Raw genomic sequence first — 144179 nt, 5'->3', positions numbered from 1 at the left:
CAGAGACCACAGAAGCAGATGTACTGAGAATACATCAGTTATCAAAATTCAGAATGAGACAAAATCACCATGAGAATATAAGCCCCCGAATTTTCAGAAGTAGTGCATTAGAAGCTGGAATTCTCTCTCGCCCACCCGGGATGAGAGCCTTACTTGTTTAATTTGTAAATTAAATAAAACAGTAACCAGGAGACACAGGGGCTCACAAAGCTACCCAGTACCACCAGTATTATTTAATTCTGCTTTTATGGTTTTTATTCAATGCAATCATACAGGGAAAAGGAACACATCATATGAGGGGACAAGGCAAAAATATCAGTATTTGCCAAAGCAGGGTTTCACACCTGGAAAACCCAGAGAACTGATGAGAGAATTCAGTAAGGTAACTTGATTAATATGCAAAAGATCAATGTTTTCTTCCACTAGCAATAACCAGTTTGGAAGTGTAATAATAAAGATACTACTTACTAACCAGGATAGTCCTGCTCTATTTAGCAAATAAAAATCTAGGATGCCCAGTTAAATTCCAATTTCAGATAAACAAAGTTTTGTTTTTTGTTTTTGTTTTGTTTTTAGTGTAAGTGTGCCCCCATGCAATATTTGGAACATACTAACACTAAAAAAAAAAATTCATACTCCCACTAAAAAAAAAATTGTTTATTCGAAATTCAAATTTAATTGGGCATTCTGAATTTTATTCAGCTACTCTACACCAGAAGATCACTTGAAAAAGGAAGGTGCAAGTCATGGAGCCAAGTACACTTTTCCTGAGTCAGTTTATTCACTGGCTCTGTTATTCAACAATGATTTCACCATGTCTGTACTTTCAACCTTTAGAGTTCTTTTAAAATTGCAGCCAAATTGCGGAATATAACTTTGAGTAATTAAAATAAGTTTTCATTCTGTATGAATCCCCATATTTCTGGCCCAGGGAGGCCTTTTGGCATCTGGTTAGATTTTCCAAGCCTTGTATTTCAAACGGGCAAAGTTTATCAGTATCCTCCCCCTCTTCAAACAAATACCCATCTGCTTGCTCACATCGCACTGGCTGCTGTGGGCCCACTCTTGTGCGAGCCTGCCTGGTGCTCAGATCAGCAGCGTATCCCACTCTCCCATATGGTCTTAGAGGGCCCTGGGGGGAACTCGGGCCACACTTTGGAGAAATCTGCTACAGTGCATTAAACATTGACCATGGCACAGGACAAGGAACCAGCTGTCGAGCTGGAACGTCCCAAAATCTGAGTTTGCGAAGTTTTCACAAAGGGCAGTTTTTACTGGCTGACGAGCCATGCTTCCCCGAAGGGTGCTGTGTTCTTGGGAGGCAGCCATTCCAGTATTTCAAAGATTAAGTTATAACTGAACAATGTATGAGGATGTATAAAAAGTAATTTACCATTTTATAATTACTTTTAATTAACCATTTTATAATTACTTCCTCCATGGTAATGCCTCTGGGCCTGATTGTGAAAACAATTATCGGCTGGGAATTTGCATACCAGTAATAGGCCTTAACATAAATGCCATAAACGTAGCTATTTCTTGGTACTTATTTGGCATATCATGAAATCACGACTCTAACTATATGTTATTCACTCTCAGCCTTCTTCCAAATTGGAAGGAAAAATAAAAAGAAGAATGCGCCTCTTTTTAGAAAACCGTTTGACATAATTACAGATTATTTTATTCTGAAGTCACTTAAATGTTCCACGGCTATCTACTTTTTCCAGCAAAAAGACAACTATTCTCTCCCTGGTCTTCCAGGTACTCTCCAGATCCTACCCTCACCCAGGAACACTTAGCTCTCACCGAAGTTAATGCGTTATCATCACATAGGAAATGCCTACATTTAGAAATGACAACATGCTCCTGGCCTTCTTTTGTAACTGATGATTACTCTCACAAGATTGTCAATTAAATCAATCATTCTGTTTAAAATAAAAACAATAGATTTTTAAATATCAGAGCAGAGACCAGCAGAATCACAGAATTCATAAGAAAGCCTGTTTAAAAGGAAGAATAAGGAAGCTGAATGCCCTTAATTGCTGTGAGTTGAACCTTCTCTTTCTCATTAGCTTCCGTGCGGATTACGATCTGGTACTTTCTTTCTCACCTGCATTAGGAAAATTCACTGAAGGGTGTATGATCCTTGTCTGCACGTACTGGCCATCAGCTAGCACATTCTTTGGAAGAGACTAATGAGAAAATTATTAATAACCAGGGGAAGTTTATTGTCCTCTATTAGCCAGACACTGATGTAGCAGCCCTGACCTAAAGTCAAAATAAATATAATAGGAAAAGAGCCAAGGGCTTTGGTCAAGCAAGCCTGGCATTCCAACGGTCCCTCATCGCCTAGTTCCCATTATACTTTGCTCTCACCAAGTGTGACTCAAGGGGAGTCAGCACCTACAAAATGCCTGTGTTTTTTAATTGTTCTCAAGGCTCTTACTCTCAATGTTAGTCAGTGCTATTATCACAAATTCCTCTAGGGCTGAGGGAAGGGAAAAGTGTGCTTCTCTTTTCAATAAGAAAAGATACCTTATGATTTGTGCTTGCTTTATTTTTCTTAAATTCTACAAAGCTCAGAAACCAATTCTTTCGTTGGGTAGAAATCCTACCTCTTTTTCCCTTTCAACTTTGGATTTGGTCTTTCAGTGGTGCTAACAGGTGTTTGTCTCTCTCCATATCTGGGCAACTGGGAATCCCTTTGGGGATAAATTGCTAAGATTGCTTATGGCCCAACTTAAATATTTTTGTTTCATGTGGTGTTTCCTGTCTTTCCAGCTTCACCCACTCTCCAGGAAGCCATTGGGATAACCTGCCGTACACTCGCATGCCTTCCAATTTTGCTCATGGAAATCCCTTCATCATACGTACCCTCAAATCTCTCTGCATTTATCCTTCCCAGATCCTTTGAAGCTCAGCACTTATCTCCTCTCGGCCACTGAGCCTTTACTGACTGTTCCAGTCACTACTGATTTTCTGACCACTAATGCTCTTAGCATAGATGCTACTAGGTTCTTTGATTTATTTTTCCCCTTAAGTTGGTGTTAAGCTCTTTCTCTTTAAAAAGATGATAAGGTTTATGAGATCCATATTTAAGTTCTCACATGTATGTAAAGTTTTGAGAAATTTTTGTAATGGACAAACCTGAAAAATACAGGTTTCCCCTGCTCGAACGTTATTAATAACACATTACTGCTAGGCTAACCACACGAAACGAATTCAGTCACTTTACATGTAGTGTTTTTAAACTCTCTTTACCAGTTGTTTGACCAGAGCACCTGGCTCTTTCCTTATTGTATTTATTTTTATTTTAGGTCAGGGCTGCTGCTTGTGTCCCTACTAGAGGAAAATATTGTTCTTATATTTATTAATAATCCCCTTATTAGTCTCTTCTAAGGGCCCATAATGTGCTGGCTACTGTACAGAATGCGAAAGTAAGGTTCATGTACTCTTCTGTTAATTTCTCTGATAAAGGTATGAATAACAATTGTCTCCTAAGCCATAGCAAAGCTAACGAGCAAGAAAAAGCTAACCTCAAAGCCATTAAGGGCATTCTGCTTCTTTATTCTTCCACCTCCCCCCGCCTTTTTTTTCTTAAGAATAAGATTTTTTTTTTTTAGATTTTATTTATTTATTTGACAGACAGACACCACAAGCAGGCAGAAAGGCAGGCAGAGAGAGAGAGGAGGAAGCAGGCTCCCTGCTGAGCAGAGAGCACGATGCGGGGCTTGATCACAGGACCCTGGGATCATGACCTGAGCCGAAGGCAGAGGCTTTAACCCACTGAGCCACCCAGGTGCCCCTCTTTTCCCCTTTTTAACTTTTCCTATTTTTTTTTAATTGTAAATCCTTTAAAGACTGGTCTTGAATCTGACACTTTAAAAAAATTCATTGTTTTATTTCAAATAGCATGATAATATTGAGATATTAATCAGCTGCTACGAAAGAATGCAAAACAGTGCATCATAAAAGCAGCATGTTCAATCTATACACATAGTAGGGAGAACATAGATGTTTTTTGATCACTAAATAAAGCTGAATTCATAACAGGATGTAATGTAAGTGGGAGAAATTATAAAATTCTAAGATTGGGGTAACAAATTCATATCAAACAACAGAAATAATTCTATCAAACCTGTACGTGGACGCTGCAGGATAAACAGTTGAGAAAAAGAAGAGTAAATGAATTATCTAAAGAGAGAGTGGGGTGGAAGAGGAGGAGAAGGAGGAAAACGAAACCATCGTGCAACAAAATGGCGGCTCAGTGTGTCTCTCGGAGTGGCAAGGAAAAAGGAAGTGAGAATTCAAAAATCAATTTTCGTTCAAGAATAACATGCATTGGAATGACTTGCAGAGTGTGTGGCGTACACAGATGAATTTCAAAAGCTATAAATCAGTTAGCTGGTACTTGGAAGGTATTGAATATTCAAAAAAGGTGATAAAGCTAGAGAAGTTATATCTCTATGCAAACTCAAGTGGTTCCATTCTCTGCAGGTTGGGACATCCCAGCCTAAAGGGATTAGGGTGAGGTTTTCCATTATTTGGGGAAATAAAGCCCCTCTGGGAAGCACTTGCATTAGGGAAGCAGTAAAATCTGTCCCAAATTTAAAAGCAAAGAAATAGTGGCTTGTGGGTGGCTCAGTCAGTTAAGTGTCTGACTTCAGCTCAGGTCATGATCCCAGCCCAGCATCTGGCTCCCTGCTCAGCAGGGAGTCTGCTTCTCCCTCTTGTTCTGCGTGATGCTCCCCTTGTTTGTGCTCTCTCTCTGTCAAATAAAAAATAAAATCTTAAAAAAAAAAAGCAAATAAGTATCTGACTCTGTTAGAAGACTAACATCATAAAGGAAAAATTACAAACATATATAGGAATAATGGTTTTGTTTTGCAAAATCACCTATTCTGAAATTTCTATCATAAGTGGTCTCTGATTTGTGATTATTTACATTTAGATTTTTCCCATTATAAAAGTGTCAAGTTCTCATTGCTTAAAAATCTGAGTTTTAAAAAATATAAAGTAAAAATCATGCATAATCCCACGCTTCAGAAAAGAAATAATTGTCATCTTTTTCATAAATCTTTTGAGAAATACTTTTCTGGTCACAACACAAACAAAAATTTTAAACTGAGCCATATCGTACATGAAGTTCTATTATTTCGTATTTTCCCAAATGATAGAATATTGTGACTATCTTTAAATACTCTTTGTAGGCAGAAGAGTGCTTCTCCTCCCAAGATGTTCACATCCTAATCCCTTGAAATTTGTCACTATGTTAGGTTGCAGGACAAAGAGGAATTGAGGTTACAGATGGATTTAAGGTTCCTAATCAGTTGACCTTGAGATAGGGAGATTATCCTAGATCACCCAGGTAGACCCACTGCCACCACAAGGGTCCTTGTAAGTGAAAGAAAGCAGAAGAATGAAACCAAATTATGATGGCATGAGAAGGATGAGAACTACTCTTGCTAGTTTTGAAGACAGAAGAAAAAAAAGAGGGAGGGTGGCAAAAGCCAAGAACTGCAGGTGGCCTCTAAAAGCTGCAAAGGGTAAGGAAACAGATTCTTCCCAAGAGCCTCCAGAAGGAACAGAGCCCTGCCAGCACCTTGATTTTACCTTAGTGAATTCTTTATTGTACTTCTGACCTCAAAAACTATAAGCCAATAAATTCATTTTGTTTCAAGGCACCACATTTGTGGTGACTTTTTTTATAGTAACGATAGGAAATTAATACACTCATATAAAGAGATGCTTGTCGTTTTTCTTACTACATAGTGCTTTATTGTTGGAAGGATCATAATATATGTAACCAATCTGAGAGTTGACAAAATGTTTCTTAAAGGACCAGATAGTAATATTTTAAGTTCTGCTTGCTGTATCATTTCTCTTTTGACTACTCAACTCTGCCACTCACGAAGGAACCAGACACAATATGTAAACTAATGGGCTTGCCTTGGTTCCAGATGAAACATATTTACAAAAAACAGGCTGCAATTTGCTGACCCTTGAACCAACCCCTTATTGATGGATGTTTAATTATTTCCAAGCAAATGAGCTGCTTTTATAACTTTCTGATTAATGTATAACAAAAGAAAAACAGCATGAAGTAATATTTCTCACTCTGACATATTTTATTTAGTATTCTGAAGCTTTAAAATGGTTTTAAAATTCAGAACAAATTAAAAGCACCTACGTAACTTGTTCTCAAATGCAAAAGTTTGAACGTGAAATGTTAGAGGCTAGATTTTTCTTAGCCAATTATAGTTCCATTCCTAAAGAAAAAGAAATGGACCTTTAAGGCAAAAAAAAAAAAAAAAAAAAAAAATCAAATGTCTGAGTCTTTAGCAGAGGTGGCAAAGTGCCACTGATCCCCACAGCCACTTTAACTTATGCAGGAATTTTAAATTGTGTAATATACCTGGTAAGAGTCCAGTCAGGCAAAAGACCAGAAATAAAGGGCATACATTCCAAAGCAAAGTTCACAATGTCCCATCCCATACAGTTCCCAGGTCAGATCAGGTCTTTATAGTAAAAAGTAGTAGAGAAAAATCTACGATTTTGACTTCCCCAATGCACGGAAGCATAGCTGTGTTTTTGAGGATCTTCATGATTTATGAAGCAAAAAAAAAAAAAAAAAAAAGAACGAACTCCACAATAACCACAGAGATCAAGGATAAATTAAGATTTGGGGGAAATGTTGGCATACATACAAGAAAACAAACTGCTGTGTGATTAACCTCCTTATAAAGCCCACAGGAATCGGACAAAGTGCTGACGACTGGGTTTGACCAAAGCCTCTCATCTTCCTTCCAGGGTAGTGTTGGCATCTCAGATACTCACCTACGCTCATCTCCTGACTAATGGACTGACCCAAACTGAAGGGATGATGCAGGTGGCAGATAGAATCAGAGCAACGGATATTGTATTATTTGCATCGTGATTTCCCAAAGAAGAATTCAACAGACTTGCTGCGTGCTGTGAAAGCACATATTTCATTTAGCTGCTGTAAATTCATCACCCTGCATTTTCATTGAATGTTTTCTTGTTCTTGGTGCTGATTAAATCAGAATGCATTATGTGCTTTTCACTAGTGACTTCCTATTTTGTGTACAGACACTCTAATTTTGTCTTTTCCCTCTACTTTCCCTTCCAAACATTCTCTCAAACTTTGATAACTGAATCCGCACAAAAAATGAGAAGCTATGGAGCATTCTAGACCTTTTGGAGATCTTAGATACGAAAAGTAGGACAAGAGCAGAAGCTATCAGACAAGTGGTAGGTATGTGTTCAGTGTATTTTAGTCAACCTCAGACTACAAGATGTCAGAAAGAAAAGAAATTTTGAGCTCTTGGGAAATATGGTTCACTCACCAATATCCTACCCCTTCACCAAATATATAAAAATTCTGGTGAAAATATGTATTTTTAAGGCAATAAATAGAAACAAAAGAAAAAACCCACAATGCTGAGAAGGATCTGAACCCACAGCCCATGGAGTGAGAGTAAGACCTAGAATCCTACCCCCGGGGCTGAAGCTGAATCCACAGCATATGGCTTTGGTCAGGCATCCTCACTCAGAAACAGCCTGGAGCTCAGGTGTGGGAAATCCCGCTTGCATGCAAAATGCAACCTAAGAATCTCCCCCACCAGTCCTTGTTTCTAAACAAAAGCCTTTCTCCAGGTTGCTGATGGAAGCTGACTCATCATTAAAAATTAGAATCTGTAGGCAATGTTGTTGATGAATTCATCCTGACCAGCCTGGGAGGAAACCTCAAACCAAGGTACCCAGATACAAACAGGCTCAGAGGTGGGGATTAGGTAGAAAATGAATGGCCACAAACTTACATCCATCTCCATAATGAGACTTACACAGCCCAGGATATGAGTCCCCAAATCCTAGGAAAGCTAAATCTCATGTAAAGTTAGCATACAGATGAGATGACAGAACATCTGAGGAAAATTCAGTGCCAAGAAAGTCAGTTTACAGAACTCAGAAATGGGAGGATTCACCTCAAAGGAATTACATCTACTGATGAAATACGAAATACATTGTGATGTAAAACCACTTAAAGTACTCAAAAGAATTAAGGAAATAATAGAATAAAATCAAGAACAAGAGGATTACACACACATGTGTGTGCATATATGCAGGTTAATTTTGTTCACAGACCTCTCGGTATTCTACTTCTTTTCACCTCTTGTCGATGGATGATGTTAAATGTTTTAATTTTTCTTCCATTATATTTACCTTACTTATTTTGTTTCATCTAATTATATCATCTAGAAATTCCAGAACATAATTTGACTAATAATATTTAGGAAGACCATTGTCTTTTTATCATTTTAATGGGAATGCTTCCAAGGTTGTATGGAGTGTAATGTTGGACCCTATATTTGGTATTTTTCAGAAAAATGTTCTCCTTTGAAAAATATAATTCTTTATGTTAGAAAAGATACATCTATTTCTAATTTAACAGCACACTCTTTAATAAAATGAAATGCACTTTTTAACAATAAATAAAATATTTATTTTAATTGACATTATCTAATTAAGGAATTCTGAGTACTTACTTAAGTGCACTTGTATTTCCAGTATAATTCCTGACTAATTTTTTACATGTATACATGTATGTATGTGTGAGTTTTATGATATTTGATTATGTCTATAGCGCTGAAGACTTCTATTTTGTTTATTATTAATAACTGAGCCTTTTGTATTTGTTTTGATGCCGTCTTTAAAACTGCCAAATATTTATGTGTAAGTTTGTGTTCTCTTTCTTATATGATCTTTTAGTTTCCAGTAATGTTTATTTCATTGTCTGTCTCCTCTGAATTCTGCGAGACATAATCAAATTTTCCCTAGATATCATGATTCCATGAGCCACAGCATTAACTTTTCATTTTAATCCCCCATATTTGCATTTGAATTGTACTACAGGTTTTTAATTTTTCCTGGAATATTTCTTTAACTCACCATCCTCCATTTCGTCTCCTCTTGTCTTCTTTCAGAACTTTGCCTTTTTATTCATCTGGCTCCTAGTCCCTACTTTAGAATATGCTCTTTTCTTATACTTTATTGACCTTTTCAAACAATGTCTGGAAATTCTGCTCTGAATCTGTCATTGGCGTTTCTCAGAAGTGTGTTCTTGCTCTGAGTCCGCAACTATTACCCCCCTTTCCGTGTTTTGTTTTCTTTTTATTTTAATCGCTAGTCATCACCAATAAGGCCAGCTAAGCATCTATCAACAGAGAAAAATCTGGACTGTCTTTAACCTTGAGGATTATTTCCTCGTGTTAAGGTCAATTTTTTCAGGTTTAATACTAGACACACTGATGCTTTTTCCATTTCTGAGTGTTAGCAAAATTCAGCATTCTTAACCTTGGTATACCTCTTTAGCCTCTCCTATCCTCCCTGACTAATTAAAAGATTCTCTGAACCGGCAAATCACTAAGTAGTAACAACAATAATAATACAATTCCAGGATTGTGCTTCTTTCAAACCACTTCAGGTCATCATTCCAACCCTAGGTCTTTCAAGGTGGATACTTTGTCAGAAAAATAAACAAACACAAGCACAAGTCAGGCTGGCACATAACCCTGGGGAACTAAAGCCAGGTTCTGATATCGTAGGACACACAGGCGACAGAGAGGCCCATGGTGTTATCAAACACTAGAATTTAAGGAAGCAAAGAAAAGGATTATTTGGAAGCAATGGAAATGGCAGGGGACACCTAGAATCTTAGAGTACTCCTAAAATAAGACAAATTGTGGTGGCATTACAGTGAAAAAGCCTAGAGGTGTCTTCAGATTTTAAGAATTATGAAGAAACAGAGTAGAGGAATGAGACTGTGAGAGATAGTAGACAGCAACATTTCCTGTTGTAATTAGGGTGTATCTCCTTTAAAATGAGAGAAAGACGGGGGCACCCGGCTGGCTAGGTCAGTTAAATGTCTGCCCTTATCTCAGATCATGATCTCTGATCCCAGGATCTAGTTCCCTGCTCAATGGGAGTCTGTTTCTACCTCTCCCTCTGCCTGCTGCTCCCCCTGCTTGTGCGATATCTCTCTTTCTCTCTATCTCTCTCAGTCAAATAAATAAAGTCTTCAAAAAAATGCAAGAGATTTTTTCTTAGCACCTCAATTGATTTATCATTAATGGAACTAAGTGAATCACAGATAAAAAGAGGTATCAAGGTGTAGGTAGATACATAGATGATAGCTAGATAGATAGAGGATAGATAGATATAGAAAAATGATCAATATGAAAGTACGAATAGGGCTTCAAGTTCTCTATCTGGGGACTGGAGATGAAACTCATAACTTTCTGATTTTTTTTTCAAAAGAATGAAGTATTTCACATACCAGATTTCTCTGACAGAAATTTATATGAATACAAAAGGAATATCTGAGACACAAGATATCTTCCCACAGCCTATGCAGCCATGAGACTACTCTGCAATCTGACAGAAAACACATTTGTTCTCTGGAGAGAAGGAATGGAAAGAGAGCCTGAGTCAGCTAAAGGCATTGTCCTGAAGAAAAGGAATTAAGCCAGTGTATACAAATCAAAGACCGAGAACCTGTGGTCCCCTCTCTCTGTTCAGCTCAGAAAAGGCTGCCAAGCAAGGTCATATCCCTCCACGTAGTTCTCTGGAGAATTCCTCTGAGAATCTGGCCAGCACAAGAGAAAACCTATACATACTGACCTTGGGGGTAAAATTTTGCAGCAGCCTGCCTTCTGGACACACAGTAAAGCCCACCAGTCAGTGATGCATAGAGAATTCCAATCAGCTTTTTAGTGTCTCAGTCATAAGTAGGAAAGGACGGTAAAGGATCATCAGATACTGAAGAAAGTAACTGCAATGATATCAAATACCCAAACCAACTAGAAAAAGTGATCTCAGAGAAAAAAAAATAGTCAAAATGGAAGAAACTGTGCTCTGGAACATTCCCAACCCCTACATACAGACTATGGTCTGAACGAAGTTCACATGAGTCTTTACTAGACAGCAAGGCAGCTCAGGTGCTAACTTCAGGAGATAGAACTTTGTACCTTAATTCAACCTCAGTGGTTCAACAATTTGAGTCTGAACCAAATCTCCCTGAAGGCCTTTTAAAAACAGATTTCTTGATGCCACTCTAGTTTTTGAGTCACTAGTTCTGGAGTGGGAGAAAGAACTTGCATTTCTAAAACGTTCCTAGGTGATGTTGATAATGAGGGTTCAGGGACTGTTAGGGTCCATGATCAAAGGAATGAGATTGACACAAAGTGAAAGTCAAGCAAAGCTTTATTTCGCACCAAGCATCGAAAATCAAACTGACTGGTCAGGGCCGTCTCTTCCGAAGAGGCGGTGGCGGCGGTGGCAACGATGACGATGAGGACAATGACTCCAACAACGCCGCTCCCAAAGATGCAGACTCCACTCCTGACGATGCTGCTCCAGATGACTAAGATGACCAGGACACTCCCGACAGGAGGCTCCAGATGACTACTCTTCCCAGCCTCACAGACTAACTTTTATAGAGGTGGGGGTTGAGCCCGGGCTACACACAGGTGGCCAATGAGATTGCAACACAGAGGGAAAACTGCACAGTCATGCTTGGTGGGCAATACGGGTGACCAATTGAATTTCAATTTACCACAGTAAATATATGCGCGCCCCACTGATTGGATGTCTCCATCCGGCCTGGCCCGTCCCTGTATCCGGGGTTTGCAAGTAAGTTCCTCTGGCTAACCAGGCCCTTACAGGACCACACACTGAGAACCAGTGGTCTAGTTCCAGTCCCAGCATCTCTTTCCATCCAACTACTTACACAAAATTATTTTAAGGAAATAACCGGACAAATGTATATGGAAGATTGACCCAAACAATGAATATTAAAACAAAACAAAACAACTTTGCAAATATATTGAATGTGAAACATTTATAAATTATATTTGTAAGGGAAGAACCTGGAAGGTTATACACCCAAATGTTAATAGTGTTGTCTCTGGGTTGTAGGATCAAGGTTATATATATCTGCATTTTTGTTTCTTTTTGCTTTTTGATTCAGGTTTCAAAAGTTGATATATTGAACCAGTATTACTTGTGTAACAATTTGAATACATCGTATCTTTTAAAGCCAGGGCCCAACTTTCACGCTCCTCCCAAACACATTTGGAAACCAAGTGTCTCAATTAGGTCCATCATACCCTCATCCCATCTACTCCAATAAGTGAGTGCACACGTTTTTTCACGCACGATCTCTGCTTGATAGGCATGTTAATTAACTATAGATTTGAATACCAGGTAGAGCTAAAAAATACCTCAGATGTTGGAAACAAAGGGAGAAACCTCTGTACTGGAAAAAGTCTTGAAAAATTTTACATCGATTTTTAACATTATGATCAGTGTGAACTTCCACTTTAATTGAATGATGCCAGAAAGCTAAGTTTGGGATCTTTCCTGCTATGTGCCTCATAACGTCACTCCATCCAACCACCTTCCTCTCCAGCAACCTTTGCAAAATAACCTTCTTTTTACCATCCCCCACTCCAGAAATAGTTTTCTAATTACAATATATTTAGCTTCCTTGCTATCTTTTTTTTTTTAAGATTTTATTTATTTATTTGACAGAGAGAGAGATCACAAGTAGGCAGAGAGACAGGCAGAGAGGGGGAAGCAGGCTCCCCAGTAAGCAGAGAGCCTGATGCAGGGCTCAATCCCAGGACCCTGAGATCATGACCTGAGCCAAAGGCAGAGGCTTTAACCCACTGAGTCACCCAGGCGGCCCTATCTTTTTTTTTAACAGAAGTATCAAATACTTCAACCTTTGCTTCTATTATTTATGAGAGATCTACTGACTAAAAATAAAATTTGACCTAGGGAATTCTGTTTGATGACTCTTGAGGAAAAATAAATAATGACTTAAAAAGAAAGGTGAGGGGACACCTGAGTGGCTCAGGCGGTTGAGCATCAGACTCTTGATCTTGGCTCAGTTTGTGGTCTCAGGGTCCTGAGATTGAGCCCCATGATGGGCTCTGCACTCAGTACTGAGTCTGCGTGAGATTCTCTCCCTCTCCTTACCCCACTTCCCTCCCCAACTCGCACATGTGTGCTCTCACTCTCTCTAAAATAAATAATTTTTTTTAAATAGTTAGATCCTTCCCTCATTTCCTTACTCCTTTAGTAAAGAAGAATTACCAGACACACCCAGTCACATCTTTCACAGGCACTATGAGCTAAGGCAAGGGAGTTATTACATATCCAGGGTTTGTAGTGAAACATTATTTCAAACTGAGTCATTAGTTTTCTATTTTTATAGAGTTACATTAATGTAAACTGAGAAGAGAGATAGAGATGAATATTTCCATATTATAGATATGTCATTTCCAAGCAGTAGAACTCAGACACCTGGGAAAGTTAAAAAATCCAAATAGATCTCAAGTATTGTCTGTAGAATAAAAAATGTCTTGTGTAGACACACACACATGCATACATTTATACTGCATTTATATATAGATGTCATTATGATTAATACAATAGAAATTATTCTAAGAGGGAATTTGTCATTATTTTGCCCATACTGCCTTTCTTCCCTTACTGAATATGAAAGTTCAACTACTAATAAGCAGTATTTTTGCAATTTTTTTTTTTTAGTTGAAAGGTGTTATCCTCTTTCTTTAAAAAGTTAGGATACTATCAATCTAAGTTTTGGACTTATTTTAGTGGGATATACAGCAAAGTGACTGAAAAACTGATGGAGAGAAACATATAAGAAATATGTTCATATTTTTCTTGTTCGTATCATGAGTTCCTCATTTACAAACTATCTGCCATTAGGAAAATGACTTACACTCTCTGCTCCCCAGTCTGTTTCTTTGTAAAATGGAGATAAGTCACGGACAGCACCTACCTCTTGGGTTTGTAGTAAGAGTGAAGTGAGTGCTCATGTGTGAAATGCTTGGAACAAGGCCTGACACCTAATAAGGGAGATGAGATTATTAACTAGCAAAGACATCCCCTTCCCATGCCCTCACATATACCATGCAAAGATTGTCCATCTGTTCCACAGAGGCTGATTTGGGCCATATGACATATTTTGACCAACATAACATAGGTGGGAGCAGCAGTGTGCCTTTCTGGGCTGAGACCTCAATAACATTGCCTATTTCTACTTGATCCTCTTGCACCTCTGGTCCTCCCACGTGAGAAAGGTGTGTCTTAGAGGATGGCTGCCCTTCACCCTGGCCTCAGAATGTATACCCGAGTCACTTCGGTCAACCCACAGACCCATGAGCAAGAAAAAAGTGCTTCTTATTGTAGGATGCTGTGTTTGGAAGTAGTCTATTACACAGTAATAACTACCCCGCACACCAAAGACACAAACAACTATGAAAATTAGATGTAACTTCAAAACAAGCAGAGCAACCTATAATCTGTTCACATAGTTAGAGATACTCCTTAGGGCGCACACAAATAATTGTGTTCTCTCTGCTTCAGAGCGCATGGTGGGTTCGTCTTTTCCTGCCTAATAGAACTCATGCATAGCCAGGGAATCTGCCTTTGGTCAACATGAGCAAAATTAACATGTGTCACTTCCAGAGAGAAGTTTCGAGAGCCGGTATATACTTTGTATCACCACAGGAGAAGAAAAAGAGAAGAAACAGATCAGAATCTCCTGACAATGTATGATCAACTGTAGAGCATGAGTTAGAGATAAATTGTTACAGGCCACAGAGATTCTGGAGTTGTTTGTCAGTATAACACCTATCATGACTGCTAAAAAAAAAAAAAAAAAAAAAAAAAAAGTGCAGTTATGGAACTACGCCATAACATTCTTTTTTTTTTTTTTACAGATTTGGGTTTTTTTGACCCAGGTTTTTTTTTGTTTTTTGTTTTTTTTTAAGATTTTATTTATTTATTTGACAGACAGAGATTACAAGTAGGCGGAGAGGCAGGCAGAGAGAGAGAGGAGGAAGCAGGCTCCCTGCTGAGCAGAGAGCCCAATGCAGGGCTCTATCCCAGGACCCTGGGATCATGACCTGAGCCGAAGGCAGAGGCTTTAACCCACTGAGCCACCCAGGCGCCCCTAACATTCTTAAAAATAATAGCTTTATTGAGACACAATTCTCAGGACATGAAACTCATCCTTCCAGAGTGTACATTTCAGCGGTTTTTAGTATTTTCACAGAGTTGTGCAACCATCACCACTAATTTAGAACATTTTTATGATCCCCCAAAGAAATTCTATGCCCATTAGCAGTTACTCCTCATTTCTCCCTCAACCCCTGACAACCATTAATCTACTTTCTGTCTCTATAGATTGGCCCATTGTGGACATTTCATATGAAGGAAATCATAAAACATCATGTTTTCAAAATATATCAGTGTTGTAGCATGTATCAGTATTTCATTCTTTTCTATCACCAAATATAATTTCATCACATTAATAAAATGCATTTTGTTTATGTATTCACCAGTTGGTGAACATTTTGGTTGTTTATACTTTGTGATTATTATTCTATGTTAATATCCAAGTACATGTTTTTACATGCACATACATTTTGAATTCTCTTGCATATATACCTTGGAATGGAATTGCTGGGTTTTATGGTAACTTTATGCTTACATTTTTGCGAATCTGCCAGACTGTTTCCAAAGTGGCTGCACCATTTTTCATTCTGACCATCAGCGTATGAAGGTTTCAATTTCTCCACATCCTTGTTAACATGCGTAACTTTATGCTTCTTGATTCTAACCATCCTAGTGGAAGTGAAGGGATACCTAATTGCGTTTTTGGTTCATATTTTTCTAGTGACTAATGATGGCCACATCTTTTCATGCACTTACTGGCCTTTTGTGTATGTTCTTTAGAGAACTATCTATTCAAATTCTATGCCCATTTTAAATTATATTATTTGTCTTTTTATTATGGAGTTTTAAGAGTTCTTTATATATTCTAGATATAATCCCCTTATCAGATATATAATTCACAAATACTTTCTCCCATTCTGTAGGTTGTCTTTCACTTTCTTGATGGTGTCATTTGAATCACAAACTTTTAAAAATTTTTGAGGAAGTGCAATTTATTAATTTATTTTGTCACTTACTTTTGGTGTCACGTCTAAGAAACTATTTCCTAATTCAAAGTCATAAAGATGCACTCCTATGTTTTCATCTAAGAGTTTTATAATTTTCATTCATATACAGTGATGTCTATGATCCATTTTCAATTAATGTTTGCATATGGTGTGAGGAAGAGGTCAAACTTCATTCTTTTGTGTGTAGAAATGCAGTTGTCCCAGCACCACTAATTAAAAGACTATTCCTTATCACTGAAATGTTTTGGCACACTGCCATAACATTTTTACGAAAATGTGTGATTTTAATGAGGAGCTAGGCAGAGGTAGCCAAGAAGATGATAACAGGGGTTGGGTGGATGGCATCACGTAGCAGTCAAACTTTGCTTAAATGGCCACCTTCATATCTTACAAAGCAGTAATGCACTGAACCAGCTTTTAGCTCTGCATGGAGAAACTGAAAATCAGAATCTTAGTATAATCTGTTGAGCTACAATTAACTGCATTTGATAAGATACTGAAAGAAGGAAATCTAAGAAAAGAATTGACCTAGATGTATGCAGGAATAAAAGGAAACATAGAGTACAATTTGAAAACTTTATGGATTGGATCGTGTTCCCCCCAAATTCCTATATAGAAGCCTTCATTGTCAGTGTGATGGTATTTGGAGATGGGGCCTTTGGGAGATAATTAGGGTTGGAAGAGGTTATGATGGTGGGGCTATCAAAATGGAGTTAGTGTCCATTTAAGAAAAAAAAAATACCACAGAGCTTGCTTGCTGTCTTCCTGCCATGTGAGGACATAGTGAGGAGGCAGCCATCTGTAATTCAGGAAGAGAGTCCTTATCAAGAACTGAATCTGAATCTGTTGGCACCTTGATCTTAGACTTTCCAGCCTCCAGAACTGTGAGAAATAAATTTCCATTATTTAAATCACGCAGTCTGTGATACTTTGTTGCAGTACTCTGAGCAGATTAAGACAAGGGCTTCCATGGTTGGAGAGGTACATGCTTCTCAATGGCAAATAGTACAAAAGAAAATCAGGAAGATTTTTCGTGACAATGAGTGATGAAAACTTCATGAAAGGCATCAAATGAAAGATATAATCCTCACATTCATTGTTAAAATTTTCTGAATGAATTAACTAAGGGTATAGAAATACGAAAAATCCCTTCTTGATTCAAAATACCAGAAATAAAGTCCCCGTGAACAAAATCATATGGAAAAGAACTGCAGGTATGGCTTTAGGCACTTGAAGTTTTCTGGAATCTGGCTTAATCTGTGACAGTAGTACTGGTTTGAACAGTCCCCCCACCCCCAAAGTCAAGTCCACCTGAAATATGCAAATCTGATCTTATTTAAAAATAGGGTCTTTGCAGATGTCATCAAGATGAAGTCATCTTGATTTAAGACACCTAATTCAATTCTTATAAGAACACCCAATCTAATAACTATCGTCCTTGTAAGAAGAGGGAAATTTAGATATAGACAGAGACACACACGGGACAACACTATGAGGATGGAGGCAGAGACTGGAATCATGTATCTACAAGCCAAGGAATGCCAAAGATTGCCAGCAACAACCAGCAGCTAGCCATGGAACAGATCTGGCCTCCAAGCCTCCAGAAGATGCCACCCCTGCCAGGACCTGATTTCAGACTTAGGATCTCCTGAACTGTGAGAGAATATGTTCCTCCTGTTTTAAGCCACTTCGTTTGTGGTAATTTATTATGGCAACCCCAAGAAACTAATACAATAGTTAGACTTCCTCAAATCCTCTAGGCTGGACTAAAGATACTGCTTTTTCAAACATCAAAATGGCCCTTGGACCTCTAACCTTTATGAACAGGAAGCAGACGGTGAAATCTTGTCGGCTCCCGAGAGTAATTTCCCTCAATGCCTTCTTCAAATGTAGCCAAAAAAGAATACTGGAACATGGAGAAGAGCTCCTAGAGGGTAAAGCCAAAAACTACTGGGAGCGAAGTTCTAGGCAGCTGCCGTCCCCACCAGAGGAGGAATGAGCACCTCGTCAAAGAACTTTCCAAAGGACAGTGCTGGTTTCATGGTTATATGACCTGTGGAGTAGTAAAGGGCCCCGAGCTCAAAAGGATCCTGTGCTTGGTTTAATGTTCTTGTTACAATTTTTTTGAACAAGAGGCGCTGCATCTTCATTTTTCACTGTTTCCTACAAATATGTAGCCAGTTCCCAGTGGAGTCTCATCATAATGTCTGCACAGGGAGATTTCAGAATTGGTTCCAAACCAGTGACTATTCTGTGTTTCCCACACGTCACAAGAGTATTTGTAGCTGTTGCCCTATCCCCATTCCTCCACTGAAAATTGAGTCTGTGACAGGGAAGATAACTTGTCTTTTGAAGGCACTTGTCTCCTAAACAAAAGGATCTACCTCCAGACCAGATGAGAAAGCCAGGCATCACTCAGAGAACCTGGACGTGGAAGCACCTGTGGCTAAAGCCATGGGGAAGGGATTCTATTCCTTGTGGGAGGGATAATGTACTTTCTATGTACAAAGAAGAGTGGACAACATTTTGGGGGACAAGGAAGCTGAGCTGGGGTCATTATTTCAGTGTCTTCAATATCTGGTTCTTTCTGGCAGGTTTATGCTTCTCTCTCTCCAGGAAACGAGGCATGGGCATATGACCTGCTTTGATTAATGGAATTTGAGCTCATGTTATGCGTTGCATGTCTGATCAGAAGCTTCAGTGTCTACTTCCCCTCATGGCTTCTTCATTCTGCCATAGATCCAGATAGGAGCTTCTCCAGCAGCCGGGTCCAGGATGTGGACGACAGTGGTGCAGACCAGAATCAGCTGGTTCCCAACGAACACATGGTGTAACAAGAAATAATCTAGATGTTAAAAGCTACTGATTTTAAAGGTGCTAACTACCACCACATCATTTGACTATGTTGCTTGACCAGGGGCAAACTACTCTAGAAACTCAGTCCCCTCCAGCGTAAAAGCCAATAATCCTGATGGAGAATATTCACCAAACTTGATTAGATGCCACAACATACAGGTACGTGTGTGCAAATGCACACATACACACACACATCTGGAATGTAAATGAGGGTATTCTTACATAAAGCTCTCCATGAAGGACTTGATGCATACTAAAATGATTCATTTGGAGGGCACCTGGGTGGCTCAGTGGATTAAGCCTCTGCCTTCAGCTCAGGTCATGATGTCGGGGTCCTGGGATCAAGCCCCACATCAGGCTCCCTGCCCACCGGGGAGCCTGCTTTCCTCCTCTCTCTGCCTGCCTCTCTGCCTAATTGTGATCCCTCTCTCTGTCAAATAAATAAATAAATAAATAAGTAAAATGATTCATTTGGGAGGCTGTAGACACCTTGTATCTGCAGAACTGTAAAAATATGACTGTTCTCCTCCGAATGGGATGGGATAATTGTGCTTCAACTCTGTCTGAAATTTCAGTGTATGGTTTTAAAAAGAGAAGTGCTGGGATCTTTTATACCTTTATACTCTTAAACTGTGACAGACTGGATACACACATGTACACGCACACACAATGAGGAGAGTTTGGGAAAGGAAGATCTTGAAAATAGGCAGGTTTAACATCAGGAACATTACCACCTTCTATTTGGGAATACTACAACCAAACAACCCTGGTTATATATACAAAGATGAGACAAATAGCTGTTTCTCAACATTAAGCAGCCTATTTACTATACATTTCTAAGATTACCCAAATGGCACTATGGTTATCTCGCCATATTCTAACAGCTGTCAAGGACTGGGCCATGACGGTGTGAAATACAAACCATCTGCTCTCAGCTGGAAAGCTGATTATTAAGGAAGCGTGTGCCTTCACATCACTTATAGGCCCGCATGATGTTTAGCTGCATGGGAACATGGATAAATAGGGCATTTTTGAGGGAACAGGTGCCATCCAGAAGGGTTTAAAAGATGCATGAAATTGATCCAAACTTCACACTTCTGGAGTGTAAGGATGTGCCATCTTTCTTCCTATAGGAGTTGGTCCATCAGTGGAAATACGCAGAATGAAATGTATTTTGAGAAAGGGCTTAACAATGACACAAAAATTACGATATTCCTAATAAGCGTGTATCAGAATAACAATAATTAAATTCCATCATCCTATTTTTGGAGTCAAAAATCTAGGTTTAAATTAACATATTTTCTGTAAGGTTTTGGTCAGGTGATTTAATCTTTCTGGTCTTCAGTTTCCTCTTAAATCTAACTAGATTATGATGTCTCTCCTACCAGTCTCATTGTGTTTTTATAGAATTCAACTGGCATATATTAAAACTTTTTCAAGAGATGAGACGTAAAATGTCAGTTCTAGTTATTATTATGAATCCTGATCAAGTGCTCAAACACTTTCTCTTACCTGGATTGAATTCATTCCTGGTACTAAGCATTGAACTCAATGAAATAATGTAAAACATTTGTCCTATAAAGATAAAGAACATGACAGAGACTGCTGGTTCTGGTTCTCTAGATAATATCCCCCCCCCCTTTTTTTTCTTCTCCTCTGCTAAGAAAAACCCCAGTCCTCATTGTGGCAGTGGTGAAAAGGGACCTGGCTAAAAACCTTATGCCCCAGCTTCTCCTGCCCATGTGTCTTGTGGCAAACTCCTTGACACTGAGACAGAATTAGAAGATATTGACTAGTTTGATAGAGACCAACATGGTTGGCCTTTCCCTTCTGGTTTTGCCCTGCACTGCTCCCTCCATCTTCCTACAACATGGACATAGTCTATTTCGTGACAAAAGGATCGAGATAGCAGATGAGGATGGCAAAGCAGAAATGTAGGAAGTGCCTGGGTCCACGAGACCTGCAGAGTGGCTGCACCAGCTCTATCCTGACTACCTCTGGACTTCATGCAAGTTAGAGAGCAATAATGCCAGCCAAATTCAATCCCCAAGTGATATAAGAATTTTGTGCTTATACCACAGACATCCTATATTTTTTAAATAATATACATATTGCTATACTTTGCTCAGTTGTCATATATATTGATTTTTATATAAAACTCACTAAGAGAGCTTACTATTAAAGAAATCACACAATATGTTTTGTTGTACAGGAAAGATACTTTTCATGCTTTGTTTCAGATTATATATATTGAGCTACACTTGGAACTGATCTTGCAAGAAGCATAAATAGACCATGTTTCTTTCCAATCTAATATAAAATTCAGTGGTGCTCTCTATCTTTTGGAACAATACTGGTCCGACTTCTGAATTCAATAAAGAATTTATATTCTTGGTACAAGAAGTAACTGGAACTATGGTGAGATGATGTTCTGAGTTCTTAGAACAAGTTGAGTCCATACTTACAAACTCAGAATTCCTCCTTTGGGTTCCTGTTACCCTGTGGAATGGCTGCCTGGGGTGGATGAATCTGTGTAACTTTGTTATAAGGTTATCGAGAAAAATTTGGAGTTGAATTAGGAGACGAGCCGCGCAGTGCATAACTAAAGCTAAAGCTACCCAGATGGCCATTCCCATGCACCTGACCGTTTCTAGTACTGCGCTCAACTATTAATTGGTACTGATGAAAAGCTCACTGTATTTGGTAGAATCAGTGTATGGCCTTGGTTGAAAATACCAAAATCAGTTATCCAAACTAGATCCATGCAACAGATTACAGATATCAATACTGTTTAGCCACATAGCTAAGAACCAGTTTGATGCTGTATACTTTATGTAATCAAAAGAAGAAAAGCGCCTGGGTGCACCTGGTGAAGTCTCAGAGGTGAAGCAGGTTTAGCATATAATTAGTTCTTTAAGACATAAAAGTAACCAAAACTTATTTGGATCAAGGGCATATATTTTCATGTAAGCTCATTAAAATATTTTATTTTATTTTTTTTTTAGAAATATAAACCAGAAGTAATGGAAGTGCCCCCAAATTCAAATACTTCCCTGGAGTACAGAGAAAAGATAAAAACTTTCCCTCTCAACTCATCTCATCCTACTTTTTAAGAGTAACTAAATATTAATATTTAATCACTGTATGTCAATCCCTCCCAAATATCTATGCCTATATAAACACACACTTACAGACAACACACTTTTTTAAAGAGTATTTTGTTTCTGTCACAAAAAACAGGTTTACATATGTCTATTGTTCTGGAATTTGAATTGTTTCACTTAACGTTATATTACAGACAGCTTTTCATGTCAATATATACACTTCAGTATGTACAGGGTTAACTTAGTCTTTTTCTTTGACTAACTACAGGGGATTGATTGATTGATGGTATTATAATCTATTTAGCCATCTCCCTTCCCACAAAAGAACATTTAAATTATATCCAATATTTTGATATTACAAATAATGTTTGAAATAAGTTTTTCTTTCCAGTAAAGACAAATTTGTTTTAGACTAACCTTGTATAGAGAAAAACTAGAAAACCTGAAAGTGGATTGATCAATTGATCGATTGATCACCATAGATAAATGATATAGATTGATCAATGATATATATCTAAATCTAGAGCTAGATCTAGATAGACAGAAAGATGTTTGAATTTCATCAGAAAGATTCCAAGGCACTGAGGACTTCCAGGGACCAAGAACCCAAGGTAAAGAAAGACCAGAAAGATTACCCTGACATTTTGTACTTTCTTTTCCCTTCAGAATAATGATGATTCCAAAGGAAGAGTAATTTAAGAGGCTACAAAGCTGAGCAGAAAACAGTAGCTGAGAAGCTGAGAAGTCAAACAGAGCTTTTGAGAGTTCATAGAAGAGGTGGAACCAAAATATTGAGTTCCATGCTGCCAAAAAAAGAGAATTTGACAGACATCAGAGGATTTTATATTAGGGATTTCTGAAGAACTACACTCTAAGAGTAATGCTAAACAAGACTGTCTTTCACAAATACACACACACACACACACACACAATTCAAGAAACAAAGATGAGAAAGAATGTGGCAGAAGTAGTACTTGAAGGTATGAACCAGCTTTCACTCTCATCTTGGGGGTCTGGGAAAGACTACTTCCAAGCTCCTTGATACTGCTGGTAGAAACCAGTGTTCTTTTCTTACTGATGTCCCCTGGGGATTGCTCTCAGATCTCAGAGGATGCTCTCAAATCCTTTCTAGCTGGTCCCCTCTGTCTTCAGAACCACTGATGGACTACCTCTTTTGCTCTGATCTTTCTCATGTTTGGATTCTCTCTGACTTCTTCTCTGCTGCTCACCTGTAAACATTTTGCTTTTAAAGGGATTATATAATAGGTTAGGCTCACCTCGATACCCATTTGGTTAACCCAAAGTCAACTGATAATTACATGTGAAAAATCTATTTTGTCATATAACATAACATAATTAGGAGACTAAGATCTCATTATATTCAAGCTTCCACTCTCTCTCAGTGAGAGAAGATTGTATGCGAGTGAGGATCAGGTCATCTAAGGTCATCTTAGAATTTTGCCTACCACACTGCTTATGAGACAGAAACTTTACATACATAAATATATAAGAGTTGAAAATAAAGGGAGAGGGAAAAATATGTAACACAAACACTAACAAGACAACACTATACAAATATCAAACAAAAAATGCTTAATTAAAAAGTATTCATTAGCCTCTTTAAATGTCCTTCAATAAAGTTTTATAATTTTCTCCAAAAAATAAAAAATAAAAAAAAGTATTCATTAGGGGATTAAGAGGTAGGAATTTCCAGCTTCAAAATGAATAAGTCATGGGGATGAAAAGTGCAGTATCGGGAATACAGTCAATAAAATTTTAATAACATTATATGGTGACAGATGATAAGTATACATATGATGGTAAGCATTTTGTAATGTATATAATTGTTGAATCACTATGTTGTACATCTGAAACTAATATAATATTGTATGTCAACTATATTTTAAGAAACATATAAATGTAATTAAATTTAGTTTCATACATGTAAAAAAGTATCAATATAAATAAAAAGAGACATTTCATAAGAGCAAAAACATCAATCCACCAAGATATAAAAATGTTAAGTGAGTGCACACTAGAAATTCAGCTATAAAATAAAAATGAACAGAAATAAGAGGAGAAATAAATAAATGTACAACAATGGTGGAACATTTTAACACACCTTTCTTTTTTCTTATTATTATTATATTCAGTTAGCCTTTCTTAATAATTAATAGCACAAGTGTGGGAAAATCCAATAAATGTGTAGAAAATTTGAGCAACATCATTAACAAAATTGACCATTTGAATATTAAATCCACCAAATACATAACATACTTCTTTTCAAGTGCATATATAACATTAACCAAAATTGACCATATGCTGGGTCTTAAAGCAAATCTCAACAAATTTCAAAGGACTAACGTCACCAAAAAAAGTGATTTGTAACCACAGTGAAATTAAGCTAGAAATTGATGGTGATGATGATATTGAATATATGACTTCTTCACATAAAACTCTAACTCATTATTGAAAGAAATTAAAAGATAGCTAAATATGGGGAAAATATAAATGTCAGGGATTAGAAGATTCAATATCGTAAAGATATCCTTTTCCATAAACTAATATGTAAATACCATGTGATCTTGACTAAAATTTCACAGCACTTTTTGTGGAAATTGACAAGTTGATTTTCAAAATTTATGTGGAAATGCAAAAGACCAGGTACAGCCAAGACAATCCTTGAAGAATAGAGTTAGAAAACTTAAATCATCAGACATCAAGATGTATCATAAAGTTATTTATTTTGACAAAAACTCACCTTGTTGGATCTGGATATTATTCACTCCAAATGCCTGGTATCTGTCCTCCTAATGCTACTTGAATCAACCTAGAAGAATTATCCTGTATCTTTCTAGACAACTATGCCTTACTATATTCACATTTATTAAACAAATACATACACACAAACACCATATATAATATATAATGTCAGGCTCTACAGAGTAAAGAGTCAAGAACAGATAAACAGATCAAAACTGTAAGTTGTAGATTGTTGGTTATGGTCACTTGATTTGTAACAAAGGTGGCTCAGTAGAACAGTGAAAATAGTGAACAATCTTTTTGCTAAATTGTGCTGCACCTATTAGATATTTGACTGTTGGACTGGAAAGGTACAGAAAAAAAGGCTTGCCCCTATCACAAGCCATATACAAAGAATTCAATTTTAGGCTAATTATAGTAAATTTCAAAAGTAGAATAATAAGTTTCTGGAAGATAACAGGAAAATATATTCATAAATTTTGGATAAGCAAAGATGTATTCAACAGCACTAAGCACTATGGAAAAGATTGATCAACTGGAACACATTAAAATTAAGAACCCATTAAGAAAGTTAAAAGGCAAAATATCAAATGGAAGAACATATTTGCAATAAATATAGTTGACAAAGGCCTTACAACAGAATTTATAAAGAACTCTTGCAAACCAACAGGAAGAGAAAAAGCAATCAATGGGGGGGAAATGAACAAGTAGACTTATCCGTTAAGTCACAAAAGAAGAAATTCAAAAGTACTCAGCCATGTTAGTCATTGTAGAAATGCAATATAAAAATGATCATGAGAGGTCACTACCCACTTAAAAAACTACAATCTAGAAAAATGTAATGGCAAGCTTCTGCAGAGTTTGGAGCAGCTGGTGTTCCCATAGCTGTTACTGGGGATGTTAAATGGTACAAGCAGTATGGAAACCTACTTAAGTTGAACATGTATATGACCCACAACCATGCACTATTACACGATGTTTTAAAGAAATGTATATTACACAAATCAAAAGACATGCACAATAATGGCCATGACAGGATTATCTATAATAGCCAAAAGCCAGAAAAAGCCCAGTTGCCTGTCAGTAATATAATGGATAAATAAATTTTTCTCCATTCATGCTATGGAATTCTCTACAACTAGAAGTTGAATGAACTGCTATATACTGCAGTATCCCACAACACACAACAAAAAAGTTATCACACCAATGTCAAATACAGTACTGAACAATAAAGACGCCAGATACAAAGGAGTACAGGTTGTAGGATTCCCATATGCATTTCAAAAGTAGGCAACAGTAATTGATGTTATTTGTTGAATGTTAAGGGTTATATTTGGAAAGGAGTATAAAGTTGGTGACAGTAAGATTAGTGGCAAGAGAATGTTTTCTAGAGTGCTGACAATACTCTATTTTTTTAAATCTATGGAGTGGTTAAATACATGTGTTCATTTTGTAATAATCCAACTAGCTAAACATTTATTAATTGTTGTGCTGTTATGTATGTATAGCATACTTCATTGAAATGCTTATTAAACCTACAAAAGGAATTAAAAATGATACTTAAAGAGTAATATTTTTACATATATATTGAGTACCTTTAGGAGTATTTTTGTACAGTTCCTGGATGAGTAATTGCTGGCCCAAGGGCACATTACACTCTTGAAAGCTCAACTATTTTTTCCACTGTGTTGAAAACGAATATAATCTACAGAGAGAAGAAGCACATTTTGTTCACCGTCTACTATTACATACTGCATGTAATCCTCACCCAGCTCGGTGAGGTAGGTAGGTGGCTCGTGTTACATTTTGCTGATGAGAAAACTAAGTTACTGAAAAATTAAACACTTTGCTGAAGATCTCATGTCTGGTATAAGCTAGAGAAGAAGATTAAAATCGGCTCTGTCCACGTCCAAATCCCATTTCCTTCTCCTTGATCAAAATACACAAGAGGCTATCCTTTCCAAAAAATGGAATTAGCACAAGACGATATCATTTTATGAGCAGTGGATTTACACACGTGAAATCCCAAACCCCACATCCAGGATCTGGATCATTTGCATGCATCATCTTTGTAATATCACTCAAAACAGAACACCCTTATACTGTATAAATGAAGACCAACAGAACCATGGGAAAGATGGAAGAATTGATGATCCTATTCCCCAAACTGACAGAGGATAGGCAAACGTCTCCAAATAGGTTTGTTAAATCTGGCTCCTAAGGATTTTCAGAGTTTATAATTTTTCAATAATAAAATCACTTACTTCACTGGCCTGAATTTTATTTCCACCTTAAATGCCTGATATTTGTACCTAATGTTGAAGTAAAAAAAATCAGCAGAAACGCTACACTTGGTGCTAGGCAGTTCATTTGGCGGCAGCTGGTATGTTTGTATTACTTCCCTCAAATAGCTGAATGCCCACTATGTGCCAGGCACTGGGTTGAGCAACAACACAAGTCAGATAAAAGAAAGACTCTGGGGGCACCTGGGTGGCTCAGTGGGTTAAGCCTCTGCCTTCGGCTCAGGTCATGATCTCAGGGTCCTGGGATCGAGTCCCGCATCGGGTTCTCTGCTCAGCAGGAGCCTGCTTCCCCCTCTCTCTCTCTCTGCCTGTCTCTCTTCCTACTTGTGATCTCTGTCTGTCAAATAAATAAAATCTTAAAAAAAAAAAAAAAAAAGACTCTGCCTTCAGAAAGCATTCTGACAGAGAAGAGATGAAGTCAGTAACCAGGCAATGACAACCCAGAGTGAGAGCCTCAGGAAAGTAGAGTGTGGGATGGAAGTACAGTGTCCCGTGCAGAACAGAAACGAGTCAGAGAAGTTTAGAAAAGAAATATGAACATACCAGGAAGGGGTGGGTGAGACAAGCCAGGCAAAGGCAGCTCAGGACGGAGCCCAGAAACAGTTCCTGACAGAGGAAGCAGCACACGGATGAGGAGGTAGTCGGTGTTCACAAAACTAAACCTAGTTTATGGAATTTGAGTACTGAGCGGAAGGAAGGGTGGTGTGTGTCAAGAAATCGTCAGGATAGGTCAGCGAGGCATATTAAAAACGTCTTTGGGGGCGTCTGGGGCTCAGTGGGTTAAGCCTTTGCCTTCAGCTCAGGTCATGATCTCAGGGTCCTGGGATCGAGTCCCATGTTGGGCTCTCTGCTCAGCAGGGAGCCTGCTTCCCCTTCTCTCTCTCTCTGCCTGCCTCTCTGCCTACTTGTAATCTCTCTCTGTGTGTCAAATAAATAAATAAAATTTTTTTAAAAAATCTTAAAAAAAAATAATAATGTCTTTGGGAGTCATTTTAAGAACTCTGGACTCCACATGAGAACAAGACAAAGCCATTAAAGAATTCTGAGAAAATCAGATTGGGGTTTAAGAGAGATTGACATGGCTGGCACAATGATGCGGTGGGTACAATATAAAACATGGCAGGAACTAAGAGAACTGGAGTCAGGGAGAGGTGCTCCAATGCTTTTACAGGTTACCAGGCAACAGATGAAGGGGACCTGAACTGGGGAAAAGTCAGCATGATGGGTGAATGTAAGGGATAGGGACATATTAAGAAGGGGCAATGGACAGAATTTGGTTTAAGGTTGACAGAAAGAGAGGAGGCAAGCATGACCCTCCGCTTCCCAACTTGGGAAACTGGATATGTGAGAGCACGCTTCAGTGACATAGGGACAAAAGGAGAAACACATCAAGAAGGAAGATGTTAGGTTGCATTTTGTGTATATTGAATTTTAGCTGTAGGTGGGGCAGCCCAGAAGACATTCCAGTAGGAAACTGAATGCACAGGCCTACAACTCGGAAGAAAGATCAGGCTGGAAACTGGAATACAGGGGTTATCTAGACATAGATGATTATCAAAGCCAATGTGAAGCAAGGTTACAGAGAGGAGGGTGGGTGTTAAGGGACCAATCAGCACCACTGATAATAAGGTTTTTAGAGAATAAGATACTCTCTCTTCTATCTTTACCTTTTTTCTTTCTTTCACATGCTGACATCTGGTCAGAACAGCCACCAAGCAATTTAAAAAGCGAGTAAAGAAATAGAGAAGACCCACGTTGAGGAAAAAAAAAAAAAAAGCAAGAGCCATTTTCGCTGACACCTAGATCCTGCTATCATAATGAATGCTGCCACTAAAGCTTAAGAATCACCTACACTTGCTACCTTAATCCAGCGAAGCCAAGGAATGAATTCCCTTTTGAATTTAGCCGTCTTCTGGCATCAAACAGGGGAAACTAAATTTGTTATGTCAACCAAGATTGCTTTCTCACAGATTTCGCTATTAAAAGATTTGTCTATTTAGCACTGTTTTATATTTACAGAGTGTTTTACAGTTTTCAAAACGCTCTCACACATGTATGATTTGTATCTTACAACCCCATAAAGTCCACCATTACCCCCATTTCATGGACAAGAAAAAACAGAGAAGTTGGTGCTTGTAACTCATTACTTCTTGATGTCCATCATCCAGTTTTCTGACCCTGGTTTTATAAAGTGGAAATCAAATAGCCCAGGTGGGTGGATGTATGTAACCTCCTAAAATCTGCCCCTTCCTCCTTCTTCTTTTTTTTTCCCCCCCAAACAACGAATCGTGGAGCATTACACTAAAAACTGATGATGTACTGTATGGTGACTAACATAACATAATAAAAAAAAATTTGCCCCTTCCTACAATTCTTTATCTACTTCAGCTCCAGTTCTAATTTTGTTAGGAGAAGGGAGGCAGCAGTTTTATAATCAAACGCACTCCCGAGGGTGGATGGGAAGACCTGCATTCTGGCTTCCCTCCTGTGTGGTCCATTCGGCTCTCTGTGGCCTTCCCATTGATAAAATGAGGATACGGGTGCCTCTATCTGGGCCCGTGTTGCCATGGAGATGAATAAGACGGTGAACAAGGTGAGCACGGTGCCATCTGTACCCCACCGTGCACAGCGGAAGGCAGTGACCTTCACTCTTTCGAGTGCATCAGAATCATCTAGGAGCTTTTAAAAAATACCCAAGCATGCATAAATACCCAAGTCCCACCCCAAATTTTTAGAATCATAATTTTGGGGAATGGGTTCAGTATATCTTTCTTTTTAAAAATAAGAGTTGAAAAGCACTGGTTTAGGTATCATTAACTTTATAATTGCAGTGAGGCAGCAGAGCAAGGCCATTGAGTGTGGGCTCGGGACACAGCTGTCCCCGCAACACCACAGCTCTACCACTCATGGGCCTGCCATCTGAGCAAATTGCTTCCCCTCTGTGATCCTTATATGCCTCCCATTGAAAAGGTAAGTTGCAAGTCATCGTACTGTAGGTTAAAAACTTAGAAGACCTTCACTATAGCACCGTACACAGAAAACCCTTCAAAATGGTAGCTGTTGTTTTATAAATATTAACGTAAGTTTTCCTATTTTGGGAGCTGGATGGATCACTGAAGCCCTGCCATGTAGAACTTGCTTTTATTATCACCGTCCTGACTGTCTTCGAGGTCTTAGTGCCAGCCAAGTTGCTCCTTTCTTAAAACGGAGAGTGGGAGCCACAAGGCAACTAACTGCCTCCCACCAGCCCCATGACTTTGGCCAGTCTGGACTCTGAAACTTCCCTTCTTTCTGCAAACCACTCCAGGTTCCCAGAAAGTGCCAAAGGAGTATGATTAGGAAGCTTAGAAACTGCTAGAGACAGATCTGCTGAAGATCATGAGCAAACTTTGAAAAAATGTGTTCTGAAATGCCCTACAGAGAAAAGGTTTAACTTTTGTTTGTTCTTCCCATTCCCACTTTCTCCCTGCCCTTCCCACCCTCCCTGCCCCTTTCTGAGGCACAGACCGACCAGCTTTCCTCCCATCTGAGATCAGCCATAATGGGTAGGAAGCGTTGGGTAGGAAGCATTCAGCCATAATGCTGCCGATCCACTCCTGGAGCTTTCTCATGCTGACTCCACACTCATATCCCACCTGGGAGGTGAGAAGGGTCCTCACTTAAAGAAGAGGAAATTCAACCCTGGAAAATTACAGACACTGAGTCAACTGAGCACATTTCAAGAAAACTGCTCACCTCTGTGATTCTGGCCAGATGACCAAATGTCTCCTCCTCCTTCCAGACGTGGCCACAAGCTCTGTAGTCTTGTTCCTCGCTTTTCAAAGTGTGCCCAGATACCAGAAGTATCATCATCAGCTAGGAACACATTAGAAATGTAGAATCTCGGGCCCTATCTTGAGCCAACTAAATAAGAATCAGCATCTTGGTGAGATGCCCCAGTAAGTCGAACATGCACTAAAATTTGGGAACTACTGGTGTGGTGGTTCAAGATACAGAGCTGTTGAGTGAGGACCCAGACTGGCTGTGTTTGTATCCTTGCTATGTCCTTTTCCAGTTGTGGGACCAGGGACAAGGCACCTGATCTATCCAGGCCTTGATGTTCTCACCTGTAAAACAGACATGAGAATGGTATTGATCTCACAGGCTTGTATGCAAAATGCTTGGTCTATAGCAAGAATCCTGTATCGGTCTTCCGTTACCACCACGCCATTCTAGAGGGCAAGCCATTTTCTGCAGACCTCTCAGTTCAGAAGTTCTTCGTCTAGGCCATTGACTTCTCTGTTCGGCCAAGTACTTACAGTACTATCAATTTCACATTAGTTTTATTCCTTCTTCCATAGAACTACATTCAAGGAAAAGTTCCTGGCAAAGACATCCATCAATGTTTTAGTCTTCTCAAAGGAAAAGAGAACCCCAATTCAGCCTAGCAAGAGTGTTCGCATTAGTGCAGTGATTACGCATACCACACTAGGTAATCAACCTGGGAAGTTTATTGCCCACCCACTTGAGAGTTTAGTGTTATTAGCTAATTAAAGAGAGGATCTGTCCTCTTTTATATATTGCTCTTAATGAATTAGATAATCCCAGCACAGTTACCATGGTATACTATTTATAAAGACCTGCCATTTGGTTGTAATTTTTCAACTGATTAGAGCTTAATTTCTCTTGTAAATTGCCTATAAGTAACAAATACACCATAGCGGGGTGTCCAGGTTTATGGCAAAGTAAAATTTATCTGTTTGGGCTTCTTCACTTCTGAAGTAAAACACAGCACCCGGGCTTACGCTGTCTTCATATCTGGATCCATCTGAGCAAGATAGACACAGATGAATCGGGTATAACAGAAACAAGAGCACAGAACTTATAATAAAAGAGAAATAGTGGTTTTTCCTTTAAATATATTATGTTCTCTTGTTGCCTTATTTGTGTCTTTCTGGAATGACAAGACATTTGTACAAAAATAAAGAGGAGACCTTCTACCTGAGCATATTTGAGTGATTTATTTTTCATCCAAAGTCTTTAAATAAACCAGATCATATTATGTTCTTCTCCTCTCTCCCTCTGCCTCTACCACCCTCTGTCTCAAATGTATGTACCTCATTACAACAAACGTCACTCATTTTTAGACTCCAATTTGCCACCATCCCACACAGACCTGCTGTTCCATCTCTCCATGTTAATTCCCATAAATAACTGATATCAAAATGCAGAGTCTTGGAGATACACTTCAGAAAACTTCATGTGTGGAGAAATGAGACACTGGAAGGCTATTCAAGGCCTTGGAAATTGCTACAGATTTGTTCCATCTTTCTCTGAGGCTTCAGCAACACATTAATGACAGAGGGTTAGCACTGTCCATCATAAAATTGGAGTAATATACAAAGCATAGCAAACGTAGCTTTAAAGAAATCCAGAGCAATTTCCAAGTAACCCATATGTTCATAAGCTGCTTATATAGATGCAGGATAATTTATGTACCAAACACATATGTGATTCCTAAGACGTATTTAGGAGGGTACAATGTCTAAATTTTTTTATTGAGATCTTAATCTATTTGTATAACTGACTTGGTGGTGAGTGTCCACACCAGGCACTCAAGTCATCCTACTATCTAAAAGAAATGCACAACAGTTTAGGATTGCCAAAGTGTTCTGGAAACCTGATACCTAACTTCTAAAACCCATGAAATGTGAATTTGGGAGCAATAAGTTTATTTCCCCTCCACCCTACCCTTAGGAGGGGACTCTCAGCAAGTATTTTAAGATTCAGTACACAGGGAAAAAAACAAGTCTCAGGGGAGTGAAATGATCTCTCCAAGGTTAAGGCAGATGTGGGAGTAGCCAGGATTAGTTGCCCTGCCTACCAAATCCTTACAGCACCGACAGCTGTATCCAACAGGTACTGGATTTTCACAACTATATTTTCAGCGCAACTAAGATTGCAGGATGTTCTTATTATGACAATTCTCTAGAGTTTTTCTGTAATGCAGCTCATGACACCCATGTCTTGGCATCTCCTTTTAGTGAGAGCCTTGGATATTCTAAATGCAATGAATGGTATTTGAGAGACTCAAACTTATTTTGAATTATTTTCTTAGAATTCAATAGTTTTTGAGTTATGCTCCTTGGAATTCTGTAGACTTCACAGGAGTGGATCAGAGACTATTAAGAAGAGGAGAAGAAGGAGCTGAGCATTTGGGGCTCCTGCCCCTTGTCCCTTCTACAAACAGGTCATTTCCATCTACCTGAGCTTTAAGGAATGAGTTCCTATACAAGACTTCAAGAAAAGGCTCTGCTCTAATAATTCTGAAGACCGCTATTCTAATGTATATTAATCAAAGGGGGTTAAAGAACTGGATAATTCCAAGAGAAGTAGGATATGAAATCTAAGTCTGGTGACAAAATATCCCGGTATATAAATTACTGAAACAACAATTATGGAGGGGAGAGATATTTAACTGGATTTCTGCCAACTGTCTGCTCCTGGGTCAGCAAATCATCTCAATTTACACCAGTAATGTCAGTGGTCCCCTTCAAAAGAGTCTCAGTTGAAATTATAAATTATATAGTCGCCCTACATAGGAGACAAATATAACATTAGTATATGAATGTATTTCCTCTTTAACAGTCCACTTTAACCTAATAGGCTCAATGTTTAAAAGAAGAAAGAACCAGTAGCATAACATAAAATGCAATTTGGTACAAGGACATTCTGGGTCGTAGTCCAATGATTGCTCTGAATGAAAGGAAAGGTTTAATTTTCCTTCCAACAAAATTCAGTCAGGGAGCACTTCATGGATGATGATGTGATCTCCCAAATAAACTTCAGTTTTGCCTGACCAATCGGAAATATGTTCATTTAACACCTTCCTATAATAATCTATTAAATAGGGGCACCTGGGTGGCTCAGTGGGTTAAAGCCTCTGCTTTAGGCTCAGGTCATGATCCCAGGGTCCTGGGATCAAGCCCCGCATCAGGCTCTCTGCTCAGCAGGGAGCCTGCTTCCTCCTCTCTCTCTGCCTGCTTCTCTGCCTACTTGTGATCTCTGTCTGTCAAATAAATAAATAAAATCTTTTAAAAAATCTATTAAACAGATTATATCACTTCACTTTTCCTATGAAGTACCAGAGAATAAATATTTTCGAGACTGTGAGCTCTTTATCTTTGCCACAGCTATTCAACTCTTAGAAAAGCAGCAACAGACAATACCTAAATGAGTAAGTATGGTAGTCTTCCAACAAAATTTTATTCACATAAACAAGCAATGGGACAGATTAGACCCCTGGACCTATTGGCCTATGGCTTATGTGGCCATAGAATATACTGTTAGCCCCTAGAATATACTAGATAGAAATCCAGTTAAATATCTCTCCTACATGCAACGTAAGCTTCAGTAATTTATCAAGTAAGGATATAAAAAATAACAAGACAAACTTACAAAATTCAACAATAAATGAGAGATTATGAACAGCGGTAACAACAAAAAAATCCCTCCATATTAAGTGTTATCAAGATCTTCCACTGAGTTGTAATTACAATGACTTATTAGCAGTGTATTAAAAAGGACCTATTATCCTAGGCATTCCAAATTCATATTATGGCCATTCAAATGAATTGCCTGCCCACACATATTTTGTCTTGAGCATGGAAAACCATGACATAGTAAATAGTCCAACCAAGACTCTAATGAACCTAATTAAGCAGTAACAGCATGGAAACACGCACACACTTAGTTAAATTAATATTTCTTTCACAAGGAGTCACGGAGACAATATGGGTTTACATAAGCATCTGAACCATGAAAAATACATTTATTTACTTCCCGAATAGGAGATAGTCACTGGTACTCTGCCAAATGAAATACTTCCTATGTAATAACTAAACACAAGAATTACCCACTCACAAGGAAGCATTATGAGTGCTTCCCAGTGACATGTCACGAGCAAGGTCATACAGATAAACAGAAACCACAACTATAAAAATAGATGGCTTTCTAAGGCCAAAATGTGACAGTAGACCGCCAATCTTTGAAAGACAGTTACAAAGTTAGTAGTCATGAGATGAGAGCCAGTCCTCATTAGACTCTAATGGAATTCCCTCTGAAAAAGTCACTTAATTCCCTGAGTCTTATTTTTCCTCTATGTAAGGTGAGGGATTGAAATGAGAGAACATGATAAATGTCACCCTCCATATCAATACACAACAGAAAAAAGGAAGGCCTGGGTTTAATCCTTGCTCCATGGGTTTGGTGACTATCAAGAAGTGAGTTGCCTTCTCAAAATTTACAAAGTAAACCTGATAATAATAATACCGGGGTGCCTGGGTGGCTCAGTGGGTTAAAGCCTCTGTCTTCAGCTCAGGTCATGATCCCAGGGTCCTGGGATCGAGCCCCACATTGGGCTCTCTGCTCAGCAGGGAGCCTGCTTCCCCCTCTCTCTCTGCCTGCCTCTCTGCCTACTTGCCATCTGTCTGTCAAATAAATAAATAAAATCTTTAAAAATAATAATAATAATACCTATTCTGTAGGGATACAATAGATAGCGGTAAGCTAATGTGTATAAAACCTTTAGCTTTATGTGCCTGGCATATAGTAAATATCATTTGCTTTTGATATTTAGTAGACAGGAGTTCTAGGAAAGAGGTTGAAAGTAGCCCCCTTTTAAACCCTTAAATCCAACAAAGTCTTTAAACCCTGCAAAACCAAACACTGGATACATAAAACTAGAGCCCAGAATAACAGTTTCTTAAAATATAGATAGGAAAGAGGGAAGGAAGGGGGGGAGGGAGGGAGAGAGGGAGGAAAGGGAAGAATAAAATATGCAATACTCTCCTCGTTGTGGATCTATGAATTAAACTTGACAAGTAATATTTAAGTAAAACAAAATCTTCCACACAGTGAAAAAATACAAAAATAATTCATCTACCCTAAGAGTGCAGAAACATAGGACCTTGTTAGATGGATGTCTTCTCATTTATCTTAAAGATGATTAGGTTTTCTAAAGAAGAGATTTTTTTAAAATCAAATAAACGCATGAAAAATTGTTAAATAAAGGCAAGAGTCTTTGGATCAAAAAGCTTAATGAATTGCAGCAACCAGAGACAAGAGGAGGAGGGACAAGGAAGAGGGACCAAGAGTGAGAAAAGTCAATCTGTGGATGGTCCATCTGGAAGAGTGGCCCGGATCAACCAGAAGGAACCTCCAGAGTCCACATGACGGATGTCGGACTAGATCAAGGGTTGGCCAGATGGTAAGTAGTTTAGGCTATATGCACCACACGGCCTTTATCACAAATATTCAACTCTTACATTTTTAGTGTCACAGATCATGCATAAACAATGGGTATGGCTGCATCCCAACAAAATTTGATTTAGAAAAACCAACAACAGCGAAATTTAGCCTACTGGCTATCATTTGTCCGTCCCTGCTTTCTATCATGTCCACCCTCGTTGAGTTTTTAAACTTTATTAATTTCTTAGTCTTTCAGTAATATATTCAGGAAGGGCTTGTGAATGCTATTATTTCCTAAGTGTCTGACTATCCTAGAATATATTTCACACAAAGATCATAGCTTGGCTAAGCATAGCATTATAAGAAGTTGGATTCTGCCACATTGCTCCGCTGTTTCTGGTGATATGTAAAAAGAATACAGAGCCATTTCTGAGTTTCCTTCTTCTGAACTGCCTCAACACCGTAAGATTTCCCACATTGAATTTTAACTAGCAGGCACTATATTCACAAATGACTTTTGAAAGTTGTGTCAAAGTTACTGATAAAAGATAGGTAGAATAGCAATCAGTAAAAGACTGGAATTTCTTGGGCTGCGCAACCCCAAAGGGCATAGGACTTTGAGTTGATGGAAAATCAGTGTTTCCCTGCATTTTCTTTGATCTCTTATATAGAGGGAATGAGAAGGGAGAAGAAGAGAGACTTTAGGTCTTTGTTTCCCTCATATTTTTGCATTAGATTACATTAGCTTTTTGGACCTGTGAGAATTTGAAAACGAAATCCTCTAGACACACTGTACAGTTTTTTTATATGTCAATTCATGAATCAGCCACCTGTTTCAACTATTGAAATGTTTCGTATATCTGGTGCTTTTCCTTTACTGACTGACATGCCAGAGAACATTCTGATGGATGACATGACAGAGATGGATTCTGGCCACCACAATGGAAAAGGGAAATTTTTCTATTTTCTGTGGTTTATTTTGCCAGATTAGAGTCCAGTTATTCATGACTGGTTGGCAACTTAATCAAGACACAGGGATATACCAAAGAATTTCCTTGCTGTGACAGAATTTTTTTTTTTTTAATTTTGTGACAACCCAATGATAACTGGGACTTTACCTCAGCCTCTACATTAGAAGCCCACTATGAAATATTCCCTCATGATAAACACAGTCTCCCCATCAAACATAACCTGAGATTTAGAACTACAATTACTCATCCTGTATATTAATATTCCACTTCCAAATCTTGGTACTGTTTTTGGAGTGTGTGGAGAGACTCTTAAAACTCTGGATTCAGTTTTCTGTTACATGAAAGAGATGACACAAAATCAACACTTTCCTCAGTCCATCTTAAATACAAAAAAAAAAAAAAGTGTGTATGCCCCTTTTCAGTGTTAACTTAAAATCTCATTTAATTAACTTATTTTTTACTTAGCTTATTTAATAAGAATGACTCAATTTTATGGATACAAAAAAATCAGTTATCCTGGATGATTGATGATTGGGTCCTATGTCATTTATATTAGATGCCCCTCATCATGGAGGGAATAGGGTGATCCATCCTCATGGGAAATGAATTTGCCTTTCTTGCTGACAATATTTCTGTCAAAACCACCACCTGGGGTCTAAAAGAAAGTCAACTTCAGCCTACTGATTTCTAACTCATTGCCTCCAACCAAGGAACTCATTTTATGTAAAAGCTGTGCTGCAAGGGGCTTACTGCCACAGAATTGACTGGTCTTCCTCACCACTGCATTATCTAGAAGTAATTGGCCTAATAGGTGAGTGGATTGACATAACTAAAGGCTACATCAGTAATCTATTGCCGCATAACAAATCACCCCGAAATTTTGATTAAAACAATAGTTTATTATTTCCCACAATTCTGTAGCTCGAATGGGCAATTCTACTAGTTCTGCACGGGCTACCTGATTTGGCTTCAGTCAGCTGGATACTCAGTTATAATTAGATGGTCCAACTTGACACCTTGCCAAAGTCCAGATGGGATGGGTGGAAAGGTTAGGATGGCAAGACCCCTCTCTCATCCTAGCCTGCTTCACACGATGGTAGAAGCATTCCAAGAGAGCAAGATATGAAGTACAAGCACTTGTCAAAATTCTGCTTGTATTCACGTGTGCTGAAATTCCATTGCCTTAAGCAGTCACAAGGCTAAACCCATAGCCAGTATGAGAATAGGGTACCACAATTTACCACGCTGAACTTTTTGAGCAAAGGGCCCAGAAACAAGAGGTGTTTCCATGCCAAATTTTATTAGGCACAAATATCAGGTGGAAGATACCTTTAAGTGGCTAAGCACGTGACCCCAAGATAGGATAGGGAAATGGGTGCAGGGTGTAGTGCTGGATTTTGGCTTTGTTTCCCTGTGAAAATTTACCTTTCAAATACATATTGTATAATAGATTATTTTTACAGTCTTTTGAAATGGAATTCTGGTTTTATTAATAGATTTAATAGTGAGAGTTTATGATAAAGCTGTGGTTGATAGTTTGTTGAAGTTCCGGAAATTTTTAAAAATAAGCTTATGAAAAAGGATTACTTTGAATATGCAACTTTCTCCTTTCTGCCCTCATTTTGAAGCCACTTTAAGATGGTCTTATAAGTTACTCACATTTACTGTGTAATAGCGACATATAGCAAATATTACCTGAAAAGTGATCATGAGATTTATTATAAATTTTTTAAGTGAATCCTTAGAATAAGGTAAAAATTATTGCTATGTGTACTTTTGATTAAGGAAATCATTTCTCCTGATAATAATTATGGCTATAACTCACCATTTATTACCTGTCACCGTTGAGCAAATAGCAAAAAAGGAATTAACCTTTGAACAGAATTAAATGAAAATGAAAGAGCTAAGTGTTATAGGAGTGAAAATATTTATACAAATGCTAATTAAGTATTTGGCATTTAAGTTAAATGGCATAAAATAATATTTTTCAGGCAAGGAGGGAAAAGTACCATGAAAAAAGTACACTTACAACCTTTATATAGGCTAACCATTTAAGGGCCTGAATTTCTAAAAGACTTTTTTAAGGCTGTGCTATGAATGTAGTTCATGTCTCAGTACCTGCATTTCTATGTGACTATAGACACAAACTAATTTCACAGTATTGACTGTCAAAGCTACTCAATAATATGGGCAACCAAAATATTCAAATTATTACTTCTAAGATATTTTTGAATAATACTAAAACAACTATGATTCATTTTCTTAAATTGCCAATATGATCCTTTAAAGTAAACAACTCGGTTTAAAGATCTTTTTGTCAATTATTTCTACTGGCATTCTATAGAAACAAGTAAACTGAAAATGGTATTCAAATTACTGACTGAAAATACAAACAAAACTTTAAAATCCATTTGTAACCAAAGTAATATAAGTTCAACTTCCTAAGCCCTCTTGGTATAAGTAATTAGTTTCCATATAAACACACGTGTCCCATGAAGTTGTAAGCTTTTGGAATAAGGGCTGGGAATGGATATCAATTGGAGTTAGGCTCAGCTTTGAGTAATAGAGATCCAAAAATATTGGCTTAAATAAAACAGGATCATTTCTCTGTCATGACACAGTCCAGGAATAGCCAGTCCAGGACAAATAAGGTGCCTTCTGCGTGTCTTTGAACACAACACGCTTCCAGCCTTTGGTTTCCACTTACCCAGAGCATGGCCTTCATCGTCATGGTACAAGATGGAGACCTAGGCATCGCTCTACAATCTAAACTGCTGTTTGGAGAACTAAGAGAGAGAGAAAAGGGCAAAGAGAATCCTCAAGCTTTCTTATGAAGAAGTTTCTGAAAATGTGTCACCCATCATTTTAATATACTTCACATAAAGCAGAACATTATCAAATAACCACTTAGTTGCAAAGAAGACTAGAAAATGTAATCTTTATTTACACGTGCTCTGCTCAAAATGTTTCTTCCATAGAAAAATGGACAACAGATATTTGGGGGCAACTAGCTATCTCAGCCAGGTTCTTGTCTTACTCTTCATGTCCCCTGCACCCTTTTCAGTGCCTAACAAAACAGACTTTCAGTAAATCCTTGTTGAACAAATCAATAAGTGGGAGAATGAGCAAATGAAGTGAGAGAATACATATAAATTTCACCATATAAATTCACTTTAAAAGGCTTTAAGAAAATGAATTTCAATTGGAGTGCTAATTAATATAACCCAAACTTCCAAAAGAGCATCATTCTAATCAACTTCTCAGATCCTCCTGAAAAATATGTAGAAATAAAAGTCAACTCTGAAAATTTAAAATGTTAACCCTAAATATTCAGTGTCTACCTATAATTATACAAAGAGAATATAGATATTAAACTCCATGATGAACAGTAAATGAATTAAATGCCATACCCCAGTTACTAGAAACAGTAATCTGAACAATGAATAGAGCCATTTTTAGACATAAACATGTACCTGGAACTATGTGGGATGCTCTAAATACATCAACTCCTTTAATATTTAAAACTACCTCAGACAATGAACAAAAGCACCTTAAATATGAGGAACTACAATTTATAGAAGTTAGGCAACTTCCTCATGGTCATAGGAAGAAAGAAGCAGGTTCCATACTCAGAGCTGGCTGCCTCCCAAGCCTTTCTTCACTATGAGAATGTCATATACAGAACTATAAAATGAGACTGGATTGGCAGCCTGGATCCAGATTATGGATAGCCTTGAATTCAAGCCAGAGAAATTCAGTTTCATTCTGACATAAATTGAAAATCGTCACAGATGTTGGAGAATGTGATACATATGAGGTCTTGGAAACGTTACCCTGAAAATATTGTACAGGATGCACCTGAAGGAGATGGAGGAGCAAAGACGCTGATATGGCACTCAGTTTGCCAGTAAAGTTATGTCTGGACTAGAATTGTAGCTCCAGAATTCAAAACATGGTTACACACATAAATGTATTTCAAAGGAAAGAAACGAACCAAGAGAAATTTGGTGAACAAAGAGTGTATCATAGTCCTATCTGACTTTCAGGGGAGGGATAAGAGGCTCTCGAACTGGAGCCAGAGTCCTGTGCTCCCTCCTTGGATTCCCACGCACCCCACCTGCCAGTGGGCTCTGCCTCCTCCTGGTTGTTGATCATTTCTACAGGAGAGCAGGAGATGTGCACACGTCTCAGAACAACTTCCAGACCAAGAACACCCCAGTTCCTGGAGCCTATACTACCTTCCTCTTCATGCTATATCATTAATTAACAAAATTTTCAAAGACCAATTATCAGAACATAGCCCTGATCTTGACAGAAGGAGAAAAGTCACTACAGCTGAAATACCGGTTTCAAATACCAGACCAACTGAACACTAACTCCTATTACTAGCACTTCCTTGCTAATTACCCTCATTGCTATAATTCTTTGACCTCAGCTTCTTAACGTGTCTGTTTCCATCCTTAATGGATGGCTGGCTTCACTTCATGTGTTATTGATAACATAGGAAGACTACAGTCCTCACCTTCCCATTCTTGCCTCTACATCCACCTCCCCTTTCATCTGTAGTACAGTGGAGAAAGCATTACTCCTAACACAGAAAGAACTTCTACCTGGGCTTTGCTTCCCATTTCCCCTTGTCTTCCAAAATTCTGAAGTAGCAATCATTCCTTTCTCACTCACGTTTCTATTTTATTCATCTTCTACTGCATCATTCCCCAGAGCACATGGACATATTCCAATGTCACCCTTCATATTTAAAACATATCCTCTGTGGGAACACCTGGGTGGCCCAGTCAGTTAAGCATCCAACTCTTGGTTTCAGCTCAGGTCATGATCTCAGGGTCCTGAGATTTGAGCCCCGAGTTGGGCTCTTCACTCAGCAGGGAGTTTGCTTCAGATTTTCTCCATCTCCCTCTCTCTCTGCCCCTCCCTACCCCCCTATCTCTCCCTTCCATTCAAAACAAACAAAAAACATATCCTCCCTTGCTATCACTTCCTCCTCCAGCCTCCAATCCACGTTCCCAGTCTCTTTCACAGTCAAATGCCCAGGGAGTTGCTGCACACAACATTTCCATTTCCTTATCTCCACTCAAGTATGGCCTCTGTATTCATTACACAGACAGAACTCCAGGTGCTAGGGACTGCCCTGTTGAAAATCCAAGAGACACATTTCTCTCTTTATCTTATGTGATATACAATAAGCATTCAAAACAATTTTCTCCTTCTTGAAACGCTTTTTCTTTTTCTCCTTCTTGAAATGCTCTTTTCTCTTAGCTCCTGGAAGAACACTCACCCAAGTGTTTCTTCTACCTCACTAGCTCCTCCTTTCAAGTCTCCTTCCCTCTTGCATCTCCTCTATTGTATCTCCAAATGTTGGCATTTTTCAAGACTCACTTCTTGTCCCTCTTTTCTCTGGACACGCTCTTCTTGAGTAATCTGATTTATCATGATGGATTTACATTCCAAGCTTAGTGATAATGTTGCTCAGTATATACGTAATGCTCTCAACCACGTCATCCTCCAAGAAGCAGTACAGCGTACTGAATAAGTGCCTCGTTTTGAAACGTAGTGCCCTTATTTCTAGCTGGGGGATTTGTTCGCATCGATTAACTTCTCAGTGCCCTACTTTCCCAGGGATAAAATGGTAATAATAAAAATACGTTTTTCATAAGAGAATTGTGAAAATTAAATGGGTTATAAAATGTTAAGGTATTAGAACCATGACCAGCCCATCATAAGCTGTCAAAAGAGTCTTGCTATTGTAAGTGAGTAATGAGTTAAAATAGAGCTAGGCACACTTTCAGGGCAGAAATATCAGACTCTGCAAGAGGAAATGCTAGACACGGAGGCTGAGGCGGTCAAAGGCAGAGCAATGGTGTGGCCTTCTGAAAGTCAGGCCAGGAAGGCTGTTACTAGCCCACTTAGAGGTTCTGTTGAGAATGGTGATGAAACTCTCCATGCTTCCCAGCTGCTGAGAAGGTTTTCTGGGCTTCCACATCCTTATCATGGGCTTCATCTCCTACGTAACCTGAATATGTCTCTTCCTTGCAATCTGAAAAAGCCTAACATTGTCTACAGTGTTGCCATCTGTTAAATTATTTAGTTAGCATGCATTCTCAGGAGTATAATTACTGGGTCAATGAGAATAAACACTTTTATGTTTCTTGACAGAATATTTATGTATGTTTTCTATAAGTACTAAACCAATTCACATTGCTTCCAGCAAAGTGTGTGCCTCTGCAATCTTACCCACAATGGATATTAGCAAAGATAAAATATTTAGTGTATGTTTATTGTGCCTTAATATGGTCACTCTTGCAGTGACTGAACAAAGGGAAGGACTCTGGCTCAGGCCCTAGGCTTGTTCGGCCAGGACACTCTATAGGACTTGCAAAACCCTTCATAGGAAGGATTTAGAAAATCAATTTAACTCAAAGTCCCCGCATGAAATAATATAAGAGGTTTTATTTTAGATACAGTTTTGTTAATAGAACTAATTCACTAATACTTTAGTAAAAAGAACATGGTCTTGATTTCAGACGAACTCCAACCGAAGACTCATCATTTTCTAGTATTTTGACTTTAAACAGTTTTCTAACCTTAAGGGTGGAATAATAATGCTTATCCCTACAGTGTAATGTGATAGTTAAATAAAATAATATGTATGCAAGTGTTTGATACATTCTTGCTTGCCGGTGATTTCAGGGATTTTCTGCCTTCGTGCACTCTCTCTTCTCCAACCCACTACTAGTCATTCGTTCCTACGTATATCCTGCCTTTGTCTCTGGGCAGGGGAGAAAATAAGGATCATAAAGTTTTTCTTATATCATTTGGCAAAGCAAAACACTGTCCTAATATTTGCATACTGTGAGTTGTCAGGTATGCAGTTTGTCAGCAAACTTCCTGTGATCCAGTATCTTAGGTTAAATGTATTTATTCAACTGAAACAGATTTATAAACCATGAAATATCCATCAATGGAAATTTTTTTTCACACAGAGGAAGATGCAACCATACATGACTTAGGAGTAATACCTCCAAAACAATCTTAGGCAAAAATAAGAAAAGGAGCTAGAAAATAATTAAGTATGTCTTCCTTCCTCACTCCATTCAATAAACTCCAATCTATCTCAGACCACACCGTATTCATAAAGTGTTTCCTTCCTTTGCAGTGACTAAATGACCTCCTTCCCCTTTGACTATTCCTATTTTTTTATATCCACTGTTCATGAAGTTCTGATGAAAACCTAGCCTATATTATTTTTCTAATCTATGTTTTATGTCTCCAAATACATTACCTGGATGAGAGAGATATCTTTATATATTTTGTATCCTCTGCAACAGTGAACACAGTGACCCATGTTCATAGTAGATAGGCGTGTTTTATTGATTATCATGACTACAATTTAAAGTTAACATTTCATGGAGACTTCTTACAATTAGAGAAAGTTATTCCTCTAATTACTTTTAGTAGTTAAACTTTGGAATCTAAACAAAAAGCTCAATATTGAAGAAATAGTTAATTCGTGGCTTACCCAAAAAATAGAATACGATTCAGGTATTAAAAATTATGCTTATTTGTAACAAGGCGAGAAAGGTTTGTGAAATATTAAAATATTAAACTATATTTATATTTTTATAATATAATAAATATAATACTTATATTATATTAAATATATTTAATTTATATTTAAATATGTGATTTATATAAATCACATGCTTTATATAAATTATTATATAATAAATTTATTATATAATAATTTATATAATCATAATGATATATTTATGTATAATATATTTATATAATTTATACAATTAATTATATAAAATATTATAAATATTATATATAAATATTATAAATAGTATATATAATAAATTATATATAACCCAAGATGCTCATCTCTCTCTTCTCCCTCATCAAGCTCATGAAGGCTGGGAGTCAGGAGAATGCTGCAGGCCCCCTCCCCCAACCCCTTCTCCCACTATCCCTACACCTTTGACCCTAGGTAATAAAGTTATTCACTAAAAAAAAAAAAAAAAAAAATCTAGTAGCCCAGATGCTAGAGAAGGAAGAGGCAGAACGGACACGTCGGCTGAACAACGAAGTCCAGGAATTTCGGTAGCAAAAGCAGCAGCTCAAGAATCGGCGAGAATTTGACCTTTGGGATCCTGGCCGACTTTGGATGGAGTTTCCAGCCCATCTTGGCCCCAGCGATCCCCCCTGTGGCCCAGCCAGCTTGCAATGCTTTGCTGGGGAGGACCTGGAAAGGGCCATGTGCCTGAAAATGCCGCAGGAGCAGTTCAGACACAGCCTGGAGAGGCAGCTGCAGGAACAACAGCAAGTCCAGGACGATGAGACGTGCGCGGATATGCTTAATGACCAACTGCGCCTTGCCATGGACATGCGGGCCGCCCAGCTGGCCAAGCTAGAGGAGTCCTGTCACGTGACCATGGTGTCTGCTATGGCCAATGCCAACAAAGCCCAGGCAGCCGAACTGGCTGAGCGGCAGCGCCGTGAGCATCAGCACGAACAGGAGGCCAACGTCATGGAGATCCAGAACCAGATCACCAGTGACCTACTAACGGAGAACCCTCAGGTTGCCCAGAACCCTGTGGCCACCCACCGGGTCCTGCCCTATTGTTGGAAGGGCATGATTCCAGAGCAGAGAGCTGCCATCAGGAAAGTCCAGGGTTGCCTGGTGGCCCTCTTCCATCATCGTATCTGGACTCAGAGGAGAGGGAACTTTGTGCTGAATTTTGAAGGGGGCTGGGCTCCTTCAATCAGCTCCTTCAATTCATTCAATTCATTCATATATATATATACACACACACACACACATACACACAGATATATACAACTGGATCTCCATGACGTTGTGTGTGTGTATATATATAATTATATAATATATATAATTATAATAATATTTATTATTAATAATATAATATATAATATAATATAATATTTCATATAAATATATATATTATATATTATATCTATATTATTTACATATATAAATATATGTAAAATTTATATAAATTTTATAAAATATGTATATAAAATTTATTTAAAATTTTATAAAATTTATATAAATATAAATATATATATTTATATAAATATATAAATATATTTTATATAAATAAATTATAATAATAAATATTATGATTTATAAATTATTATAAATCACATGTGATTTATATAAATTAATATGTGGATTATTAAAATATATTTTATAAAAATAATAAATATAATATTTATATTATATTAGATATATTTAAAAATATTAAATATTAAAAATAGACAGCATATCAAAATTTATTTTCAATGAACACCTCAATCAGTTTCTGGAAAAATACATACAAAAACACTGAGGACTTCTGATTCTGGTTATGTCAGACTAGCTTGTAGCCAACCTTCCCACCAGAAACAATTAAAAATCTGTTGGGAAAAAATCAGCTATGTGAGGTACTGGAAATCCACCAAAGTAGCCAGAATTTGAGGATCCAAAATTCTGGAAAGAAGAATACATTAATATGAACCTAACCTTGTGTGTTTCCTTTTTCTTCAAAATATTTATTATTCTTTTTTTTTTTTTTTTTTTTAAGATTTTATTTATTTATCAGAGAGAGTGAGCACAGGCAGACAGAGAGGCAGGCAGAGGCAGAGGGAGAAGCAGGCTCCCTGCTGAGCAAGGAGCCCGATGTGGGACTCGATCCCAGGACGCTGGGATCTGACCTGAGCCGAAGGCAGCCGCTTAACCAACTGAGCCACCCAGGCGTCCCAAAATATTTATTATTCTTAAGAATAACAGAACCAAGCGTCCAAAAAGCTGAGCAAAAGGGGACAGCTAAGAGTTAGAGAAACAAGTCAGAACTCTTAGCAACTGTGCTGAACTGGGAAGGAAGGAGGAAAGGAGAGATGGAAGGAAGGAAAGAAGGCAGGAAGACAGGAAGGTAAGGAAGGAAAGCTTGGAGCCACCATAATAGCCACCAGACCTTAAAGGGCCAAGATCCCAGAAAAAAGAAAGTAAAAAGCAATGATAAAATCCTCTGCCAAGGAATCTGGCTGTGAAAGAGTAGGAATTTGAAATGGCAGCCGGATAAAACAGCATCAAAAAAGGTCACATTGTTGGGGCGCCTGGGTGGCTCAGTGGGTTAAGCCTCTGCCTTCAGCTCAGGTCATGATCTCAGGGTCCTGGGATCGAGTCACATATTGGGCTCTCTGCTCAGCAGGGAGCCTGCTTCCCCCCTCTTTCTGTCTGCCTCTCTGCCTACTTGTGATCTCTCGCTCTGTCAAATAAATAAATGAAATCTTTAAAAAAAAAAAAAAGGTCACATTGTAAGTATGGAAATAGACAAAATTAGACTGCTACAATCTTAAAGAAGAAAAATAAAGATACTAGATGAAAAGACTTACAAAGCTACAATAGTTAAAAGTATGGAAGATACTTAAAGATAGTTAAAGAAAATCCAATGTAATGGAATAGAGAAACTTTCTTATGGAAAGAAATGGAATTTTGACCTTTATGTCATAGCATACACGAAATTCATTTCCATGTAGATTTAAGATCTAAACTTAAAGGAAAAACAATAAAGTTTCTAGCAGACAACATAGAAGAAAGCCATTTTTATCCTAAGGTGGATGAAAATATCTTACAAAGAACACAAAGACACTACCCATAAAAGAAAGAAAATGATGAACTGAACTCTTCTTAAAGTCAAGAACTTCTATTTATCAATAGGTACCACTAGGAGATTAAAAGAACAAGAATGGAGATGGTATTTGCCATATATACAACAAAGAATTTTAACCCAGAATACATAAAGAATTCAGAAAAATCAATGACAGGATGATAGCTAGCATAGTAGAGAAGGGAGCAAAACCTTGAGAAGGCACTCTACAGAAACAGGACACACAATGGACAAGAAATATATCAAAAGTGCTAATAGTGGTAGACATACAAACTAAATGCACAATAAAATACCATCATATATTCTCCAGAACAGGTAAGATGTAAAACACTGACACATACCACATGTTGCCAGGGATATGGAGCAACCGAAAGTCTTCTACCCTCCCCTATATGACTTTAAAAACCTGGCTGGAAGCATCGACTAAAGGTAAATATATGCATACTCTCTGACCGAGAAATTCCACCCTTGGGTATACACCCCATAAAGCACACACGCATACAAGTATTAGAGAAAACGTACAAGATGATTTACAACAATGTTCTTCACAATAATTAAAAAATAAAATTTTAAAGCTTGTCAGCAATAGAAAGAATAAATTGTGTTATGTTACTGCCACGGAATACCATGCAGCAATGAAAACTACCAAATTACTGCTCTGTGCAGTCATGTCGATGAGCGTCACAAATAGAATGTTGAGTGAAAGATGTTGGACAACAAAGGGTACATTTATATAAAGACGGCATTTACAATAACATTCAAAAATAGGCAAACTAATCTATATCTTCAGAAGTCAGGTTCCTGGATGGAGCTAGAGAGTATAATGCTGAGTGAAATAAGTCAGAGAAAGACAAATACCATATGATCTCACTCATATATGGAATTTAAGAAACAAAATAAATGAGCAAAAGAAAAAAAAAATGACAAATCAAGAAACAGACTTTTAACTATAGAGAACAAATTGATGGTTACCAGAGGGGAGGTGGGGTGGGGGGGGGAGATTGGGAATGTGGATTAAACAGCGCACTTATCATGAAGAAAATAAAATGATTAAAAAATATCTCCAATGAGTAAAAAATAAAATAAGATTAAAAAAAATAAATGTCAGGCTAATGGTTACTTGAGAGACAGAATAATGTCCCCCCAAAGATGTTCATGTTCTCATCCTTATAAAGAGGAATGTTACCTTACATATGAAAGGGACTTGCAGACATGATTAAGGGCTTTGAGCTGGGGAGATTATCCTGGATTATCTGGGTGGGTCCATTATAATCACAAAGGTCCTTATAAGAGGGAAACAGGAGGAGTCAAAGTGAGAAGGAGACAAATTTGAAGATGGAAAAAGAGATCAAAATGCATGAAATGCAGACAAACTTCAGAAAGTAGAAAAAGTAAGGAAATTGTTTTCCCCCTGAAGCCTCCAGAAGGAATCCAGTTCTGCCAAATTATTGATTTTGGACTCCTAAACTCTAGAAGTGTAAAACACACACACACACACACACACACACACACACACACAACCATCATTTGAGGACCTTTGAGAAGAAAGTAATAGAGGCTGTGACAAGGACCAGAGTGATTCCTTAATTGTTCAATAATGTAAAATGTACGCATAAGGTGTGCCCTTTTGATTGATTCACTTCTCTTCCATAAGAGGAATTTTTTAAAGATTTTATTAAAGTGGTTATACTAAAATGATAACTCTGGTTTACTGTCTCTGGTTTATACTTTCCTACTTCCTCAAAATCATGTGCGATGATCTGTTTTCTTGACAAGCTGGTAAAAAGTAAAAAGCTTTAAAATAAACTCCTATGTGAGTTGCTTGCTCTCACAGGTGGGGTGGGAGATTTAGACAGAAGAAAAACACTTATCTTATATCCTCAAAACTGGGAGAGTAGGTATAGGTGTAGATGATTTTGATATTTGAAAATTAAATGTGAGCGATGCAGAGTGGCAAAGGAACAGGGAAATGGTAAAGTTTTAAGATGAGATATTAGGAGATATTTCTTGAGAAGTGACATTGATAAAGATGAAGATAAGTGTTTACATACAATCTGTTGTGTATTTTATACATGTTTATCATTTAATCTTCGTCAGACCTATGAACTAGGTACTGTTATTAGCCCACATTTGTAAATGAATAAACTGAGCGTTAAAGACAAAGCCCAGTTTAGCTCAAAGTCAGGGAGAAGAAGCCATGTGTAACTGACCCCAGGATCCGAGCTCAGCGTGTCTCTGTGTTAACATTCATGCCTGAGGCTACACGAGTTAATAAATGGGAAAGTAAAGGAAGTGTTTTCGAGAGAAAACAGATAACTACAAATATCAGTATAACAAACTAATGTTTTGAGATATTAATTTTTTTTCCTTAGTTTCCTTTTGCTTCCTTGTACGTAATCCTTCCCCTGGTCAATGAGTGAAATCCATAGGGACTCAAGAATTGATTTTATAGGGGTGCCTGGGTGGCTCAGTGGGTAAAACCTCTGCCTTCAGCCTAGGTCATGATCTCAGGGTCCTGGGATTGAGCCCCACATTAGGCTCTCTGCTCAGCAAGGAGCCTGCTTCCCCCCACTCTTTGCCTGCCTCTCTGTCTACTTGTGATCTCTCTCTCTGTCAAATAAATAAATAAAGCTTTAAAAAAAAAGAGTTGATTTTATAAATAACAGGAAAGCAAAGAGAAAAAAAGAATCCTCAGTATTTGATATGGTTATTTTCCTTTAAATGATTTTTTTTGACATCCAAATTAGGCTCACAGTGCCCACAGAGAAGAAAAATTGTTTTGAAATTCTGAACTTTTTTATTTCAAAAAGATGTTTTTGTGGTGGGGTTTGTTTGTTTATTTTAAGAAAAGAAAAAGTTTTATATATATAAAAATATATATATATAGTGGAAATATATAAATATAAATATAATATATTTATATATTAAATAAATAAATATATATATAGTGAAAAGTCTGAAAGGAGGCAAGGTATGGTGTTTATTACCATGACAGTATATAGCTGGAGACCAGAAGTCTGCATAGTCACCTGGCCTACGTGTAAATAAGGAAACCAAGTGGAGTATGACCTTAGGAAAGGTTGAAGGAACAAGTGAGCCTGCCCTTCGGGTGAACATAGCAGAAGGGATGGAGGGATTAAAAAAATAAATGGTGTCGTGATGTAGAGTTAGCCAAGCATTGCAGTGATTGTTGCTAGCCAAGGAGCTTCTTCAATCCAGTACCAAGATGAACTTGTCATTGTTCTCCTTTAAGTAAGTTCCTTTGGGCTGAATAGCCATATGGGCAATCCCCATTCCCACCAAAGAGGGATATCCACCTACAATTTCCTAGAGACCATCAATGAATCTTCTAGCAAAATGAATGCTCATCCACATCCTGAGATTAATTGAACCCCATTAGAACTTTCCTTCAAGGGAATCCCTCCCACTTTTCAAAGACTTGAGACTCCCCCACATAAGGAACAAAACTCTTGACCTAGAGGAAGTTAGTGGTAGTAAAGAAAGCCTGGAGAGACTCCTGTGTGGGCGTGGACCTCTACAGTTATATTAAAACAGCATCATTTTAGAAATATTGTTCTGCACAGCTGTTGAGACTATTAAAAGAAAAAGAGACAAATAGAATTCACTAATCAAAAGACTGGATTTTTGAAAAAGCCAACAAATAAACTTCTAGCAAGGTTAATAAAAACTAAAGAGAAAATGCATGAATCTGTAGTAAGAATGAGGAAGAAAATGTAACCCAGACACTAACAAGATTTTCAAATTATTAGAATTTACAATGTCAACTCTTATTTAAAGAATACTAAAGTATCGACAGAATAGATCATTTTCTAGAAAAAATATACCAACACTGAAGTGTTAGAAAAAAGTAGAAAGTTGTAATAATAATAACCTAACCTTAAATATAAAGCCGAAATGCTTTCAAAAAACAAGAGTTTTATAGCGTGCCTGGGTAGCTCAGTGGGTTAAGCCTCTGCCTTCAGCTCAGGTCATGATCTCAGGGTTCTGGGATCAAGTCCCACATCAGGCTCTCTGCTCGGCAGGGAGCCTGCTTCCCTCTCTCTCTCTGCCCGTCTCTGCCTACTTCTGCTCTCTCTCTCTGTGTCAAATACATAAAATCTTTAAAAAAACAAAACAAAACAAGAGCTCTTTAAAACCGTATATAGATAATCCTTGTGATCCTCAGCTTGTTTCAAGACATAGAGATAAATAATCACCTCAAAAAAAATTTTTTTTTAAAGATTTTATTTATTTATTTCACAGACAGAGATCACGAGTAGGCAGAGAGGCAGGCAGAGAGAGAGGAAGAAGCAGGCTCCCCGCCGAGCAGAGAGCCCGATGCGGGGCTCAATCCCAGGACCCTAGGATCATGACCTGAGCCGAAGGCAGAGGCTTTAACCCACTGAGCCACCCAGGCACCCCACCTCGAAAATTTTAATTATGAATTATGTTTTTTAAAACAAGCAAGTACAAAAATGTTTAAAGAAACATTCTACTGACATTCACACTCAGAGGAGCAGATACCAACATTCAACCATTTTTTTGCCAATACTTGGTATTCTTAGACTTTCATAACATTTCAAGTTTATTTAGTGTGAAATAATATTTACTCTGACTTTAAAACACATGTCTCTGATTTTCACTAAATTTGAGAACTTCTTAATGGTTACTAGCTTCTGGTTTCCTTGTCTTAATTTAGCTCCTAGAATTCATTTGCTCATATTTCTTTTTTTTTTTTTTTTCCTATTGGTCAGTAGAACACAAATTCTGGATATTATCGTTTGACAGAGATATATGTAGTAATCATCTCCCCTCTGGTTTGTCTTTAGATATTACTCATGATGTGTTTCAAAAAAATTTTTAAATATTCATTTATTTATTCTAGAGAGAGCACAGTGGCGAGGAGCAGAGGGAGAGGGAGACAGTCTTAATTGAGCCCAAGCCCCGCCTCAATCTCACAAGCCTGAGATCACGGAGCTGAAACCAAAAGTCAGACACTTAGATTGAGCCACACAGGCACCCCGTGATGTCTTTCTTTAAATAAAATGTCTCAGTTGTTTATACTCAAACCTCTTGATCTTTTCCTGTATAAATGTACTTTTTAGTTTGCTTATTAGAGGAAATAATTCCTAACTCAAGGTTAAATTTTTTTTCTTATCATATATTAAAGTTTTGCTTCTTTATCTTTAGATTTTAAGCTGCCTGAAATTTATCCTTATGTATGACATGAAGTAGAAATCTGATTTTATTTTCTTTCTATAAATAACAAATTATCTCTGAAATATTTATCCAAGAGTTTAAAGGTTCCCCACTGATTTCTGGAATTACCTTTCTCATTTATCAACTTTCCCTATATGTCTGGATCTTTTTATGAGATCCCTTTTTTGTCATAATAATTATGCTGTCCTAACAATTATAACTTTGTAATTAGTCAACAACTATGGGGCAAATGTTGCTACTTGCTTGCACCATCTAAATCTCTAAACTTGGGTCCTTCTTATCCTAGAGAATCCCTTTCCCTATTTCCCTTCCTGGAATTCTTTTAGTTTGTTCTGTGAAAAATTTAGGAATTGATCTTCTAATTCTTTAATCTCATTTGTTTTATTTTTAACCTCTTCTTTAATTCTTTGTACTGGTGGAATTTCTCAATTTTATATTAGAAACCCTCTATTACATTTTTTATTTCTAGTATGGTAATTTTTAACAGTTAAGCGTGTTTATTTGCTGTGGGAATGTTCCTTTTGTAGCATCCTGCTCTTGTTTAGGATCCTGGGATCATCCTTATCCCCACTCCCTGATCAACTAATTTTTTTTTTCTTTGATGATTTCTTTGGCTTCCAGTTTGCCTTTGTTTTCTTTTCTTTTCTTTTTTTTTTTAAGATTTTATTCATTTATTTGACAGAGAGAGAGATCACAAGTAGACAGAGAGGCAGGCAGAGAGAGAGGAGGAAGCAGGCTCCCTGCCAAGCAGAGATCCCGATGCAGGACTCTATCCCAAGACCCTGAGATCATGACCTGAGCCGAAGGCAGAGGCTTAACCCACGGAGCCACCCAGGCACCCTTGCCTTTGTTTTCTATGACCTCTTTTGTTTTCTATATATGTGTTTCCTTTGGTCCTTCATATAGGAGGTTTTCCTCAAGTATCTAGACCCACAAAGCCAATGAGAGCTCTGAATGCATGGACAGGGTGTACTGACTAGTGGACAACAAGTCTAGAGCGACACATGGTAAATTGGATTTTGAATGAAAAATAACTGCAGTAACACTATGTCTGGACATCCTCAATTTTGCTGCAATAAATTCTAAGTTTCCAGTTTAAAGCTATTCCTTCAATATCTTCTGGCATCCACTGTTAACACTGAATTTCTCCCGACACATTTCTTATTATAGGTGATCTGGGTTTGGGGGGAGATGGGGTAGATTTAGTATTTTCTTTTTATTTCTTATATTAACACTTTTCACTTTGGGGTGTTTAGTTGTAGATTTACCCTTATTTGTCTTGTGTTTCACTCACAAGGCAATTCCAATAATAGATTACATGTCTTTCTTCAGTTAGAATCTACATGCTTCTGAGTTCAAATTTCCTAGAAGGAAAAAATGGGACAGGTTGCTAGCCAGCTAGTGAATTGACTTTCTTGTATCATGTGCCCACCCCATTCTACTCAGTTGGAAAAGAAGAGAAAGGATTAACTATACTTACTAGACTTCCTCCTTCTGAAAAGACCATGAGTGGAAAAACTTCCCAGAAATGGAGGCTCAGGGGGCCCCAAAGCCACAGAAAATATCTAATATATTCAAGTAAACTAAAAATAATGAGTTCAGTCCTTATTCTGAAAACTATGTAGCCCCTTATGCTTTAGAGCATTCATAAACTCTCAAAAATTACATGCAAAATTGTCAATGCTTGGACATACATTCATTTTAAAAGTGGCCTTTGACCCTCTGAAATGTGAAGAACCACCATTTTGAAAATATAGTTATATACGTCAAGAACTAATTACGTACTACATAGTGGGTAACTGAACATAATAAAAAATTTTTTTAACAAAATTATTTATTAAGCAACATCAGCAATAACAAATAAGTACATAGAACATGAACTATTTCTGTGTATATATAAAATATTTAGTGCTCATTTTTAGATACTGCTAGAAATAGTGGGAACTTTTTTTTTTAATTTTTTTATTTTAATAAACATATAATGTATTTTTATCCCCAGGGGTACAGGTCTGTGAATCGTCTGGTTTACACATTTCACAGCACTCATCATGGCCCATACCCTCCCCAATGTCCATTTCCCCACCACCCTCTACCGTCCCCCTTCCCCCCCGCAACCCTCAGTCTGTTTCTTGAGATTGAGTCTTTTATGGTTTGTCTCCCTCCCAATCCCATCTTTTCATTTTTTCTTTTCCTACCTCCCCCCAAACCCCCCCACCTTGCATCTCCACTTCCTCATATCAAAGAGATCATATGATAGTTATATTTCTCCGATTGACTTATTTCGCTAAGCATGATACCCTCTAGTTCCATCCACGTCGTCGCAAATGGCAAGATTTCATGTCTTTTGATGGCTGAGTGGGAACTTTTTAATAAATTCTTTTTACCAATAACTACTTATAGTAAACTTATATATCAGTTGTGTGTCAAAAAGAAAGGAGTAAAAAAGTAATATGAAGACTACTACTAATAATAATAATGTGCCCTTGCAAGATATTGAGTACAGAGCCTTGAGGTCAAGAGCCCACTGTATGTTGGCTTCATAAACTAACTCCATAAATCAGACCAATAAAATTCTTGATAAAAAGATATTGCATCAAATGGAATAATGCATTCCGACTACTATCGTTCTCCCTTAGCTCTAAAACAAGTAATGTATAGCAAACATACATCTACTGAGGAGATAAATTATATCATCTTTTTAAAAGGGTCCTTTTAGGCTAGCAGAGCATTGTTAAGATAAAGAAGCCTCCCAGGACTCATTCTATGAGCATAAAAGGGGCTTCGGGTGCAAATATCCCCATCCCGTGTGGCTCTGCTCTGGGCAAGCCACAAACAAGCTGTCTCCTCAATGAAATTTATCAATATTTACTATGCACATGCCTAAGTGAGTAAGAGAGAGAGAAAGAAATTGCCATTATGAAGCTATTCTCATTTCTTTTGTGGGCTGGTCATGGGAGTCACTGAATGGAACATAATCTTTCAGATGTACTTTGCTATCCTTCCAATTGATTTTTCACTAGTACTAACTTCTCTCTTTTTATGATTAAGACATGAAAAATGGGCTGCTACCAAGAACTCTTAATAGCACAAATTAACCTTGTCTTTGTTAATTTACTTGATGAAACTTCTCTTCATTAAGGTGGTTCTTACACCTGAGCTTTGAGATTTATCACACTGTAATGGCATACTAAACTTGCCAACTTTGACCTTTCCCACCCACTAGCATGCCATCCCACTCTCTACCTAAAACACTTCATTCTTTCAGATGTAGGAAAATACAGCCTCTTTGTATATTGTCTCCACTTCTTCAAAATACTACTTCTGCCCATGGCCTCCCATATTTTAGTGTGTATTATATTTTATTTGTAGGTTAGTTTATACCATATATATATATATATATATATATTTTAATATGCAACCCCACGAACTACACTTCAAAATGCTAACCCCATATCTCAATTCTCTTTTTTTTTTAAAGATAGGGAATCTACAATGAATTTAACTAACAGTCATAGTCTAGGAGGCATTCTCCCTAACACAGTAAGAATTCGTTCACCTCGTTGGGCAATACTCCTGAGGAACTACAAGGTGAAGAGATGGCATCCACATTCTCCCTTAGGGAACACCCCATTCTGTACCTACGCAGTGGTAAAGGGGACAAATGTCCTTATCCCAATCCTTTATTAAATTTCTTTTCACTTTACTCATTTCATTTATTTTCTATGTATTTGCTTTGACTTTTCTTTCTTCTTTACTTCATTCTCATTCTTTTCTATCTCTCTCATAACCTTACTTCTGAGGAAGAAAAGAAGAATGCTTTGTAATGTGGGTAGGAAGAGTCAGGTTCTGAAGCACATAACTTACATTTCTTTTCCTCATAACCCCATAAACCTCCTTCAAAATTATTAAAAATTTCACCTTCAAAGTGTCATTCAGAAATAGGGAGGAAAATGCTGAAGACAAGAATAACATGTAGTTTGGCTTCAAATTCATCTCTGTTGCAAAAAAGTGGGGAAAATGATAATTTCATACTTATTAGGAGAAAAAGAAGCACACAAGTTCAGTGATATGGTTCTTTAAAGATTTTCCTTTTCTTTTTCTTTTTTTAAGATTTTATTTATTTATTTGACAGACAGAGATCACAAGTAGGCAGAGAGGCAGGCAGAGAGAGAGGAGGAAGCAGGCCCCCTGCTGAGCAGAGAGCCAAATGCAGGGCTCATCCCAGGACCCTGAGATCATGACCCGAGCCGAAGGCAGAGGCTTTAACCCACTGAGCCACCCAGGTGCCCCAAGATTTTCCTTTTCTAGTGATAAATTATCAAGTTCATTTCTCCTGTAGGCATTATAAGGAAAATACTAGTCTTTATAATGCTTGAGGCTCACCTCTTCTCAAGCGCTCACCCTCCAAATCAGGGAGGGGATTTTGCTGTGCGCTAAACAGAATTCTGGGATGGCCCCCAAGGTTGCTTGCCACTAGTGTATGTACCTTGCAACACTCCCTTCCTTTGAATGTAAGCATGACCTGTGACTATGAAGGAACAACACTCCCATGATTAGATTATAATATATGACAAGGATAATGGGAAAAGTCACTCCCATGAATAAAATACATTATGTAATATTCCATCTTTTGGAAATAAAGATAGACAACCTCACTAGTTTTGACTAAATGAGTTGCCCTGCTTTGAAAGATGCTTGTGCCTAGAGCCTGAGGACATTTTCTAGAGCTGAGAATAAGCCCTGGCTGCCAGCCAGCAAGAGACAGGGACTTCAAATCTTTCTACCACAACATTCTATAGCCAAGTCAGTTTGAGATATGCTGCCTTAAACAAAGTTAAATCCTTCAAAGTTTTCAGAACCTTTGTTATGCTAATTTGCATTGGATTATTTATAAAAGGAGATAGAGTATATAGAATTTCTCAAACATACATGTCCATGAACATGAGCTGAGACTAAAATTATTAAGTTTCCAAGACAAAGAGTAGAAAAGTGGTTGCCAGAGGCTGTGGGTAGGAGAATAAAGAGAAGTTGGTGACAGGGTATAAACTCTCAGTTATAAGGTTTGAGCATCTAATGTGTAACATGGTGATTATATAATTGAAATTTGCTTGATAACACGTATTATATAATTGATAACACTGTATTATATAATTGAAATTTGTAAGAAAGGAGACGTAAATGGTTTCACCAAAAGAAAAAGAAAAAAAAAAGTACATATGTGAGGTAATGGATGTGTTAATTAATTCGATAGTAGATTACTTTCATAATATACGCATATATCAAATCACCCTGCTGTACACTTTAAGTACCTTGTAATTTTGTCAATTACACCTCAATGACACTGAAATAAATACCAGTTTCCCAAAAAAAGATGAGAAACCATTTTAAATCACCCATCAACTACTATCTGTAAGAGTCACATGCTAGCCATATAATATTTGTAGATTTTTTGTGGTTTGTTCTCTTCCTGTGTGTAGCTTCTAACATCAACCAAGTGGCGTTTAACCTAAGGTATATCTGAGCCCATGTAATGACTGTGGTCTATTGAGTAAAATCTGAGACTGAGCCTTTTCTTAATTAATTCCAAATATCACACCCTCTAGTCCTAAAGGTCATTAATAAATGATTCAGAATTATAATGGGCATTTCTATGAAACTGTTTTCTAGGTTTTCTTGGAGGTCATAGAAGTCTTTTTCAATCACCCTGTCTAAATTAATTCCCTTATCCCAGTTTTGCTTTATTTCTTCCCCAAGATGACTTTATTCATAACATTGTTGTTTAATATCAATTTCTTACACTATGTTTTATATTCTTGAGGGCATGGAAGGGGTATGTTTTGTTAGCTATAGAATCCTCATGGTCTAACATACCTCCAGGCATAAAATACTCAATAAACGCTTGCTAAGAGGTGCCGGGTGTCTCAGTCAGTTAAGATTCTGCCTTCAGCTCAGGACATGCTCCTGGGGTCCTGGGATCAAACCCCACATCAGGCTCACTGCTCAGTGGGGAATCTGGTTCTCCCTCACCCTCTGGCTCCCCCCCATGCTCATGCTTTTGTTTGCACTCCCTCTCAAATGAATAAATAAAAAATCTTAAAAAAAATTTGTTGAGGATTTTAATTGATTAAATAATGGTTAGAAAAATATTGATAATGAATTGTAAATTTCATCCTAATCTAATCAAAGACATCTAAGAACATGAACAAGAATTATTATGGAACCTAAAGCAGAGTACATTCAGTTGTCACCAAAGGACCACTCTCCTTTTACAAATTATGGCTAGAAACTCTGGATTAAAAATACCTAAAAGTACACACACACACACACACACACACCCCCCAAAATACATAGCCTAGCTGGAAACAAATAAAGGTGGATTTCTGGGCTCCTGAAATGAAATTAAAAGTTAAGGATAAACTGAAGGTACGTCATCTCACAAAGATTTAGTTATAGACTTGGACCTTGAAAGTGAAGGACCAGAGCTCTGACATTCTTGTAGGCTGGACTTGACAGAGACCTACAGAAAGCAGAAGAACAAACACCCTTAATTAAGGGCTGCACTCAAGTTCCTGCTTACTAACTTTAAACAGAAAAACTTGTTTCTTTATCCCTAGAAAGCAGCAGAAATGGTAACCATCTCACTAGGGCTCCTTGGGTGGGAGAAGAAGTCCCCTCCAATAAATGAAAACCCCAGGCCCTCACCCTCTGTGGATATGGGTCCAAATTTATGTCAGTATGGTTTAAAAACTGCAAGCTAAGAATCTAACATAAAAACAATTCCAGGACCCCAATTAATGCAAATGTAGAGCTGCTCTGTAGGATTACTTTTGCAAGGGACAGTGCCTTGACTGCAGAGGACTCTGTAGCCTCTTGGAAGAAGTGGAGGAACTTTGTTGAGAGTAGACTCTTGGAGGGCAAGAGTGGAAGTGGTAGAGTTAGGGGGCTAGGGCAATAATCGAGAAGAAATATGGTATTGTAATAGCTACATAATAGGGGTATATGTTGGCAATGGTCAGAAATGGTGGAATTTAGTACATGTTACAAAGTTTGATCAAACAAGATTTGCTGATAAATAAGATGTGATATATGAGAGAAGAGAGGAGCCTGTGATATTAAAAAAAAATTATTTCTGGGAAGAAACAACTACCTTAAAACTGACTGGACCCAAAACAAAGTATCCAACTGTGTAAAACAAACATTGAGAGAACTACTAGGAGAAATGAACAAACCTACAAATATTAACTTCAATACATCTTTCTTAGAAACTGATAGAATTAGCAGGACCAAGTTATTAAAGCCAATAAGACATGAAATTACAGTAAATAAGTCTGACTTAATAGGCCTATGTCGAATGCCACATCTAATAGGTATACAAAGCATTTTTTTTCATGCAATCATGGAACATGAACAAAAATGACTTACCTTAAGGAAAGTCTCAATAACCAAAATTTTCTGATTGTGGTACAATTCATTTTGAAATAAATCACAAAGAGATGGTTAAAATGGAAGTATCTTTATATATTTGCTTTGTTTACCTAATCTGTAGAATTTTTTTAAATGCTAATTTCATTGTTGCTATCTGATGCTTCACTGTGGATTGTAGGCAACAAATTTTGTATGTAACTTTTATTGTCATCCCTCTAAGAGACCTCAAATAAAAGATTGGTGCTAGTGCCATTTCCATAAAAAAAATTAAATTAATTAAATTAAATTAAATTATTTAAAAATCTCAATGATACTTTCTAAGTGAAACAAACCCGTGGTATGTTTTAGAATTTCAGATACAAGTACTTGACCCTCTTCTTTGCTGCTCTTTAAACTCTGTTGTCTCCAATAAATTCTAAATTTATCCATCACCACACATCCTCTTGGCCTCAGAAATTTTCATGTAGTTCCTAATACAACACAAAACGGAGCCATTTCCTGCTCTGAGAAATTCTAGACAGAATGGATTGTTTACACCCAGGACTTGGGGAAGGAGAGACCTTTCTGACATTACTTTGAAAAAATGCACGATTGCTTTTTTGGCATTTATTTTGATGGTTGGGACTTCATTCTTCAAAGCTCCACAAAGTAACATCGAGGACACAAGAATCTTAGGTGTGGAGATGTTAGGATCCTATCATGGGGACAGTGGTTCTATGCTATTGAGCCTTCTGTCAGCGGATGCCCCATAGGCACCACAGTTGACCTCTGTTATCCTCACTGTAACTTTTGCCTATTTAAAAAAATCTTACAGAGAAATTGTTTGTATCTTCACTATACCTAAAGAATTATTCCCTCTTTGCACTGTACTTATTTTTTGTCTGGAACAGTCCACAAGAGACCAGTTAAGAGTAACCTTTTTAACAGCAAATAGACATTCTTCATAGAATGGGAAAAATAATTCTCACAGGTAATAACCCCTTACCCAGAAACAAAAGATAAGAGCAGGAGATTGAAAACTCATCTTTTTAGAGACTTTTAAGTCTCGATCTTGAAGTTTCAAAACATTTCTAATCATAATCATAATTGTGATTATAATCATAATTAGTAGGTTTAGGGGAAATGGGGGGAAACATACTAAATTTACAGTAGTTTTTAAAAATAATACAATTATCTATGCTGAGTAACTTCTAAACTACTAAAGCTGTTTAAAACATTCTTCAGAAAATGACACATTTATAGAAACTAAATGACTAAGACATTTCTATTTTAGAAAATCATTACATGAAGTCACAACAACCCCAGTTCAAATTTTAAGGATCATGGAAATGGCAATAGATCTGAAAAGGAAGGCTTCTAGGGAAGTACTTCTTTGCTGTTGTTTTGTCTCATTTACATTTTTATAGGGGCTGTATGGATGAAATGGGTTGAAGGCTGACGCTTAACAACTAAGCCACCCTGGTGTCCCCGGATGAAATGGGTTGAAACCCAATATTTTCTCTGATTTGAATTTGGAAATTTGTCTGAATTATGATGGAAACAACAGATTTAGATGACATAAAATTCTAAAATAATTTTTTAAAAGTTAAAATTCAACAATTCTAGTTATCTAAAATCCTTAATATTTAACTTGAGTAATTTCTTTACCCACTCTATCTTTAAGGTCCAGGAGGAAAAAAAATGATATACTTAATAGCACTAATGAAAGATAATATAATGAAAGGGAACTTCTGGAAGTGTAGGTGAGTCATCCATTAAGGGACTCCTAGAGCATGGTGAGGCACCATCCAGGGTGTAGCAACAGAAGAAGGGTTACTATCACCTTACCAGGCCTGAAGAAGAGTGAATGGTGTTATCAGAAATGAGTGACAGCCATGGCTATGATGGAAAGCTGGCCCCGGGGTCCTGCTATCTGAGAGCACTCGGTGTCAAATAGATGTTTCTGGATCAGCATCACCATTCCCTGAGACTTTATTAGAAATGCAAATGCTTGTACTCCATTACACATCTACTAAATCAAAAATTCTTGGGGTAGGACCCAGAAATCCACGTCTAAACAAACTCTCTAATGATTCTAATGCATGCTCAAGTTTGAAAAATACAATCTAAGAAGAATAACACAGCCACAGCTGGAACCACAGTGAAGCAAGAAGGAAAGAGAATATAATGCCCTGAATTTTTTCTCTTCTGGGGATCCAATCATTTGCTACTGTCTCTCTTGACTAAACTAACTGAAAGCCATAAGCAAGAGTGCCCAGATGATGTACTTTCTAGATGTCAGCTTCCCAAGGCACACAGTAGGGCTAAGAAAGGCAGAGAATGGAAGGGAGTGGGGAGAGGCAACTAGAAAATAATCTGTAGACCCATCATTCAATAAAACTTGCTTTAAAAAAAATTATTTAAGAGAGAGAGAAAAAGAGGGGGAGCACGCACATGCACACTCACGAATGGGGGTGTGCAGGGGGAGACACTCTTCAAACAGACTCTTCGCTGAGCACAGAGCCCCACAATGACAGATCACTGACCCATGAGATCACAAGGTGGGCCAAATCCAAGAGTCCAACCCTTAACCGACTGAGCCACCCAGGTGCCCCAATAGGAGGTTGCTTTTGAAAATTACATTTTTTCTTTACATGCCAAGATTAAAGTTTACATTAGAAGCCTAAGCTAGTTAGATGTTGAGTAGGTGAATAAAATTATCAAAAGTATATTCACTATGATTTTACACATATATACACCATTACAACAAATCTCAATTGTTGAGAATCTAGTACATTATCTATACCAAAAGATTTATTTATCATTACTACAACTCAGTTAATAATTTCATAACTACTTTAAGGTTTCTCATTTTAAGGATAAAGAAACTAAGACTTAGAGAGATTAAATAACTAGCCTAAGTCTCTTAGCTATCAAGTGACATATTTGAGACTCAAATCTAGATGTTTTTTTATGCCAAAGTTCATTCTCTATGACAAACAGTACTATTTATGCAAAAATAGTCAAGCTATATAGTGCCCAATCCATGGATGGATTGTGCTCAAGGATGAAACTGGCTTTTTTCCATACAGAGAGAGGATGACTCCTAATTGTTCCCTGTAGAGTCCCAATTTATGTATGTTGTGCTGGAACAGATAATAATAATCCACGTTTTGATAATAACCTAGAAGTTCACTCCCTGCATATGGTGGATATATGGTACTCTTAAAAATGGAATCCTGGGGTGCCTGGGTGGCTCATTCAGTTAAGCATCCAGCTCGTGAGTTCGGCTCAGGTCATGATTTCATGGGTCCTGAGATGGAGCCCTGCCCAGGACTCTTGTGCTCAGCTGAGAATCTGCTTGAGATTCTCTCCCTCTGCCCCTCCCCCTGCTCATGCATGCACGCTCACTCTCTCTCTCTCTTAATCTCTAAAATAAATGAATAATTTTTTTTAGAAAAGTAGAATTCTGAATGTATAAGGAAATATCAGTTGTCTCTCTAGGTGTCAAGGCACTCCTCATGGCCCAGGTCAATTCTAACAGGAAACGCAAATGAGACTCAAATCTCAGAAGGCATTGACTTCTTGAGAGATGACTTAGAGGGAGGAATTCCCCATGTTCCAGACCCGAGACCACATCTTACCAAGGCTGTAGAATTTAGGATAGCATTCGCTAAAAAAATTTAAAAATAAAAAACTCTGTTGTCATCATTACTTAGGAGAGAACGTTTATAACTATCCCCTGGTGCAGGCAATCCATGTGGATGGTATGCAGCATATATAATTAAAAGTCTCTCCGCTCAGAGGTGCTTCGTGATTAATGCCTCAGGTAGGCATTTTGATTCTTGTACTAATAGAAGCTGACTGGCTCTGAAACGCTGGTGTTGTTCGGGTACCTCAGGAGTAATAAAAGGTTGCTCTTGGCTTATTGCACAATTCCTTGAGTCATTAATTACAGCTGCCCAAAGTGGAAAGTTTATAATTAAACATATAATTTACTCTTCTACTTTTGGAAGAAGTAAATTAAGGCAATTAGATTTCTTTTGATTAAGCATATGGAGCCATTTACAAAATGCACAGGTGTGTACAAGCAGAAGGTGGGCTACAAAAACATCTATGTTTCAAGTGTGTTTTGTCACTTTGTTGTCACTCCTTGGCTTAAGTAATTATGTTAATCCATTTGAAGTGGATTTCTTTAGTTTTCCTGATTTGCTGCTGCTTTGTTTATTCCTTTGCATCCTTAGGTGCTTAAATAGCAGTAAGTAATGATCAGGTGTGAGTACCAGCTAATCACAAAGATCATTTGGGGAAGGAATAGCCACACGATCTTATTTTGGTGACACTTCCATGCCATCCAACCCCTACATATGTCCCACAATGCATGTGACATTTTAAAAACTTTACTTGGAAAACAATTATGCATTTTTCTCAATTTAGTGCATCAATATTCTGATTTGCAATCTTTCAAGAAAATTATACCTATCTCCCCTATTGTTTGTGTTATGTAATGTATTATAGTTGAAAGTCAGAATTACTTCCTTTTTTTCTTTAACATTTCTCTTTCTGGGAAGGTATGTCTCCTTTTCTCACCAGGGAATTGGTTTTCATGTTGACGACAATTATCTCCTGAGATCAGAACAGAATTATGAAAAAGATTCTCCAGGGCACCTGGGTGGCTCAGTGGGTTAAAGCCTCTGCCTTCTGCTCAGGTCGTGATCTCAGGGTCCTGGGATCGAGTCCTGAATCAGGCTCTCTGCTCAGCAGGGACTCTGTTTCCTTCTCTCTCTCTCTGCCTGCCTCTCTGCTTACTGGTGATCTCTCTCTCTCTGTCAAATAATTAAATAATATCTTTAAAAAAAAATTCTCCAGAAATCCATAAATAGTCCAACCATGGTTTGTAAAATTAGCAACATTACCTTCTACATGACTATGCCACTATTTTCCAAACATACATATGTTCTGTTATCAATTATATAATTTATATTATATATTTATTATATAATTACATAAATTATATATATTTATCTCTTATAAATTATAAACATCCTTTTTTTAAAAAACCGACTTTACAGTGACATTTTTCCTTAGTATTTATATATAGTCTACATATTTTTTAATATTTCAATTATCAAAGTGAGTGTAAGAAACATCTCATTTCTTGATGAGGCACACCTTTAGCAATTTTTCTCTCATCATGTGGCTCAAGCAGATCTAGCCTGTCACTATAAGCGTTACATAAAAGGATAATTCCTTGTGGGCAGACTGAGATGATCCCCCACATCTCTGTCTTGGAATTCATGCCATTACTTGAGCAAGACCTATGACCCATTTTTAACCAATGAATTATGGCAAAAGTGATAGGCTGTCACTCATGATTACATTACATAGGTGTGTTACATCTGTCCTTTAAGATTATGTCCCTTGATGTCTTTGAAGAAGCAAGTGACCATGTCAGCAATAAAATGAAATAAAATAAGATAAAATAAAATTTGTGACCATACAGCAAAAAAACTAAGAGTAGCCTCCAAGTGGTAGCAGGATTTAGTCCTACCCCTACAAGGAACTAAAATATGCCAGAACCACCTGAGCTTGATGGTAGATCCTTCCCTCTGTGAACCTTGAGATGAGACAGACCCCGGTAGTGGCCAAACCCCACTTGCAGGCTTGTGAAACCCTAAGCGGAGAACCAAGTTAAGTTACACTCAGATTTCTAACCCTCAAAAATAGTGAGATAATGTATATTGTTTAAAGTCACCACATTTGTGGTAATGTTGTTACACAGCCATAGAAAACTGACACCTGGTGTACTCGGTAAGGGTGAGCCAACAAAAGAAAGCAATCACTGCTGGGGATGCAGCAACCTTCCCACCAACCAATCCAGCCAAATCAGAGAACAGCGGGTTCCGTGCTTTAGTTCAGAGTGATAGGTATCAGTAAAGATAAAGTCCAGTTGGAGCTCGCAGTCTGGGTCCCACACCACTCAAATTCTTCTTGATGTAGATTCAAAGGTACCCATTTGATAAAAGCATCTTGAGCAACTGGAATTACTTCTCCAAAAGACTCTGTGACAGCATCAAACAGATCCAGACTCAAAAGGCAGGACAGAGATTGCAGAAAGTCCTAATAAGTCCCACGTCTTGTGGAACTGGAACAATATAAGCTCATCAGTGTTGTCCCAGTGAGGATTTCTGCAGAGGCAGAATGAGCTGTTCCAGAAGACAAATCTCCCCAGTGGCTCCCGGGATACATGACCCAACCATATTCTTAGCTTGGAAATCTCCTTTGGGAACGCACAAATGAAAGAAGCCTTGACAAATCACAAGAGTGAGAATGTGTAGTGAAGACCGTGTACTAACCCATATGGTATGTACCACACTTACGAAAGAAACAGTCATACGAATAAGATCTCAGATGGGTATGTTTTGTCACTAACAAAACATAAATTCCTGACTTCTGGTTTCAGCTCCGACACAGGGAGAGCCTGAAATTATCACTCTTATCTTTGTAACCAAAAAATAAATAAATAAAGATGAAGAAATGAAAACTCAAAGACTTCTCTCACACCCATGAGAGAGCTGAGGTTGTAGGGTAAGTCACCACCCTGAAATCTGTAGCAACACGTACATACAGAGTCACAGCAAAGATCTGCTTACTGAAGTGGATGCTACCGGAGCCCTAAACCGGGAGCAACACTTAAATGGTAACTTTGACAAATTGCTTAGAGGCCAAGTGTGAAGCAGCATAGTAGTACATTCCTGAGGGCCAAAATTATGTGCATTTTACCTCAAGGATTCCTTCCGGGTTGTCACACTGAAGAGCTAGGGAAGCTTCCTTCCAGGCTTAGACAGAAAACAGGCAAAAGTTACCACGGAGAAATACTATGCTAAGAGGGTTCTTCCTAAGAGCACCTACCTCCAAAAGAAAAAGACTTTACCGGAGAGTTATCTCACCCAAGGGAAGAGTACTTACCTTACTCCCACTTCCCGTAGCTTTTGTGTCTCACCAAAAAGAAGGGGAAACAAGCTAAGAAACACTTGTGAAACTCACAGCCCCAAAACATAAGTCCACTAAAAATAAAGCTCACAGGTCAGGGAAATAGGCCCATTGAAAGTCTGAGAATTAATCATAAGATTATAGAACGTTTCCCCCATCTTCTAATGCCACACCAACAGCCTCCAGCATGATAACAGTGGATTATAACTGAAAAAGATGCAAATAAAAACTCTATGTACAGCGATGTTCTAAGGGAAGCCGGATGCAACAGAAAGGACGAAGACAAGGGCACTGGAGTATTGAAGACTCTGACAGCTACAGCCATAGGCAACACAGCCTAATTTCTAGCCAGACTGTTGTAAAACCTCACACTAACAGTCTTTTACCTCAGTTCCTATTAGACAGGAATATATAAGTGCAGCTTTCAAAAAAATTAAAAGGCAAGCAAAACAAACAAACAAAAAAAATCATCATAAAAGACAAAGCAAGCACTACAATCAGAATCACTCAGATACAGCCCGTACTTGGGAATTTTCAGACACGGAATTTAAAATAAGTACGATGAATATGTTACAAGTTCTAGTGGAAAAATGTAGGCAACACACAAGAACAGAGGAGTAATGTAAGCACAGAGAGGGAAATACTAAGGGAAAGTGAAAAGGAACACTAAACCTCAAAAACACTGTCGCAGAAATGAAGAATGACTTTGATGGGTCCTTGTCCTCAGACATGCAGAGGAACAAACTCCTGAACTTAAATTTATGTCTATGGAAACTCCCAGAATTGAAATACGAAAAGAAAAAAAGTATGAGAAAACCAGAAAAGTGTAACATAGGGAACAAGAGAACATCAGAAGAAGAAGGAAGAGAGAACAGAAAAGATGAAATATTTGAAATAATAATGGCAGAGAATACAACTAAATTAATGACAGGCAGCAAACAACAGATCCAGAATGCTCAGAGAACATTAGGTCTGCAAAATGCCGGGGGGGGGGGGGGGGAATCTACCCCAGGCAGATTATATTCAAACTGTAGAAGACTAGAGAAAAAGGGACTAAAAGGGGAAATCTTGAAAGAAGCGAGAGAGGAAAAAGACCTTGTCTGCAGAAGAAGAAAGAAAAGAATGACATCAGACTTCTTGTCAAAAACATGCAAGCAAGAAAAGAATATGAAATAGCTAGGGGGTTGAAGGAATAAAATTACCAATCTAGAATTCTCCATTCAGTGAAGAAAATCACTTAAAAGTGAAAAGGAAATGAAGACTTCGCAGACAAAACAACAGGTAAGAAATTTATTTTCTGCACTGCCAAAAAAAAAAAAAAAAAAAAAGTCTCTTATTTTTCTCTAGACTTATTGAGATTTAATTGCCATACAACATTAAGTAAGTTTAGAGTGTACAGTGCGATGATTTGATACACTTACATATTGCAAAATGATTACCACAATAAGGTTAGTTAACACCTTCCATCAGGTCATATAATTACCATTTCTTTTTTATGGTGAGAACATTTAAGATCTACTCTCTTAGCAAAGTATATTTTCAAGAATATAACAGTATTATCAGCATGCTGTATAAGAAATGCCCAGAATTCATCTTTTTACTGAAAGATTATGCCTTTCGACTAATATCTCCCATTCCTTCCCCTCCCTACCCCCTCACCCCCACCTCCTGCTCCCCAGCAACCACTTTTCTACTTCCTGTTTCTAAGAGTTCAGCTTTTGCAGATTCAATATGTAAGTGATATCATTTAACATTTGTCTTTCTCTGTGTGGCTTATTTCACTTATCACAATGCCCTCCAGATTCATCCATGTTGTGCAAATGAAGTATATCCTTCTTTCTCACAGCTAAGAAATATTATGTCATATTTATACTTGAATGATTTTATATATTACATATAAATAATTATGTATACACATTATATATACACTTAAATAGCAGAAACAAGTAATAATCAGATATATAATATATACCATGCTCTTTACCCATTCATCCATTGATGGACACTTACATGGCTTCCATAACTTGGCTATTCTGAATAATGCTGCAGTGAACATGGGAGTACCTACAGCACTTTGAGATAACGGTTTCATTTCTTTTAGATATATAACCAGATGGGATATTGCTGGATCATAGGATAGTTCTATTTTTAATTTCTTGAGAAGCGTCCACACTGTTTTCCATAGTGGCTGTATCCATTTACACTTATCCCAACAGTACAAAAGGGTTCCTTTTCTTCACATCCTCACCAACACTACATACCTCTTTTCTTCTTGATAACAGACATCTTACCAGGTGTGAGGTGCTATCTCATTGTGATTTTGATTTGCCTTTCCCTGACAATTAATGATGCAAAGTATATTTTCATGTACCTGTTGTTTATTTGTATGTCTCTGGGAAAAAAAAATGCCTATTCAGTTCCTCTGCCCATTTTTTCATAAGTTTGTTTCTTTGCTACTGAGTTGTTCCTTATAAATTTTTAATATTAACCCTTGATCAGATAGATAACCTGCAAATATTTTCTCCCACTCTGTAGGTTGCCTTTTTATTTTGTTGATTATTTCTCATGCTATGCAGAAGCTTTTTAGTTTGATTTAACCCTACTTATTTGTATTTGTTTTGTTGTTTATGTTTTTGATGTCATATCTAAAAAAAATTGAAGTTAATTTTGTGAATGGTATAATATAGGTGCCAAATCTTCTGTGTGTAGTTTTTCAGCTTTCCCAAGACCATTTATTAAACAGACTATCATTTCCCCATTGAGTATTCTTGGCTCCTTTGTCAAATTTTAGTTGGCCATGTATGAAAAGTTTTATTTCTGGTCTCTTTATTGAACTCTATCAGTCTATGTGTCTATTTTTATACCAGTATTACTCTTTTGACTACTGATTGATTATGAACCTGATTACTACAGGTTCATAATATAGTTTGAAATCAGAAAGTCTGATACCTCCAGGTTTGTTCTGTCCCAGGATTGCTTTGGTTATCTCAGTTATCCTTTGATTATCCTTTGCAATTCCATATACATTTTAGGATTGATTTTTTTCTATTTCTGTGAAAAATATTAAAGGAATTTTGATAGGGATTATATTGAATTATATAATGATGGCTTTGGGTGGTAAGGACATTTTGACAATATTAATTCTCTTCTACTTCATGAACATGGAATATCTTTCCATATGATCATGTCTTCATCAATTTCTTTCATCAAAGTGAACAACAAAACTACAAAATTTCTAGAAGAAAACATAGAAGAAAATCTAGGTTATTTTGAGTCTAGTGATGAGTTTTTAGATACAACACCAAAAGCACAATCCTTAAAAGAAAAATAGACATTAGACTTTTTTTTTTTTAATTAAAAACATCTGCTCTGGAAATGGTACTGCTAAGAGAATCAAAAGACAAACTGTAGACTTGGAGAAAATATTTATAGAACATATATATGTTAAAGGACTTATATTCATTATATGCAAAGAACTCCTGAAACGCACCAATAAGGAAACATAACATCTCAATTTTAAAATGGGCAAAAGATCCAAACGCATATCTCATGAAAAGACATACAGATGGAAAATAAGAATACAAAACGATACTCAACATCATGTATCTTTAGAAAATGGAAAATGGGGGAGCCTGGGTGGCTCAGTGGGTTAAAGCATCTGCCTTCCGGTCAGGTCATGATCCCAGGATCCTGGGATCGAGGCCTGCATCGGGCTCTCTGCTCAGTGGGGACCCTGCTTCCCCTCCCCCCTCTCTCTGCTTGCCTCTCTGCCTACTTGTGATTCTGTCAAATAAATTAAAAAAAAAAATTGAAACTGTTAGGTATAAGATTGCTAAAATCTAAAACATTGACAACACCAATTACTGGTAATGTGGAGCATAAGAGCTCTCATTCATTATTGATATAAACACAGAACAGTACTGCCACTTTGGATGAAAGTTTGGTAGGTGTTTTTTGTTGTTGTTGTTGTTGTTTTGTTTTTTTAATAAAGTAAACAAAATCTTGCCATATGACCCATCAATGGCACTTACTGTTATCCAAAATGATTTGAAAACTACTTTCCACACAAAATGTGCATGCAAATATTTAGCAACTTTATTCATAAGTGCCCCAAACTACAAGAAACCAACATGTCATTCAATCAGTGAATGGGATAAATTAACTATGCTTCATCCATACAGTGAAATATTATTCATTGGTAAAAAGGCACAACCAATCAAGCTGCAAAAAAAATACATGGATAAACCTTGAATGCATATTGCTAAGTGCAAGAAGCCAGTCTGAAAAGGCTATGATATAATAGATATGTAATTATATATACAATTATACTCCTTATAACTGTATTCATATAATTGTATTATATTTATATAATAATTATGTTTTATAATAAATATATAATATTTATTATATAATTGTATTTATACAATCATAATTATATATAATTGTATATATAATATATTAACACATATCAAGTTATGTGATATTCATGAAAAGTGTTAGGGTTAGGATTAGGGTTCGCTATAGATACTCTTGAAAAGTGAAAATATTAGTGGTTACCAGGAGTTCACGGGGAGGAAAAGTAGAGTTGAACATGTGATATAAAGGAGAATTTTTAGCACTGTGAAACTATTCTCTATAATACTATAATCATGGATACAAGACACTATGCTTTTGCCAAAACCCACAGATACTTACAGCACAAAAAAAAATAAATCTTAATGAATAAAAATTCATTTAGGTGATCAGGGAAATCCCAGGATGGAAAGGGAAATGTGACAAAGCAACCTAACTATCACAAATGTATGAAACAACCCCACCGAAAGGGGGTCAGGAAAAATGTGCTGAATTAAATAATTTTGTCAATGAATAGAGTCTGTAAAACCAAAGGCAAAATAAACTCATCATAAGCCACTATGTTCTAGCTGACAAAGTTGTTTCCATGGGGATATAAGTTAATTATGATATTGCTGTGCATGTGTACTAGAATTGAATAATTAAGTAAGTCAATGACAAATGGTAGCCTGGTTTCTCACTGTTAGAGTGGGATTTACATATAGGTAAGACAAGGAGGCTACAATGATACACATGTTGGTGGGTTAGAGTTGGACACATCAATATGAATTTATGTTTAGTTTAATATAGATACAGATGCCTACGTATTAGCGATATTTTTATATACAGGTATATACAAAAAGTGGTGCACACTCATATATTTCTTGCTCTTTCAGCTGAGGGAGCTTAGAATTATCACACTTTTGTAGCAATGAGCACACCTGGAGTCCAGATCCTGTTTCTAATATCATTCTGCAATTAAAAGGGAACCAGATCTCCTTGGAGAAATGGCTGGCTCTAGGACAGGGACAGGAAATAGATAAGATAAACCTGGAGAAAGAGGAAAGCAGGAAAGTGCTTATAAAATAAACCTGACAGCAATGGGGTACATTAGAAGGGCACAGGAGTCAAATGAAAGAGCTTACAATGGCCACAGCTGTAACAATTTGACAACAATATAAGTAGTACTGGATCATAACTGAAAATCTAAGATAAATATTCACGAGGCCACACTGCTATAAATAAATTGGGGAGAATAGACAAATCTCCATATAGGAGAGTTCCAAAGTATTTATATAAACATTTTGTCTTCAAGAAGACAGAGCATAACTGCCTACCCCTAAAATGTGGGTTGTGCACAGGGCCTTTCTTCTAAAGAACACGGAATGGAAAGGATGGAAAAAAGAGTAACTTTTCAATGAAGATACATGACAAGCATTACTCTGGCTTATTGATCAAGATCAACATCAACAGCTGACATTATCTTAAAAAATAAACCATGTTGATAGTATACATTTGATATGCTGTGATAAAAAATGGCACTTTACCTTAGTGGTCATTCCTCTCCAATCCCATTATCTTTAGGATGAGCAAAAAATCAAATAAACCCCAAAGGGAAGCATTCTATAAAGTATCTGATCAGTACTCCATGAAATTGCGGAGATCAACAAAAATAAGGCAAGTCTAAGAAACCACCAAAGCCAAGAGGAACCAATTAATGGTACGTTAATAGCAACAAATAGACCACAGTAATGTAGGATTTAATAGTAGGGGAAAGTGGAGTATATGGGAATTCCCGTATATCTCTGTAATTTTTACAGAAGTCTAAAAGTGCTCTAAGAAATACAATTTATTTTAAAAATTTAAGCATAATTTCTCTGACAGAAGTAGTGACTTCATTTAACTCCAGAATTCTTGGCAATGCCTGAAATTAGAAGTATATTATAGTACAGATTTGCCTTAAAATGAACGAAGGGCTTAGGACTCCCTGGAATGTATCATATTTGAGATGGGAACAGATATGTTCTCCACTTCCCCCTCTTTGCAGTTTTGACCTCAGATCCTTCTAATGTGGAAAGGTGAAAGGAATGAGTCAAGGGAAAGAATGACTCTAGCAGGGGTTCCTGGGGGGCTCAGATGGTTAAGCGTCATCTGCCTTTGGCTCAGGTCATGCTCTCTGGGTCCTGGGATGGAGCCCCCCAAGTCAAGCCCCCACCCCCAGCAGCAGGAGCCTGCTTCTCCCTCTCCCTCTGCCCCTCCCCCACACCGTGTGCATGCTCTCTGCCTCTCTCTTTCTCAAATGAATAAATAAAATCTTTTAAAAGACCACAAACAGAAGAGTGAATCTAGCATTAGTTAAGCAAGAGTGATTTAAACATCCTTTCTCTCTCTTTTTTTTTTCTATCTTTTTCCCTCCATCTCAGAATTCTTTATATTGCCTTTTTATATGGATCCTACAAAGGGGAATGGGGGAGAAAGCCCTGTCTGTGAATTTATTACATGCCAGGTTCTTTACCTCCAGATTCTGTCTCTAAATATAAAACCCAGATCTGAACAGCATCTGAAAAAAGCAGTGATATCTTCAAAGGGTATTTGGAAATATGAAATGTGCACCTTTGACAGGTTTTTAGCTGCCACCCAACACCTAGTCTCTCCTCTTCCTTTCTATAGAATCCTTATTTCATTCAGGTGGCCTTGTGCGCAGTCTAAAACAACTTCTCAGCATTCCCCGGCAGTTCGTGCTCATCCTATGGTACGATTACGGTTCTACCCAATGAAATGTAAACAATGGGAAAGTGTTTTCAAAAGGGGGTCAAACCGAGTTGGTCTAGGCCATTTCTCCCACACCACTTTGCTTCTCTCTTGCCTGGAACACACTGACAAGAGAGCCAGGTAGGGGCAGGGGGTGGGGGAGGCGGGTAGCAGGAGTGGAGAAGAGGGTCACTCTTGTGCCCGCGTGGTGGGAGCTGCAGGCTACAGTGGCTGTAGAGAAGCAGAGATCTGCGTCCCTGAAGATACTGTGGATCCACACCTCAGGCCAGAACTGATAACTCAGACTCCTCCCTACATCGGAAAAGCAAAGTCTAATTTGTTTCTTGTTTTTGTTTTTGTTTTTGTTCTTGTTTTTCCCATGGCTGGTGGAGGGGCTTCGAACTCCATGATGTTTAAAGAGGACAGATGCCACCTCTGCTCTCTTTCTCTGCAAGTGATGAAAACAACGTTCCTAGTGATTTTCAGCAAAACCACATTGGCGTAGCCACAGCATTTAGTTATATTTCAGAGCTGGCGTGTTATTTTCTATTAATCCATTTTCTTTCTGAATGGCTCTAAGAATTGGGATAAATATTGATTACCTAGGGCAGCGCTAATGGCATTGTCTCTCCTTGGAATCAACCCTGGCACATAAATAATAAAGTCTCTTCTCCTAATGAGCTTTCTAAGCTATGTCAATTTTTTCAAGTTTTTTTCTCCCCTCTCCATAACTTCATCTCTAGTTTTGTAACATTAAAAAACAAAATGCCAGGGATGCCTAAGCATCTGACTCATGATTTCAGTTCAGGTCGTGACCTCCTGGTCATGAGATCCAGTACCACGTTGCACTCTGCTGAATGTGGAGTTTGCTTATGATTTCCTCCTTCTCCCTCTGCCCCTCCCTGCCCCACTTGTGCTCACTCTCTCACTCTCTCTCACTTAAAAATAATAATAATAAAAAGAAAGAAAGAAGGAAAATGCCAGTGACCAAAGGCTTATGGTGAGAGCATCATAAAGGCGCATGTATTGGCCTTCAAGGCCATGTAAGTTGATTAATGACAACCATGCAGACAGAAAGAGTTTGTGTTTGCTCGTCCTTCTCCTCAAAATAGCTGACAGTTCATTCTGGTGTTTTGTTTTGTTTTGTTTATCTTAAAGGATCTTGAGTATCATAACCAATGACAAGGTAACTAAAAAGCATTGAACGTAGGTCCTCTACTTTGGCTTGAACTTGCCCACTCTCTGGTATTAAGTAATTTATCAAATTACTATTACTTGAGAGGAAACAAACTATGGGCCAGAGTCGGGGAGTACATGTGTGGTTATTGCTTACACCACTGCCCGGCCAAGAAGGATGAGGGTTGCCAGAAGGAATGGATGTTGATTCAGTCCACTATGATTTTACCAGTTTTGAGTTAAAGACAATGTAAACAGCTCCTTTATGTGCTCCTTAAAATATTAGAAAGATAATCTAGGGGAGCCTGGGTAGCTCAGCGGTTTGGTGCAAGTCATGATCCTGGGGGCCTGGGATCAAGCTCCACATTTGGCTCCCTGCTCAGTGGAGAGCTGGCTTCCTCCGTTCTCTCTCCCTCTGCCTCTCCCCTGCTTGTGTTCACATGTGCTCTCCCTCAAATAAATAAATAAATAAATCTTTTTTTTAAGAAAAGGTAACCTATAGTTATTTATCATATATTAAGACCAGCTATCTTAGCTATATAACTAAATTAAAGTCTGATGAAATCCAACAACTGTAAGCCCTTCTAAAGTGTACGACTTTTCTCCCACAGAAATGGTGTAGAATCTCATTATTCTTTTTTTTTTTTTTTTAAGATTTCATTTATTTATTTGACAGAGATCACAAGTAGGCAGAGAGGCAGACAGAGAGAGAGGAGGAAGCAGGCTCCGTGCTGAGCAGAGAGCCCATGCGGGGCTCGATCCCAGGACCCTGGGATCATGACCCAAGCCAAAGGCAGAGGCTTTAACCCACTGAGCCACCCAGGCGCCCCTAGAATGTCATTCTTAATGCTGGGATCAAGATAGAGTTACCGTTGTACATTATACAGCTCACTGCGTTTACAAAAGGCATAATTTGACCCGTAGCATTACAATATCTGAGGCATAGCAAGTCGTCCTGGATAATACTCATAATCCCTGGAATTTGCCTACAGTACCTATTTTTCAAAGCTATGAAAGTGTTTCAAATCCTTTATTCCATTTTCTTGAAACAGTTCATAAGGGTTGACTATTTTATTTTCATATTCAATTGACAGAGGATCAAAGGGCAACTAGACAAACTAGATGGCAGGCTGGAGGTTGTCCAGGGTATAAGCAGGCACTTGGTTTTTGTGTTACTCTGTTCAGTGCCCGCATCTCAGCAACTGCCCTTGCACCTGCTTGTTTCCTTTCATCATTAAATACATGAGTGTTCTTGTCAGTTACAGGAACATGACTCTATCTTTTATTGACAACTTCTGAATCTAAATCTAAATCTTCTGTCACCATCTTGCATTCAAGTTCAGATCCAATACTTCCGGCATCTCATTAGGCAATTTTTGGAGCTCACTGTCGCCTCAAAAATCAATATGTAAAAGCTTGAGCTCCCCTAAACTGGCTCTTCTCTCCGTCACCCTGTGTCTTCCAGTGACACCACAATTTCCAGAGTCACCCAGGCTTGAAAACCTCAAGTTGCCTGTGAAGTAAATAAAGTGTAACTATCTAATTTCCTTCAAACTCTTTATCCTATAAATCGCAAAGCAGAATTTTGTTTGGAGGTTTTTTTGGGCAACAGTTTCCTCATGATTTGTTTCATGTGGATTGTTTTCCCCTTGACCCCCACGGGTGCCATTTTACCCCAGAGCAGAAGTAAGGAAACTTTTTCCGTACAGGGCCATAGAGTGAAATTTTCATCTTTGCAGGCTATTCTCTGTTGCAACACTAAACTGTGTACAATAACAAAAAAAGTCAGAAAAATATGTAAACAAATGAGCATGTCAGTGCCCAATAAAACTTTATTTGCAAAAACTAGTGGCCGACAGGATTTGGCCCACAGGATGTAGTTGGCCAATTCCTGTGCTATCCTTGCCAACACATAATTGTGTCCATCCCACTCTCTGTGCCCTAGGGTTATGCCAACCCTTGTCTGAAGACCACTTGAAAAAATTTTAGTAAAGGTACAATATAATAGAAACAAATAACTTTTAATATCTGGCGATCCAGTTATATATTAAATTAAAATGTTTTCAAGTCGGCCTCAGACAAAGTTTGGCATAACCCTACGGCACAGAGAGTGGGGGAGACACAGTAATGTGCCCAAGAGAACATAGTGCATAGCCCTGGAATAATATTTTTATTCAAGGGTTTGGGAGAAAGCAATATTCTTGCAAACAAAGTAGCACAGATAAATTCTGATGTAGAATGTAAACGTGACATACATTTTTTAAGATAAAACAGAAGACCGTGGAAATTTGGGGCTTACCATCATCCCCTGGAGTTTTGTCATGGGACTGCTGAGGCTGGCCACTTCCCTCTGTCATCAGGAATTCAGCACGGAAAAAGCTGAACCACTGTTAATATGTCAAAGGTAAAATCTTGGTTTTTCAGGCCTTCCACTTCCTACAACCTCTTATCGCCCCAGCCCTACTATTAATTCTTCTTAGATCTGAGAAGCACTAATATTTCATTGTCCTGTGAAGGCACCATCTCTTTTTCACCCCCTCACATTATACACCTTCTCTTTCCCCCCCAGTTCCACTCTGTGTATTGCCCCGTTCAATATCCATTTTTTTCCATGAACATTTCTCTACCAAGTTCATTTATTCTTTAATTCGATAATTAATTGTTCATTAATTTTGTGCTAAGCTCTGTACATAGTTACAAAGAAAATACAAAAACAAAAACAGAACAGGGGTGCCTGGGTGGCTCAGTCAGCTAAGTGGCTGCCTTCAGTTCAGGGTCCTGGGATCAGGCCCCACATTGGGTTCCTTGCTCAGAGGGGAGCCTGCTTCTCCCTCTCCCTCTGCCTGCCACTCCACCTGCTCTGCTCTCTCTCTTTCTGTCAAACAAATAAATAAAATCTTAAAACAGAACAAAAAACAAAACAAAACAAACAAACAAAAAAAAACAGAAGTCCTTGCCCTTAAGTTCAGTGACTCGCCCAAGTAGAAACAGCCCCTCAATGGTAAGTTAAGATCAAGATAAGGCTGCTTCCTTTCTTTCAATTCTTTTCCAACTACAACACATTGCCTCACCAACTTTTCCTTCAAATCTTCAAGCTATGTGCTCTGTGTTACAGAATAACACATACAAATGTATTTAATAGATGTAAATGTATATTAATAGATGTAAACACAGACAATGCACATCTATTTTCCTATAGCTCCACAAGCGCAGATATAATTTGCTAGTATTTCATGTATAATTGTAGTCTCCTTAAGTATACTTTTTATTATTCTAGAGTATAAGGAACCAAGTCATAGTCTTTCCAATGAGAACCACGACCATCTGAATCTGCATAGCTTAAATATCTGGACTTAGAGCGGAGGCCACCTGTGCTAAGATAACTTTTCTATTTGTTCCAAGAAATTCTAGCCTGAGAAAATAAGACTTTAAACTAATGAATAACTTCACTGTTTGTTTCAGAAAACATGTGTGCCCAGGTAAACAGTTTCCTCCTCAAGGCAAACAGCCACATTCTTAAAACTACAGATCACTCTCCTGGGCAAACAGTTGGCTCACCAAGCAACAGTTTACTTATTAAAATCTGTTTCAAGATCCTCATCTCTCCATTGTCTCCCAATATTAAATTATTATGTGATGAACTCTGCCCAAAACCAATCAATCCCTGCCATGAAAACCTACCACATGACCCCAGATCCCAAAAGAAGATAAATTTCTTTCCCTGACATTCTGCCGTAATATAGTTTTGGTTTGGTTTGATTTGTTTAAACACTGACTTGACCCATTTTTGAATCCATGGCTAGAGTCCAGACAGCCTCCCTTCTCGGATTAAGTTCACACCCCAACACTTCCCTTATCACGTCACTCCTGGGCACCTTGCACCTGCCCTAATCACCCCAAGGTCAGATACAAGACGACCAGAGATAAGTTCTATGCCTTGGATCCCAGGAAATTATTCAAATTGCCAGTCCACAAGAAGCCCATAAAACCTAGCTATCCCCTTCTTGCTTGGAATATCTAAACCGCAACCTACAGCTGCAGCCTGATGTAACCTTTTCTTCCGTGTATGTGCGGCCCTGCCTGGCAGCCTTCTCTCATTTGCAGCTGTGACAAAAAGTCCTGCATTTCATCTATTCCAGTCACTGGGTTCTGTCCTGCCATTAAAAAATCTTTAAATCTTATAAAACACCCTCAATCAGATACAACTAAAACTCTATCAAAGAGGGGCTCCCTTATGACAATGGGCTCAAGAAACATAGTTTTGCTGATCAACAGGTTATTCCAAATGGCTTTTTCTGGAGTTGGTCAGCCAACACCCCTGTCCTCCGGATGACATTGCCCAAGGCCAGAAACTATTAATTGATTAATGGTAGATTATACTGGTCTCACGTTCTTTATCTTTCTGTTCTGCAGATGCGATCGCTTCCCCCAAAGAAAAGGCAAAACCTCAACTTCTGAGCCACTTGATTCCTAATTTAACTTACCCCAGAATGTAGACCATTAATTACAACACAGTTCTTTAGAAAATATTGTCTTAATACATTAAGGCACTGTTTTGTAAATTTCTAAATTTAAAACACGAGTACCAAAGCACTAAGAAAACATTTATTTCCCAAATCTCTAAGTAAGGAGGGTGAAGGGAAAAAGAGCTTCATTTAGTGCCTGTAATGAACCAGGCTCTGCATGAGGCATTTTCATATGCTCTCTTGATTTAATCCTCACCGTAAGGCAGAGAATAGGGTCATTATACCTGACTTACAAATGATGAAAATGAATCTCAGGGAAGAGTCTGTGGCTTCTTACTTGTCTGAGCAGGTTTTCACTTCTCTCATTAACATTCAAAATCCTTTCCTTTTATTGAGTTCTTGGTCTGTATCAGCACTGTGATCAGCACTTTACACAACCACAGTGCAAGATAGATATTTTTATCTCTTGTTTACATTTGAGGAAATAACTTTCCAGGTGAGTAATGTGAGAGGTCTTAAGAGCACCCTAATGGATTCTAAAGCTTTTCCTCGATCTGTTCCCCCTGCCACGTTTGCAATAACATTTAAAAGCATCTTCTCCCAACACCCTGCTACCCACGTGGAAAAGGAAACCATCTCCAGTCCAAGTGCTCAGCAAATTCTGCTTCTCCAGCAAGAGTTCTTTTTGTTTTGTGGGCAGCCGTTACCGCTTTCCCTTTTCCATTAAAGAGCTAAATCTGTTTCCCTTCCCTAAGATTTAACTTCGAACCCTGGTTCTATTTGCTCCTCATGCACCAAACAGGAAATAATCTGGATGCATTAACTTAGTCACTTAGAGAAATGACCTTACGTTTTCAAAGCTTAGCAGATTCTGAAAGAATACATCTTGCTTATTAGGGGCAGCAACAATTAAGAGCAAAAAAGATACAAAAGGAAAGCAAACCATATCAGTTGCTTCAATGCCTTTAGTCACTGGCCATCTAAAACTCACCTTCATCTGTGATCATAATAGAAGAAGAACACTGAATTAGCAGCACCATTGGTAATTGAAATTCACCCATGTGTGATGATAATGCTTTGAGAAGATTCGGGAGTTCTTGTACAAACGTTGAATGTGTCCCCATTAAAATGTGACTAATCTTTACAAATGAATGAGGTCATTTTTCAGTACTGAGCAAGAAACATTGTTCAGTCAAGGGGCACATTTCCACACTTAACGAACAAAAAATACAAAACTATAAATCAATAAAACACAGTGACGTCTTCACATTAAAGGAAGGATAACGTTTTCAGAAACTTTCACATCAGAGAATATCTCATTTTTAAACAAAGCATTATTGATACGTCACCTCTGTCTCTATCACCACCACATCTTGCAAATTTTAAAGATCTATTTAACCCAATTCATGAGGATGAGGCTGGCGATCATTAATACATTTTAATTCAGCTTTACCAGAACAATTCAGACACAGTGGGCTCTCTCTTAGCTAACCCCACGGTTTTACCGTCTGCATGATTTATTTGGCTATCAACTATCATTGGGACACCTCGTGCATCATTATCTTGTTCTTTTTTATTTACATTTTCAAGGTGTTTATTCTCTCATCTATGAAAATGAATTTTTTTGCATGCTTCAAAGTAACTTTAATGCACAGGAAGGGGAAAAGAGATTCGGGCTGCTTGATTTTTCTAATATTGAGATTCAATAATATAAAGTTATAAATTTAAAAAACATAATTTTTCCTTACACATACACCTTAAAAATTTTATTCCTTTCAGAAATCTACTAAATTTTGAAAATCACCTTTTAGGGGGCTTTCAATTTAGCTAACTATGTTCCTTTAAACTCTTTACATTAAATTTATAGTTACAATCAAAACTTTTTTTTTTTAGGTATTTCAATTGTCTATCTAACAAAGAAAAGCTTTCACAAATACTTAAGTAATTTTTAGAAATCTTACCAATTAAGCTTATAACTATAATGACTTCATTCCTCTTAACAGTTCAGCATTGTTTGTGTTAGTAAAAGTGCTGTACACCATTCAATTTAAAACCACTAGTCCAAGTCAACTACTCAAATATCTATTTTAGATTGGTGTCAAAAGTTTTATAGGTAGTCTACTATACCAAAATATTCTTAATCATTATATTTTAAGCACTGAACACATGCCTAAGGTTAAGAGAAAATATTAATACAAGGTTTTTTTAATTACCTTCATTATTTCTATTCTTAATTATAATGATCTCAAGGTTAAAAAGCATTTACCCACTTATTCATCATACCTAGTAATCCGAGGTGACCTTCTCAAAGCTCAAAGGCTGCAGACCTCAAGAGCAATTTTTCCTGATCCCTACAGAGGAGGTCCCAGCACTTTATGTAGTTGTTTTGGCCATAAAAACCCCATGTAGCCCCATGGACTTACCAATTCTTCCATTTATTCACAGATGTTTGAAATCCCTACTAAAATTATAGCTAACTCATTTTAGTACCTATAGGCTTTTTATTACCTATAGAAATCAGACAGAACAAAAAGAGAAAGGAAGCAAAGCATATCAGTACAAAAGATCCACAAAATACAAAAGAAGACAGCAAGAAAAGACAGACAAAAGAACCACAAAACTAACAAAACAACTACCCAAATAACAATAGTAAATCCTTCTCTATCAATAATTACTTCCAGCGTAAATGGATTAAACTCCTCAGTCAGAAGTCATCAGGGAAATGCTAATCTAAACCACAATGAGATATCACTTCAGATCTGTTAGGATAGTTATTTTTAAAAAGACAAACAATAAAAATTAAAAAAAATAAAAGAAAAATAAAAAAACAAACAATTGTTTTGCCTTAAAAAAGGCAACAAGTGTTGGTGAGATATGGAGAAATTGGAACCCTTTACACTGTTTGTGGGAATGCAAAATGGTAGAGTCACTGTGAAAAACAGTATAGAATTTACTCAAAATATTAAAAAAAAAAAAAAAAAGAATCCCTATATGATCCAGTAATCCCACTTCTGGGTATATATCCAAAGGAATTAAAATCAGGATCTGAAAGAGATATTATCATCCCCATATTCATTGCAACACTATTTAAATTAGCCAATATGTGGAAATAACCTAAATATCCATCGACAGATGAATGAATAAAGAAAACTTGGTAAATACATGCAATGGAATACTATTTGGCCCTAAAAAAGAAGGAAATTTATAGTAAGCAACAACATGGTTAAAGCTTGTGGTCATAATGCTAAGTGAAATAAACCAGTCACACGCAGACAAATACTACATGATTCTACCTATATGAGCTATCTAAAATAGTCAAGTTCATAAAAGTAGAGAGTGGAATGGTGGTTGCCAAAGACTGGGAGGAGGGAGAAATGAATTACTAAACAATGGGCATAGAATTTTAGTTAAATAAGGTAAATAAGTTCTAGCGATCTGCCATAAAAAATTGTACCTAAAGTCAATAATGTCTTACACACTTAAAAAATTTGTTAAAAAAAATGTAGATCTCATGTTAAGTGTTTTATCTCAATAAAATATTTTTTTAAAATTGTACAGAATGACAGCTATATGGCTTTTTGTGTCCTTTTATGGGCTTTTTGCTTGTTGGTCAGGCATAATAGGTGGGACCTAGAACAATCTTCCACATCTCTCAATGGTAACTTTGTAGAATTTGAAAAGTTATTATTTTTTTTTAATTTATAGATTTTTCAAATATTCACCTTTGGAGAAGTAACCTTCATGAATTATACATAGTAGCATATATCAAAATTCTTCAGTATTAATGTTTATTTATCAGAATTTTATTCTCTATTTTATTTTTAGCCAAATGGGCCCACTCTGCTTGTTTAACCACATTTGTGATCACATAATAAATACAAGGATCTCTCTAACTTGATATTTTTTTCTGAAGCCAAGTTGGACAAAATAAATATTCAAACCATTAGCTTACTTACTGATAACTTCTTGGCACCTGAGATTGATTTTACAACTTATTAAAAGCATCTTAAAGTAATTTTGCCAAACAAATTATTCTCCTTAGGAAAATCACTAAACTTACTGTATTTCAGTGATACTTATCTCTACTTTAAAAAGATAGAAATGAGGGGCAGCTGAATGGCTCAGTCGGTTAAGCCTCCACCTTAGGCTCAGGTCATGATCTCAGGGTCCTAAGCTCCAGCCCTGAGTTGGGCTCCCTGCTTAGCAGGGGATCTGCTTCTCCCTCTCCTTCTGCCCCCTCCCCTGCTCATGTGCCCTCTCTCTCTTTCTCTCTCCTTCTCTCTTAAATAAATAAATAAATAAATAACATAGAAATTAAAGTTCTGGAGTTAATGCAAAAACCAATCTTTCTAGAATGTCAGCAGAACATCAAAGCATATCATTTCTTTCCCACATCTTCAACATTTTTTAAAAAACATGAACAGGTCCCACTGTCGAATTGGAAGAGTGACAGAAATTTATAGTATGTCCTAGCATTAGAAATGAATCCCAATCTATTATGCTTAGTGAAATAAGTCAATTGGAGAAAGACAACTATCATATGATCTCCCTGATATGAGGAAGTGGAGATGCAATGTGGGGGGTTTGGGGGGAAGGAAAAGAATAAATGAAACAAGATGGGATCGGGAGGGAGACAAACCATAAGTGACTCTTAATCTCACAAAACAAACTGAGGGTTGCTGGGGGGAGGGGGGCCAGGAGAAGGGGGTGAGGTTATGGACATTGGGGAGGGTATGTGCTATGGTGAGTGCTGTGAAGTGTGTAAACCTGGCAATTCACAGACCTGTACCCCTGGGGATAAAAATACATTATATGTTTATAAAAAAATTAAAAAAATTAATTAAAAAAAAAAAGAAAGAAAGAAATGAATCCCAATCTTTACCTCTCCCAATTCCTAGGCACTTCACAAGAGATGTTTTCAACTTGATTTGCAGCCTCATTTGCAATTTGACGTTCTGGTTAAAACTCTGCTGCTCTCATAATAAACCTAAACCCCCACTAATACCAGACCAGCCAGGGCCTGAGCCACAAAACCCTATGTATCGCTCTACCGAGGATGGCATATATCAAACTGGGGATATATATTTGTGGCTCACACCCACTATTGGACAGCTCTGTCAAAAGGCAGTTTTATGCTGGGAACAAAGAAATCATACATGTGATACTGGGGCAAATAACACACGACATCTAGGATGGCTATCATTAGAAGCATGTTCCCAAATAACAGTACTCTGGGCTACTGACTGGTTTGCTACAGATTGGGTGAGGCGGCCTGGCATCATATGGCCAGCTCCAAATGGAACCCACTGGATCTGTGGAACTAACCTGTGGCTCCGACTTCCTCCAGGGTGGAAAGGTTGCTGTACCTTAGGATTTGCCTGGATTCATGACGCATTACTAAAACCATCACTATTCCAGCTAATTTTGCCAATTTAAAGCAAAGATGGACATGATCTGTTTTTAAATGGTCTGATCACTTAACATCTATTTTTGCTCCATCTGTAGGATTAGAAGATGTCATTTGGCATGTAGAAGCCCCTAATAAATACATTGCAAAGGCACTCAATGATTCACTAAATAGTATCTCCTTACTTAATATCAAAGTCACACAGATGCTCAAGGCAGTCCTACAAAACAGAATGGCCTTAGACGTCCTAACTGCAGCATAGGGTGGCACATGTGCAATTATCAGAACAGAATGCTGTGTGTACATCCCAGATTATCACAAAAATGTCACAGGACTAATGAAAGACATGAATCCCCAAATTGGGGCTCTACAAAAATCGCCCCCTCTCTCTCAGTGATTGGTTAAGTTCCCGATTTAAAGCAGAATTATGGTCAATGATTAAAGATCTCTTTACTAGACTTCTCATTCTTATAGCCTTACTAATCTCCAGCGTTTCTCTACTTGGTGCAGAGACTCCGTGGCTGCAATGACTTCACATCGACAGATGATCCTGACCACTCACAGAGACACTTCTTCACCGTCAGCGCTGGATTCACCTGCCTCCATCTTTCATAACTCCCCTACACATCCCCCAACTGACCAATGTTGACCCAAGTAGGTAGGGACAACTCTACGCCCCTATTCAGCAGGAAGAAATTACAGAAGATGAGACCTTCCACCTTCAACAACCTTAAAGATTTAAGGGTCAAAATTATACAGGGGGGGAATGATGAGGGAACAGAAGGCTGGCTGAGGACAAAGCAAAAGGCTAACACCCTGCAACCTTCCCCCACCCCCACTCCCACTCCTGGGTGGGACATATGTGACATTCTTTAGGAATCCACTATCTTAATGTTAATTCCTTAGGAACCAACTATCTTAATGTTAATACCTTGCTAAGAAGGGACAGTGGCAAGACCCCTGGTATCTTATAGGTCCTCTTTAGCATATGAAAGTTCTACTGAAAGCTCCCTTTTCCTTACCTCCTCCAACCATCCTACATAACATAACCTGCCACCCCTCACAACCCCTGGGCACTCTCTGCCCAGGGGTCCTGTCCCTATGCTTAAATAAACCACCATTTTGCACCAAAGATGTCTCAAGAATTCTTTCTTGGTCATCAGCTCTGGACTCCACCCCACTGAACCTTACCTATATTCTAAAACTTCATCATTTGGCACCCCAACTCCATCTGCCATAGCCAAAACCAAATTCTGAGAGCTTTGCCACCTTGTAGGATTTGGGAGAACATAAGCCAGATGCTCCCACAGATGAAGCTGCTGAATGAACTGGCTCTGTCTATAGAAACTTATCCCCATAAATACCACATCCTACTGGCTATATAGGACCCAGTTTAACTGTCCTATGGCTGCATTGATAGTCAGAATATAACTACTAGAGGCTTGTCCCATCACCTAAGTCCTACCTTCCCCATCCCTTTCCATTCCCTAGTCTATATCTCCAAGACTTGGTATGCCAAACATATCCAAAGTTATTTCTTTCCCAAGTGGAAAGAGACTGACAGATGGCTTGATCCCAAGATCTCTAAAATTCAAACTCCATTCTACCACACCCAACCTCTGGGAGATTCTCAAGTTCATCCTAGGGAGTTATGTGCAAAAAAGAAGACAGGGCAGGATGAATAAATACTTCCTTATTGCTCCCAATTTTAATGTAATGTCCCATTCAATGTGACCATACATTCAAGTTTGCCTGAGACTGCCCTTATCCTTGGGAATTAATAAATCTGTAGATCTTTAGCTTTTGGAAGTGTTGAGATCTTGATGCTCTGTTACATGTTCTCCCTACTGATCATAGGTTGCGTTGGTCCACATTCAAGTATAATATCAACCTTGCCTGGGTATGGAAGACCATGTGTCAGAGATACTCTAAGCTTTCCCTTCCACCACTTTTTTCTAGACCACACCCAAATCACTCCAGAGGTGAGCACAGGTGTGCCCACGGGAAAGTGCTTCCACTTTAATAGTTCAGTGATGGATTGGGAAATAAAGAGGTCTTTCCAGGACAAAAGAACAGTGAGTATTACAAATGTATCACAATAACCTTCTCACTTAACTTTTACCCAGCACATTAGCCAGGTGACTCACCAGATTTGTCAGGATAATAGAAAGAAAGAAAGAAAGAAAGAAAGAAAGAAAGAAAGAAAGAAAGAAAGAAAGAAAGAAAGAAAAGGTAAGAAAACGAATAAACCATTTATATATGTATTTCCCTTCTAAACTTCTCCCTGGTGTGTGAAAACTTTGTCTTTCCCCTGAATTGATCACAATGTGACTATCTATGGAATAAATAGCACATGCACTAGAAATGAAGGCATGCTGTTCTGCAGGCTTGTATATATCCAGAAGATACTTTCCTCATGTATAACCCATAAGATACATCCATACTTTTCTTATTACTAAAGTCATAGCTTGCTTAGTCAGAGGTAGTGCTTTGCCATTGCCCCTTTCTGGCAAGTAAGAGGGCATGCTTAATGGATGAGTGGCTGGCCCTGGACTGAGAACTCTATCGCCATTCCACTCTAGACCTCGAGTGGAATGGTGCCCAAAGTTCTGTAAATGAAAATGCAGATAAATCAGAACAAAATTCCAGACTAATTCTTTGGTAATACCATACCACAGATGCCAGCACTCAATTAGCCACAAAACTAAGCAGCCAATCCCCTACCATCTAGCAAATTGTTTGTATTTTTCTGTAACAAGACCTCCATGTGATTATTATATTTTACCTTGATTTAAGATGACAACTTTTGCATTCCCTAAACATTAATTATGGCTGGATTTTCCTCCTCTCTGCAATAGCAAATAGGTAATTAGATGATCAATTCCAGCATCCTGCCACTTATCTCATTGGAGACATTTAAAACAATTAGCTCATCTATTTGTTCCCTTTAAAGAATACCAAGCATGGCTCCCTGCGTCTGTTTGGAGGAATTATCACTAAAAGTGCCAAATGTGGGAAATAAAGTGCACTGTAGCACATAATGGGGTACAAATCACAGCCAACAAAATGTTAGATTTGAGGAAATCCCCAAATGGCTCCAAACACTTTGTCCAAAATCTCCCTCACAGGTGCAGGATTCGGGGAGACTGAAGAGATACAGGATGATAAAAATACTTTTCTTCAGTAATTTGTCCTTGGTATTCTTTGTTTCACATTTAAGTCTCCAATTTTTTATTACAGAGTCTTGGCAAGATAGTGAAACATGAACATGTATGAACTTTTATAATTGAATCAAAACATAAAAGCTAAATTTAAAAAAAATTTTCCAGAATCTGTCTCCATTCCATCCATACTTATTCCAAACAAACATTTGTAGACAATATAGTCATTCAGAAAGGAGAAAGTACTCATAATGAGGACTAATATTTTAGGTGAAGGCTTAAACAGTTTTGAAATTTTGTTTTTGTTTCCACACCTTTATATAAACTGGACTGTTTGCAACGATTTTTAAGGTATGGAGTTTCATAGGATACAAATGGAGAACACGTAACTTGTGTTTTAAAATTGGCTTTCTTTGACCATCCTTTAATTGTTAAGGGACCTCTATAGAAATTGTCTTGCGCGAAAAACCTTTCGTTTTCCTAGTTTAATTGATGTAGAAGATAAAAGCTTCCACCTTTTCTCCTGGGTCAGTTCATCAACTGAAGATACCTTCAAAGTGAACATTGCCACATTTTTTAAGTTATAGAGAGGATGCACTCTGGGGAAAAACACACACTCACAAGGTTTGAAGGGTTTTCAAGAGTAGAAAAAAGATGTTTTATGGACTGTCTAAGAACTGAGTCAGTGTTGTATTTACCCAACTGATGACCTTCGTGGTGGGGTTTAAGGAGTTCTGGGAAAATCCCTCTGCCTCAAAGTACCCCTTCTCCGAGGTCAGGACCTTTCCCCTTGAGCTTCCCCTTTGGAGTTTTGAATGATCTAGGACTTCAGAAATTTTGTAAAGGAAAACACATTGCATTCACAGCAAAACTCCTGGTAACATCCAAACTCCTGGTCACTTTCCAGCTGGAGAGAGCAAGCACTTGGGGACAACTGAGACCTAGGATTGGAGGGAGGAAATCAAACCCTAAGAAGAAAAGTAAGGACCGAAACTTGCTTCACTATTTTACCTCAGGTCTCTTCCAGGACAATACAGTTAAAACTCTTGGAAGTAGAAATGTGGGTTGTTTCTGCTCTATCCCATGCATTCATCTCCCTAATCAACCTTAAGTATAAGATGGGGGAGGACCCCCCACATCTGCCATCAATCCTTTACACAGCTTGGGCATGAAAATACAACAAGTCAAGGTGGGCAAAACAGGTGCTTCAGGATCAAGCTGACTGAATTTGAACCTCTACTTTGAATTTTCTGTGTAACTCAAAGAAGTCATCTAGTCTCTCCACTGTTTAATTATTTAATTTGTAAATAACTGTAGGATTTGACGGCTGTATGCAAAGTGCTTAGCGCAGACAAAGTGTTCAGGAAATGATAATTAATAGGAGTAATGATAATTAATAGGTTGAATGGAAGAGATTTTAGAAATGTTCCTATCCCTTAAATATTTGAGAGTAAAACTGTAACCCTAGTATTCCTATCAGTCAAAGGAAGTAGTCTCAGTCCCATATTTAGAGTTACTGCTAAAGAAACTAAGAGTTGGATGAATATCTTGAAATAAAGATATGTCTAGGGGTGCCTGGGTGGCTCAGTGGGTTAAAGCCTCTGCCTTCAGCTCAGGTCATGATCTCAGGGTCCTGGGATCGAGCCCCGCATGGGGCTCTCTGCTCGGCAGGGAGCCTGCTCCTCCTCTCTGCCTGCCTCTCTGCCTACTTGTGATCTCTGCAAGTAAATAAATAAATAAAATCTTAAAAAAAAAAAAAAAAGATATGTCAAGATCATTACTTTATCCAGAAGTTTTACTCGAAGCTTGCAGTTTAACAGAGAATGGGGAAAATGTGGTTTGGAGTCATCAAATGAATAGCATAATTGGAGATTTAGATGTGTTCTCCTATTAAATCTAGGATGTTTCCTCATAACTGTGTCCTTCAGGCAGCCTGTCTTGCTGATTTCAATTTATAGATTCCACTGGCCTATTCTGGATTCAAATGTTAATTCATCTCTCAGTGTTTTAGGATTTCCCCCCTCAGTCACTATCTTCTATCTTTTCATTGTGAATTGTCCAGGAATAGATTTCACCAGCTTTTCCTTCTTCTGATCTTTAAAAAATATATCATTTGAGGAAAGTTCTTAACATTGCTCTATTATCAGCATCTGGTTTACCCCTTTCTGGAAAGATGTGTCACTTCTCTGCTAGAGATAACTTCCAGCAAAAACCCTCTTCTGTGATATGCACACCTCTTTTCGTCTCTCAGTAACATCACCAACATCTCCTGGGGAAGTAATCATTTCTTGACCACCCCGATTCAATCCAACTTATAAATCAATGACATTCTCTGTCATACTGAAGTATGTAATAAGAACAGAATTTCCTTCCTTACCATGTCTTTGAGTGTGCTTTCTCCAGCTTTCAATAACCCCTTTTTGCAGAAATCCAATACCCAATGATGCCATCTCTTATTTTTAATACCAATAAACACACATAACTTTAATTTTCTTTCCAACGATAATTTTATTTTCTAGTATTTCTCATAGTTATTTCTCCATTCTCCTATCTTTCCTTCATGGCAGGGATTCACGGGACAGTATTAATTTGTTATTAACTGCTAATATTTAAACAGGATGAAATGAATATTATACCTACTATATATTGCGTTGTTTTTATTTATCAACCCATGGAGTTTCTTTAGGCAATTCAATCCATTTTCTAGTAACCACTTGAGTCCTTAAAATGACAAAATACCTGTCTTGAATTTCTTTAGAATCATAGACTGCAGTTTGGAAGCTCATCTAAAAACAGTTCCCAAGAACTAGGTAGAAACATCTGGTTTTCAACTCAATTCTTCCAAGAAAACCCAAATTAGTTTCTTGTATTATGCTATCCTAATGTGACTGTGCTTAGGCTTTTGGTTTGGGATTAAATAAATAATGTAGTCTTCCAATACATTCCAGATAATCCAGACTGGTTTCTCACCAATAGCAATGCCAGATTAGTCATTTGGTGGTAGTATGGTTTCTGGCAGGGAAATCAGAATTGAATTGGAGAGAGCTGAATCATTAATCAGAGTTTAGGACTTGAAGCCCATACAGGTCTTCAACCATGACTAAACACAAAGTATGACTAAAAGAAGGTCATTCTTTCATTATAATTCAGAAAAGAGGTTCTCTAACCTAACCTCCCAACTCACTTTATATTACCAAACTACACATTAAATTTGAAAATGTCTTTAAGAAATGGGCTTGTGGATACCATATCATCGCAACTTCATCTTCTGTGGGATGAGCTCCTTCTAGACAACTTCAACTTGAAGTAACTAATTCTAACATGTACTTTTTCTTACAGAATCTTAATATGGGGAAGGACTTTGAATTTCATCTGTTTAGTTCCTTTTTTTTTAAACAAAGGGACACTATCTCATAGGACATAAGCAATATTTTTTCAAGGTTATAAATCCTCCTAATGACAGATGTATGACAAGAAACCAGACGTTCTGACAACATAGACTCTATACTTTCTTCCTGATCAAAATGAAATTTCCTGCCATTCCTCTATTGTTACTATACTGCTAAGTGACCCTGCTGGTCTCTGTTGACGTTGAATAGACCACCAACTAGTTATTCAGGAGTATTTCCAAAAGTTGTAGATTTCTATTCTTATTTACGGTTTTATTTTAAATTCTGACAACTCAGTTCTTTAAACTCTTTTTTCTACATATAATTTGGGCAGACGATTGGAGAGTGGGGGTAATAGAAATTTTTTTTCTACAGTACTATGTATATTTTTGCCACGGGTTGTGGCAACCAGTGACTGGAACATGCGGAAGATCAGGAAATCATCCTATTCTTTTTATTTAGTCAATTACAACTCCACTCTCCCTTCTTTTATCATCACCATATACATAATGAGGCACCACTTACTCTGTTTCGGCGTAATATACTAACTCCAGTCAAACTGCTTGGAAACATGCTGGGTTACTGTTCCCTAATCCCCCATTAGAGTTCATCTTTCCAGAACTCCTCTGAAGCACAAGTATTTTCATAGTCATAAAAAAAATGGTCTTAATAAGAGTGTAACATTTCAACAAGTGCTGTCCACTAAGTCCCAATTCATAGATTAAATTGCTTAACCATCTTCCATTTCACCAACTTATTTTTAGAATCGTACTTTTTCAATGTGTTATTGGCCACGAGGCTGAGAACAGCAGGGTTAATACAGCACATGGTAGAGTTAGCCCATCTGTTCAGGTTTCCATCCAACCATGTCATTTTATGAGCTCTCTCTAGGAGATTTTTGGTTATCCAATTTGTAGTACTCTCTAATATAAACAGCCTGGTATCATTTGAGAAGCTCAGTGAGCCAAGCCAAATGATATGAAATTGCTAGCAGCAAGTAAAGTTAAATTAGAAATGCTTTAAAATATATGTATTATATGTAATTTTCTCTTCTGCTTACACTTGGGACACAGGTAACACATGTTTATATAGAAAAAAATTTGGAAATAGAGATAAATAAAAAGAAGAAAGGCATTAAAATCACCCAAAGGAAAGCACTGTTAATATGTTGCTATATATTCTCTCAGATTTTATCAATTAACATGTAAGAATGTATAAAAATGGATTTACAAATATCCTCTACATGAATTTTTAAAATAATCTTATTTTACCTCAAAACTAGGTGAATATTTTCCCCTGTAAAATATTTTTCCTAAAAATTGAATACATTGATGATGATTTTTAAATCATCAAATAAATTTAAATTACTGGATGCTTTTATTAACATGCACAGGTTACTACCATCCATTTCAAATGAACGTTTTTCTAAAAAGTTTTGAATATAAATAGCTTTAAAAACTTAAATGTAAATAGCTCCTGGATAGTCTTGAACACTCAAGACTAAAGTAGTTTGGGATTTGTGATTCTAGCTGAATTGAAAGATGAGTGAATAGGCTGACATGTGGATTGCTTAGCATGATTGGCTACACCAGTGACTCTACACCTTCCTTAACTCAAAGTGTCTGACTTGGCACACAATGGGGAGTGCAAACACCTAACCATAGGAGTAGTAGGTTTCGAGTGTGGGAATGCTAAAGGAAGCCAATATTGGATAAAACAGATTGTGTGGGGGAAGTAAAAAGAGACAAGTCATATTGGATTATAAATACATAAGGCAAATTCTGTCCTTTAAATGAAGGTTTATTAAAGGTCTCTTTACTTACAGTCACAAGATCTGAACTAAAAGTGCAACAAGACCCCACAGGACTGTCTTTGCCATCTCATCTCAAGCAAACCTCATATGCCCAGGCCATACAGTTATGAAATTAGTTCTAAAAAAGCAATAAAAGCTTTTCCTTCTGACAAGAAACATTTAATTAGAGCAGCACGGATATAATGCCTCTAGCAATCCTATCTCTAATCTCAACAGTGGTTCATTTTTGATGGAAATTTTGTGCTGATTTCGTGGTGACTTCCCGGAAAAATTTGACATATTTCATGGTCATTTCATGGATTACAAAAAATGCGCACAACAGTGACTTAATTATTATTTCATAATAAAATCCCAGTGTCCAAAAATCTCTATGTGTCAAGAGTTGAGGTGGTCTCATCTGTCACATACTGTAATTTCCATTTTCAGGAAACAGTTCCCAATACAAATTGCTTAGGAGCTTATCACTCACCCTTCAGAACCACAACATCCCCAACTCAAAAATATCAAAGAGCTAGCTCCAGGAACAACGTGGTACAGGAATTGGTATATGCCACCTTCCATGACCCTGCTAACCCTCTTCGCACCCCCATAAAGACGAAAAAGTAGAGCATGAGGGTAGAGTGTCCTGAAACTTGAAACTAGACCCCAAAATCTCCCTACACATTTTATGGAATTCTGTCATACATAGTGTATATGAAGCAGAACTGAAGGAAATAACTACATACCATATCATACTCCACTGCTTTTTGGAGAAAGCAGTGCATTGTCCTAGAAAACAATTAAAAGAAGCCATTTTCAACCAAGCAATACCTCTGACTGAGCCTGACTCTAAGAATAAGCAGTGGGAGAGATAACACCAGTCAACCAGAGTCCTTTCCCTTAGGTCAATAGACTTTGTGGCACCACTGCCAAGACTGGGAGTCTAGGTGCATAAACACCCAAATAAAAGTCAGTCGGCAAGCAGCAGGAATATTTTTTGACCCAGTTTCTCCCTAGCATATTGGCCTGAAATGCTGGCCTGAAACACGTTGTGATGAATTGGATGAAGGGCCATTCCTCTAATGAGGCAAGAACATTTTTCTACTCAGCCAACAGTGACAGCGAGAAAGAAACTGGAGTTGGCTATCAAATCCTAGAGCAAAGTCTAGCTTTGCTAAGTCAAACCAGAAACCAGATATGTTTTCACCCCTGCTGTATAATTTTTACCAGGCACTAAAACAAAGTTGCAAAGAGACAGCTTCCTTGGTAGAATCTGACATTGCTTAGCTTCCTGCTCTTAAAATTCAGTCTGCTGGAAACCTAGAGGTATAAACCTGAATTATCCATGCATCCAGCCTAAGGAGAAGGATTCTAAATCTTTCCCACCCCACAGCTAACAGAGAAAATGGTCTTATATGCCAAGTAAGAGTAGACCAGGATAGACCTGCCCCATTTTGTGAAAGAGTAAATGGGGGAAAGAACTCAATAATTTAAGTTTAAAAATTTGCAACAACACTATATACAAGAAATAAAAGAATATATTTTTAAAGTAAATTATCATAGGAAATATGAGTAAATTTTAAACAGCACCTACCTTCTGCATTCCAGCTATTAAATGAAACATACACTCTATGAAGCAAGTGATCACAAGGCTACAAACAGGGATGAAAATGGTCTGATAAGAATTAACAACAGCAACAAAATGGCAAAGAAAGCGACTGAAACAGAAATTTGTGTATGTTTCAAAAAGTATTTTTTTCTTTAAAGGTAAATGAAATGGGCAAAATCCAAAAAGATAGCAATCAAAGAGATGAGCATTTTTGTTGCAGAAGATAATATATCTGATTTACAAATAACTGACTAAAAGTAAAAATATATAAAAATGAAATAAAAGGTAACTTCTTAGAACTTCTTAGGGATAGAGGAAGATCTTAATGTACATGTCAAAATTTTGTGCCATATGCAAGGAGGACTATGTGAAATTGCTACTATTTACTAGTTTATGACCTATAAAATGACAGTTTCTAACATCGTGTTAACTATACATCAATTTAAAAAAAAACTGGACACCAAAATTAAAGCTATCAATTTCATTGAGTTTAACCTTAAAAACTGGCCAATATTTAAGGTGAAATCTTAAAATAAAAACTTTAAATCTTAAGATAAAAATCTTAAGACAAAAACTTCCATATGTATTCATCTAAAAATTTACTCATAAAGGAAGAAAAGCAGGATACCCTCACAATTCTCCTTGTACATTAGTTAACAGAAAACAAATGAAGAAATGTCAAGAGGAGTATGATTGGGAGAAAATTGCACCTTAAGAATTTTTTATACTGAAAAATTGACATTCACATATAAAGCAATAGATATGCACTGATGGGGGGGCACCTGGGGTTAAAATCTCTGCCTTCAGTTTAGGTCATAATCTCAGGGTCCTGGGATCGAGCCCTGCTTCAGGATCTCTGTCTGTCAAGTAAATAAATAAATCTTTAAAAAAAAAAAAAAAAAGATATGCACTGATGGGTATTTAAATATCCTGAAAATTAAGTTGTCAAAGACTTTCTGTTACTTGAATTATTCGCCAATAATCTGAGAAAGGGACCTAAGGAAAGAATTACTGGGTGCAGAAAGTATAGTATAAAAGAATTACCACGCTTATATTAACTGTTCAAATTTACAAGTAAATAAAAAGAGTTATGGTATATAAGGATACAAAAGAGAGTATGAATGTTAGAAATGATTTTTAATAAAAAGATATATAATGTTCTTCATTAATAATAAATTGTAACAAAAATCCCAGATTGTATTGGCAAAATGAGAAATGAATGGAGGGAAATGGTGAATGAGGATGTACACTTCACTGCACCTTTTTTAGAGAACCTTCAGGAATTGCAGTTTATTTCTTCTTCTGGATTATTAGAAAAGTATAAATAAAATCATTTATTTTATAAAAAGAAAATCATTATTAGAATTTAAAGCAGACAATGCACAGTCCAAATTATAGTAAAAAAATTAAATAATCAGTCCATATAGAAAAAGTCATAAAGCTTATAACAAAAGCATTAGGTAATCAAAAGAGCCATGACTGTGCCTGTTTGGCAACAAATGTGAAAGGCACACAATCTTCCTTAATTTTTTTTTTTTTCAGAAGACATCAATTTATGAGAATCAATGAAACCGTTCTTTTATAATGTGACTCAGGAAAGTTAAAATGAAATAATAAGCAAAGATGTGCCAACCGACAAGAAAGCATTATTTACTCACTTTGATACTAGCCATTCTGACAATTGTCAAATCATTATGTTATATATCTAAAACTCACATTTGTAAGTCAGCTACTTCAATAATAAAATATGCTTTACTAATAAAAAGAAAACTTGATACTATTTTGATTAGAATAAAAAATACAGAAACATCTAAACTAAAATGCATGCTATGAGAAAAATCAAATTCTCATAGTTATGCCATACCAGATGACACAGAATCAAAATATCTAAAGTAAAAACTCAGACACCTGGGTGCCTCAGTTGGTTAAACATCTGCCTTCGGCTCAGGTCATGGTCCCGGGGTCCTGCAATTGAGTCCTGCATTGGGTTCCCTGCTTAGCGGGGAGCCTGCTTCTCCCTCTGCCTACCGTTCCCCCTGCTTGTGCGTGCGCTCTCTCTCTCTTTCTCTCTCTCTCTTGCTATCTCTTTCTGTCAAATAAATAAATCAAATCTTAAAATAAATAAATAAAGCAAAAACTATTAAGAACATAATGAGAAATTGATAGGAAAACAATGCTAATGGGACATTTAAAAGCATTGGTATTGTCAGATGAGCAGCAGTTAAGAGGGCAACTGATAAGAACAAAGGTTTTTTTTTTAATTCCTTCTAATGAATTTTTCAGCTTTATTGAGATATAATTGGCATAACATTGTATAAATTTAAGATGTAAACATCATCATTTTATATATGTATAAATTGTATATATGTATATATTTTATATATGTATATATGTATATATACATTTATATGTATACATTATTTTATATATGTATATATTGTATATATTATTTTATGTGTGTATATATGTATATATGTATATATGTGTATATATTGTATATATGTATATATTGTATATGTGTATATATGTATATATGTGTATATATGTATATATACATATATGTATATATGTATATATACATATATGTATATATACATATATGTATATGTGTGTATATAGTATATACATATGTATATACTATATGTATATACATATATGTATATATGTATATATTGTAATATATATTATATATAGTATATATGCATATATGTATGTATTGTATATATAATATACATATTTTATATATGTATATATTATATATGTATATATGTATATATTGTATATATTGTATATATGTATATATTGCCACAATAAGCTTAGTTAAGACATCCATCACTTCACATAGTTACTATTTTTGTTTTTATTTTTTTAAGATTTACTCCTTAGCAACTTTCAAGTATAAAATATAATATGCCATGCTGTTCATTAGATCCTGGAACTTATTCAGCAACTTGTAACTGGAAGTCTGTACCCTTTTACTAACTTCACCCATTTCCCTGACCCTATAGCCTCTGCTAACTACCAATCTACTCTCTCTTTCTATGAGTTCAGGTGTTTTTTAGATTCCACTTACAAGGGAGATCATACAATACTTGCCTTTCTCTGTCTATTTCACTCCACTCAGTATAAAGTCCTCAAATTTCAAATTTCATGTCCATCAAATTTCATTAATGTCCTAAATAGCAGGATTTCCTTCTTTTTATGGCTGAATAATATTCCACGATGTATATATACCATCTTTTTTTACCCATTCATCTATTGATGGATATAGAAATTGTTTCCGTGTCTTGACTATTGCAAATAATGTCAGTGTAGCCTCCGCGGTCGTGTGCTTCTGCAGCTTGAGAGCCGGAGCGGTACCATTCGCGTGCCATCTGTCCCATTGGCATTGAGATTCCCACCGAATAGTCCATGACTTGGGACAGCATCCCCGCGTGGGCCCCGCCCCTCTACATCTGTGTGTCCCGTCAGCTGTTAGGACAGGGCCCACGGAACACAGCCACAGGTCGGGTCGTGTGGGCCCACAATTCTAACCCAACTCCAGACCCGAGCGTCATTCCGGAGGAAGCCTGTGTGCGGTGTTTTCACCTGGTAAAATTAACATGAAGGTACAGATATCTTTTAAGGATCCTGATTTCATTTCCCTCAGATACATATCAAGAAGTGGAATTGAAGAATCATAAGGTAGTTATATTTTTAATTTTTTGAAAAACCTGCATAATTTTTTCCATAGTGGCTATACCAGTTTACATGCCCACTAACAAAGTCTCCTTAATACAGGTGTGGCATGCAAGGAACCTGTGTGCATCAAGATAGAAACTCTACAGAGTGGATGACATAATGGCAAAACCAATGAACATTCCATCTTCAGTTACGTTCCCCAGGATAAATATCTCTTACATGTCCTCAAAAATGTTCATTGCAACATTTGTGCTGTGTTTCCAATGATAAAACTTATTAACAGCTTAAACACCCATCATTAAAGTAATATATATAGTGTGTGTGTGTATATATATATACATATACATATATATAACTATTATACTGTATAATATACTATATTATATTATATGTCATTTATAATTTTGAATATTCATAGGAGGGGCACTTTACAACAGATAAAATGGATGAATTCATGCTATATACATCTAACTGGAAAGATCTTTTTTTTAAATAAAGATTTTTATTTTTTGTTTATTTATTTGAGAGAGCGAGCCCAAGTAGGGGGAAGGAACAGAGAGAGAGGGAGAATCAAACTCCCCACTGAGCAGGGAGGATCCCAGGACCCTGAGATGGTGATCTAAGCCAAAGGCAGACCCTTAACCAACTGAACCACTCAGGTGCCCCAACTGGATAAATCCTAAATGCATGATGTTGATTAAAAAAAAAAAAAGAAAAGAAAAGAAAAGGGTAGATCTGTATATAATGTATAAATGCTGATTTATGAGAACTTTAAAATAAAAATATATATATATGTTTTATGGCTATTTATAAAAATGTTAAAATATAAAAATAAATGGACAAGAGAAATATACACAAAACTCATGACAATGCTTATCTTGATAAAAGGAAACTGGACTGTAAAGCTGGTTAGAGGGGATTTTAGCATGGTTTTATTTCTTTAAAGACATAGTATTTGTGTGTATGTCCAGATGTAGGAGTGTGTGTACATTCAAAGGATGCATATGTGACAAAAAGCAGTTAAAATGCCTACATTACCCAAAGCAATTTACACATTCAGTGCAATCCTTCTCAAAATACCACCAGCATTCTTCATAGAACTGGAACAATCCTAAAATTTGTATGGAACCAGAAAAGACCCCAAATAGCCAAAGTAATGTTGAAAAAGAAAACAAAAGCTGGAAGTACCACAATTCCAGACTTCAAGCTGTATCACAAAGCTGTTATCATCAAGACAGTAGGGTACTGGCACAAACACAGACACACAGATCAGTGGAACAGAAGAGAGAACCCAGAAATAGACCCTCAACTCTATGGTCAACTAATTCTCAATAAAGCAGGAAAGAATATCCAATGGGGGGGAGGGGAGTCTCTTCAATATGTGGTGTTGGGAAAATTGGACAGCTACATACAGAAGAATGAAACTGGAACACAGTCTTACACCATACACAAAAATAGACTCAATGTGAGTCCAAATGTGAGACAGGAATCCATCAAAATCCTAGAGGAGAACACAGGCTGTAACATCTGTGACCTCGACTGCAGCAACTTCTTGCTAGACACATATCCAGAGGCAACGAAAACAAAAGCAAAAATGAACTACTGGACTTTATCAGGATAAAAAAAAAAAACAATCAGCAAAATGAAAAGGTGACCTAAGAATGGAAGAAGATATTCATAAATGACATATCAGATAAAGGGTTAGTATTCAAAAGTCTATAAAGAGCTTATCAAACTGAGCACCCAAAAAAACAAAAAATCCAGTCAAGAGATGGGCAGAAGATATGAACAGACATTTCTGGAAAGAAGACATACAAATGGCCCACAGACACATGAAAAAATGCTCCACATCACTTGGCATCAGGGAAATTCCAATGAAAACCACAACGAGATACCACCTCACACCAGTCAGAATGGGTAAAGTTAACAACTCAGGAAACAACAGATGTTGGCAAGGATGCTGAGAAAGGGGAACCTTCTTACACTGTTGGTGTGAATGCAAACTGGTATGGACATTCTGGAAAACAGTATGTTCTGCAAAAAGTTAAAAATAGAGCTACCCTAAAACCCAGCAATTGCACTACTATTTATTTGCCCCAAAGATACAAATGTAGTGAAATGAAGGGACACCTGCACCCCAATGTTCAGAGCAGCAATGTCCACAATAGCCAAACTGTGGAGGGAGCTGAGATGTCCTTTGACAGGTGAATGGATAAAAAAGATGTGGTACATATGCACAATGGAATATTACTCAGCTATCAAAAAGAATGAAATCGTGCCATTTGCAATGATGTGGCCAAAGCTAGACTGTATTATGCTTATTATTAAGCAAAATAAGTCAGTCAGGGAAAGACAAATAACACATGATTTCACTCATATGTGGAATTTAAGAAACAAAACAGATGAACATAGGGGAAGAGAAGAAATAATAAAATAAGATAAAAACAGAGAGGGCAAACCATAAGAGACTCTTAATTCTAGGAAACAAACAAGGTTGCTGGAGGGGAGGGGGGTGGGGAGATGGGGTAACTGAGTGACGGGCACTAAGGAGAGCACTTGATGGAATGAGCACTGGGTATTCTATGCAACTGATGAATCACTAAATTCTACCCCTGAAACTAATAATACACTACATGTTAACTAAATTGAATTTAAATATTTTTTTTTAAAAAGCAGCTAACTATTAGTTTGAAAAAGAATATGGGTCCCTATTATATTTTTATTCCTAATTTTCCATATTTTTAATTAAAAATAAAACTTCCTGGGACGCCTGGGTGGCTCAGTTGGTTAAGCAGCTGCCTTCGGCTCAGGTCATGATCTCAGCGTCCTGGGATCAAGTCCCACATCGGGCTCCTTGCTCGGCGGGGAGCCTGCTTCTCCCTCTGCCTCTGCCTACCACTCTGTCTGCCTATGCTCGCTCACACTCTCTCTCTCTAACAAATAAATAAATTACAAAAAAAAAAATAATTAAAAAAAATAAATAAAACTTCCTGACTTTCAGAAATTTCAAAAACATATCATCTCAAATATGCATAGAAATCTATGGGAGGCAGGATGTGTAATGGTTAAAAGTGAGTTCGTTATTGCTTATGTTATGATGGTGCACACCAAAAGCTTACACAGAGGAAAATGTCATCATCTTAAGTGTTTTTATTACAAACAGGAAAGAATTTTTAAAAATTAATTCTGGTTCAGCTTGGAATAAAGAACCACTTTAAGGTAATTTAATTCTTCAGCTGTGAAATGGGCTTCCATGAAAAATTGTGCTAGCTGTCAATCCAGTCACATGCTCCAGAAGAAATTCTTAGACCAGCACACAGTTTCCATTAGATTCCCCTTCTGGTACATCCTAATGCAGCATGCTGGTATTTGATGAGGAAAAAATCACAGATTGGACAGCAGTAAACTAGATTACAGCCCACACTAGAGCCTACTCGAATCTAAAAGAGGGCCATATAGGGAGAGAGAGAGATTACAAAAATGCAAATAGGTGATATGAAAAATATCTTAAAAGTGGTATTTATCTTTCTCTTTGTTTAGCAAGCTATTTAGCTTCTACTTATATAGATTTTTTTTAATCAGAGATATTTTTGTTTTCTTTCCATTTATTTCATCTTAATCTTGAACAAAAGCCTAGGTTTTATGAAAGAGTTATAATATTTTACTAATTGCCTTATTAAGCAATCTCCCAAATGAATATTATTAAGACCCCCTAAATCTTCCTAAGCAACAGAACTTTTTCATACACTGCAATTAGGTGTTTTTTTTTTTTAAAGATTTTATTTATTTATGTGTCAGAGAGAGAGAGAGTGAGCACAGGCAGACAGAGTGGCAGAGGGAGAAGCAGGCTCCCCGCGGAGCAAGGAGCCGGATGCGGGACTCGATCCCAGGACACTGGGATCATGACCTGAGCCGAAGGCAACCGCTTAACCAACTGAGCCACCCAGGCGTCCCTGCAATTAGGTTTAAAGGTAAAAGCTTTTGTTAAACTAATTCTCAAGAAATAGCCTAGGAAAACAGCTAATATTATTTCAGTAAGTCCAAAATGGGCATATTTTTTCCAGCAATAAGAAACATTCTTATTTCTCCAGTTGAGTAAGATTTCTGAGGCCTGTCGTCAAGCGTGTGTTTGTTGGGTGAACAGAATCACCTATTTAAATTCATTCTCTCTCATTTTGTTTGGTGTTATTCATTTTCCTGAAACAATTATAACTGAATATGTGTAACTCAAATGTAGTTCAATTTCACATCACTTTAGCGTATCATAGAAGTACCTGTGCATTTATTTTGAAATCAACAAAATTAAGACTGTTTTGGCTAAGCGTGAAAGATTGAATATTGGTGTTTATCTGCAGGAAAAAAAAAACCTCAATGACATACTAAGAACAAACAAACAGACAAAAAATTTAGTTGTGCAAGGGTAAGGAAAGTGAGATACCAAGTGACAGTAGATGAGAAGAACCAACAAAATCAGAAAGCAGATGTAAAAGTGGGTAACTCAGTAGGTAACTGAAAGCAGAAATTTAACTTCGTAGAGGGTGGGCGCTGGTGAGCCAACCAGAAACCATGTGAAAAATAGCAAATGAATTCATGCCACTTGGTATGAGGGATTTGGCAGAAGACTGAAAATAAGATGATTTAAAAGCTTGATAAGGAGTAGTGAGAACTTAAGTCCCCTGTCCCTACAAACCAGGGACAGTAGCTTCCCAGTCCCACCACGAAGAGTGGTGAGTGGTGGGTGTCCTTTTCTTAGCACTTTTTCATGGGAAGGAGGCACTCATGTAAACACACCACTGACAAGCCCACTCATATATACAACTTCCCATTGGCTTTTGAGTTGCCTCAGTCTTCCATGTGGGTTCATAGTCAATAATCACCAGACATTTAAGAAATCTTCTACCATGAAAGACAGAGATTTAAACAAACAACATAGCAAGGAGCTCAAAGAAAACAGACATAAAGCTGAAGTAAGAAGAAAAGCTATAAATAATAAGCATAATAGGTTTCTTTTGTCATAGATCCTACCATTAATAGCTTCAGTGGAATGATAGGAAATAATTAAATGAAAACATGTTATTTTAAAAAGGAAATCATAGTAGAAAAGTGAGAAACATTAATGAAAACATTGAAAGATAAAGAAGAAATCACAAAAAGTAGAAATCAGAACAGAGAGATGGAAAATAATAAAACTAGGACATCTATCCAGGATCCAACATCAAAATGATGTTTACAGAAAGTAAGAACAGAAAAATATTTAGAAAAAAAAATTTTTAAAGATAAAGTTTTCCACAGTTAATAGTTAGGAGTCTCCAAAGTCAAAAACCCACTGAATGTCCAGCAAAATTATTATTTTTAAAAGATTTTAATTATTCATTTGTTTGAGAGAGAGGGAGAGAGACCCCCCGGGGGTGGGTGGGGGCAGGAGGGGAGGGAGAGGGAAAAGCAGACTCTTTGTTGAGCACTGAGCCTGAGGCAGGGCTCGATCTCACAACACTGCGATCATTACCTTAGCCAAAATCAAGCATCAGACACAAACGACTGAGCCACACAGCACCCCCAGCAAAATTATTTTTTTAAGCGTTCATCACCATGTAATCTGAGAGCTCCTGGGAAAAACATTAAGTCCTAAAAGGAATATGACTCTTCAACATAAGACCCCTCAAGGGTAATAAGAGATGCCAGACATCTCAAAAGTAATTTGAGATCCTTGAGAATAATGGAACAGTCACTTCAAAATTATAAGTAAATATTTCATTCAACCTAAAATTCTATGTAAAGTCAAATTATCATTCATTTGTAGTGACACAATAAAGTCCTTTGCAGAAAAGCAAATTCCCAAAAACCCATTTCCTACACATCCACTCTCAGGAATCTCCTAGAGTATGTGGTCCAACAAATCAGGAGAGTAAATGAAGGATGGGATTCAGGAATGGAACTAATGCAATGGAAGGGTGCAAGTTATGTAAAAATGACTGCGATGGAGATCCCAGGAGGAGCAGGGCCTAAGGAGAAATAAACCCGGAGCGGAGCAAAAGTTAGGCAGTACAAAACAGCTGTCTTCAGGAGAAAAATGGAATCTATTAATACTATATGACAGGCTGACAATATAGAAAATTACATATATAAAATACATATACACAGACATACTGATACATATATACTTACACATATATATCTATATATACACACACATGCATACATTTACTTATTATATATTTTCACACAGCCTTTGTTTAGCTGAAGACTCAAAAACTAAATAAGTAAAAAATAACATCACTATTAGGTGATCAAAAAAGTCTAAGTTTTTATTTGTAGACAAATAGATAAGGAAGAGGTGATACACACACACACACACACACACAAATATTTCACAGCCATAAAAAAGGCTGATGTTGTGCCATTTGCGACAACATGGACGAACATAGAGAGGAAGGAGAGTATTATTCTAGATAAGATAAAGCTGCTGAGAAGGACAAATAACACAGGATTTCACTCCTAAGTGGAATCTAAAACAAAAACAAGGAAACAGCAACCACAAATGAATAAACACACAAGAAGCAGAACTAGACTTATAAATACAAAGAACAGTCTGATAGCAGCCGCAAGAGGGGTGTGAGGGTATGGAAAAGATGGGCTAAAGGGAGTGGAAGTTACAGACTTCTAGTTACAGAATGAGTACGTCAGGGGAATAAAAGGCACAGCAGAGGGAATATAGTCAAAGGTGTGGTAACAATGTTGTATGGTGACAGACCTACGCTTGTGGTCCGCGGTTGCATAAAGTATAGAGAAGTGAATCACTATGCTGTATGCCTGAAACTAATGTAACATTGTGTGTCAATTATACTCAAATAAAATTTTAAAAAAAACGAATTATATAAAAAGCAAAGGATGATTATAACAATATGCTATATAACAATATTTGGTTCAGCCATAAATAATATTTACCTATTAATAACAATCTACACATTGAATATGAATTTAACCAAAAACTGTGGGGTAATGAAATTGGCAGGTAGAGTAAGGTAAGAGGCAAAACTTTATCTTCCAAAGTAAGAAGTATAGGTAATGTTTAAAATAGAAGAGTTAAGAAGTAGGAATCTATAGGGGCGCCTGGGTGGCTCAGTGGGTTGAGGCCTCTGCCTTCGGCTCAGGTCATGATCCCAGGGTCGTGGGATCAAGCCCCGCATCGGGCTCTCTGCTCAGCAGGGAGCCTGCTTCCCCCCCCCCTTTCTGCCTGCCTCTCTGCCTACTTGTGATCTCTGTCTGTCAAATAAATAAATAAATAAAATCTTAAAAAAAAAAAAAAAGAAATAGGAATCTATAAACAGAAAATAGCAGTATGGACTTAATATGAAAAGAGAAAGAGCTGAAAAGTGGAATGTGCTTATGTCTGAGGTGATGAACTCAGGGATAAGGAGGCTAACCAGGCGAATGATATTTGTTGCTCTGATTCGTCCCTTTTGTTTTTATAATAGGTTTACGTGTTATCATAAAAAGAAATGAAAATTAGAAGGTAAGGATGATGTGATTTTTTTTAAGTGTAACCTTAAATTGTTCCCTTTGCTCCGTACAGTTTCCATTGTAAGTGGGGATTTAGCTGTGAGGCACTCAGGATCGAGCTCCTACAGAGAGGAGCTCAGTTAAATGAACGGAGCCCAATCCCTTCGTTCAGTCTGATCCTGAGGCAGTAAAGGCAAACCCATGGAGTCAACTAACAAATCCCAAACAAACAGGGGCAAGAGTCAACCATGTTTTACCCTCTTCTCTTCAGCCTCTACTTTCCCATGTATAGCTAGTTCATCTTTCTATGTCACCAAGACCCAGCCTGTCACCTTCATGCCATTCTTACATTTTTGTCTTAAATGTACCATATCCTTTTTTTCTGTCTGCATTTTGAGACAATCCTTATTCTGGACTCAAGTTCAGTACTATTCTTTTTTTTTTTTTTAAAGATTTTATTTATTTATTTGACAGACAGATCACAAGTAGGCAGAGAGGCAGGCAGAGAGAGAAGGGAGGAAGCAGGCTCCCTGCTGAGCAGAGAGCCCGATGCGGGGCTCGATCCCAGGACGCCGGGATCATGACCCGAGCCGAAGGCAGCGGCTTTAACCCACTGAGCCACCCAGGCGCCCCAAGTTCAGTACTATTCTTATTGGTAGCTCTACATTATTTGATGTCCCTGTCCTACACCAGTTGATTGAAATTATTATCATTTCCTGCTGTTTTCTATAATCAAAAGGGCTTCTCTATTGTCAATCTTTTGTCTTTCCATGCTCCTTTTTTTTAACTGCCTACATCTATTTACCTATCATAATCATTCTTGAGTTGCAAGATATTCTGTCTCCTAAGAAAGATGGATATTGTGATCTGGCTAGAATTCACTATTTAGAGTGAAGGGCATTATCCTCAGAAATATGTATATAATCTCTGCTTAAACCATGGAAACATAACTTAAAGAGGGTGTGAACTTGAGCTACTCACAGAGTCACCATGAGATAAGCATGAGCAAGCAAGACCAAAAAAAAGTGACGAAATGATTCTTGGCATGTAACTTAGACTCTCACGTAAGTTGGTATTAACAAAGCACTTTGTTTATTTTTATTTTACAATTAAAGACCTTAAGGTTTTTAACATTCTAAAAATTACAAAATGGCATATAGTTTATAATCAGGGCTGATATTCTGCTTGTATTGACACCTTGTTTTGATTTTCTTATCTGAACAACCAACATCCATTCTCATTAGTCACTCTCCCTGCTGAATAATTTTAATTTCACCCCTGCATGTTTCTGTAAATGTCTCAATGCTGAACACCATACAGATTGAATTAGCCAAACTAAAGACTTTAATAACCAAGATCAACCTACTAATGTCTTCTGCAACTGTTCCGGGTGAACTTTCTGTCTTTCAAAGAGCATTCACTCTGCAGCAGAGTTCCTCAACCTTGGCTGTCCAGTACATTAAAGGGACAGCATTCTGTCCTGTACCCACTAGATACCAGTATTACCTACGACAACCAACAATGTCTCCAAACATTGCCAGATATCCCGGGGAGGGCAAAATCACTCTGGGTTAGGAAGCACCCATCTGCAGGTTGGTCTCAAATTTTTCTGTTACATAACATCCTATCACTCTTGGGGTCTTTTCCTTTGGAAGCAGATCTTCTGAAGTCTCGCATTCAATTACTTCACATATATTTACTGAGTATCTACTAAGTTACAGGCATTTCGGGGACCCTGAGATATAATAATAAACAGACACATCTTCTCATCCCATAAAGCTTATGGCCTCATAGTAGATAGAGAGGCATCAAATCGTCACACAAATACGTAAATCCAAACTGCAGTAGGTGCTACAGGAAAAATGCTGGGGTGTTTTGAAAGAACACAAGGGAAGCATTTGATATAGTCTGGGATCAAGGAAACTCTTAAATGATATTCAGGATGATAGCTAAAGGATGTAAGGAACAGACTATGAGGCAAACAGGGAAGAAAGGTATATTGGGAAAAGGAAACTGCATGTGCAAATATCCTGACAAAGAAGTAAATATGGCAGATTTGGGAAATCAAACTTTCTCTGTGACTGAAATGCAGAGAGGAAGCGAGGGACAGAGAACCAGATGACACTGCAGAAATACTTGGATATCGGATCCCATGCAGTTGTAAAGGCAGTGTTAAGATTGTTTTCTTTAAGAGTAATGAGATTTCATGGAAGGTTTTCCTTAAGCAAATGGTTGACACAATCAGATTTACATTTTTTAAATATCACCCTAGCTTCAGGACTGAAAACAGATTTGAAAGGACAAAGTACATTCCGAATGAGTTACGAGACCTACCTTAGCGGTACAGGTAAGAGGTGGTAACCTAAATGCACGCTACAGGGACCATGGAGAGAGAGATCCAAAAAATGTTTAGGCAATAAAACTGACAAAATTGTTAATAATGATACCTAATGCTCTGTGTTGCTGAGCTATGCACATTCAGTTCCAATGTGATGTGCTCAATGAAGCAAGGCCAGTACTCTATTATCCCAGGCACACCTCTATCCGAGAGGAGATCCTACCTTGGCTCAAGATTCTGTTGAGAGTGCCAGTGAGACTTTTTTTATGATTTAACAGGAACTTACAACAATGAAAACCAGGATAATTTAAATTCATGTCAATTGGTTGTTAAGGCTTGTCATATTTTCAGAATGACTAGTGATCTACCAGTAGATGTTCATAAAATTCATGCTCTAGAAAATGAAACCCTTCAGAGTGCCTCTAAAAATGTTGCCAAGAGCATTACTGGTGAATGAGAAAACTGGTATACACTTCCTGGAGGGCAATTTGACCGTGTATCAAAACATTAAAATTTTCATTTCTTTGACCCAATAGACCCAATAAATATCATGTAGATATTTAAAGCAGGGAAATGTCAGCAAGCACGTTCTTGAGAAGACTATCAATAAGAGCAAGGTTTCGGAAGCAATCATTTTCTAAGCCAGGTTCTTAAGCTGTACTAATCCTACTCAGATCCTGGAAAACTGAGGCCTTTCTCCCTTGAACCTGGAGTGAGTTGGATCTGCAGTCTGTGGAATATCAGTCTATCCTTCAGACCTTCATTTTTAATCTAAATGGTTACTATGCTCCTGGGGAGTGATTTTCCCAAAACCTACCAAACTTTTAATTCACAAACAAATAAATGGCAAAGTGAGACATGGAAGACCTTCCTAAAGTCACAAATACTATTTCAATTTTTTTTTTTTTTTTGTACTTTTGTGAAGGAAACCCCAACCGGCTTTTCCAATTTCTCACTCCATTGGCAATCTTTCCAATCTTGGGCAAAATTTCACAGCCTTTCAAATTTGTACACAGTAGCTGCCAGAAGCTTATAACCATTGTTGTTCAAAAATAAGTGAGTAGATAGGATTTATCTTTGATTTCCAGTACCCTCATCCTTTAACTCTTTCCTTCTCAGTGGGGACAATGCTTCATTTTCTTTCTTTCTACTGTATCAACTGAAATCAGCAAAACATCTCAAACTTTTTTTTCATACCATAGTACATTAATTCTCCCAAGGAACAAAAGATCAAAGTCATAGGTTTAAGTGCTTAAAATAAAATTTTGAATCTCACTGGAGTTACAGTTGGGAAAAGCACTCTCTATTAGAAAGAACAACACATTTTTTTTTCCAATGAATATTTCAGAGAGACTTTTTTCCAATGGTCTTTCACTATTCTTCTGAGATGAAATTTAAAGTTAATTTTGGGTGAAATTAACATTTTATAGGGTGTCTTGAAATATTCAAAATTGAAGTTGTACCCAGTCAGGATGAAACAGCCTATAGAAACATTCTCCTATTTGTTTCCTCATAAAACTTTTTCCTGTGCCCACTTATAGCCAAAGCCTATCTAAATTTATTTATTTATTTACCTTGTTTCCAGATAAATTAGCTTCACAAAAGCTGAAATTTAGGGGAGAATTTTAGACATATCATGATTTTAGATGAATAGATATTCCTATTTTAGTCCTTCCTTGGGAATTATTATTAACATGGACAGTAATTAAAGATACTTAGGAAATGTTATTTCTTAGATAATTATCTAGGTAACAGTACTGATATTGATAAGATGATCCAATGCTTGACTTTGATGGGTATTGATATGGATAGCTGACATCTGAAATTCCAGAAAAGGTCTGGGTCTACAGAATTAAATAAAGGAAGATATATCCCATGTATCATGGCAACACAGCCCATAAAAAACATTCAGTTTTTTCTTATGATCAAGAAAAAGCGAACTTTTCAAACAGCTAAAACAGATGACATAAATCTATATCCTGTAATATATGTTAGAAATCTTTTGATGTAAAAGTGGAAGAAAAAAAAAGTGGAAGAAAGGCTAATTCAAATCAGTCATTAATAATCAAGGAAATGAGTAAACTATACAGGTAGGGCAGGTTTTAGCTCAGGTTCTATTTCCTTGAAGTTCCCCAGGATCTGCCCTACTCAGCCATACCTCATCAAGTTTCCATGTTCACCAGCTACCAAATGACATTTGAAAAAAAGAGACTCCCTTCTCCTTTGAACTTCTCTTAAAAGGGAGGAAACTTCTTTCCCAAAATCTCTCAACAATCCTTGCTTTGCATATCACTGACCTCAAATGAATCAGAAATAAGAGTAACAATAGAAGAAAGAAATGAATTTGGGGGGCAGGGGAGGAGATAAAGAGTACTGGCACCTGAAATAACCATGAAGATCTTTACATCATCAAAATATTTAATTTTAACACAGAATTACAGCCATGAGGAAAGTATTAAATTCAATAAAATGTACTCTGTTGAAGAGGACAGGTTAGGATGCATTAAACTTCAGAAATATTTGCCAAAAAATAACAAAAAGTAACTTGAAGCTGAAAGAAAAGGCTTTGAGTAGTTGGAAATATGTGTTTGTGGCTATATGGAATATTTCAATTTCTGGTTATGACAGATAAATAATGTATGAGAAAATTAAATATGAAATTTATATACACCCTTCAAAATCAATTGCCATAGACAATGTCAAATTACTGTTAGTTTTAATCACATTAACAAAATAGATAACTAAGAAAATTCACAAATGAGATCAAGATGGAGGCTTTTTAATTAAGAAATTGCAGATAGAGAGCTAAGAAAAGTTCAAGTCAAAAGTGTCTTTTTTTGGAAAAAAATGAAAATCAAGGAACATTTAATAGTAGCACAGGAAGTCTGCTCCAGGCTGAAAGGAAATATTGATGTGTTCCTGTTATTTCTGCTTTGCTTTTTATACAGGGAAAACCCAGACTTTCCTCCCATGTGTCCCCTTCACTCTCACACAACTACCACACTTACAACCTTCTGACACCAACTGAGTGGGGTTTCCCCATCAAGCAATCTGCTGTGACACCAGCTGTGTGCCTACAATTTAACTCAATTCTGACACTATCCACCCAGAGATAGCATCAGATCCCACGGGTAAGGGCTCAGTCCCTCAAGACTGCCAGTCGCAAGTAGTAGGACCCCGGGTGACCCACAACTTCTGCCCAACTTGGATACAAATCAGAAGTTCCCATGATCCCCATCTTAGATTCAATTATTTGTTAGAACAGCTCACTGGATTCTAAGAACTCTTACTTAGGTCTGCCAGTTTATTAATGGACATGATAAAGGATACAGAAGAACAGTCAGCTGAAGTGATACTTAGGGCAAGGTCTGGGAGAGTCCCAAACACAAGAGCTTCCTTCCAGGTGGAGTTGGGGTGTGACATTCTCCTGGGATATGGATGTACAACCCATCTGGAAGCTCTCTGAACTCTTGGATTTTTATGGAGGCTTCCTCATGTAGGCATTTTCTATCATTAATTCCATTTCCAGCCCCTCTTCTGTCTCTGGAGAATGAGGGGTGAATTTACAAACTCAAAGCTTCTAACAATGGCTCGGGCTTTCTGGTGACCCATCCCATCTAGGAACCATCCAGGTGCCCACCCAGAGGTGCTCTTAGTTCTCTTATCTCTCAGGAATTCACACAGGTTTTTAAGAGTTCTGTGTCAGGAACTGGCATCAAAAACCAAAGGTTAAAATAAGACATGCTCCTAGGGTTCTTATCACTTAGAAATTTACAAGGATTTTAGAAGCCCTCTGTCAGGAACTGGGTGCAGAGACCAAAATATATTTCTTATTATTTCACAGCTTGCTTTAGTTTTGTATTCCTCTAAAACTGGCAAAAATGAGGTTTGTCTAAAAGAAAGAGAGAGAGACCCTGTGTGAGAGAGAACTAACTAAATGTGACCAAATTATGTATCTGCAGGAGAAAGACTGTTAATGAATCCACGATGAGGTAAAAGAAAGGTTGTACCTGAGAGGGACGTATTTGGAGGCAGGGGATAGTGAAACATACACCAACTGCTTCAGTTAGGTAAGACAATATGGCTGCCATTTATTGAACCCTAAATATGTACCTGGAACTGTGCTAAATTATTTAAAATGCATTATCTCTTTTAGCCCTCATGCTAACTGTTATTCCCATTTTAGAGATGATAAATCTAAAGCCCAGAAAAGTTAAAAAAAACTTCAATAATTTTGCAAAACTGGCAAACAATGAAACCTGGCTTCAAAGTCAAAGTCTACCTCCCTCAACCTGATTCCATCAATCCTGTAACACTGCAAACACATTGGCAAGAAGCAGTCTTAGGACAAGCACTTTCTTTCTTAGTATTTTCCATGGAGGCTGAAGTGAGTCACCTGCAACGTGGAAGAATTTCAAATACCATCAGAAGCACACTTCAAGTTGCAATCTTATAAAAAATTGAGTTATGTTGACAGAGAAGTGCCACAGGTAGAAAATTCTAAACAATGTCTAGTCTTTGGGAACAATTCTTCCCTAGGGAAAAAACATGTCATCCAAAAGACAGAAACCTAAAGAATCTACCATGCTGAGGCCTCTTGGATCTCCAGCAAGAAATCTCTTGAAAATAATCTTTTTTCTTGCCTATGACACAGCCCAGTCATACGCCTACCTGCAGAGACTATACCTGGAGGATGCAGTCCTCTAAATCCCACATTTTCCTGTCTGAGTCGACTCAGGCCACCATAACAAATGCCATAGACTAGCTGGCTTAAACAACAGAAATTCTTTCTCACAGTTCTGGAGGCTGGGAAGTCTAAGATCAAGGCACCAGCAAAGTAGGTTTTATTCTGAGGCCTCTTTTGTTGGCTTGTAGGCAGTCACCTTCTCACTGTGCGCACACATAACCTCTACTTTGTACACACAGAGAGATTTCTTCTTCTTTTTATAAGACCAACAAACCTACCAGATTAGAGCCCCACTCTTCTAACCTCATTTAACCTTCATTACCTCCTAATGGTCCTATCTACAAATATAGTGACATTGAGGGTTAGTGTTTCAACATATAAAACTTGGGGGTGTGGGACAAAATTCCATCCATAGAAGTTCCAGAATTTACTTACACATGAATTTCTATGAATATGATCCTATGAGAAGCAGAACTGCTGACCTTACAAAGAAATCTTTTACATAAAACTGATACCATTAATTAAAATAAATGTTTATTTCTAGAATAAAAGGGGCTTCTAAGTAAGACGGTTCCTTGAGTCGAGACGTCTAAAGCCCCCATTTGATTGTTACAATTGACAGGATCAAAAAAAAGGAGGAGATAAGAAATAACAAGGGCCATTCTTGCCTGGAAGCAAAGAAGAATTCCAGTATAGTGCAAATCGGTATAAAATGTACAAAGTATAGTACAAAATGAAGAAAAACCACAAGGCAAATTCTCAACTTCACATTTAAAAAAAAAAAAAGTGTCAAAGAAAATGAAGAAAAAAGAAATTGGCAAAAGTCTTTACCACCTTATTTAGAGGGAAGTCTGAAGAATGAATCTGGCCCACAGGACAGATGAGATCACACAAGATAACGTGTATATTTTCTCTGCTGTGTGATAACACTGTTCTGAAGGAATTGTGCTGGGAGATCAGGTCATTCCTGTAATAGTGGCAAATCAAATGATGAGATGGCTTTCTGCCTTGCTAGAGAAGGACTCCTCTCCCACTTGGAAGAAGTCTGGACACAGCCACAAAGTATACCTGGAGTAAAGGTGAGTTGGTATAACCATCTGCCTTACATTCAGTGATTAAGAACAGTACAAATCTATCATCTCAGAGTTCTATATGTTAAGGGTGTGATACAGGTCTCCTTAGGCTAAAACCATGGCAAAGTTCTCCTTGGCAAAGTTACATTCCTTGAATGGGCACAAGAGGAGAATCTGTTTCCTTGACTTTCCTAGCTTCTAGAAGTCACCTGCATTTTTGAGTTCATGGCCCTGTTCCTCTATCTTTGAAGCCTGCAATGGGTTTACCTGAGATAATCCCAGATAATCTCCCTATTTGAAGGTAGACTGATGAGAACCATAATTCCATCTGCAATCTTAATTCTCCTTTGCCAAGTAGCCTAACATATTCATAGGTTCCAGGGATTAGGATGTGAACATCTTTGGGGGACCATTATTCTACCTACCCTAGGGGTTAAATCCAACACAGAATTTACAAATATTTACACACTCATATTGTGACTTCCCTCAGCCACAGGCCCATTCACACTCCTCTGAATGGACAATGCAAGTTAAATGTATTATGACCTTGCTTACAACCGAAGAGGAGAAATCTAGCTGCACCCAGTTGGAAAATGAAAGGATTCCAGGAAAATTATCCACATTCTATGGAAAAAAACCAGACTCTGAAGCAGATAAAAATCAACATGAAGTCTCCGGAAATAATTGGGAAGAAATATGGCATTATTACTATGGTGCCCAGAGATGAGGAAGAGTTAGAAGGAGCAAACTTTACTATAGAAAACAAAAGTACACTTTAAACAGGATCTACTTTTGCCTTTGTTCTCAATAAAATTTAAAATATAAAATAAGAGATGACAGATGAGATAAGAAAGCCAACAGAGATGAAAGGGAGCTTGAAGTAATGTAGGCAGGAATAAAAAAAGCAGGATGGTTGAGATAGAAAATGTTTTAAATAAGTTTAAAATGCCACTACAATATCATAAAAAGTCCTAGCAACAGTGCTGGAAAATGTTTCTGCTATTCAGAAGAGTCAAAATGTTGCCCATGATGCAATGAATAAGACAAAGCACCCATTTTAGAATCTAATGAAAAGTATAAACCTCTTCCCTGGGAAGTCCACAGCACTTACAATTTTGCATAGTTTCAAAGTACCTGGATTTTAAAAACAAAACAATTTAACTTATAGACCTCAGGTGACAAATCCCTGTTCCATTGGAAGAAAATGAGCTGTAATTCAGGCCCAGAATTAAGTTCTTTTTACACCATGGAAATAACAATAGAAACACCTAGATATATCTACATAAAACTCCTGAACTTTGTCCTTGAAGAAAAAATCCCCTAGCATCTGGAGGAGCTTGAACTCTTCAAAAAGTCAGCATCATTTTTTTAAAAGCTGTAGAAGTAGAAACCAAATACAATGTTTAATTAACACTAGTTTCAAAAAAAAAATGCCATAAAAATATTCTAGCAACAGACATAGGTATTTGAATATGAACAAGAAATTAAATGACATTAGGAGAAATTAGTACAAATCAAAAATTTATCCTAAGGGTAGAGAGGAAGAGGTCACTGACTGCTGGGACATGAGGAAAGCCTGACTGTGAAAGGGAGCATTTGGCCTTAATCTTAAATATTGAGCAGGATTTCTGATAATTTTTTTTTATTTTTTTTAAAGATTTTATTTATTTATTTGACAGACAGAGATTACAAGTAGGCAGAGAGGCAGGCAGAGAGAAAGGGAGGGAAGCAGGCTTCCTGCTGAGCAAAGAGCCGGATCCCAGGACACTGAGATCATGACCTGAGCCCAAGGCAGAGGCTTTAACTCACTGAGCCACCCAGGCACCCCAATATAATTACTTTTTAATGTAAGAATTATTTCATATTGAAGAAACTGAGCAAAGATTGAGAGGAAGAGAGACCAATGCGCATTCTGAGGTCTAGTCTATTGAGTATCAAGTTTGGTAAAAAGTTTTCAAGCCTTAGATGGGTTCATAGAACCATTATTGGAGGTGGAAGTGATGACAGAGAACATGTAGTCCAGACACTCATTTTGTTGTTATTAAAACTGAAGTGCTCAGCAAAATTCACCACAGCCAAAAGGTGGAAACAACCCAAAGGTCCATCCACTGATGAGTGGATAAACAAAATACAGTATATACATACAATTAAATGGTATTCAGTCGTATTCAGTATAAAGTACTGATACGTACAACAACACGGGCGAACCTGGCGAGCATTCAGCCAAATGAAAGACGTCAGACACAAAGGATCACATCTTGTGCAATTCCACTTACATGAAATACTCAGAAGGAGCACATTCATGGAAACACAGAGCCAACTGGTGGTGCTCAGGAGCAGGGGACAGGAAGGAATGGGAAGCCACTGCTTGATGGGTCTGGAATATTATTTGGGGGTGATCAAAATGTTTGGCAACCAGACAAAGGTCGCAGTTACACAAGATTGTGGATATAGTAAACGTCACCGAATTGTTCACTTTTAAAATGGTTAATTTTAGGTTATGGGAATTTTACAGTTCACAACAACAACAACAACAAAACAATTAAGGTTCAAGGACAGGGCGAGTCACTAACAGCTCCAAGAACAGAACCTTGACCATCTGGAAGTAGAGAAGCCTAACACCAGCAGCAGAGCCTTGATTCCCTGGCTAAGCAGTTTAGACTTGATCTGGTAGGAAATGTGATGTCAGATGATATTTTTTAAGCAAGTGAGAGACATTTATGATTGACTGTTTACATGGTCTTGCTTTATTACTTACTATTTGTTAACCTCCTGGACACTCGACGGTCCTCATCCATAAACAAGAAACACCCTACACTTTTCAGTTACTGAGAGGAGCGAACAAATAAGTCACACACATTCCCAGAGCAATGCTGACACTTGGCAGGGGCTCTCTTCTTTCTGGATTGCGAAAACACACAGAATTGTCACCATAACATTCCATGCTGTTTCCTAGTTATTTCATGTAAATAAGCCTTCTCTTCTTAACAAAGTTGTAATGCCTTTAGAACAAGGACCATGGCTTATATTTCTTGAATCTTTTGCAAACTTAAAATCAGCAGTAAACATTAAATAAGTAATTCACGACGATCTATTGCCTAACTTCGAGCCTTAGTGTTTTTCAATAGGGAAGTTTAGTCTAATTGCAGTTCTTTCTATTTTATAAGGCAACTCAGCCTGAATTTCCTACCTTATCTGTGGGTTTCCTCCATATCCATCAATTCAAAAAAAGCAGGGGGAAAAAAAAAAAAAGGCAGGGCAAATGAAAATGTGAGTCATTAAGTAAAAAATTTGTGTTCATCCAACTATATCTCAACAACTTTTCTGCCTATTTCTTTTCTTTTCTTGTAGCTTTGTTAATCACAAGTCATTCAACAGTGTTTCCCAATTCTTTGCATTCTCTCAGCCTCTGACTGGATAATTTTAGGTGAGCTTATGGCACACACACTTCTTGATTCCCTTCCAGTTCCCCCTTCCTTCCAACCCACCCTCTCCTCAGATCTAAGCAAAGAGTGGGCGTATCCTGAAAGCCAAGTCCCTGTACTCTGAGTTATTAAAGATTGCAAGCTATGTCCCCAAAAGAAAGTCTTCTTTCACTATTTTGCTGCAGAAAAATAATTCTTACCCACCAACGATTTTCTTAGGAAAATCATTCAATTCCATTTAACAAATACATACTATAAATTTAAATATAATCCTAACTTCCAGAAGTCCAGAGATAAAGACAGTCTATTCACTCAAGAATAAGACAGTCTAAGAGAAGATCCCATGACATAAATAATTCTAAAACACTATGACAAGGATGAAAATAGAGGCACGTATGAGTTAACCCAAAGGAGAGAATAATTATCTCCACTCACGATGATGAGGTGATGAATGTGGCAAAGGTAACAAGGCACTGGGACACGCTTAAGAAAATAGGAAGTTTGAAAATAGATTCCAAGGCTGTGTGGACCCTTCAAGCAAATGGTGAGGCTGGAACACAAGGAGAGAGTGCAGGAAGGAGCCATGGGTGAAATTAAAAGGAATGAGTGGGGATGGGGAAGTGAAATGGCCGAAGGGTAGAAGGTAATGGGATTGTGATTTCTGAGTAATACCTTCCCCTTAGGGTGACTGTGAGGATCGGCGGGAAAACATTGTTATTTCATTGTCTAACACTGGTTCAGCAAACAATAATATTAGCTAGCTCTCAATATACTCATAGGAATTTAATTATCAGTCCTGATACTCACTTTTAAAACCCATAGCAGTTGGGACACCTGGGTGGCTCAATGGGTTAAGCCTCTGCCTTTGGCTCAGGTCATGATCTCAGGATCCTGGGATCGAGCCCCACATTGAGCCCCACACCCAATACCACATCAGGCTCTGGGCTCAGCAGGGAGTCTGCTTCCCCCTTTCTCCCTGCCTGCCTCTCTGCCTACTTGTGATCTCTCTTTCTCTCTGTCAAATAAATAAATAAAATCTTTTTAAAAAACCTAAAGCAGTCAAATATTGTTATTCTATTACATAGTTAGGTAGTACTGTTAACATGAATTTTCCTTTAGTGATACTGATATTCCTATAAGCAAGACATATATTTCTTCATGTTTACCTACCTATGTGTGTCCCTTAAGCAATACAGTACTCTATTTCTCACATTTTAAACTATGAATATATATGTCATATACTATATAGGGATATATATTATATATTTGGATGAAATATAGACATGTAATATATATAATACATAATGTCTATAAATGTATATACTATATGATATATGATATCACTTATGTGATATAGTTTATGTGATAAACTATATGATAATATAAACTATACGATAGTCTATCACATATGCTATATATTACAGTAGGGTACTACACATATATGATATCCTACTGTAGTATTACTTCTGCAACTTCATTTTTTTACTTCAACCTTATGTTTTTAAAATTCATTCCTATTGACGTATGTGCTATTATTCATTTATTGTTACTGCTGCTTACTATTCCATTATGTGAATATACCACAGAAGGAATTCAACTATACCGTTAATGTTTTACTTCTCAAACTGGGTTGTGTGCACAGGTGTTAACTGTATTATTCATTATACCTTTTTGTAAGTGGTATATGTTTCCATACTACACATTTTAAACTTAGATAGTGTTGTATCTCAAGCATATCTCAATAAAACTGGGGGGAAAAGTTTTGAAAATCTTAAAGAAAAAAATAAGCTATCCAGTGTCTGATATCATCCAGTGTTCTATACAGACGAAATCATATACTGTGCAACCCTGTAGAGTCACCTCAGATTTCTCTGATTTATCTTGGGAGATATCCCGTTAAAACCAAGCCATACACTCCTGATATCCATGGAAGTGAGATGATGGGAAGATCGATCTCAGTTGGTAGGGGCAGGAAAGAGAGCCCCAGGGACCAAGTAAACAAAACTGAAAATAAAACAAATATCTTCAAAAGCCTACACTGGCTCATGCATAAAACTGAATATTTTTTAAACTGGTTAGGTTCTACTTTTCTTTCTTTTTCAATTTAGGTAAGATTAAATTTCATAGACATTTGTCCATTTGAAAAAAATATTTAATTTTGTTAAATTGACATTTATTTGGGATGTCCTTAAAAATATAGAAAGAAAAAAGAAAATGCAGTAATAAAATGCTAAAATTTAAATGATGGTCATAAGATTATATAATGCTCATAAGATAGTCATAGTCATAAGATTATATAAAGATTATATAATGGTTCTTTATATGATTCAATTTACCAGATCCAGCAAATTTATTTTTAATCTTTCAAGCCAAATAACATTAATAACAAGAGGAAGGGATATAAATAGGCCAAGAATGATAAAGATGATAGAGAGAGGGGACACCTGGGTGGCTCATTCAGTTAAACTTCTGACTCATTATTTTGGCTCAGGTCCTAATCTCAAGGTTGTGAGATGGAGTCTCCCGTTGGACTCTGCTCTAGGTATGGAGACCCCTGCTTAAGATTCTCTCTCTACCTCTCCCTTTGCCCCTCTCCTCTTCTCTCTCTCCCTTTCTAAAACAAAACAAAACAAAACAAAACAAACAAAAATGAGTGAGTGAGGATTTACCTATTTATTTTTTGATGAGGCTATAATGATGCATGTGATTTCAGATATTGTTTGTCTGATTATTGTTTTATTTTGCTTTGCTGTCTCAGTTTACTCCAAAACTAAGGATTTGATCATTTTAATTTAATTACATGGTGATCTGTATTTTTCTTGATGACTCCTGATTCTAACACATGCTTTCACCTGTCTTTACACTATTGGTATACCAAAAGTCTCCACCCACCAAAAGGGGCAGTTCTCTCTCTTTCCCTGGGAGCCTAGCCAAAGTTAATTTCAAAGAACAGAACAGGGATAATTCTTCTCTTTGGATTTCATCTTAATAGAATTTCATATCAGAGTCACATCTTGGTGTGATGTAATTTTCTATAAAGCTTTACCACATTTTCAAAATGCTCCCCTGGGAATGTTTTATGGGCATTGAATTGCACCTACAAATTTAATGACTCTGTATGTGTGTCTGTGTATGTGTCTGTATTGGGGGGTGGGTAGGGGCAGATAAAAGCTAAATGTTTCTCTTTACTCTTTCAAAACAAATCTCAGTATATCATAGAATAAAATCCTAACATTTACAAGGAATTTATTTTAGTGGTTATAAAAAACAATCTCTTCCTTTCTTACAGTGGTGATTGAGTGTGTTCCATGGTGCACTAACAATTCCCCAGCTTATCTGCAGCCTTGTTTATGTTCCAAGCTAATGTACATGGCAACGCAGATGTCTTTTCTTTGTAGGATTTAATAATTTACTCATAATGTTTAATCAAAACTAGACTACCTCAATGGGATTTCATCACAAACTGTGCTGGTCTTCCCATTAACTCTGACAAGAATTTTTTTTAATGGTAGGAGGAAATAGATGCAATAGACAAAATTTGAGAAGCACCATCCTAAATCATGGGATTTTGTCCAAAATTACAAGTCAAGAAATGATAAATGCACAAAGATCGGAAGCCTGATTTTTGGCAATTCCCATCAAAAGGCTTAAAATGATGCATATCCTTTCATCTAGCAATTCCACTCCTAGAAATATGTTCTAAGAATATAAACCCAGATATACAGAAATACAGCTATGGGGATATTCATCACAGCCCTCTTCATAGAAGTGAAGAATCTGAAACAACTAATGTCTAACACAGGGACTTGGTTAAATGATAGTTTCCATATAACTAGATAACATACATCCAAAAAGTGTGTGGTTATAGAAAAATATTCAAAGGTAAATGGAAATAGCATAGACTAATTGTCAGTATCCATAATCCATTGCTCCCCTGTAATAAAACCTTGATTTTAACTGGACAGGAAAAACGACCAGCTAAAAACTAAAAGGACTGACCAATTATATGTAAGTGAATGTTGTTTGAAGATCTTCCAGGAGAGCTTTTTAAAGACTGATATATCTTCCATCTGAAGCTCCTTTTGCCTCCTCACTTTTCCTCTAATTCTAGCTTGTAAGACAGACTTTATTACTGAGTTTCAGCAGCTTTCTTGTGATGTAGAGAATAGAGAGAGAAACAAAAAGATAGAGGAATCCTAGATTCCTAAGAGTCTGTAGCATCATCAATCATTCTAGACATGAACAATCCATCTCTGGATTATTTATGTGAAAAGAAAACACCTCCTGATCTTTTTAAGCAATTATTATTATGTCTCTGTTAATATCAATTAAGTAAAATTTTGAACTGACATAACTGACTATTCCCAAAGATAATACTTTAATTTTATTTTTAAAATAATGCATATATTTGCATATATGCATAAACATATACATTCATAGATTAAAAATATGATAAGATCTGTATAGAAGGATTGACAGTGATTAAAAAGATACAGGTAATTTTTTATTTTATTATTTTTGTATATTGGAAAACATACTAAAATTGAAAGTTTATGTGGTGTGTGTGTGTATTTAATTTTAAATTTATCAATAAAAACTGAAGCTGCAAAGTCCTAGACACCCACCCTTAACCTCAATGAATGCAGAACCCAGGTCTGTGCTACCTCATTCTCTCTACCTGCAAATTGTGTGGCCCCAGGCATGCCACATACCCTTCAGGACCTGTGAACAATAAATATTGTTTTTTCAAAGTTCCCAACAGTTGCTGCTGAGGCGCATCTTGCAGTCATAATAAGAACCAAAAGGGCCACTCCAGCCACAACATTGCCTCCAGTAGGGGAAATGTCTATGGGATTTGCCACAAGTCGTACAGGCCCATATAAGTGATCCAGGCATTCCTAGATATTTCTATCAATAGGCTGAGACCAACACAAAACAGAATTACAAAAGAACCCAAAATTAATTAAAATGGCAGTAGTCTGTTCATAGTTAACAGTAACTGCTTTAAATGTAAATGGACTAAATTCTTCAATCAAAAGACATAGAATGGCTAAATGCATTTTAAAAAGACCCACCTTATAAGAGACTCACTTCAACTTTAAGAATACACACAGACTAAAAGTGAAGGGAAGGGATGGAAAAAGATATCCCATGTAAATGGTAGCCAAAGAAAACAGGGATAGCTATATAAACTTTAAGCCAAAGAGAGTAACAAAAGACAAAAAAAGTCATTATTATATAATGATAAAGGAGTCAATCCATCAAGTAGATATAACATTTTTAAATATGTATGCACCTAACACCAGAGCACCTAAATTTATAAAGGAAATATGAACAGATCTGAAAGTAGAAATAGACAAAAATACAACACTAGCAGGGCACTTCAATATCCCACTCTCAACAATATCAACCAGACAGAAAGTCAGTAAGGAAACATTGAAGATAAAGAACATGTTGGACGAGATTGACCTAACAGGTATATACAAGAACATTCCTTTCAATAGCAGCAGTGTATACATTCTTTCAAGCATACAGAGAGAATTCTCTAGGATAGCTCATTATGTTAGGTCACAAAACAAATCTTTGCAAATTCAAGAAGATTAAAGTACCATGCAAATGTCATTATTTAGGGCATGGTATATATGGCTTATAAAATCTATCAAAAAATAAACTGATTTATTATTATATTGTATTTGAGAAAAGCCAAGTTCAATGTCTACCTTTTCCTTATATGTGAATAAATTTCAGATCAATTAAAAGTTTAAATAAAAATGATACTGTCAACAATTTAAAAATAAGGTTTAACATTTTCCTTTGGAATGGAGGAAGTCATTCTTTTTTTTTTTTTTTTTTTTTTCTTCTCAGGTTATCAATTTTTTTTTTATTGGTGATTTAGGTTTTTTCCAAATTCATAATTATCAGTATGGTCAAATACGGGAAAACCTCTAACAAATTTTTATATGATCTATGAGATTTGGAAGAACTTTTTTTTTTATTTTAATAAACATATAATGTATTTTTACCCCCAGGGGTACAGGTCTGTGAATCATCAGGTTTACACATTTCACAGCACTCATCATAGCCCATACCCTCCCCAGTGTCCATTTCCCCACCACCCTCTCCCATCCCCCCTCCGCCCCGCAACCCTCAGTCTGTTTCTTGAGATTGAGTCTTTTATGGTTTGTCTCCCTCACAATCCCATCTTTTCATTTTTTCTTTTCCTACCTCCCCCCAAACCCCCCCTGCCTTGCATCTCCACTTCCTCATATCAAAGAGATCATATGATAGTTGTCTTTCTCCAATTGACTTATTTCGCTAAGCATGATACCCTCTAGTTCCATCCACGTCGTCGCAAATGGCAAGATTTCATGTCTTTTGATGGCTGCATAGTATTCCATTGTATATATATACCACATCTTCTTTATCCATGGAATGGAGGAAGTCATTCTATGCATGATACCAGCAGTAATCATAAATGAAAAGATCAACATATTTCTACATGAAAATTGTATAAAAAATATCCATTTGTGTATAAACAAAATTAAAATACAATGGGTGGGAAAAAAGACTGCAGTACATATGAAGCTTTAAAAACTTAAACTCAATACATAAAAGAAATTAAAACTGAGAAATGACATCAGTGAAATGGCAAAAAGGGAAGTCTCAGACCCTCCTTCCCCATGAAAGTACCAATTCAAATACAACACAGACTAATTCCCTTTCTGAGAAATCCAGAATCTAGTTAAGAGGCTCCTAGACCCAGTATGAACATGAAGCCAGTCACATTGGAGCAAGTACAATCACTTTTGATACTCTCACAACTCAACAACAAAAACAAAAACAATCTAACCAAAAAATGAACAAAGTCCATTAACAGATATTTCTCTAAAGAAGAAATATAAATGGCAAACAGGTACATGAAAAGGTGCTCAACATCATTAGTCATCAGGAAAATGCAAATAAAAACCACAATGAGAGATCACCTCACGTTGTTATGATAGGATGGTCATTATTTTAAAAATTTAAAAATAAATAACCAGTGTTGTCAAGGATGTAGAAAAATTGGAATTCTTGTGCACTATGGATGGAAAAATTAAACGGTACAGCCACTATGAAAAACAACATTGAGGTTCCTGAAAAACTTTAATTAAAAAGAGAATTACTATATGATCCAGTAATCTCCTTTCTGGATATTTATTGAAAGAATTATAACCAGAATCTCAAAGAGATATTTGCACCCCCATATTCCTTGAAGCATTATTCACAATAGCCAAGAGGTGTAAGCACGTAGCTATCCATTGATAGATGAATGACTAAAGAAAATATGGTATATACGTGAAACAGAATATTATTAATCCTTTAAACAGGAAATCCAGTCATACATGACAACCTAGACACCCCTTGGGACATTATGGTGAGTGAAATAAGCCAGTCATAGAAAGACCATTCCTGCCATGATTCCACTTAGATGAAATATCTAAAGTAGTCAAATGCATAGAAGCAGAAAGCTGAATGGTGGTTGCCAAGGGCTGGAGGAGGGTGAAATAGAAAGTTGCTCTTCAATGGATATAAAGTTTTGAGTCACGGAAAGTGAGATGTTCCAGAGATCGGTGGTACAACATTGCGCATACAAGTAATACTGTACTGTACATTTAAATTTTGTAATTTAATATGATGTATAAAAAACCATGATAGCGTACAAATCTTTTAACACAGAAACCCTCATTTTACTTCTCATACTACCCTAAAGTAATACTTTAGCATAATTTCTGGCATTTTGCTATAGAGTTAAAATGTTTAAGTTAAATTTCAAAATAATTTGAATATAACAAAATTGGAAGCCACCTAAAATATAACAAGTATTTACTTCACTGTGGTGCATCCACACAAGAGAAGAAAATGTTATAATTTTAAATGGCTATAGAAAAATTAAAGAAAATAGAAAAACATTGAGTTATATAGCAGTGTATAATACTGCAATCCCATTTGGAATTTAATAATAATTCAAAAATAAGCCATGGTTATTATTCTGAATGATGAGATTACAGAGGATTTTGGTTTTCTTTTGGCTTATCTGGTCTTCGAAATTTGATCATTAAAATGTGTTAACTTGACAATAATTTTTTTCTCTCTCTCTTTTTTAAAAGACTTTATTTATTTGACAGAGACAGATCATGTGAAAGAGCACAAGCACTCTCCCTAGAGCGGCAGTGGGAGAGGGAGAAGCAAGCTCCCAGCTTAGCAGGAAGCCTGATGCGGGACTCGATCCCAGGACTCTGGAATCAGACTCCGAAGACAGACGCTTCACCAACTGAGACACACAGGCGCCCTGACAATAATTTCAAAATAAAATAATAGAGCTAGGAAAAAGTCTTAAGCGGAAAGCAAAGCTCATATCTCATTTCTCTACTTTAATGTTTAATTTAGTTTGTGGGAGTTAATGGTGTAATTTCCTAAGTTGGCATTAATGAATTTGTACTAAAACTTATTGTGATTATTTTCCTTCAATTTTGATGGATGTCACCTTTTATCTCCAGTAATAGAAACAACAAGCAATCAACAGTTAGGTTTCCAAGCTGCTTGTATAATATTCGGAAATATATGTATCCGTTTTATTTTGAAAAATTTTGCCTTGCTCCTGTTTGTCCTCAGATATAAATCAGTGTCCTTCTCAAGTGGAACACAAAGGAAAAGAGAGCACCTTAATGGATGCTATCTTACCCAGCAACATATTTGATTTTAGTCCTCATCTTTGCATCATTTCTTTGCAAACTGTGTGCATATTTTTTTTCATGTCTGTCATTACAGAGATGTAGAAGTTACTTTCACCTTCCATAATTTTGCTAGCATTTTAATTACCCATTGCCATCTGCCTGCAAGTTCAGAACTGGTTTAAGACTGGAATGGAATAAAAGAGGATCTAAGTGTAATGTATATCTCCCCAATACCTTTCTTCTCACTTTTGACAAATCTATGGAGTTCTTCAGATACTGCAGTTGGCTTATTTTGACTGATTTACACACATGAAACCATATCATGTGCATTGCTTATCAATCTCTAAAGAAATCTTACATTCGAAAGGGAGATTATGCTGCAAACTTCCTATTAAAATGATGCAAAGCTGAGTAATCCAGGCTGCATTTCAATGCCTTGAAGATAATGAATTCTCGTTTTATTCATCAATTCAAATGATATGATATAACATCTTAGCAGGGTGCACTTTTTCTAACACTATCAAGCTATGTTCAACAAATGATGTGGAAAAGCATATTCCAGACAGCTTAGCACAACTGCAGAGAGTTGGGGGAAGGGTAAGTATTGGCATACAGAAAAGAAAGAATCTTAGAGGTCAAGCGATATTTTCCAAATACAGATTACATATCCACATCTTTGGTTCCCATTCATTTATCTTCCTTGCTCCCATTCCTCCAAGTAAAGCATGTTAAGGTCCTCTAACCCATAAATCTCTTAATAACTTGCCCAGGGAAATGTTGATCTTTCTCGGAAGCTGCCAAATTAGAGCTTGTTTGCAATGATTAGTGGTTCCCTCCATAAACTCTGGAGGGAAGAAATTGGAGAGTGAAGGGAATGTCTTTTATTTGCTCTGATCTAAGCCAGAGGTGGCTGTCCCAGGGATGCGTTTGATGTGTTTGCTTGGCCCACACTGTGATTTATTTAAATACTTAAGTATTTCCTAAAATACAAAAATTAGGGGATTCACATAGCTGTTGAGTTGTCTGCTGCTCTTAAATACAGAAGAGCCAGACACAATGGGCATGGCAACGGTGGGAAGGATTTGATTAGCAGCTGTCATCTGCAGAAAGGGCATTCTGCCACAGTCTCCACCAGGCTCCTGCCACCACCTTTATTGTCTCTCTGGCCACATTATCTAGTGGACTTGGCAATCCCTGATATAAGCCTTCAGGCAAGCTCTTGTAATGGTTTCCTGAATATGCTTATAACGATATAATTGGCCTTGCTGTTTATCTGAAGGGTCACTTGGTCAGTTCAAAAAATTTTAGCAGCAGCTGAAAAAGTGAGAATAGAGAAGCTGAACACATTGCCCAAATTCTGCCAGAGAATACACTTTTTTAACTTTCAAAATCTCAGCAGAAGTATCATAAAATCATTAATATAATTATGATGTAAAAGTTCCATAAAAATCAGAAAAGCCTATCAATATCAATATTAAAAGTAATGAAAAATCATGCATGCTGAATTGTATGAATTTAATTGACAGCACTTTATTCATGCTGTTTCTTACCAGCTGGTTTTCTTCTTGTCTATTGTTCTTAAAAAAAAGTTTTTTCTTCTTATGAGCACACTTAAATAGTTTTGCATATTTGGTGCACACATTTCCTGTTTCTTTCTCAGTAATCAGAATCACTTAAAAACCAAATAGACCAAAAGTCTCCTAATTTCCTCTAGTCAGTAGCTCAGTTTCTCTCTCTCTCTCTCTTTCTCTGTCTCTCTGTCTCCTCTCTTCTTTTCTTATTTAATTCAGCATTCTTGAAATAGACTGAAAAAAACATCTATGCCCTTAGGGAATGGGGCCTCTACATAGGTGACAAGCAAAATTTTCAGCAACATTTGCTGAAAACACACATTTCTAGGCTCCACCCCAAGCCTATTGAATCAGAATCTTTGAGTGCAAGATTGGACATCTGCCCGCAGTGATTCTAATGCTTATCAAATTTACACTCAAAGCCTTAGAATAATATAAGGACAGTTCAGCACCAAGGTCAGAGGCACATGCCCTCTTCAGATATGTAGTCACTATTTTAATGATAGGGTGTGTTTCTGTTAACTATGTATGGCAGAAGTCAGAACACAGAAGTATTCAGATAAAAGCACTTGACCCTCCTTCTCAAATCATGTATTTATCCTCCTTTCCAGTGCTTTCTCCACGGAACTTGATAATCACTCCATACAGTGAATTACATGACTTCTGTAAAATTTTCAAGCTGGTCTCCAGCAGATACGTGATCTCAAGGTCTACTTATTTTTCACTTTGATATAAAATTCAATTTTGATTATAAAAGAGTCAAGCTAGTAAAAAAAATCTGAAATCTCAGAAAAACAAAAGGAGGTAATTAAAAATCACCCCAGTCATGATTTTTAAATATACTTCTTCCCAATCTTTTTAAAAATCCATAAAAAGAATAATTTTTGTTTGTTTTGTACATTTTATTGTTAACGTTTTTCAGTGAACAGAATGGGATACTTGTATGGGAAATTTCATAACCTGCTTTTCTCAATATTTCAGTAATTCATTTTCTTTCATTTAACAAAAGTATATAAAATCAATACATGAATGTTTCCAAATACATTAAAATAATCATCTGTGGTTCATATTTATGCTTTTCCAAATTTTCTTCTTGTAAATATTATTATAATTAACAGACTTAGAAATATACTCTTACTCATTTGTCTATTTTCTGAGGTTAAAATTCAAAATATGGAGTTCCTATGATTATATTTAATTGTCTTATATATCACAAATTGCCTTTTAGAGAAGTTATAACCTTCACTTTCAACAACATATTTCCATTTCCCTTCATCTTCACCAATGTTGACTATATTAATATTTTAATCTTTGCTTACAGGTGAAAAATCATTGCTTAAACTTGCATCTTTTCAATTTTCCAAAAATGTTGAGTATTTTTCCTAAGCTAACTGGTTTTTTAAAAGTTATTTCTTCATTTTGAACTAGACATACATGTCTTTTGTCCTTTTTTTCTATGGTGGTAACATTTTTCGTAATGAATTGTTAAACTCTTTATAAATTTATTCTTTACTGTGCATACTCATTATATATTTACCATAACTTGGTTTATTGTGATGCTTGAGATAGAGAAGTTTTAATTTGTATACCAGTCTAACAGATCAATCTTATTCTTCATCATTTCTGTTTTGGCATCAGGATAGCTCTTCTCAACTTTGTGACAAATCTGTGAATATTTCCAACACCTTTGGAGTTATTTTGGTTAACATATGTTCCTCTAAGAAATAATTTACTTTATCCAGTGGTTAAGTTTTAGGGAAACATAAATACCGCTTCTTGATTAGAAACCAACTGACCCCCAGATGGGTATCAAACTATCAGATTTTTCTTGGGCAAAAACTTGATGAGTTATGTCTGTGGTTTGAGGACATAGGATCTTTCTAATTATTCACATGATTTAGAATTCATCTTTCAATCTTCAGAAAAGTAAAATCCACAGAGACTGAGTGTAGGTTTTAGTGGTTGCCTAGGGCTGAGGAAGACAGAGGAATATAGATAGCCAAAGAGTACCAGGTTTCTTTTGGAGGTGACAAAAATATTCTGGAGAATATACTAAAATCTACTGAATTGTACATTTCAAAACAGTGAATTTTGTGTATGTGAATTATATCTCAATAAAGCTGATTTTTTAAAAAAAATTATATCAGACACAGGCATAGCTGAAAGATCTTGGGCTTCCCATCACAGGTAGAATACTCACACTCTGGAATAAAGACTGACTGGAAAGCATCCTATCTGCAAGAAGGCAGAAGGAAAACACAAACATATGGAAGGGACTAAGTGTACTGTGCTCAGTTCTGTCTCCTAAACTTCCAGTTAAAAAAAGTCCAGGGGCACCTGGGTGGCTCAGCGGGTTAAAGCCTCTGCCTTTGGCTCGGGTCATAATCCCAGGACCTTGGGATTGAGCCCCCATCGGGCTCTCTGCTCAGCGGGGAGCCTGCTTCCCCCCTCCTCTCTCTGTCTGCCTCTCCGCCTACTTGTGATCTCTGTCTGTCAAATAAATAAATAAAATCTTTAAAAAAAAAAAAAAAAAAAAAGTCCAGCAGGACTGAGTGGTAGAACCAACCTGGGAGCAACCTGTAGCTCCCATTCTCGGGAAAACTGAGAATTTTCCAAAATCCCAGTTTACAAATTGTGTTCTGGAATACAACAAATCCCTTATTCTAATGCTTCTCAGACTGAGCATCAAAATCACTTCAGAAACTTAAGCAGTTCCAAGACCTAGACCTCAAGATTTTTTATTTAACCCAGCCATGAAGGGTCTGGGTATCAGGTTTTTGTGAAGTTCCCCCACCACTCTAATGAGCAGTCAAGGTTGAAAACCACTGAATTAATGTCTGCATTTCCTCTGTTTCTGTGTTTATTTACCTAATCAGATTTTGCTTACCTCTTCGTGGTTTTTTTCTTCTTTCATTTTCCTTCATTTATACTAGCTAACTTGTTTCTCTGTCTCAGAACTTCTCTACACCAACCTGAACTATACCAGCTATGCCAGCTTCACCTGGAAAATAATTAGAAATGCACTGCGTGGGTGGCTCAGTTGGTTAAGCCTCCCACTCTTGATTCCGGATCAGGTCATGATCTCAGAGTCTGAGATCAAACCCCGGGTTGGGCTCTGAACTGGGTGAGGCGCCTGCTTCAAATTTTCTGTCTCCCTCTCTTTTTCACCTTCTGCCCCCCTCCTCATCTCCACTCCCTTGGGCATGGGCATGCACACTCTCTCAGAACAAAAAAAAAAAAAAAAAAAAGGACAAAGAAATGCATTGCTTGGGCCCCACCCTAGATCTGCTAAATCAGAAACTGGTGATGGGCCCAACCATCTGTGTTTTTACAAGACTGCAGGTGATTCTGATGTATGCCTGAGTTTTAGGATCTATGCTCTATTTAATTTTTTATTTGGGTGGGTGGTCGTTCTTCTCTCCTGTTTTCCAAAAGCACAAAAACACACGTACGGAGATCTCTTAAGAATTCAAGGTATTTTTCTTGTTTTCTGTGTTCTTATTTTGTTTTTATTTTTATTGAATCCTTTGTTCTGCTTTGTTGATTCCTGAGCTCTTTGAATTGTCTTAACTTGTTAATTTTCATTCCTTAGTAATTTCCATATTTCAGATCATGAATTATTATCTGATCTTTCCTTTAACTATGTGTATGTACTAATACATGTTTCCATCTTCATTATTTTCTAGATATTCTGAAAATACAGCTTTGTTTAATATAGAGTTATTGCCCATCCAGTTGGTTGTTGATTTTTGATTCTTTATTTTAGTTTTATTGAATTGTGTCCATAAAATATAGTCTTCTTTATACTTTTGCGATTTGTTTAAATTTTCTTTATAGCTTGATATATAATCTCTTGTAACTTTTGCAAATGTTTTATAGGTGTTTAAGAAAACTTTTAATCTCCAGTTAAGGATATATGTGTACAAAAATGCATATACATAAATGTTATACTATATAGTTTGGTTTATAAAGATTCATAGTACACTCTCGTAATGAATGAACTCTAAGCTTCACTATTATATGAAGAACTTCTTTATTATTAAAAAATAATTCTACCTTGAATTCAACTCTCTCTGGCCTTAATATTTTGAGCTCGGCTTTTTTTCTTGTGTGTGTGTGTGTGTGTGTGTGTGTGTGTGTGCCAATAGATATGTTGCACATCTTTTATTTGTAATATGTCTGAAGCACATTGTTTTACATGCATTTTTTAAATATTCCATCTAACTGTGTGTCCTTTTCCAATTCTATCTATTCTATCTATTCTTTATTCATCAGACCTATTCCATGCATCGCGTCAAATTCTCTCATTTCAGCCCCAGCTGCAGTGACCAGTTCCATTCAGACTTACACCATTTTCCTACAACTGCAAAATGGCAGTACCTTGAACAGTGTCTCTCAATTTCTGCCCCAAGTCTTCTCTAATGTCACTGGAACCCCTGAGGCTCTAATCAGCATTCATAACTGTGTGCCATGGAAGTACAGGAAAGTTAAAACCCAATGAGGCAACCCTTGACCAATTAGGGCTGGAGCTCATGGATAATGTATCTCCTTTCTTCCTGGGACATATGGTTTTGAGATATATTCCATAATTAAGTAGCCCTAGCAGTGCCTAGGTTCATAAAGCATTCTTGCTAGGCTCTTCCTCTCTTTCCATTTCATTCCCAAATCTCACACCTCCTCCCTAGAATCATTTGCCTAAATAATCTACTTATACATAAGCAGTCTCAGTCTTCACTTCTGTTAGAACTCAGGCTAAGTTACTCTAAACTAATCAGCTATCACCCCCAATTGCAGATACATCAGCCTTCTGTTGCTCTGAACACACGGAACTCATTTCAGGCTCTCATACTTTGCACTTGCTCTGCTCTCTCCTACAAGTTCAAATTCCATCTTTCCAAAGACACCTTCCCTAAGCAAGATAGCTAAAGTAGCTACCTCCCCATCCCCAGATGTCCTGTAGCCCATTTTCCTGTTTAATTTCATAAAATTATATATTTTTTTGTCTCTCTCCCCAACATACACACCACAGAGCAGGGGACTCTTTCAGATCTAATGTATTATCCAAAGCACTTGAAATGCTTGAAGTGGAGTATTTGTTAAATGAATAAATAAATTCTCTTAGAAAGTTTTTTCTTTGAATGAGAAACATTGCCACTTCCATAGGTATATGGAATATATATATTTGGTCTTAGTTCATCATTTCTTTTGTGCTTTGTTTTAAAACTCCCTTTGTTTTCTATATCTTGGTATTTGGTTTCTATGTTCTATATTTTATGTGTAGCTCAGCTATGTCCTTGGGTAACATGGAAGTCTTATTTCCCATATTGTGTTCTTCTGATGGCTACTCTGATAAATTTTAGTAATTTATCTAGGTCACTATTTCTTGGTTTTCTATCTGTATAAATTACTTACTGATTCCTGGAAAAAATATGAGGAAATTAATATCCATATCCCTCCCACGTCCTTCAGACCCTTCTGATTTTAGTTTGTTATATTGTGATTATTTCTTTATTCTGGTATTGACGTTAGGTTCAGAAAATATCTTTTTATTATTTGGAATTCATGGTACATTTTTGATAGGGGAAAAAGATTTGTGCAAATGTTTCATGTGGACTGGAAAAGAGGTGTCATTTCTTTAGTATACAAAGTTAGAAAGATACTGAATTAATGAGCCATTGCATTATATTACTGATATATTCCATATGTTCGTTTTTTCTATCTGATTTTTTAAAGATTCAAAGACATGTTTCAAAATACCCTATTATTATCATTTTCCCTTTATTTCTTCTTGATCTAAGTATATAAAATACTTTAGAATATTTTTATTTGTGTTGTTATAACAACTCTTTACCAAAAAAAAAAAAAAAAACGGAAAGACCCTCCATGGCTTTTAATGCTTTCTGTGTCTTAATTTCATTTTGTCTATAAGAATTTGGTACTTCCTTATTCCTACTAGATTCATTTCCTTTTCTTTTTAAAGATTTTATCTATCTATCTATCTATCTATTTATTTACTTATTTATTTGAGAGAGAGAGAGTGAGAGAGTGTGTGTGCACATGAGAGCAGGGTAGGGGCAAAGAGGGAGGCAGAGGGAAAGAACCTCAAGCAGACTCGCCACTGAGCTTGGAGCCATACAGATCCCACACCCCTGGGCTTATGACCTGAGCTGAAACAAGAGTCAGATGCTTAACTGACCCACCCAGACCCCCTCTACTAGACTCATTTTCTTGTTATTTTTTCGCAAAATGTTTAACTTCTTTGGATTTCTAACTTTAGATCGTAGGAAGCACTTGGGTGAGGGTTTTGTTTTTGGTTTGTTCTTATCTCAATATGTTAATCTTTACACTTTTTAAATTTTTATTTTAATCTGCAGGACTCATCACAAATGCCTTCCTTAATCCCCATCACCTAGTTCATCCATCCTCCCACCCACGTCCCCTCTGGTAACCATCAGTTTATTCTGTATAGTGAAGAGTCTGTTCTTTGGTTTGCCTCTGTCTCTCTCATTTTGTTTTTTTTTTTTTTCTTTGCTCATTTATTTTTTTTCTTAAATTCTATGTATGAGTGACATCATATGGTATTTGTTTTTCCTTATCTTTACATTTTAATAATAGGTATTTATTCACATTTTATTTATTATTATTTCAGTTCTCTAGGTAAACTCAAGCTCTCTTTCCTCTCACTGCACCCACCTGATTAAAGCAAACCCTTGATAGCCAAGATACCACAAAGTGCAGTCAGCCAAGGCTCTTGTGAAATGGCTCCTTCTGGGACTTGCTTCTCTCTCACCGTCCTCTGTTACATGCATCACCTGCGTTGACATCAGCCTAGAACTGCCTCCCACTTAGGAAGAGGTGTCTAACAGCCTACAGGACAGGAAAATGGGAATGAGCATTTTTGACAAACTCTGTGCTGTATCTTAGAGGAAACAACCCCTTTCCCTTGATATGCTTTATCTGTAAGTTGAATTTTCATTAAGTTGAAAAGTGTGATTGAACAAATAAATTAATATACTGGGAATGCACCCGGGGAAGAGCTGGGCAAGGGAGAGAATATGGTTAGTTTTTACTTTAGATCTCAAACTCATCTGTCTTTTCTCTTCATGTGGCTTAACTCAGTTCAGCATAAGACTACATGGGAATTTAGAGATCACATCCTTCTAGAAGATGAATCATTTTTCTCCTTGCATCTCTCTTACAGACCTGGCATGGTGCCAGGTGACCAATCAAGAACTATTTGAATTACCTTTTGCTTTTTTCCCTTACACATCTAACACCCTTCAGAACTTTGTGTTTAGGAGTGGTAATTTGACAGGATTGACGATTTCCTGAGTTCTCCAGCAATCGCTATCAGAATCTATCAAAAGTTGATTTTGACTAAACCTTTGAATACTGTACCAAACTGAAGAATTTTTAGTTTTGTTTCTGTTTAAATAGCTTATTTTGATTTGGAATGTTGTGCTAGACTCTCTTTTCCAGCCTTCGACAAGTGAGAACAGCATTTTGAAAACTTTCTTACCAGCTTTGTTGAGATAGAATTGATATATAACACTGTATATGTTTAAGATGTTTAATGCATTGATTTGATATCATTATATACTGAAAAATTATTTCTACCATAGGATTAGCTAATACCTCATCATGTCACATATTTACCATTTCTTCTTTGTGGTGAGAGCACTTAAGATCTACTCTTTTATTAGAAATTTTCAAGTATATGACACAAGACTGTTAACCATAATCACCATGCTGTGCATTAGTTCCCCAGAAGTTATTCATCTTCTAGCTACAAGTTTGTTCTCTTTGACCAGTCTTCCCCCATTTCCTCCATTCCCAAGCCCCTAGTAACCACAATTCTACTATGTTTCTGTAACTTTGGCTTTTTTAGATCCCACATATAAGGAATATCATACAGTATATATTTGTTCATCTGACTTATTTCAGTTATAATAACATCCTCAAGGCCCATTCATGTTGTCACAAAGGACAAGATTTCCTTTTTTCTCATGGCTGAATAATATTCTGTTGCATGTATATGCCACATCTTTATCCATTCACCCCTTGAAAGACACTTACGTTGTTTCCATATCTTGGCTATTGTGAATAACGTTGCAGTGAACATGGTGTTGAAGACATCCCTACAAGATAGTGATTTCATCTCCTTTGGATATATATCCAGATTTGGCATTACTGGATCTTATAATAGTTCTATTTTTAATTTTTTCAGGAACCTCCATACTCTTTTCCATCATGGCTGCACCAATTTACATTCCCACCAATACATAAGATTTCCTTTTTCTCCACATCCTTACCAGCACTTATTATCTCTTTTTTAAAATAATAGACATCCCAACAAGTGTGAGGCAATATTTCATTGTTGTTTTGATTTGCATTCCCCTAATGATTAGTGATGCTGAGCATCTTTCCTGTACCTTTCGATCAGTATGTCTTCTTTGGAAAAATGTCTACTCAATTTCTCTGTCCATTTTTAATCATACTGTTGCTTTACTGTCAAGTTTTATGAGTTTGTTACATACTTGGGATAGTAACCCCTTATCAGATGTAGGATTTCCAAATACTTTCTTTCATTTCATAGATTGTCTTTTGATTTTGTTGATTGTTTCTTCTGCTACACAGAAATGTTTTAGTTTGATATAGCCCCACTTTTTATTCTTGCTTTTGTTGTTTGTGCTTTTGGTGCATACACAACAAATAAATAAATAAATATTGCCAAGATCAATTCCATGGAGTTTTTCCCTGTTTTTTCTTCAAGGAGTTCTATGGTTCCAGGCCTTATGTTTATCTCTTTAATACATTTTGAGTTAATTTTTGTGAGTCAGTATAAGATAGCGGTCTGATTTTATTTTTCTGAATGTAGTTACCCAGTTTTCCCAGCACAATTTCTTTTTGAAGGGACCATATTTTCCCCCACCAAGTAAATATTTAAGTTTAATACCAATTGAGAAATATCAGAAAAGAGAAATATAGTTCCAGAATTTTTCTTTTTTTTAATAAAAACTGCATCTTTATAGTACAGAGACTCTAAATAACCTTTCAAAATTTGGGGACTTCTTAAATGCAATCCCTAATGCTGGGGTGGCAGTTCTGTGTGCTCTACACTTTGATGTCATTTATTTGGGTGACACCAAAAAGCTCCAGTGCCCTGATATTATTATTCATGTAAAACTTTATCTAATTTAGCATTTGATACATTACATTAACTTACATTATTTATAAACAGAAGCTGCCTTGCCTTGCCCTGGCAGATATGCATAATATATACACTAAAGTTAACAGCCCATTGCACAAGAAACATGAGCTGTCCAAACACCCAAGTGAGTCCTCCACAGGCTGACACTATGAGGAATTTCATAAGAGATTTATTCTTCCTCAACAAATGGCAGAGCTGAACTCCTACAATCACCTGTCTTTGTTCTGTACTACTTTTTCAATCCAAATATTTAGATTTCCCTTTGTGTGCCAACCCTTCACTTAGCTTTTCTTCTATAGTTCTTGTGTGCTGCCCTTGGGGGGTGTGTGTGTGTGTGTGTGTGTGTGTGTTCATGTGTCTGCAAGCATATGTGAAGAAGTACATGAGGCCTTAATCCATTCTTCCTTCTGTCTTCATTCTACATTGAAAGAAGAGCACTATATCTACCCAGTAACTTCTAGAAGCAAGTATGCTCTTAAGTGTCAAGTAATAATATATTTTTACAGCCATATTAATTATTTTAAGACTCCATTGTTCATAAAGAGGTGCAGAGCAAAATGCCTACAGACTCTGATAGAAAAGTAAGTTCGTTTTGAAAAGAAAGCTGTGTTTTTTAAAAAGAAGTAGGGAGGGAAGAAAGAATCTTTGTTCTCCTATGTAATAGGAATGGTATCCAAAGAAATATGAACATTGATTATAATACCCAATAAAGTTAGTCAACTATTCTAAGTTTTTTTTATCACTTTTTCAACTTTACAGTTAAACTCCTTTACCATTCTGAAATATGTTTTAAAGTGATGCAAGAAAATGAAGTAGAATCCATCAGAACTATCTATTGATCTAAAATGGCAAGATACTCTGGACCATGAGTTCCATCAAACATACAATTATTTAAGAATATTTCACAAGGTTTTTTAAGAGTACCTTAATAAGTTCTGTAATGATTTTGACCTCCATTATGTAAAATGTTGTTGAACTGTCAAGATGACTGCTCATATGATTGTTAATTACCCTCTTTATATGGGACAATAAATGTAGTTTTTCAGTGATTTGCTCTTCTTGGAATTATGATGAGTGGATTCAAATTTCTTTTATATTGCTAAAGAATCTACTTTAAATTTGTAAAGCTTATTTTATTTTTCTCTGAATCATAGAATTATAGCAAATATCAAAAATAGAGGTATAATGAAGAAATCAAAATCATCTCATAATATTTTTTAATTCCACAAAAAACTTGTGAAAGTGAAAAGCTCCCTGTTTTGTTTTGCCCTTTTAGATTTCTCTTCATATAATTAGCTAATGTTAAAGGCTTTTTTAAGAAAAAAAATTTAAGAAAATATTCTGTCAACTTTAGATCTAAAATATGTATTGCTTCAATAAGTGTGACGAATCTACATGTCTATCTTTAACATTTATGATTAGCAATATATTTTAGAAACCTTGGTTATTTTGACTGCTATATACTGTTCTCTAATACGGATTAACTTTGTTTTTTAAGATTTTATTTATTTATTTGACAGAGAGATCACAAGTAGGCAGAGAGGCAGGCAGAGAGAGAGAGAGGAAGAGAAGCAGGCTCCCGCTGAGCAGAGAGCCCAATGTGGGGCTCATCCCAGGACCCTGAGGTCATGACCTGAGCCGAAGGCAGAGGCTTAACCCACTGAGCCACCCAGTTGCCCCAGATTAACTTTTTTTAATTTAATCATTCTCTCACTTGTAAACTGCAGGTTACTTTTATTTTATTTTATTTTTTAATTTTAAAGATTTATTTATTTATTTACTTGTCAGAGAGAGAGAGAGAGAGAGAGCGAGCGAGCACAGGCAGACAGAGTGGCAGAGGGAGAAGCAGGCTCCCCGCGGAGCAAGGAGCCCGATGTGGGACTCGATCCCAGGACGCTGGGATCATGACCTGAGCCGAAGGCAGCCGCTTAACCAACTGAGCCACCCAGGCGTCCCTGCAGGTTACTTTTAGTTTTACACTATTAAAAAAGATGCCACAATTAACATGTCTGTACATACATTTTTCTTTTCATCTGTATTTCTATAGTATAGAATTGGGAATGTGAAATAACAAGGTCAATGGGTCTATATATTATATATTGTGTGAGTTTTTTCAAATTTCCTTCTAATGAAACTGGATTATTTCTTTGGGGCTTGATGTCTAGTCATGGTATTATGATGTCTGAGGTTCTATGGATGTTTGAAGTTATTCTAATTTTTTGTTGACTGAATAAAAAATATTATCTATCCACAATATTAAGTTTACTACTATATTACTGAAATCCTCCATGCCCTTTGTTGGGTCTACTTTATATGTAAATTTAACATCATGTAAACATACATATAAACATACATATAAACTTACATATAAACTTTATATGTAAATATATATACTTTATATGTAAATAGGTGTGTTAAACTCTTCCATTAAAATTATGGGTCCAAGTTTCTACAAATTCCCCTACATTTTATTTATTCCTTAGTGAAACTAGGAAATCATTTAATTGGATTCTTGCTCTATTTTTAGCAGGGGAGTTTAACTCATTAACTCTTATAATTCATAATTTGATTGGACTTATTCTTCCATCTTATTTTATGTTTTCTTTAACTATAAATTCTTTTTTATTCATTCATTTTTGCCTTTTATTAAATCAATTACTTTTGTTCCATTTTTTCCTCTCTCCTTGTCCAAAAATTATCTATCTCATATCTGTTCTTTGATAATTACCACTTACAAGTTCATTTATCCAACACATATTTATTGGGTTTCAGCTATTGTCAGACATTGTTTTTGCTTCCAGGGTATACACACTACCAGCTAACAAAACCAACAACATTCTTCTCCTTGTGCAGTTTGTATTCTCATAAACATGAGAAATGGATATATGCAAATCACACAGCATGTGCGGTGGGGACATATGCTACAAAATAAAGTAAGTCAGGGAAGAGATATAGGGAGGATGAGGAGGGGAGTAAGTTTAAATAGCATTCTCAAAGAAGGCCCAGTGCAGCTCTTTGGGGGAGAACCTCCAAGGAAAGAAAATAAGCAAAATCCATGAGGTGGGAGCACGACTCGTATGTTCGAGAAGCAGCTGAGACCAGTGTGGCTAGAGAAAAGTGACCAGTGGGTACTGACAGGAACTGAGGTCAAATAGATAACAAGATGTCAGAATGGTTGGGACTTTGTGTTTTAATGAATTTGGGTTTATATTTAAGAACTAAATCAGTGTAAAATATTTTTGGCTAAACATAAATTATTGCTTTTATGATATATTTTACTGTTATCTCTTTGTATGAGAAAGAGTTGTATTACAATGTGCATGTTGTGTGCATGAACTGTTTTTAATATTACATATAAACACACCACCAATCTGTCAGTGTCAACAAGTTGTCCAGTTGGGATGATTTTTTCCTATACACTGATGTAACATTGAATGTATTTGTTTGAATATTTTAGACAGACTGCATGATCACAGTGGTACCTATATAGATTATACCTGGCAATTAAATTGAAATACTTCTGAAATTATAGCATAATTAATCTTTCCGGTTTACCCTAACTGATCATAGAAAGTAAAATAAGATAAATAAATAAAAATTATGTTTCCAGTTTAAAAAATAAATAAGGACAATTTTGTTCTAATGTAAAATATTTTTAGCCTAATATCAGTGCAGAATCAAGTGGACACAAGCTAATACTACCAACAAAACAGTGAAAAAAGGAATTGAAAATGTACACACAAATTTCACAGTAAGTGGCGATTATCACTTGTTGTAGAGAAAATTAAAAGAGCTGTTTAAAAAAAATTTAAGTATGCTTGAAACAACTATGATATGTGACTCTACTTTTTCAACTATGAATTTCATGAAATATAAATATAAATGCACATCAGTCACTCCAGTGAAAATTTAGTATCCAAACTGAGATGTGTTTTAAAAGTACAAAATACACTGAATTTCAAAAATGTAGTATGAATAAAAATATATAAAACATATAATAAATAATTTTATATTGATTATATACTGTAATAATATTTTGGAAATATTTGGTTTCATAAAATATATTATCAGAATAATTTCATTTGATTTTTTTTTCTTCTTAATGTGGCTAGAAAAAATATTGTATGTATAGCATGCATTTTATTTCTATTGGAGAATACTACTCTAGATCATTAGGGAAAAGATCATAGTGCTTTGTGCAGGGGTGTGCTGTGTACAGGACAGTTAGCATTCCTAGAACCCAGTTATTAAATGCAACAGAGCATTCATAGTTTAGAATAGAATCTTTGCAGTTTTAACCTAAAGGAAGCTACATCTGTTACCAGACCCTGAGAATGTCTTAAGAGAACAACACTTGGTTGACTGGGTTCCTCAATCAATTAAACAAAGAATTTGCCCATGAGGGCTTCCATTTATGAATATTGACTCCAAGCTTGAATTTTTCTAGGATTTTGAGTTAAGATTACTTCTACAGCATTTCTCCATATGTTCCTTGCAACTACTCCTGCTGAATATCTTTCTTTATCAATTTCTATTTTCATCAAAAAATTTCTCAAAAGAATTTCCCAAAGCTCCTCTACTAGGTTGTATTATTAAGTATTTTCATGGCACTGCTCTTCTTTTTTTTTTTTTTTTTTAAGATTTTATTTATTTATTTGGCAGAGAGAGACAGCGAGAGCAGGAACACAAGCAGGGGGAGTGGGAGAAGGAGAAGCAGGCTTCCCGCCAAGCAGGGAGCCCAATACGGGGTTTGATCCCAGGATCCTGGGATCATGACCTGAGCTGAAGACAGACGCTTAACCAACTGACCACCCAGGAGCCCCTGCCACTGCCCTTTTAATAACTTCTTTATAAGGGGAAAGATCAATGAGTGTGCTTGTACGCTACCTTAATTACTATACTTTCTAATTGCTAATTTGGGGCACGTGGTAGTGTTGTAGAATTTTTAACATTGTTCTATTGCAGCCACCTTGCTCTTACTTAGGCTTCTAGTTCATCACTTGATTACTCTGGATTTTCTTGAGAAATAGCCATTCCAACAGCAAACAAAAGTCATTTTTCCCCTATTTCTAACAGTCAGAGCCCTTCCCCCCATACTGATGTGTTGGAAAGAACTTCCCCAGCAGTAGTCAATAATAATGATGATAGAAGGCAAGCTTGCCTTCCTCCTGGCTTTGAGGTTGCCTTCTGGAGATCTAAAGGCCAAATTCAGCTCTCACAAATATGTCGTCTCAAGCCTGCCCACATTTTTTAAATTTCAAAACTAAGTCTTTTATATGGGTTTCTACTCTACAGTTTACCACAGCGCTGGCCATTCTTTATTGCTTTATACCAGATCTATTTCTCTTATTTACATTATTCACCCCTTAATGAAGATCGTACCATTTTTCCTTAATTATTTGACTTATGTTTACCATGAAGTATGATGTTGGCTTGAGATTTATTTTATTTTCAAGATAGTTTTGCTGTTTTATTATAAAAATAAAAGATTTTTAAATTGTAGACAAGTAAAATCATGATAATTAAAACTGTTGTAAACTCAGTCCCTATTAATAACTACTAGTATGGTATTTAAGGTCTAAAATTTCTCTCTCTCTCATTCTTGCACACTCACTCTCTCTCCATCTCTAAAATATCTTTGCCAACATAGGTACATCCTCTTTTCCTTATTTCTTTCTCCATTCTTTCATTTATCTGTTCATTCACTTATACAGTCACAAGCATATCGCAAGTTCTAGAAACCACTGTATATTCATAGGTAAGTGGTGCTGGTCACAGTAGACAAACAAGGTGGGGCTTATAGTTGGGAGATAATATATAGAAAAGTAAACAGACGATTCTAGTAGTTTGTGATAAGTGCCGTGTCAGAGGGAGTACAGGGCATAATCTGAGCATAAAGGAAAGGCACACAACATAGCTTTGGAAAATTAGGAAATGCTATCTATAATATGTAGTATCTAAACTGTAACTGTAGCATAAAGAGGAAAGAGATGACAGCATCAAAAGTATATGCAATTTTAACACATTAGTGTGTATTGCCAAAATGCCTTTCAGAAAGATCACACCATTTAAATCACTACAGAGAATGTGTAAGACAATTTAGCCATGACATCGATAATATTGAGTAACACTTGAGCCAATTTGGAGACGAAAATGGTATGTCTTGCTTTGATTTTAATTTTCTGACTGTTAGCTAAGATTGAATTTATTTTCATTTCTTCATTACTTTTATATTACTCCCCCAAGCCCTCTGGACCCTCTAGAATAGCTCTTCCATGGTAAATAGT

The 144179-nt window shown here is 36.9% G+C and overlaps 1 protein-coding gene across 1 annotated transcript; it reads left to right on the top strand.

Annotated features, from left to right (window-relative positions):
• Positions 1-43137: 43137 nt before the first annotated feature.
• On the top strand, positions 43138-109668 carry LOC308349119 (RIB43A-like with coiled-coils protein 1; the record flags this gene model as incomplete). The annotated part of the gene is given in 5 exon segments (XM_080813642.1): positions 43138-43327; positions 45353-45423; positions 45427-46021; positions 109146-109220; positions 109490-109668. Coding segments are annotated over 5 exon segments (1110 nt in total).
• Between the last annotated feature and the right edge of the window lie 34511 nt (positions 109669-144179).

The sequence above is a fragment of the Martes martes genome, assembly GCF_963455335.1.
Source record: "Martes martes genome assembly, chromosome: 9".
NCBI classification, from domain to species: Eukaryota; Metazoa; Chordata; class Mammalia; order Carnivora; family Mustelidae; genus Martes; species Martes martes.
Note: the sequence above shows the minus strand (reverse complement) of the source record. Positions and strands in the feature narration are given on the sequence as shown.